The sequence below is a fragment of the Tachypleus tridentatus genome, chromosome 4 (assembly GCF_004210375.1).
Source record: "Tachypleus tridentatus isolate NWPU-2018 chromosome 4, ASM421037v1, whole genome shotgun sequence".
NCBI lineage: Eukaryota > Metazoa > Arthropoda > Merostomata > Xiphosura > Limulidae > Tachypleus > Tachypleus tridentatus.
In genome coordinates, this window is record NC_134828.1 from 6,687,924 (window position 1) to 6,824,453 (window position 136,530).

At 31.9% G+C, this 136,530-nt stretch overlaps 1 protein-coding gene across 3 annotated transcripts; it reads left to right on the forward strand.

The window, feature by feature from the left end:
- Positions 1-3,767: 3,767 nt before the first annotated feature.
- On the forward strand, positions 3,768-102,191 carry mmm (missing minor mitochondria). 3 transcript variants are annotated; one of them, XM_076496927.1, is made up of 21 exons: positions 3,768-4,076; positions 8,310-8,530; positions 15,289-15,420; positions 20,635-20,778; positions 23,095-23,250; positions 24,453-24,610; positions 25,068-25,179; positions 31,574-31,652; positions 33,772-33,896; positions 38,647-38,814; positions 44,161-44,283; positions 45,875-45,948; positions 46,265-46,373; positions 60,794-60,869; positions 64,317-64,396; positions 67,497-67,557; positions 76,862-77,037; positions 78,965-79,166; positions 92,422-92,513; positions 100,025-100,135; positions 101,594-102,191. In XM_076496927.1, exons 1-21 carry the CDS (start codon positions 3,992-3,994, stop codon positions 101,720-101,722), a joined length of 2,613 nt encoding a protein of 870 aa, XP_076353042.1. In that variant the 5' UTR covers positions 3,768-3,991; the 3' UTR covers positions 101,723-102,191. The 3 variants fall into 3 exon arrangements, 2 of the variants coding, with proteins under 2 accessions (XP_076353042.1, XP_076353043.1); XR_013027030.1 differs by lacking the exon at positions 92,422-92,513; XM_076496928.1 differs by lacking the exons at positions 92,422-92,513; positions 100,025-100,135.
- The last annotated feature ends 34,339 nt before the right edge of the window (positions 102,192-136,530 follow it).

A 136,530-nucleotide genomic window follows, 5' to 3' on the forward strand; every position in this document is an offset into this window, starting at 1 on the left:
ATTTACACAAAACGTATTCGTGATATGATAACAAAAACAAGGCATGCATTTAATTATGGATGTCGAACCGGTAAGAGAAAAACGAGGATATTACTTAAAAGTTCTTATCAAATCAGTACATCCTCCTTGTGAGTCGAATTAAACCTTAAACTTAAAAAAAAAAATAGAATAATTTGTAGGATTAACCTTTATTTTATAATGCCTCCATGGTTGAAAGGGCAAGAATATTTGATGAAGGGATTCAACCTGAAGGTTGCAAGTTAAGCATTTCAACCACCAGACCATCCCAAGTCAAATTAATAGCTACATTTAAATAAAATTCACAGTTGAGCTTAAATACAACTCAAATACATATCAAACTATGCCTTGAAACCTGAATAAAAATATTACAAAATGCAATTGGTTAGGTTTTTATTAAAGCTAAACGAGCTAATTAACGAAAGTGTATCTCAGAACGGCTGGTATTGGTATTAACACTTTTACTGATAAGGAAGAAACAAAGTGTTGACCTTTCTAGGTCACCTTCAGGTTTCTTATGATGCCTAAGGAAGGTCAAAACGTTGTTCCCGCCTTATCAGTAAAAGTGTTAATACCCCTACCAGCCGTTCTGAATTACATTTCTATTAGAAGTGAGTTTCTCGTAATTAAGAATTAATTAACGAAAGATGATCCAAAGTTAAAAGAAAAGTTAATTAAACGAAATTATAAAAGTAAATTTGGCTAAAAATACAAAATGTACAAACAAAACTAAGTCTGCAGATAAAGCACACTTCATAACAAGATATATGTCTGATGGGAATTGAGCTCTTGTGTTTTATAGTGTAATTGTTGTTGTTAGAAAATTGGTCGAATACTATTTAAAATTCAAGCGAAAAAATAGAGTTCCTAATTTAAAGGAGCATGGACAGCAAATTCTCTAATATAGCTGAATTTTTTTTTACTGTGGCTATTATACTGTGAATATTATACATACCTCTTGCAAGAGCTTTTTGAGTATGCACATAATCTTTCTGGAACTGCCATACTTCTCCCTAAAGTTGGATATCCATGCTTTCTTGTAAATATAAAGTGCTCACTTGCTGCACAGTTGTTATCTGCTTTATTCCAATTTGTTCCATTCTCTCCTTTGTCTCTTTACCTGCAGAAGTATTGTAGAGATTCCTACTATAGATATTGAAGCTGATGTTTAGCGTAGTGATTGCCGTAGTAACCAAAGAAACAATAATTAAAGAAATCTCAGTGGTGGTTCCCAGTCAAAGGATTGCTCCTTATGTTGATGTAAATTTTCAAAACATATCTACCGAGCTGTCTACTCATTTACATCTGCATAGAGCTTCTGTGAAATCAGATGATCCCACTAGAAGTTTCCATCTATAGTATGTTTATTATTACTCTTGAAATACCCACAAATGAGATACATCACGATGCTTTTGTCCTTTTCCCTATTGGCAGCCATGGACTTTGAGCGTGATGCGCAACGGTCACAATAAATACTCACGGCTCTAGGAAAGTTCGTTGTTGTTCGATTTTTAAAATATATTTTAGTTCCAGTGTCATAATCTGTCAATTATTTAATGTTATTTATTAGCATTAATGAAATATATAAGGCACATAATGAAGATAATGATACTTTTAATTAATAACAATACGTTGTTGTTTGTTATTAAGCAAAATGCTATCTGTTCTTTGCCTTTATAGGTATTGAAAACCGGTTTTTAGCAGTATAACTCCACAGGCATACCACTATACTAATAACGTACTTCAAATGTATTAAGTAAACTGATGTACTGCTTTATAGAACAAAGAAATAAATAGTTAAAAGTTATTGGTACTTTTTAGAATTTGTGATAAATTTTTGGTATTTTTAAGCAGAGAGGCAGTACAAAGTAGTTGAGTTTCTGTGGTTAGGTTAGGTTTTTGGAATTTCGCACAAAACTACTCGAGGGCTATCTGTGCTAGCCGTCCCTAATTTAGCAGTGTAAGACTAGAGGGAAGGCTAGTCTAGACTTGGATTACGAGTCGAACGCCATGCCGGGCCAAAATGTATATTATGTTATATGTATATTAGTTAATACAACCAGCTGTTAACTTGGGGTTTTAAAAGATGTGGTATATGTTTCTCTTCTAAACATAATACTAAACCATTAATGGCTTAAATCCTCAGATGCGGAACATCGTTCCGAACCTTTCAGTCCCATTTTAACCCCTGATTATAAATATTTTAATAGTTTTATAGGAAAAGCTATAAATAAGGACGATGAGCAAAAGGGATTGGTCATAACTAATTGAAAGGTGCTGTACAGTGCATGTTAACTAGTAATCACGCAAGCGTGATTTTATGTTACGTGATAGACAAGCAAGCATATCATGTCTTCTACCTGATCTTGTTGTATGACATTTTTAAACATTATATAATTTGTAGACAGTTTTAGCGTAATTACTTGGTCAAGAAACTCGTTGAGACTGCCTTGTCTTAGTTGCCTTCTTTGTTTGTTTGTTGACTGTTTGTTGTATACAGTGTATTTGGTATAAGCGGAGATTGCAGTAACAAATAGCGTCCGGTTTAAAACGATTAGCGTCTGTAATCTCGTTTGCTGACCGATCCACCACTGTTTGTATGTTACAGTTGAACAGTGCTGTAAGAGAAACGCTGTCAATGGGATAAAGAAACTGAGTTTATCTGTATAATTCAAGCGTGCTTGCTTAATTAGTGTGTACTACTTGGAGGTGGAAAACCATTGTCTTCTTTGGAGACCATCGTATGTTAGTTCACAAAATTCTATTTCGAGAGAATTTGTTTGTTTGTTTGTTTGTTTGTTTTTGAATTTCGCACAAAGCTACTCGAGGGCTATCTGTGAAAGCCGTCCCTAATTTAACAGTGTAAGACTAGAGGGAAGGCAGCTAGTCATCATCACCCACCGCCAACTTTGGGCTACTCTTTTACCAACGAATAGTGGGATTGACCGTCACATTATAACGTCCCCACGGCTGGGACGGCGAGCATGTTTTGGCGCGACTCGGGCGCGAACCCGCGACCCTCAGATTACGAAGCGCACGCCTTAACGCCATGCCAGGCCCGTTTCTGTGGTAACACTTATGTCAAGTATACTCTGTTTAGCTATGCGTGGATAACCGTAAAGAAACATAAGTATCCGTAAAAATTGTTTGTTTGCTTTTAGAATTTCGCGCAAAGTTTTACCAGGGCTATCTGCGCTAGCTGTCTCTAATTTAGCAGTTTAAGATCAGAGGGAAGACAGCTAGTCTTCACCACCCACCACCAACTTTGGGGCTACTCTTTTACCAACAAACAGTGGGATTGACCGTAATATTATAACGCCCCACGGCTGAAAGTGCGAGTATGTTCGATGTTACAGGGACTCGAACCCGCGACCCTCAGATTACGAGTCATGCTCCTCAATCAACTGGCTATGCCAGGTCGTCCGTAAAGGAACAAAGTAAACATTTTGTCAAAAAAAAAAAGATAGAATCTGACTGGCAGAAATCTGACAGTACGAAAGCATACAAGATATTTCTTACATTAAGTTTTAATTATTTGTTTTGTTGTCTAGCTTAAAGTTATAAAATAGGATATCTGAATTCTGCCTACCGCGGGTATCAAAACCCGATTTTTAGTGTTATAAGTTTTAAGCCTTGCTGCTGAATCTCTGTGTGGACTTTAACTATGACTATGACTTTCAACTTTTTAAATTTTATTGTTTAGAATCTTTAGATGGTTTGATATATACTGGTGACAACTCATTATATAATACATGTACGGCAGAGGGCGAGAGCGTCATAGCAACCACATCGTTGTTGTGACGCTGCAATTACAATTTTAATACAACACATTAAACCTTAATTGGTAAGTTACATTATATTACAGTTTTACTTCTTACATTGAAGTTTGAAACTACCAAAAATATAATATCTGGGATACTTTAAACACGCATTTTTATGTAGTTACAAGTTTTTACATGAAATCTTAATAAAAATGGCACCAGGAAGCAAAGTGAAAAACAGTAAAAAGAAGCCCCGTCTAATGTCAAACTCAAAGACAGAGGAAACATCAGATCAAGGTGATATATGACGATTGAACGTTCATCATTTAATGCTGTTACTAAACTGAAAGTTATTTTCAAATTTTTGTTTGTATATACTGAAATAATTCGTACTTTGAATATTTATATTTAAATTTAGGATTAATTATTTGAATATTAATATTAGTATTCATAGCAATGTTTTCGCTGTTGTGACTGGTCTCACTCGGCGTCTTGTAGTCTAACCATTGGCGTATGTTGGTTTGTACATTATCTCTACACATGTATGCGAGGGGGAGCTCACCTGACTTCCCCTATTGTTGTTTCTGGGGTTTCTGTAATAGAACAATGTTGTAAAGAACTTGCTTTACCAAAAGTAGACATAGATAGTTATTCACATCATATATTCAAACAACTCTAATATTATTCTAGTATGACACTTGTCAGTTGATGACAAGCCCTATGTTCAGATGCAGAATATAGTTTCAATGACTATTACTTTAAAAAAGAGTAACCATTACTTTTATTAACACATTGTCAGCACCAGATTTGTTGCACATGTAAATCAAGTAGTATCATTACAGAAACTTATTCTATCAAAACTGACACAAGTTTTCTGTCTCTGGTATTAAACAGAATTTACAGATTTTTACAGGAAAGATGAGACAAATCTTGATATTTTATATGGAGAACTTAATTTATGGAAGACAAAATAGCTTTCTATATCTCTTCAGGACAGAACACATATACTGGCTTACTTTAATAAAAGCATGCTTCAGTGTACCAAATATCCTTACATTGCTGAAACTCTGTCACATTGCTGTTAGCTTCATGTTTAGCATCTGTTTTCTATCACTTGAATAATTATCTAAGATATAGACAAACTGAAGAAAAATTGAATACATTTAATACATGATTATTATGATACTGATATCAACATTAAAACTGTATGTAAGTTATTTATGGAAAACCACTCCAGAAGAATGGAGCATGTTAACATGTTATTTCAGTAGTGCATAGATGTATGTATATGATAGTCAGTTACTGTAATAATTATATGTTCTTGTACAGAGTTGTTTAAATTAATATTGTAATTTAGCAATTAATAACTACTCTGTATGTAGATAGTAAAGTATTGTACTATAATAAAACACATATTTATGTTAAATTACATCTATCTATCTATACAGTGTTATACCCAAATGATGATTTGCTGACTTTCCATTAGACGTTTATGAATTTTATATAAACAGCCAGGAAATTGTTTAAGTTATATTTCATGAGTATTTGCTTCCAGATTTAATCTCAAAGTACCTATCTTTTACAAAATTTTCTGTGGAGGGGCATACTTGCAGACCTTTTGTAGAATTAGTATATTTTATTTGTGCTTAGCACAATACATGTTGGCTTTTCTTTCACAGATTAGAACCTCTTTCAAAATTCTGTGTGTGGGCCTGATGTCATCATTACTTGTAGTTATTATTACTGAAACTATGGTAATATTGTATTACCACTTTTAATACTGCTAATAATATATAGTATATTATTTACAGAAGATGCAGTGAAAGTAGAAAATAAAAATTTGAAGTCTTTTAGCCAATTGTGTGTAAAAGTAACAATAAGAGAAGGCAAGATGTATAAGTTCTAATATTATTTCAAATGGAAATATCAGTATTTTGCTTTATTCAGTTTATTCTAATGTTCCTTAAGTTTTAATAAATGTATGATGAATATATGTTTTATTAACTTTGAAGAAGTGATAAATCAATATGGTAATGTTATTGAGTTTATAGGAATAAATCAGTAATTAATGTCACAGTTTATAGGTATAAATCAGTAATTAATGTCACAGTTTATAGGTATAAATCAGTAATTAATGTCACAGTATATAGGGATAAATCAGTAATTAATGTCACAATATATAGGTATAAACCAGTAATTAACATCACAGTTTATAGGTATAAATCAGTAATTAATGTCACAGTATATAGGTATAAATCAGTAATTAACATCACAGTTTATAGGTATAAATCAGTAATTAATGTCACAGTATATAGGTATAAATCAGTAATTAATGTCACAGTATATAGGTATAAATCAGTAATTAATGTCACAGTTTATAGGTATAAATCAGTAATTAATGTCACAGTATATAGGTATAAATTAGTAATTAATGTCACAGTATATAGGTATAAATAAGTAATTAACGTCATAGTATATAGGTATAAATCAGTAATTAATGTCATAGTATATAGGTATAAATCAGTAATTAATGTCACAGTATATAGGTATAAATCAGTAATTAATGTCATAGTATATAGGTATAAATCAGTAATTAATGTCATAGTATATAGGTATAAATCAGTAATTAATGTTACAGCATATAGGTATAAATCAGTAATTAATATCACAGTATATAGGTATAAATCAGTAATTAATGTCACAGTATATAGGTATAAATCAATAATTAATGTCACAGTATATAGGTATAAATCAGTAATTAATGTCATAGTATATAGGTATAAATCAGTAATTAATGTCATAGTATATAGGTATAAATCAGTAATTAATGTCACAGTATATAGGTATAAATCAGTAATTAATGTCACAGTACATAGGTATAAATCAGTAATTAACGTCACAGTATATAGGTATAAATCAGTAATTAATGTCATAGTATATAGGTATAAATCAGTAATTAATGTCATAGTATATAGGTATAAATCAGTAATTAATGTCACAGTATATAGGAATAAATCAGTAATTAGAGTCACAGTATATAGGCTAAATTTATCTTCATTTTTTACTGATATTATCAGGAATTTTCAATCAAAAGTATGTTAGATAAGAACTACTATAAAGAGTAAGTTAAAGAAGATGAACAGAATAACTTGAAATATTTAACGTTCAATTGTTCTCATTGAACAAAACTATATTGGATTATCTGCTGTATCCATCTCATGGAAATGAACCCCAGATTTTAGTTTATAACTCTGTCATAGAATACTATGCCAGAAAAGAAACCCATTATGATTATAACCCATTGGTTCATCAGTAAAGTACCTATATCTTAAGGATACTTTTGCTTTTAAGTCTCATGATATCTTATGAGGTTCAGCCAAGGAAGCTTATATTAGCCCTAAAACTGAATATCAAAGTATAGTATAAAATAATCTTCATAAATGTGATTATTTTTTAAAACAATTATAAAAAAAAGTATTGTTAATCATTATAACCAATTAAACTTTATTAACAGGCTTTTATTTACCAAGTCTGTCTTTTGTTTGTTAATTAGATCAACACAGTTTGTAACATATCAAATGACCACATTTTACATAGCAGGACAAGGAATAAAATACAAATTTAGTAATCACAATACAAGTTATACAGATTTCAGAAATTAATAATTATAAAGTATGGTTTGGAGAGAATTTTTATAACTATATATCTCACTTTCAGACACAGAAGGATTCAAAGAAAAAAACATTAGTGTTTTTGACATCAAATTATAAAACATAACCGACAGTAATTGTGGTACTAAAATAAAAAAAATTAAACAACCAGATGAACAGAAAAACTTTTATTAGATGCTTCTCACAAATAATAATCAATAACCTTTAATAAAATGTTCTCACTTTTATTGATCAACAAATACATTGTGCACATAATGCAGCCTAACTGATTTTTCCACTCTTGTTTAACTTAATATCAGGTTGCATACAGTATAACCTTGTTACAAAACAGCAAGTAAGATATTTGGTCAACTAATGCCATGGATTTACAGAGTGAAACCTAGGGTTCAATGACTTTGTCTAAATTTGCTAGATTCAGACTAAGGTTTGAATAAAGGTGAAGTTTTGTTACTATATTAAAAACTTATGCTGTAAGAATGCTTGATATATATTATCTGCATACCACATTTGATTACTTGCATATATTTGAAATGGTACACATCTAATGTGATGTTTAGATGGATGTTGCAAAATTATCTTCCAAAGGTGCAGGATAATGACCTAAAAAGTACTCAAAGTGCAGTTTCATATGGCTACAACAAGAAGTAATATTCATTACAAACTGTTGTTATGATATAAATTTCTAGACCTGGTATGTATACAACTGTGAAATATAAAGTGGTTGAATAACTTATATCTTTAAATACAAGTAAATCATTGGTGTAAAAATATGAGAAACTTTTAACTATATTTTAAGAATGAATGTGGACTAACAAAAGATATACTTTGACGCTGACTTTAATTTTCCTTTGTTTTGCAGTTTCTCGACAGCAAGGTTCCAGTGTTATTGTGCATGTAATGCCATTTGGAATTAAGCCAATGACATTGACAAATCACACACAAAATCTCTTTTCCTGTGTAGTAGGAACAGATGTGTGTGAAAATAAACGAAAAGTATTTTTGCAGAAATTATCTGTTATTGAAGATATGAAGAAGAGAGCAGCAGTATCTGATTTTCATCCAGCTAAACAGGAAATTCTGGTAAGAAATTAAGACTTATATATCTTCTATTTCTAACTGTTAAAAATGCATTTAATTTAGAGAAGTTTAGAGGAGAAAACAAACATTTATATAAACAGAAATTTGGTGTTATTACAGAAGTATGTTTATGTATAATTTAAATGTAAGACATGAGACTTCTGCTAAGTTGTAAATGCTGAGAGATATTATCGTATTTTGTTTTTAATATATAACATGAAATATACTATTATTGATGTATTTTAGACTTTTTGAAAGTTATTCATAATAGTGGAAAAATAATGTACTAAAGAGTTAAATACAGAAAGGCTATATTAGGATTTATATTGTTATTGTGTGTAGAGTTGTCCTGCTCTTCTATTGGTGAAGGGGTTTTGATGCATGATGGTATAATAATGTAGTAGTGTGATTCATGATGATGAGAAACCCACTTAAGTAAAAATGTATTCTCGAGATGGCTGTTGTGGGCATTAAAACTTTAATTAAAATAAAGTACAGAACAACGTCTTAGGTCATCTTCAGGTTAACAAAGAGTGTTGCAACTCATTTTAGCCATATTGAGAATACATTGGTAGTACAATTCACATACAATCTTGTGAGGTTAAGTGAAAGTTATTTAAATGCTAATGACATCTAAGGTAGATGAGTGATGAAGATAGCATAACTGTATGAAGAGATAAGTAACTATTAGAAATACATTTCCTGATGAGGCAAATGTTAACATTGCTAACTTTCAGTAAACTAATCAGTTGTACACAAAACTCTCAATTAAGTATATTTACTAAATATTTGTTTGAATTTCCAAATCCTTTATTGATTCAGTCTGAGTGAAAGTGATTCTCATGCTAAGAATAAAAATACTTCCTTTCATATTTAGTTCGCACAAGTGCTAGAAAATCCTAAATGAATATCAAAGATTTTTCTCACACGTGTTTTCTCTTAATTTTAATGTTGTACTTTCTATCCACTGGAGCAGTAATCCTTGTGTGAAAAGCAATAATCACAATATTAAGCTATTACCTGTTCCCTAAAGAGCTAATGTCAATGTTATGCGAGTTCTGAGTGCAATATTGCACTGGGTATTTAAGATCCTGAACTCATGAAATTTTATCTTAGCATGACATAATGTTTTGGGACAACAGTGGAACTCTTGATCAGTCTTGGCTGTCCCATCCTATAAACTAAAACTATTAAATAATTAAAAATAACAACCTTTTTATCCAGCTCCTAACATTCATATAGTTATCAAGCTTTTACCTTAAACTTCCTTACATTTACTGCCTTCATAACATCCAAAGGCAACCATTCTGTTAGAAAAACTGTTTTAGCTGAAGATGACTCCTACTCTGCCAAAATTAATATTTGTGTCTCTTAGTCCTACTGTTGTCACTGTTAAGTGTAAGAAAAAGACAATGTATCAACAGTATCAGTTCCCTCAGTCTTAAAAACTTCAACTAGATTCCTATAACTCTTCTTTTTTAGAGAAAAAACAGTTTCAGAGATCTCTCATCATATGATAATCACTCCATCTGAGACATCACTTTAGTTGCTCATCTCTGAACCTGCTTTAACAACTCAATGTCTTTCCTAGGGTAAGAAACTCAAGACTGAAAACAATACTCCATATATGGCCTACCAGTGACCTAAACAATCACATTATAATCTCTTTAGACTTGAATTTAATATTTCTGTAGATGTAACCTAAAATCCTATTTACCCTAACACTAGCAACATAACAGATTTTGTATGGCATAAGAGACTGATCAACTGTTACACCAAGACCCCTTTGTTTCATGACACTGCTAACATTATTTCCCTTGTAATGGATTGAATATTATTTTAATATCTATGTTTGTTTCAGTTTAATTTATATTTAGAAATGTATGTAACTTTTATTGTTAAATGTGTATTACACAACCTCCACCTGTGTTCTCTAAATTTGTTGAAGATTCTTGAGAGTAAGAATGACCAATATGTGTTTTATAAAACCACTAGTTTGTCTTCAAATATTGTTGGGCCAGGTGAACTTTCTAGAACTTTGCCTAAAGATTATAAATTGATGCACCAAGAGACAACAGAATATTGTCTGGTTATTGCAGCCAGTATACCATAAGCTTTTGAAGCTATAATTTTGATAAACACTTTTTAATCAGAAAATTACAAATATTTAATCAGGAACATTTACAGATTTTGAAACATTACAAACTTCAGTGAATTAATTGAAGTGAAGTGTATCTGCGTATCAACATCAAAGTAATTTGCTCTCTGTGAACCATCGATAAAATATTCAATTCCAGAGCAGATAGAAGATTGAATATTGTTTGTAAGTTTATAAAATTTTTGCATATAAATCATTATTTGTAATAACCATTATTATAAATTGTATTGTTGTTTGTATATTAAAATATATTTGTGTTAAAGAAGAAATTGTGAGTATTGATCTTGTTAACAAAGAAAGTTGTGTGTATCAAACTTAACAAAGAAAGTGGTGAGTATTGATCTTGTTAACAAAAAAAGTTGTGTGTATCAATCTTGTTAACAAAGAAAGTTGTGTATATCAAATGTGTTAACAAAGAAAGTTGTGTGTATCAATCTTGTTAACAAAGAAAGTTGTGTGTATCAAATTTAACAAAGAAAGTGGCGAGTATTGAACTTGTTAACAAAAAAGTTGTATGTATCAATCTTGTTAACAAAGAAAGTTGTGTATATCAAATGTGTTAACAAAGAAAGTTGTGTGTATCAATCTTGTTAACAAAGAAAGTTGTGTGTATCAAATTTGTTAACAAAGAAAGTTGTGTGTATCAATCTTGTTAACAAAGAAAGTTGTGTATATCAAATGTGTTAACAAAGAAAGTTGTGTGTATCAATCTTGTTAACAAAGAAAGTTGTGTGTATCAATCTTGTTAACAAAGAAAGTTGTGTGTATCAATCTTGTTAACAAAGAAAGTTGTGTGTATCAAATTTAACAAAGAAAGTGGCAAGTATTGAACTTGTTAACAAAAAAGTTGTGTGTATCAATCTTGTTAACAAAGAAAGTTGTGTATATCAAATGTGTTAACAAAGAAAGTTGTGTGTATCAATCTTGTTAACAAAGAAAGTTGTGTGTATCAAATTTGTTAACAAAGAAAGTTGTGTGTATCAATCTTGTTAACAAAGAAAGTTGTGTATATCAAATGTGTTAACAAAGAAAGTTGTGTATATCAATCTTGTTAACAAAGAAAGTTGTGTGTATCAATCTTGTTAACAAAGAAAGTTGTGTGTATCAATCTTGTTAACAAAGAAAGTTGTGTGTATCAATCTTGTTAACAAAGAAAGTTGTGTGTATCAAATTTGTTAACAAAGAAAGTTGTGTGTATCAATCTTGTTAACAAAGAAAGTTGTGTGTATCAAATTTGTTAATAAAGAAAGTTGTGTGTATCAAATTTGTTAATGAAGAAAGTTGTGTGTATCAAATTTGTTAATAAAGAAAGTTGTGTGTATCAAATTTGTTAATGAAGAAAGTTGTGTGTATCAAATTTGTTAACAAAGAAAGTTGTGTGTATCAATCTTGTTAACAAAGAAAGTTGTGTGTATCAATCTTGTTAACAAAGAAAGTTGTGTGTATCAAATTTGTTAATAAAGAAAGTTGTGTGTATCAAATTTGTTAACAAAGAAAGTTGTGTATATCAAATTTGTTAACAAAGAAAGTTGTGTGTATCAAATTTGTTAACAAAGAAAGTTGTGTGTATCAAATTTGTTAATAAAGAAAGTTGTGTGTATCAAATTTGTTCAAAGAAATTTGTTAACAAAGAAAGTTGTGTGTATCAAATTTGTTAACAAAGTTGTGTGTATCAATCTTGTTAACAAAGAAAGTTGTGTGTATCAAATTTGTTAACAAAGAAAGTTGTGTGTATCAAATTTGTTAACAAAGAAAGTGTGTATCAAATTTGTTAACAAAGAAAGTTGTGTGTATCAAATTTGTTAACAAAGAAAGTTGTGTGTATCAAATTTGTTAACAAAGAAAGTTGTGTGTATCAAATTTGTTAATAAAGAAAGTTGTGTGTATCAAATTTGTTAACAAAGAAAGTTGTGTGTATCAAATTTGTTAACAAAGAAAGTTGTGTGTATCAAATTTGTTAATAAAGAAAGTTGTGTGTATCAATCTTGTTAACAAAGAAAGTTGTGTGTATCAAATTTGTTAACAAAGTTGTGTGTATCAATCTTGTTAACAAAGAAAGTTGTGTGTATCAAATTTGTTAATAAAGAAAGTTGTGTGTATCAAATTTGTTAACAAAGAAAGTTGTGTGTATCAAATTTGTTAACAAAGAAAGTTGTGTATATCAAATTTGTTACTAAAGAAAGTTGTGTGTATCAAATTTGTTAACAAAGAAAGTGGTGAGTATTGATCTTGTTAACAAAGAAAGTTGTGTGTATCAATCTTGTTAACAAAGAAAGTTGTGTGTATCAATCTTGTTAACAAAGAAAGTTGTGTGTATCAAATTTGTTAACAAAGAAAGTTGTGTGTGCTGATCTAGTTAACAAAAAAGTTGTGTGCTGATCGTGTTGGTAAATATCATAAATTTTACTACATATTGACGTTTTATTAACTTCTAAATCCACGTTCAAAATTCTGTTTAGTTGAAATCATAATATATTAACATACATAGCATATCAGAGACTCATTCAAGATAAACTATAATACGTAACATCCTACAAATTGTAATTTATATTATGATAATCCACATGCATTATCTTGTATTTATTATAATTAAAACTCATCTGGCATTTATTTACCCAACTCAATAAGTGATCTAAATCCTCTTCACAGCTAGTGACATCCAAGTCCTTAATATCATCTAATTTTCATCTATCATTGATGTAAATAGCTAAGAACAAAGTTGCTAAAACTGAGCCCTGAGGTACCTCCTATTAACATTAATCCAGTTTGACTGAACCTTATTTGTAACAACCTTCTGCATTCTTCCAACCAGCTACTCTTCTGTTCAATGAGCTAACTTATCTGCCAGACCTACAGAGAGAATGTTTTTACAATCCTTTATGTGGCACCTTATCATATGCTTTCTGAAATTCAAATACACCTAATCTACCCTCTTACCCTTAGCTATATCAGGAGTATCCTTTTTAAAAAATGTCAAAAAATTTGTAAGGAAAGATTTTCTTTAGGTGAAACATGTTGACTGTCCATTTAAATTCTAAGCCTTGTTAAATGACTTTACAAAGTATTTTTATCAGACTTTTTGAAACATTTCCTACAACTGATGTAAGACTAATGGGTTTATAATTAGAAGAACAATTTGAAAATAGGAGTGGCATTAGCCAACTTCCAGCCCTCTTGTACCTTCCCACTATTCAAAGACTGATGAAACAATAGTAATATTTATTTACTGAAGTTTTGTTAGGCTAAGTTGAGAAGTTTCCAAATTTTACATTTTAGTGTCTTTGTTAAAAGTTACATAACAATAAGTAGAATACACGTATGAAACACGGACTTGTAGTACTTGTAGAATACACATATGAAACATGGACTTGTAGTACTTGTAGAATGCACATATGAAACACGGACTTGTAGTACTTGTAGAATGCGCATATGAAACACAAACTTGTAGTACTTGTAGAATGCACATATGAAACACGGACTTGTAGTACTTGTAGAATACGCATATGAAACATGGATTTGTAGTACTTGTAGAATACACATATGAAACACGGACTTGTAGTACTTGTAGAATACGCATATGAAACATGGATTTGTAGTACTTGTAGAATACACATATGAAACATGGACTTGTAGTACTTGTAGAATACACATATGAAACATGGACTTGTAGTACTTGCTACATACTCACCCTCTTTTGCATTCAAGTAAAATTTTAGAAATTCTTCCATAAGCCTTACTATAATTCCCATAGCTTTCAAATGTGCACTTTAGAACATAAAAAAATATACTGGTCAATTGACTAGCATTTTTCAAAACTACTGTAATTATGGTCCAAGATTTGTGATACTATGTTGCTGGACATGCCCTGCATTTACATCTGTTGACACTTTAAAAATTTTATGGGCAATTCCATTATTTAGTTTAAGAAACTAGACAAAACATTTATGGTGAAGGATAACTCTAACTGGCTGCCTTCATTTTGCTTTGTAATGCAACATTTTGTAACAGTTATCCTTGAATCATAGGGGTCTTTCAGAAAACCATGTAGTCCATGTAATGTCCATACTGAAACTTCAAATGTCATTGTTAATGTGTTTTACTAACTATGAATTTATTGTATATTTATTTAATTTATTTGAAAAGGTCAACATAGATTTTGATATATGTTGTTAAGAAACACTGATAGGAAACAGCTTCAAGATATTTTAAACTTTCATAAGAAACGTTCAAATTGAGAAAGAAAGAGAGAAAAGTCTTACTTATAATAAATGGTAACTTTAGGATAAGAAATAAAAGTTTGTTTGTTTTTGGAATTTTGCACAAAGCTACTCGAGGGCTATCTGTGCTAGCCGTCCCTAATTTAGCAGTGTAAGACTAGAGGGAAGGCAGCTAGTCATCACCACCCACCGCCAACTCTTTAGCTACTCTTTTACCAATGAATAGTGGGATTGACCGTCACATTATACGCCCCCATGGCTGGGAGGGCGAGCACGTTTAGCGCGATGCGGATGCGAACCCGCAACCCTCGGATTACGAGTCACACGCCTTACACGCTTGGCCATGCCAGGCCAGAAATAAAAGTAATAACATTTTTTTCTTTTAGAATTATCCAGAAGATGAAATTTTGCTGGTGTATGATCCTGAATTCCGATATGGAGAACAGTTTTACATGTGTTTAACCCCAGAGAGTAAGGACCTAACACTGAAGGAGCTAGATCTGTCAAGATTAAAAAAGGTACAATAATGTCGTTTGTAAACAGAGGCCTAAGTGATTTCAAATGTGGGTAAATGAACCATGTAGGGCCTAGACCATGTTTTTAAATTTACATTTAATATAGAAATTTATCTTGTAGTAAAAAAAAGCCACATTCTTATTTATGTGTTTTCTTATTTCCTTTGACACATTGTCATTACTTTGTTAAAGATCAGCACAGGTCACATATTATTTGACTTGGACATGCAATGCTGTAAGGCACTTTACACTTACATGACACATAAATACATAAGAATTTTCAACAGTTAGCTTTTTCTATCTTATTTGTATATTGTTTAAGAAGCAAGTATTCTGGTAGGCAATCTGACCTCCCTCACAAAAGCCTTCTTGACTTATGCTGCCCTCTGTTGGTGCATATTTTCTCTTTCCACTAGCCTTGATACTCCCATGTATGTCTCCATATTAAAGTTCAAATTATTTTACAGCAATCCTCTATCAATAGGAGTGCAACCCCTAACATAACGAGCACCCTTTCTAACCTTACAGCTGTTAGCAGCTTCTTGTTTGGGATTTCTGTTTAACAGACATGTTTTCACTCATACATAAGTTTTTACTTTTTAATTCTTCTACTTTAATTATGTTGTTCTTTACTGTCTTTGGCAGTTGATCCATGAGTTCTGAATGTTTTTTTAGTAAGTCTGGTTCTCTACTTCCATTTATCTTCCCTATTTTCTTCCCTCCTTCTTGGGTTCTCATTTTGTATTCAACTGATTCATTCCAGAGGCCTTTGTTTCCACATTTCCATACACGTATGGCTACTTCTTGCTTCTTCAGAAAACAATTTAGTCCTCTGTCCTCAATTTCTTCTCCAAGGCAGTATCATGGCTTGCTAAAGTGAAGCAGTTTTTCTCACACCCACTCAATGTTTTGATTTATCTCGGTGTGTTTCTTCACTCCCTGTTCTATTAAGATTTACTTGCTGCACTTCTGTTGTGAGCTCTGGAAGTTTGCCTGCAGTATCTCATTTTCTCCTACTGGATGAGAAACTCTCTCTCTTTTGAGGACCTGGATTTCTCCCAAAGCCCTAATTTCTCTTGGTCATGCCCCATGTGCTATTACCAGTGGGTTTTGATTGACCACTTGAGCCTTGTTTTGGATCCATTAGACAAACCTCTTACTATTCCTTCTCTCTTACACACCAATTTTGACTGTTTGTAAAATTGGAACAATAATACTGTGGATATTTTTCTTCCTCCTTCTTCTCTGGAATCTCACCTGCTATGGATGCTTTGTTTTCAGGTTGGGGATTGTGTCTTGACACTCTGGAGGTTTAGGGATATTGGTTTCCTCTCTCCATATTAATTTTGGAACCTCTTGCATTTAGTTGAGCTTTTTCTCACTTTCTGTGGGCTCCTAGGGCGAGTTGGTGATAGTTCACTCTGACAGTGCTATTTATCTTGTACATCACCAGGTGTTTGGTTGACATATCTCTGTTTTCTCACATTAGATTTTCTGTGTTGTCCCATTGCTATCCCATCATTTGGCATGTCATAATCCAGGTGCCTTGAATGTGGTCACAAATCGGTTATCCTGTTGCTATAGGATTCTCCTTATGGTTTAGTTTTTGGGTCTACCAGTTTTTGGATTTTGTGTGCCCTGTGGATTTGGAAGTCTGTTGCCACTATTTTTAGTACACCACTTCCACAAATTTTGGTTTCCTGTTCCTCATCCTCTGGAAGAAGCAGTCAATATCTCTATGTGTATCCTCTTATTTGTCTCTTTGCATGTGTACTTGCCATACTTCAGACCATTCCATGTACTTTTATGTTGCTGGTTACATATTGGTTGGCTTATAGGTGATGTCTACTGCTGCATCAGATTTTGAAGTGCCTCCCTTTCTGTTTCTTTATTTTTGACACTTCCCATCAGCCAAACTCCAGCATGCGTTATCCATCTGTAGCTACAGCCTGTTTCCATGCATGACTTTGTCCAGGCCATTACTTAAAGGGCTGCACTTTCACTTGTAGCTTCCATCATATTCCTTCTTCTTCCACGGAGGTTTAGATCCATATGTGGTACAAATACTGCTTTGGCCTGCTCTAAGGGATTATAGTCTTTCCTGTCCTACAGTTCATCACAAACCATCTTTTTTGCCTAGATTTTTGAAATTGCATCTTTCATTGTGGGCTGTACAGTGCCAAGTTCCATTACTTATCACTTTTCCATTTACACACTTAGCTTATATTTTTCAACTGTTATTTTTATCTGTGCTGTTTCATTCCTTCTATTTTCCCACTCTGCTTTCATTCCAGATTAGCACTTCTGTGTGGTCCGTCGGACTTTTTGTCTTTGTGTTCTTTAAATCTCCTTGTCTTATAGTTCTTGTTCCTACTTCTTTTTATAGAAATTTCTTTGGTTATTAACAGACCTGACTAACTTAGTCATTAACATCACTCAATCAGTCTTTCTTTGATGAATGATGTATAACGGGGGAATGAATGTCTTCCTGTCTTTATGCCCCAAAAGTTCCCATTTTTCTCTGACAATAAAACTGTAAACAACTATGAAAAGATACATCTGATTTCACATCTTGTTTGGTGTAAGTTACTGGGCAAAAATATCAGTGTTCAAGTGAATGGCTCAGACAGACTTACAGGTGTTTGTAGTAAAAAGTAATTTTGGTATTCTGTTAATTATTAATGCATAACATTTTACTGCTTAGTGTTAGATTGGGAAAATGTTTTTAGTCCAATTGAATGGGAACAAAAGAGAATCTCTATGCTTCTATGATTTTTACAATAATTGTAATAGAGACAATCCACAGCTCCTAAAATGTCCTCTAACATCTCTTCCCTCCACAACACACATTATGAGATTTCTCAACACCTTAGTTCTTCAAACACTGATCATCTCAGTTTTTCACACATTTAAATCTCATCACCTCAGTCCATCAGACACTGAAATCTCAGTCACCACTGATCAACTCAGTTCTTCACACATTTAAATCTCATTGACTACTCAACACCTCATTTCTTCAGACACTGAAATCTCAGTCACCACTGATCAACTCAGATCTTCACACATTTAAATCTCATTGACTACTCAACACCTCAGTCCTTCAGACACTGAAATCTCAGTCACCACTGATCAACTCAGTTCTTCACACATTTAAATCTCATTGACTACTCAACACCTCAGTTCTTCAGACACTGAAATCTCAGTCACCACTGATCAACTCAGATCTTCACACATTTAAATCTCATTGACTACTCAACACCTCAGTTCTTCAGACACTGAAATCTCAGTCACCACTGATCAACTCAGTTCTTCACACATTTAAATCTCATTGACTACTCAACACCTCAGTCCTTCAGACACTGAAATCTCAGTCACCACTGATCAACTCAGTTCTTCACACATTTAAATCTCATTGACTACTCAACACCTCAGTTCTTCAGACACTGAAATCTCAGTCATCACTGATCAACTCAGTTCTTCACACATTTAAATCTCATTGACTACTCAACACCTCAGTTCTTCAGACACTGAAATCTCAGTCACCACTGATCAACTCAGTTCTTCACACATTTAAATCTCATTGACTACTCAACACCTCAGTCCTTCAGACACTGAAATCTCAGTCACCACTGATCAACTCAGTTCTTCACACATTTAAATCTCATTGACTACTCAACACCTCAGTTCTTCAGACACTGAAATCTCAGTCACCACTGATCAACTCAGATCTTCACACATTTAAATCTCATTGACTACTCAACACCTCAGTTCTTCAGACACTGAAATCTCAGTCATCACTGATCAACTCAGTTTTTCACACATTTAACTCTCATTGACTACTCAACACCTCAGTTCTTCAGACACTGAAATCTCAGTCACCACTGATCAACTCAGTTCTTCACACATTTAAATCTCATTGACTACTCAACACCTCATTTCTTCAGACACTGAAATCTCAGTCACCACTGATCAACTCAGATCTTCACACATTTAAATCTCATTCACCACTCAACACATCAGTTCTTCAGACACTGAAATCTCACTCACCACTGATCAACTCAGTTTTTCACACATTTAAATCTCATTCACCACTCAACACTTCAGTTCTTCAGACACTGAAATCTCAGTCACCACTGATCAACTCAGTTCTTCACACATTTAAATCTCATTCAAGACACTGAAATTTAAATTACTAATCAACATTACGTTAGCTCTTTGAACCTTATATTAATGTACAATGTATTCTGATCTTAACATTAGTCAAATTTACTAAATACTTAATAGCACACTGAGAATATAGTTATAACTCTGGAAGGTGTAATTACTAGCCTGTTCTTACAATGTGACAAAAGTAATTTTGTAATTTATAACACAGAGTTATAGGAGAGTGAACTGGGCCCTCATGACAGTATGTTAGGACTAAACCAGATAGGGAAGTTAGAGTATTAAGTGCAAACTAACACATGGCTTTGAACCAAATTTAAGTCCATGAAAGATGAAATATAATCATCACTAAACATAGATGAATAATAAGCAACATGATATGATTTATAATAATGTAAAAGCTCTACATTTTATTTTAAAATTTGTGATTTCAGACCAACATACAGTTGGTCAAATTCAACTCACTGTGATATCTCTTTCATACTTTTTTTCCAATTTTAAAATTGTTTATAGAACTCCTCTAACAATGTTTTCTTATAGCAGTACTTTTTGTTAATGTGCTCCATGTATGTAATTCAGAATCTCTATATTCTAATCCCTCAATGAATCTGTCTAAGCCTTTTTTTGTTTATAACATGGTTGAAACTGCCTGATGAAGGACACTACACATAAGTTCTAAGTTTTTGTCACAGATGCTTGTTTTACCTATTTTGAAACATTTTTTTCACTATTTTCCACATATTGTGGTCTTTCCTACCATGTTCTTTCACTATAACATTAAGCCTATATTAAGCTGATTAGACAAGGAAGTGACTTTCAGCTGTTGTGTAAGTAACAGATTTATAAAATGTAGGTGTGTTAACTATATACAAACATACCAATTATAGTTTATATATAGAGACAAAGTGAGATAGAGAATATTTGTATCAATTGTTATTCACCGTCAGTTTAGCCATATGTATTGAAATGCCTTGAAGTTGTAAATATTTAAAGTATAGTTTTGTATTCCATTGCATTTTTTGCTGCTCATGCTGTCTTTATTTAAATAAATAGACAGAATCCTCCATTCATGAAGATGTTACTTCTCTCAAGCCTGAACTTTTAACTGACTATTCACCACCTGTTTCTAAGCCATGGGTATCATTGGGCAGTGAAAAAGAAATAGAAGAGGAAAGAGTCATGAACAGTAGGCCACTTGTACGTGTGTCGTGAGTCATGAACAGTAGGCCACTTGTGCGTGTGTCGTGAGTCATGAACAGTAGGCCACTTGTACGTGTGTTGTGAGTCATGAACAGTAGGCCACTTGTATGTGTGTTGTGTGTCATGAACAGTTGGCCACTTGTACGTGTGTTGTGAGTCATGAACAGTAGGCCACTTGTACGTGTGTCGTGAGTCATGAACAGTAGGCCACTTGTACGTGTGTTGTGAGTCATGAACAGTAGGCCACTTGTACGTGTGTCGTGTGATGAGTGTCCACTTAATTATTTTGAGCAAAACTGGCTTTGGTCAAATATAACTTTAATCAAAAGGTCTATTTTTTTATAAAAATTGAAATTTAATAATGAAATTTTCATTTATCTATGATTTCATATTATAGATTGAGCTCTGTTTATCAAACATAGACAAAAATCATACTGAATAGTTGATTTTAAATCAGTCTGGAATTATGAGTGTAATAACGTACATACATTTTTATTTGTCTTTATCAGTTTTTTGTTTAAAAATATCGTTGCTATTAAGATAAAAAAATTGGCATTTCTGTGTAGCTTAATAAAGTGTTGTTATGTTTAAAGAGAGATTAAATAAAGCTTATATGCTGCTTGTTTTTAAAATATAGTATTTTAATCTTATGTAATAAGGATAGAAAACAAATAGGTAAACAAATCAAACTTCAACCTGAAGCAGATGAATAAAGCTATTTATGTATGAACTATATCAGTAATTCTGGGCATTAACATCAGAAAATTCATAACTTACAGAATAGTTAAGTAAATCATTTTGGGCAATCTTAACTCATTAATCTTGAGTGGATACTACCGGCATCCAGCCAAAACATTTGATTTACTAATCATGTGGTGACAGCATCTGATAAGAATTATTTTTTTTGGCTGAAATATAATGCAAATTATGTTATTATCTACCTTTCATAATTAACATGGAACTTTTATAAGGTATGTTGGTAATTATTAGGACATCATCTTGCAAACATTTATGGGTTTAAAGAGTCAAAACAATTTTTATTGTTATTTTCAGATTCTTTATTGTATTGGCACATAATTAATGTGTAAATAAAACAAATGTTGCTGGAAAAATCTTTGTTAATACAGCTGGCTACTTATATCAGTTTTTGTAAAATAAAGAAAATATCATAAATACATCAGTAATAACTTTATCTGTTTAATTATTACCACAGAAAAACAAATAAAGAAAATATTATAAATACATCAGTAATAACTTTATCTGTTTAATTATCACCACAGAAAAACAAATAAAATATCATAAACACATCAGTAATAACTTTATCTGTTTAATTATTACCACAGAAAAACAAATAAAGAAAATATTATAAATACATCAGTAATAACTTTATCTGTTTAATTATTACCACAGAAAAACAAATAAAGAAAATATTATAAATACATCAGTAATAACTTTATCTGTTTAATTATCACCACAGAAAAACAAATAAAGAAAATATTATAAATACATCAGTAATAACTTTATCTGTTTAATTATTACCACAGAAAACAAATAAAGAAAATATTATAAATACATCAGTAATAACTTTATCTGTTTAATTATTACCACAGAAAAACAAATAAAGAAAATATTATAAATACATCAGTAATAACTTTATCTGTTTAATTATTACCACAGAAAAACAAATAAAGAAAATATTATAAATACATCAGTAATAACTTTATCTGTTTAATTATTACCACAGAAAATCAAATAAAGAAAACATTATAAATACATCAGTAATAACTTTATCTGTTTAATTATTACCACAGAAAAACAAATAAAATATCATAAATACATCAGTAATAACTTTATCTGTTTAATTATTACCACAGAAACACAAATAAAGAAAATATCATAAATACATCAGTAATAATTTTATGTATTTAATTATTACCACAGAAAAACAAATAAAGAAAATATCATAAACACATCAGTAATAACTTTATCTATTTAATTATTACCACAGAAAAACAAATAAAGAAAATATTATAAATACATCAGTAATAACAGTAAAATACTGCTTAATTATTACCACAGAAAAACAAATAAAGAAAATTCTTTACAAAGATTTGGGAACTGGATTTTTCCAACTTCACATAAATTGCAAAATAAATTTATAAATAAAAATTTCTCATATATAAATATCATACCATTAAATACTTAGGTAAAGCTAGAATCAAGTATTGCCTGTGGTATCAAATAGCTGCCTAGTTGAGACACATAATTTCTAAAGTATAAAATTGAAAAATATTTTATTTCTGATGACTGTAGATCACTGTTATTACAAAGAGGTTAAAGAGGTCAGAGACACCTATTACTTTGACAGACAAAAGTGCTGTTGATAACAAGGACTGTTATGCTGAATGCAAATCGTGCCAACAAGAAGCAGAATTTATCAGTCATTTGCAGACTGACATTGGTATTGAGGTAGGAAAACAAATAATCTGTTTAGTGTTTAAAAATCTGTTATTTGTAAGAAATTATTTTATATTTTCTGTGGTAAAAATATATAGTTTTCATGATTGGTTTAGTGTAAGAAAACAAACAAATTGCTATGTAGTTGGACATAAGACAGAGTATGTTAGAATTCTATATAGGACCAAATTCTTTACAGTAAGTGTCTCTGATAAGTTGGTGATAAATTTCAACAATAAACAAACAGCACACAATCCACTTGTTTTTGAAATAATATATATTTAAAAGACGTCAAAAGAATGTACAAGAATTTGTTACACTATTTCTTACCACAGTTAAATCTAGAGCTTTAAATAATTCCCTCTTTCCCGAAACGTCTACACAGAGTGGTTTAATTACTTTGGAATCCAACTGACAAGATTCTCTATCTCTGTTGTTACAATACAAACTGTGTTACTCTCACTTTATAAATCACCTATTACAACTAAACTAAGAATCATGTAGTCTAACTTCACTTTCACTAATTTACTTAACTTGCTCTCTATGCCTGCATGCATTTATAACATGCAACACAAAAAACTAGAAATATTTAGCCCTCTACTAACAATGAAGTCAAACATAATGATAAAGCCTTAGATGCTTCAAGTAAGAGGACATTAACAATGTTAAAATATCACAGTACAATAATTAAACTACCAACACAATGTGAAACTCGTAATGAAAGCTGACATAACAATTACTTTAAAAATAAACAGCTTTTAATACTCTTGTTATGAAAACTAAATAATAACTCTTACACTAAACAGTCTTGTTTATTCAACAGAGTTATATTTTATTATATAAGAAAAATTTTTTATGTATGTTGATTTTTGTTATTCCATTAACCAACAATTTATCAATGATTCAAATATTTTCTTTCATATGAACCAAGTAAGGTTTAGTGGTTTGCTTGCCAAACTGTGTACTTGAGATTCAATAGTTTGTGTCTCTTTACCACGAATAATAAAGATATTAAATAATTATTTGATATATTTTGAATTCTGGAGTTGTGAGTACATTCTAAAAACAACTTCAAAATCTATTCTCTGATTAGAGTAGCCAAATCTTCTCTCTTGTCTATTTCCTCATAATTTGGTAAGGCTAGCCCTCAATTAGCTTTGTGTGAAATTCCACAATTCTCTGTCTTATTATTTATTTTGTGTTTTTTATTGCAGGCTAAAATTTATGTCGAAGACAAAAGTTCTCAAACGACTATTCCTCATACAAAACGTAAATCTGTACAGTATCAACCTCAGTATTTTAAAGAATCACTAGTTGAAGACATACTTATCTCAGCAGGAATGAAAGAATTCTGTGAACATGTGTTTCCTTTGTGAGTGAATATTGTATGTATATCTTTTGTCATGTGACATGATAAGTGCTATATTTAGTATTATAATGATCATGCATAAGTGATTGTTTAGAAATGTTTTATTTTAACATCACAGGGAAATTGAAATGAAAGAAAATAAGAAGTAATTATTTCTAGTGAATACGGTTTATGTACCTCTATTTCAGCACTGAAAAGATGATAAACAAGTAATGAATAGTTTTATCTTCATGTTTATTTTAAAAAATAATATAAAAGTTATACTTTAAAGCTTCATTTATTTTTTACCTTGTTTTTTTGTTATAATTTTTAACTATTATTAAGCAGAGAAGTAATTTTGAACAAACTTTAATAATCAAAAGAAAATGTGAATAAATATTATTTTATATATATTTTAAATAAATAATTTTATAACGTGATGTGAAACAGTTGTGGATTCTCAAGTGTGAATTTTTAACAGGTTTGAAGAAGCATTACTTCAGAACGAAGTAGGTGATGTTTTTGTGAATGACTGGTTGACTCTTGGTGATGATGATATAGGACTTTCTTCTACACAAGAAAACCACATGAAAGTTAGTGTATTGTGTGTGCTTATATATATATTTATTTATTTTTCAGAATGCAATGTAAAGTTGCTGTTGTTTTGGAACAATATAACTGCCTCTATTTAGCTGTCCGACAGGTTTTAAATATTGCAATTGCATATAGCTTGTAACAAGACATACTCATGATTTATAAATAACATCTAACTTATTGTAATTGCTGTACAGAACAATATAAAGTAATTTTATATGAAGTTTTGCATACATACCTAATATTAAAAATCACAACAGAGAAATAAAATTGTAATTCAAGGTAAGAAGGGCTCAGACATAACAGTAAATGCATTACACATGTTAAATATACACTGCTGTTTCATTTGAAGTTAATACAAGAGCTATGGTTTGGACATAACAGTAAATGTGTTACACATGTTAAATATACACTGCTGTTTCATTTGAAGTTAATACAAGAGCTACGGTTTGGACATAACAGTAAATGTGTTACACATGTTAAATATACACTGCTGTTTCATTTGAAGTTAATACAAGAGCTATGGTTTAGACATAACAGTAAATGTGTTACACATGTTAAATATACACTGCTGTTTCATTTGAAGTTAATACAAGAGCTATGGTTTGGACATAACAGTAAATGTGTTACACATGTTAAATATACACTGCTGTTTCATTTGAAGTTAATACAAGAGCTATGGTTTGGACATAACAGTAAATGTGTTACACATGTTAAATATACACTGCTGTTTCATTTGAAGTTAATACAAGAGCTATGGTTTGGACATAACAGTAAATGTGTTACACATGTTAAATATACACTGCTGTTTCATTTGAAGTTAATACAAGAGCTATGGTTTGGACATAACAGTAAATGTGTTACACATGTTAAATATACACTGCTGTTTCATTTGAAGTTAATACAAGAGCTATGGTTTGGACATAACAGTAAATGTGTTACACATGTTAAATATACACTGCTATTTCATTTGAAGTTAATACAAGAGCTATGGTTTGGACATAACAGTAAATGTGTTACACATGTTAAATATACACTGCTGTTTCATTTGAAGTTAATACAAGAGCTATGGTTTGGACATAACAGTAAATGTGTTACACATGTTAAATATACACTGCTGTTTCATTTGAAGTTAATACAAGAGCTATGGTTTGGACATAACAGTAAATGTGTTACACATGTTAAATATACACTACTGTTTCATTTGAAGTTAATACAAGAGCTATGGTTTGGACATAACAGTAAATGTGTTACACATGTTAAATATACACTGCTGTTTCATTTGAAGTTAATACAAGAGCTATGGTTTGGACATAACAGTAAATGTGTTACACATGTTAAATATACACTGCTGTTTCATTTGAAGTTAATACAAGAGCTATGGTTTGGACATAACAGTAAATGTGTTACACATGTTAAATATACACTGATGTTTCATTTGAAGTTAATACAAGAGCTATGGTTTGGACATAACAGTAAATATGTTATACATGTTAAATATACACTGCTGTTTCATTTGAAGTTAATACAAGAGCTATGGTTTGGACATAACAGTAAATGTGTTACACATGTTAAATATACACTGCTGTTTCATTTGAAGTTAATACAAGAGCTATGGTTTGGACATAACAGTAAATGTGTTACACATGTTAAATATACACTGCTGTTTCATTTGAAGTTAATACAAGAGCTATGGTTTGGACATAACAGTAAATGTGTTACACATGTTAAATATACACTGCTGTTTCATTTGAAGTTAATACAAGAGCTATGGTTTGGACATAACAGTAAATGTGTTACACATGTTAAATATACACTGCTGTTTCATTTGAAGTTAATACAAGAGCTATGGTTTGGACATAACAGTAAATGTGTTACACATGTTAAATATACACTGCTGTTTCATTTGAAGTTAATACAAGAGCTATGGTTTGGACATAACAGTAAATGTGTTACACATGTTAAATATACACTGCTGTTTCATTTGAAGTTAATACAAGAGCTATGGTTTGGACATAACAGTAAATGTGTTACACATGTTAAATATACACTGCTGTTTCATTTGAAGTTAATACAAGAGCTATGGTTTGGACATAACAGTAAATGTGTTACACATGTTAAATATACACTGCTGTTTCATTTGAAGTTAATACAAGAGCTATGGTTTGGACATAACAGTAAATGTGTTACACATGTTAAATATACACTGCTGTTTCATTTGAAGTTAATACAAGAGCTATGGTTTGGACATAACAGTAAATATGTTATACATGTTAAATATACACTGCTGTTTCATTTGAAGTTAATACAAGAGCTATGGTTTGGACATAACAGTAAATGTGTTACACATGTTAAATATACACTGCTGTTTCATTTGAAGTTAATACAAGAGCTATGGTTTGGACATAACAGTAAATGTGTTACACATGTTAAATATACACTGCTGTTTCATTTGAAGTTAATACAAGAGCTATGGTCTGGACATAACAGTAAATGTGTTACACATGTTAAATATACACTGCTGTTTCATTTGAAGTTAATACAAGAGCTATGGTTTGGACATAACAGTAAATGTGTTACACATGTTAAATATACACTGCTGTTTCATTTGAAGTTAATACAAGAGCTATGGTTTGGACATAACAGTAAATGTGTTACACATGTTAAATATACACTGCTGTTTCATTTGAAGTTAATACAAGAGCTATGGTTTGGACATAACAGTAAATGTGTTACACATGTTAAATATACACTGCTGTTTCATTTGAAGTTACTACAAGAGCTATGGTTTGGACATAACAGTAAATGTGTTATACATGTTAAATATACACTGCTGTTTCATTTGAAGTTAATACAAGAGCTATGGTTTGGACATAACAGTAAATGCATCACACATGTTAAATATACACTGCTGTTTCATTTGAAGTTAATACAAGAGCTATGGTTTGGACATAACAGTAAGTGTGTTACACATGTTAAATATACACTGCTGTTTCATTTGAAGTTAATACAAGAGCTATGGTTTGGACATAACAGTAAATGTGTTACACATGTTAAATATACACTGCTGTTTCATTTGAAGTTAATACAAGAGCTATGGTTTGGACATGACAGTAAATGCGTTACACATGTTAAATATACACTGCTGTTTCATTTGAAGTTAATACAAGAGCTATGGTTTGGACATAACAGTAAATGCGTTACACATGTTAAATATACACTGCTGTTTTTTATATGCAAAAACGGCTCGTTTGGGCTGAGAAAATTCTCAACAAGTGGGTTCTCGTCATCACTGATTATACACTGCTGTTTCATTTGAAGTTAATACAAGAGCTATGGTTTGGACATAACAGTAAATGTGTTACACATGTTAAATATACACTGCTGTTTCATTTGAAGTTAATACAAGAGCTATGGTTTGGACATAACAGTAAATGTGTTATACATGTTAAATATACACTGCTGTTTCATTTGAAGTTAATACAAGAGCTATGGTTTGGACATAACAGTAAATGTGTTTCACATGTTAAATATACACTGCTGTTTCATTTGAAGTTAATACAAGAGCTATGGTTTGGACATAACAGTAAATGTGTTACACATGTTAAATATACACTGCTGTTTCATTTGAAGTTAATACAAGAGCTATGGTTTGGACATAACAGTAAATGTGTTACACATGTTAAATATACACTGCTGTTTCATTTGAAGTTAATACAAGAGCTATGGTTTGGACATAACAGTAAATGCATTACACATGTTAAATATACACTGCTGTTTCATTTGAAGTTAATACAAGAGCTATGGTTTGGACATAACAGTATATGCATTACACATGTTAAATATACACTGCTGTTTCATTTGAAGTTAATACAAGAGCTATGGTTTAAACAGTTAAAAGTGTTATGGCTAAATTCAGTACTTTTAGAAATGATAATTCATTGCAGGTGTGATTACATAACTGTTTACAACTCATTTGTATAGTTAAATTATTGTGAGTGGATGCCCCATTACTCTTACTTTCAGAGTTTTTCTCAGTGCCTGAGCTGTGTATTGTTACATTATAATGTCTCTTAATGATTAGAAGATTCTGGGCCTTAGTCAAGCAATATATAAAGGCAATAAGTTAAGTTAGTGAAAGTAAAAGGGAAAAAGTGAAGTCAGACTGAGTGAATACCAGTTTAGCAGCAATTTCTAAAGTGAGTTTCATAGTTTGTATTGTAATAACAGAGATATAGGAGAATAACATGTCTTGCCAAAGGGTGGTCTAAAGAAACTGAACCTGCCTATGACAAGAAAGAAAATTATCTGGATATAACTGTTATAACCAATAGTGTAAAAATGTTTGGTACACATGTTTGACTTATTTTTAGTGTATTATTCTAAAATATATGGCTTGTGTGCCGTGTTTTTATTGTTGGAATATTTACTCTTAACAAGTCATAGGCACCTACTGTAAAGAATTTGGCCTGGATAAAACTGATAATACACCACTCATTTCTTCTCTCATTTGAGATATGTTTGTATGTGTGTATGTATATGTATATATATATAAATTATAACCATAAATTTTTAAACTAAAACAAAACACATTAAAATTAAACAAAATACACTGCATTTAAAAAAAAAAACATCCTAAGGTACAAGCTACAGTGTGGAATTATAAAATGTATCCTAGGTTTTGGAGGTGACTGCTGAAATAGGACCCACATTATGGTGGGGATACACCAGCTATCAGTCTTAACCTCCAATTCACTAAGAGTGAGATGTGGGTGCTCAAGCCCACATCTGTATCACCCTTCATTGCTTGCAGAGAGTTGTAGGAAGGTGACTGCTCTCCCAAGTTAAAATAAGAATAATTTAAAGATAAACATAAAAAGATAAAAAACAAACAATAAGGAAAGTAACTTACCTCTTAAAGTTAGCATTCCTGCTACCAATGTGGAAGAGGTACTAATTAACACAACATCAGTAAAGTGATAGTTTACTGTGACTGTCCTGCTTTTATATGTGGCTTAAGGTGTGCATCTGCATAAAGTAGTGCCAAGTTGTTAAATGACCTTATTTTTAACTAAAAATAATTATTAGTAATTTATGGTTATAATATAATTAATTAGAAGTTAGGATTTGCTGTTTCTAATGCAGTTCTTCCTCAAGATTTTATTTACTTATTTAACTTCATTTAAGTGTATTTAATTAATTTTCACTACATATATTAGAAAAGGTCAGATTTTATCTATATTAAATATTACATGAAATTAAAACATGACTTCCTTTGTAACAAAATTGCTTACCAATATTTTATATAAGTGAAAAACATCAGTTATTATATAAGCAACAATAGTTTAAGAATTGTATAGCTTCAATGTATTCCTAGTTTTATCTAAGTTATCATGACATAAGTCACCAAGGTTACATAATGACCTTTTAAATGTGAAGACTGGAAAGTTTGTGTTTTGAGTTCATTGAATATCTGTTAGTGAAGATACAGCATTTAATGAATAAGAAATGTAAGATATTTATATATATGAAGAAACAGTGATCATGCTTGTCATACTATTAAACTCATTTATTGATAGAAACAATCAGTGTTAAAACTCAAACAAGATTTATTGTATCATATATTGTAAGAATCATCTGTGTACTTTAGACAGTAGGCACCCACTTAGATGATGTCTCATATCTTATTTCATTCATCAGTCATACTTACTATAATGTGTTAATTATTTTATTTAATAACAAAAGTAAGGCACTAAACCTTGTCACATTATGCCTATGTTAAAATAGTTTTGAATCTTTGATACGTGTATATGTTCTTGATTATGTCATGTTAAAATGATTTTGAATCTTTCACATTTGTATGTGTTATCTCAAAGTCGATTTGAATCTTTGATGTTTGTATATGTTATTGATTGTGTTATCTTAAAGTGGATTTGAATCTTTGACGTTTGTATGTGTTATTGATTGTGTTATTTTAAAGTAGATTTGAATCTTTGACGTGTGTATGTGTCATTGATTGTGTTATGTTAAAATGGATTTGAATCTTTGACATATGTGTGTGTTAATAATTGTGTTATGTTAAAATGGTTTAGAATATGCAAATCTACAAATCTTTTGGCAATCATACCAGATGTAAAGCTACACTGGTACAGCATGTGACAAAGCTACATTTGATACAGTAGCATGATGACATAAAATATGATTGATTTTAGGAAACGAATCTTAACTAAAAACTGTTTGCTCATAAAGTAATTAATTTTGAAGAAGATATTAATAAAAGTTTTCAAAACTAATATTCTAGAAGAAACCATACATAATATAACCTGATCTCTCTTTCTATTTTCAAGAAACCATACATAATATAAACTGATCTATCTTTCTATTTTATAAAAGGAATTCCAGTCCTTCACAGACTTGAAGTTTAGTAAGAGAAAGAAAGTGAACTGTATCAGCTGGCATCCGAAGTTGAATGGTGAATTTATTTACTTAGAGTTACATGTTTAGTTATAACTGTATCAGTTGGCATCCGAAGTTGAATGGTGAATTTATTTACTTAGAGTTACATGTTTAGTTATAACTGTATCAGTTGGCATCTTAAGATGAATGGTGAATTTATTTACTTAGAGTTACATGTTTAGTTATAACTGTATCAGTTGGCATCCAAAGTTGAATGGTGAATTTGTTTACTTAGAGTTACATGTTTAGTTATAACTGTATCAGTTGGCATCCGAAGATGAATGTTGAATTTATTTACTTAGAGTTACATGTTTAGTTATAACTGTATCAGTTGGCATCCGAAGATGAATGGTGAATTTATTTACTTAGAGTTACATGTTTAGTTATAACTGTATCAGTTGGCATTTGAAGATGAATGGTGAATTTATTTACTTAGAGTTACATGTTTAGTTATAACTGTATCAGTTGGCACCTGAAGATGAATGGTGAATTTATTTACTCAGAGTTACATGTTTAGTTATAACTGTATCAGTTGGCATCCAAAGTTGAATGGTGAATTTATATACTTAGAGTTACATGTTTAGTTATAACTGTATCAGTTGGCATCTGAAGATGAATGGTGAATTTATATACTTAGAGTTACATGTTTAGTTATAACTGTATCAGTTGGCATCTGAAGATGAATGGTGAATTTATTTACTTAGAGTTACATGTTTAGTTTTTCCATGTGTTATTTATTTATAGTTTTTCTTATTCTTTGCTATTTCTGCCTATGGTTTCTCAGTGATCTTCTCTATTACTTGAACAGTTGTTATTTATCGTTTTTAGTTTCTTAGTGTAAACTCTGCTTATACCACCAGTATACTACTGTTACATCATGCACTTTTCTTTTATAAATATAATGATCTTTACTTCCTGTTATAATTGCTTTAAAACAAATTATGGTTAATTTTGAAGATGATAACATCTGCTTTCATCTTCCTTCAACTTATTATTTAAGATTTCTTACAATTTTCACAAAAGGGTTAGTTCCAATTTATTTTATTTCCAAGAGCTAATGTAGCAGTGTATTATGGCAAATTTGAGTCATTTATAACAATTTTCACAATAGGGTTAGTTCTAATTTATTTTATTTCCAAGAGCTAATGTAGCAGTGTATTATGGCAAATTTGAGTCATTTCTTACAATTTTCACAAAAGGGTTAGTTCTAATTTATTTTATTTCCAAGAGCTAATGTAGCAGTGTATTATGGCAGATTTGAGTCATTTCTTACAATTTTCACAAAAGGGTTAGTTCCAATTTATTTTATTTCCAAGAGCTAATGTAGCAGTGTATTATGGCAGATTTGAGTCATTTCTTACAATTTTCACAAAAGGGTTAGTTCCAATTTATTTTATTTCCAAGAGCTAATGTAGCAGTGCATTATGGCAGATTTGAGTCATCAGCAAGTTCAATGCTGTCATGGATAGACTTATTCTTGGGGATTTGGTAAACCTTTTTACTAAAAAATATATACATATATACACACAGTAGTATTGATAAATGATCTATAAGACAGAACATTTCAAAGAAGGCAGCCTTCAGTGTTCTCCTTGGAAATAAATATGCATGGTATATTCAAGTAAAACTGATTTCTCAACAACTCTCCTCTAGTAACAGGAGATTCTGTGATAAAATAAATAGTAATATACCGTTGAAGAGCTGTTAGTGTGTATGAAACAACGAGACTGATGAAGTTGTTAAAAATAGTCTTCATTACTTGACAAACAAACAAGGAAATATAAACCTATACAACAGGCTGTGCTATATTCTACAGCATTCTCAAGATAGACTTCTGTTGAACTAAACATTATGACTTTAAAAGTATGTTTTTACTTGGCAGTCTCATATTGGAACTGGCTCAAAAAAAGTGTGACAGAACTCAACAGGTAAACTTGCTTCTTTGTTCTGCTAACAGCATCATCTTATGACCTTTGTCCCTTCACAGCAATGGTCAGTTGTTGCTTTCTGTCACAGTCATAATTGATCAGCTAAGGATATTAAAATACCAATCATTTTGAAGTGAGTACTTTACACAGTACAGCAATATTTAATTATATATACATTGTTTTAAACAGAAACATCTCTATTCATAGGTATTGTTGCTGTTTCCATAGCAGAGAACTGCTCATTAGATGAAAGAATAAATAATATGTCTCATCTTACTCTCCAGCCTTCTGTCATCCTTGTTTGGAATTTTATGGACCCAATAAATCCCCAGGTATAATGTAGTTATTAAAGTATAAGCTTTTATTAGTATTAGTATTGGTACTTCAGTTAGGTTATTAGCTTCTATTAGTATTAGTACTTCAGTGAGATGATTAGTGTCTATTAGTATTAGTATTGGTACTTTATTATGATGATTAGCTTCTATTAGTATTAGTATTGGTACTTCAGTGACATAATTAACTTGTATTAGTATTAGTACTTCAGTGAGGTAATTAGCTTCTATTAGTATTAGTATTAGTATTGGTAATTCAGTGAGATGATTAGCTTCTATTAGTATTAGTACATCAGTGAAATGTTTAGCTTCTATTAGTATTAGTATTAGTATTGGTAATTCAGTTAGATGATTAGCTTCTATTAGTATTAGTATTAGTACATCAGTGAAATGTTTAGCTTCTGTTAGTATTAGTACTCCAATGAGATGTGGAGATTCTGTTAATATTGGTATTGGTATTTTAGTGACATGATTAGCTTCTACTGGTATTAGTATTGGTATTTCAGTGAGATGATTACTTCTAGAAGTAGTGCAGTACTCCACTGGTATGTTTCAGAAGTAGCATAGTACTCCACATGTGTGTTCTGGAAGTAGTACAGTACTCCACAGATGTATTCCAGAAGCAGTGCAATACTCCACAGGGGTGTTTTAGAAGTAGTGCAGTACTCCACTGGTATGTTTCAGAAGTAGTATAGTACTTCACATGTGTGTTCTGGAAGTAGTACAGTACTCCACAGGGGTGTTTTAGAAGTAGTACAGTACTCTACTTGTGTGTCTAGAAGTAGTGTAGTACTCCACTGGTATGTTTCAGAAGTAGTATAGTACTTCACATGTGTGTTCTGGAAGTAGTACAGTACTCCACAGGGGTGTTTTAGAAGTAGTACAGTACTCTACTTGTGTGTCTAGAAGTAGTGCAGTACTCCACAGGTATGTTTTACAAGTAGTACAATACTCCACAGATGTGTTCCAGAAGTAGTACAATACTCCACAGGTATGTTTTACAAGTAGTACAATACTCCACAGATGTGTTCCAGAAGTAGTACAATACTCCACAGGTATGTTTTACAAGTAGTACAGTACTCCACAGATGTGTTCCAGAAGTAGTACAATACTCCACAGGTATGTTTTACAAGTAGTACAATACTCCACAGGTATGTTTTACAAGTAGTACAGTACTCCACAGATGTGTTCCAGAAGTAGTACAATACTCCACAGGTATGTTTTACAAGTAGTACAGTACTCCACAGATGTGTTCCAGAAGTAGTACAGTACTCCACAGATGTGTTCCAGAAGTAGTACAATACTCCACAGGTATGTTTTACAAGTAGTACAATACTCCACAGATGTGTTCCAGAAGTAGTGCAGTACTCCACAGGTATGTTTTACAAGTAGTACAATACTCCACAGATGTGTTTCAGAAGTTGTGCAGTATTCCACAGGGGTGTTTTACAAGTAGTGCAGAACTCCACTGGTGTGTTCTAGAAGTAATACAGTACTTCACAGATGTGTTCTAGAAGTAATACAGTACTACACGGCTGTGTTTCAGAAGTAATACAGTACTACACGGCTGTGTTTCAGAAGTAATACAGTACTACACGGCTGTGTTTCAGAAGTAGTACAGTACTCCACTGGTGTGTTCTAGAAGTAATACAGTACTTCACAGATGTGTTCTAGAAGTAATACAGTACTTCACAGATGTGTTCTAGAAGTAGTACAGTACTTCACAGATGTGTTCTAGAAGTAATACAGTACTACACGGCTGTGTTTCAGAAGTAGTAAACTACTTCACTAGTGTGCTTCATCGGTATCACATAGCACACACACATTTATTCTGAGTGGTTGTTTTCTACTTAGTTTGATATTTGTATGCCTAAAAGTGAGAATGGAGTGGAAATAGTAGAGAAAGCTAACTGTTCCAGTATGGGTCATACAATACTATTGGTTGAAAGTAGTCACTTTATATAGAGAAAGCTAACTGTTCCAGTATGGGTCGTACAATACTATTGGTTGAAAGTAGTCACTTTATATAGAGAAAGCTAACTGTTCCAGTATGGGTTGTACAATACTATTGGTTGAAAGTAGTCACTTTATATAGAGAAAGCTAACTGTTCCAGTATGGGTCGTACAATACTATTGGTTGAAAGTAGTCACTTTATATAGAGAAAGCTAACTGTTCCAGTATGGGTTGTACAATACTATTGGTTGAAAGTAGTCACTTTATATAGAGAAAGCTAACTGTTCCAGTATGGGTCGTACAATACTATTGGTTGAAAGTAGTCACTTTATATAGAGAAAGCTAACTGTTCCAGTATAGGTCGTACAATACTATTGGTTGAAAGTAGTCACTTTATATAGAGAAAGCTAACTGTTCCAGTATGGGTCGTACAATACTATTGGTTGAAAGTAGTCACTTTATATAGAGAAAGCTAACTGTTCCAGTATAGGTCGTACAATACTATTGGTTGAAAGTAGTCACTTTATATAGAGAAAGCTAACTGTTCCGTGTGGGTCGTACAATAGTATTGGTTGAAAGTAGTCACTTTATATAGAGAAAGCTAACTGTTCCAGTATGGGTTGTACAATACTATTGGTTGAAAGTAGTCACTTTATATATACACATCCAAAAGTGGTGTAAAACTGATGACATCTAAAGGCTGGTTCACTTCTGGCAAAAATATTTTTAGGAATATTTAGAGGTCAAATTAGGACTGAGATAAGTTTTTATGAATGAAGACAAGTAGGTATCGGAAATAGATTTTCAATGTAAGAAAATGTTAACCTTTGGTAATGCTGTTATTGATATGTGCTATGTTAGTTATTGATTTGTATTAGAACTGGACACACCATTAATCATATATTTGACATGTTTTGTTATATTTAGTTTATAAAGAAGTGAGGTCATGTCTAAAGGGACTTGAGAAGACAGTGTGATTTGACTGGTGATAATGATTTCTTATTATCTGTATGTGTCTTTATTGTAGGCTGGCTTGTAAACTAATCACATGTTTTAATTTCAGTTGAAGATCAAATTACTTGATTATTACACTACACTAAGTCAGTTAATATATAATTAAAAATATTAATATGTTTTGAATTAGACAAAACCAAACAACAGACCAGTTTTAGTAATGATTTATCACAAAGAACACAGGCATTATAGTTCTAACATTCTTCTTATAATAAGAGCTCTTTAACTTTCCCAGGTGAAACAGTATATCCACGATTGTTTCTGTTTTTTATCTACAGCTAAATATTAGATTGTGGTAACTTGAAAAATCCTACATTGAATATTTGCCTGGTCTAAAAGCAATTCAGTGGGCAAATTCTTGTTGAACATATGATTTTAAATATTACTTTATCTGTATTAAGAAACATTATCATTATTCTTAATGTCAGCTTTTGTAAGGAAGGATTCTTGTTGGCAATAAATGTCGACTCTAAACAAACAGTAACACAGCCCATTTGTTTTAAAAATAATTATGAAATGAAATAAATGTTTGTTACATTCTAGATTATTTCAGTTCTATCCACAGTTTGAAATCACCATGCTTTTTTGTCAAAGACTGCCAAAGCTGGTACAGTCATTTTAGAACACAATTAAAAAGATGAATTATTTTTCTTTATTCTGTAAATATAATACAGTCTGATAATGTCTTTTTAAAAATGGTCACTATACACTCTTTATTGTGAAATTCACAATCACACTGTCTAGAACTCTAAATAATGATTTTTGATGTATATTTCAACCAAGATAGATTTATAACATTCCACACAATACTACAGGGTGTTTGGAAAGTCACTGTACACTTATACATTTATTAATAGACATGTTTCAATATGGAATACAGGACGTAAATATGAATGAAATTTATAAACAATGTTGAAAGTGACCCCGTTGGCATCAATACAGGCCTGGATCCTTCTTATTTTATTTCTAAACACCGCTATCAGTTGCTGGTTTGAAATAGACCGAATAAAATATGATTACAAAACTGCACAGTGACTTTCCAAACACCCTGTAGATATTCTGATGTCCTGACACTCAATTAAACCAAAGATAAACTCAGAAATTTCCAGAAATACAATGTAACAATCTCACTATTGTAAACAACAATTGAACCTCACAATGTATGATTCATAAAATGTTATGTAGGGAAACTTACCATAAATATAACTTGTGAAGAGAGCTAAATGTAAGAATGTAAATCATAATGATGATATGAAATTGAAACAGTTGTGCACGTTTAACAGTTAATAATCACTATAATTATTCATCTTAAATATTAAAACCCATTAAAAACTTCATTAGATGATTAATGTTACAAGTCTATTAAAATGATTGAACAAGTAAAAACTTATTCAAAGACTCCTACTCACATACTTACCTATTACCACCTAAAATACTTGAAAATGTAAGGGATCATTGCAAAATATGTCTCATGCTATCTCAAACAAACAATACCTTCATCAGTTTATTTCTTGTGGATTTAAAATGTAGATAATATTATGTTGTTAGTAAAACTGATCTCCAGAGTAAATATCCAACAATTTAATTTTACACCATTTCCTCATTATTTGTTTATTTAGAGAGTACGTGTAGTATTGCTGTTAAACTATATTCAGATATTACTTAGATTTTAGAAGAGTATATTTTATATTAAAATTGAAACTTTAAGAGTAAAGTGATTACAATCACATGTTTCAAATCATTTCTGTATCATGACACTTTCAATATCTGTTGATGTTGTAGCTTTTGCTTGAAGCTCCAGAAGATATCAAGACGTTTGCTTTCAACCCTACTATACCAGAACTGGTTGTTGGTGGTACTATAAGTGGTCAGCTTGTTTTGTGGGATTTAACTCCATATAATGATATTCTTAAACAACATGTGCAAACAGAAAAATGTAGCAAAAAGGTTGTAAGTATACAATTGAGTTATTGCTGTGAGCTAATTACAGAACATCATGATATTTGAATATATCACAAATGAATAAACCAGTATCCAGTGTTGGACTGGATAATTCTCTTGTTCTTTAAACCTGTAATGATCTGTTTATGGAATGTATTTCTCTTCTCTAACCACATAGACGATATTTTGACAATTTGAAGTAAAAATAGGTCCATTTATTTTGTGTTTGATAGGTAATAATTACTACATGGTAATCATGAGGATAATTTACCACACTTTCACATCCATGCTAAATAGTTAAAGTATAAGTCAAATTTTGGATGCCTGCCTTTTCACTAGCTATAGTTGCAATAGTTTATTAACTTAACAGTTGTATGCGTTTGGCTTTTTGATATTGAACTAATTGAGGGTGAACATACAAGCTATGAGGTCATATTTAAAAGTAGCTTGCCATTGTTTGGGAAGGGATATATATAGAGATTATAACAAAAAGGCTTTTGGTTTTTATTGTCTTGTTTTTGTTTTGCTTCAGTTAATATCTGTTACTGATATACACTTATAGATCATATTAACAGTTGACTGGGGTTTTTGTAATATAATGTCATACTCTTATTTTATTTATATTTACTTTCAGTGATATTATTGCTTATGATATTCATGTCAGCTTTGAGTACTTGAAACTAATTTCAATAATTATCAAGATTTCTATTTCATTACATGCATTAATAGTTTTGGTTTATAATATTTATAATAAATTAAATGCAAAAAAAATACATACTCTTATATAAGTTATTTTATGCTTGATTAATGTATGATTTTAGGACTAACCTAAGTCTCCTAAACTGTCTGAATCTCATAACATGTTATAAGGAATATGATTTGAAAATATTGGTAATAGTAAGGATACCCAACTAATCATTTAATAGACTTTGATCGTCAGTATAAGTTTTACTGAACTATAGTAATAAGTATTGGTAATTATTTTCTTAGATGAATTTCTAAGTAGTGTATGTACCAAGTGTGTGTTTACCACTTTCTTATGTAATATACAAGTACACTGTGTATCTACTACTTTCTTATGTAATATACAAGTACACTGTGTATCTACTACTTTCTTATGTAATATACAAGTACACTGTGTATCTACTACTTTCTTATGTAATATACAAGTACACTGTATATTACTACTTTCTTATGTAATATACAAGTAGACTGTGTGTTTACTACTTTCTTATGTAATATACAAGTACATTGTGTGTTTACCACTTTCTTATGTAATATACAAGTAGACTGTGTGTTTACTACTTTCTTGTGTAATATACAAGTAGACTGTGTGTTTACTACTTTCTTATGTAATATACAAGTACACTGTGTGTTTACCACTTTCTTATGTAATATACAAGTAGACTGTGTGTTTACTACTTTCTTGTGTAATATACAAGTATACTGTGTGTTTACTACTTTCTTGTGTAATATACAAGTAGACTGTGTGTTTACTACTTTCTTGTGTAATATACAAGTACACTGTGTGTTTACTACTTTCTTGTGTAATATACAAGTAGACTGTGTGTTTACTACTTTCTTATGTAATATACAAGTACATTGTGTGTTTACCACTTTCTTATGTAATATACAAGTAGACTGTGTGTTTACTACTTTCTTGTGTAATATACAAGTAGACTGTGTGTTTACTACTTTCTTATGTAATATACAAATATACAAGTACACTGTGTGTTTACCACTTTCTTATGTAATATACAAGTAGACTGTGTGTTTACTACTTTCTTGTGTAATATACAAGTATACTGTGTGTTTACTACTTTCTTGTGTAATATACAAGTAGACTGTGTGTTTACTACTTTCTTGTGTAATATACAAGTACACTGTGTGTTTACTACTTTCTTGTGTAATATACAAGTAGACTGTGTGTTTACTACTTTCTTGTGTAATATACAAGTACCCTGTGTGTTTACTACTTTCTTATGTAATATACAAGTAGACTGTGTGTTTACTACTTTCTTATGTAATATACAAGTACACTGTATGTTAACTACTTTCTTATGTAATATACAAGTAGACTGTGTGTTTACTACTTTCTTGTGTAATATACAAGTAGACTGTGTGTTTACTACTTTCTTTTGTAATATACAAGTAGACTGTGTGTTTACTACTTTCTTATGTAATATACAAACTGTGTGTTTACTACTGTGTGTGTTTACTACTTTCTTATGTAATATACAAGTAGACTGTGTGTTTACTACTTTCTTATGTAATATACAAGTACACTGTGTGTTTACTACTTTCTTGTGTAATATACAAGTAGACTGTGTGTTTACTACTTTCTTATGTAATATACAAGTAGACTGTGTGTTTACTACTTTCTTGTGTAATATACAAGTACACTGTGTATATACTACTTTCTTATGTAATATACTGTGTGTTTATACTTTCTTATGTAATATACAAGTACACTGTGTGTTTACTACTTTCTTGTGTAATATACAAGTAGACTGTGTGTTTACTACTTTCTTGTGTAATATACAAGTAGACTGTGTGTTTACTACTTTCTTGTGTAATATACAAGTAGACTGTGTGTTTACTACTTTCTTATGTAATATACAAGTAGACTGTGTGTTTACTACTTTCTTGTGTAATATACAAGTACACTGTGTGTTTACTACTTTCTTATGTAATATACAAGTACACTGTGTGTTTACTACTTTCTTGTGTAATATACAAGTAGACTGTGTGTTTACTACTTTCTTTTGTAATATACAAGTAGACTGTGTGTTTACTACTTTCTTATGTAATATACAAGTACACTGTGTGTTTACTACTTTCTTGTGTAATATACAAGTAGACTGTGTGTTTACTACTTTCTTATGTAATATACAAGTACACTGTGTGTTTACAACTTTCTTGTGTAATATACAAGTAGACTGTGTGTTTACTACTTTCTTATGTAATATACAAGTAGACTGTGTGTTTACTACTTTCTTATGTAATATACAAGTACACTGTGTGTTTACTACTTTCTTGTGTAATATACAAGTACACTGTGTGTTTACTACTTTCTTGTGTAATATACAAGTACACTGTGTGTTTACAACTTTCTTGTGTAATATACAAGTAGACTGTGTGTTTACTACTTTCTTATGTAATATACAAGTAGACTGTGTGTTTACTACTTTCTTGTGTAATATACTGTGTGTTTACTACTTTCTTATGTAATATACAAGTACACTGTCTATATACTACTTTCTTATGTAATATACAAGTACACTGTGTGTTTACTACTTTCTTGTGTAATATACAAGTAGACTGTGTGTTTATTACTTTCTTGTGTAATATACAAGTAGACTGTGTGTTTACTACTTTCTTGTGTAATATACAAGTAGACTGTGTGTTTACTACTTTCTTATGTAATATACAAGTAGACTGTGTGTTTACTACTTTCTTGTGTAATATACAAGTACACTGTGTGTTTACTACTTTCTTATGTAATATACAAAGTACACTGTGTGTTTACTACTACTACTCTCTGTGTAAATATACAAGTACACTGTGTGTTTACTACTTTCTTGTGTAATATACAAGTAGACTGTGTGTTTACTACTTTCTTGTGTAATATACAAGTAGACTGTGTGTTTACTACTTTCTTATGTAATATACAAGTACACTGTATGTTTACTATTTTCTTATGTAATATACAAGCACGCTGTCTATCTACTACTTTCTTATGTAATATACAAGTACACTGTGTATCTACTACTTTTTTATGTAATATACAAGTACACTGTGTGTTTACTACTTTCTTATGTAATATACAAGTACACTGTATATTTACTACTTTTTATGTAACATACAAGCACACTGTGTTTTTACTATTTTCCTATGTAATATACAAGCACACTGTGTTTTTACTACTTTCCTATGTAATATACAAGCACACTGTGTTTTTACTATTTTCCTATGTAATATACAAGCACACTGTGTTTTTACTATTTTCCTATGTAATATAGAAGCACACTGTGTTTTTACTATTTTTCTATGTAATATACAAGCACACTTTGTGTTTACTAATTTTTTCTTCATGTAGAACTTTTTATTTCTTCTAAAAAGGTATGGGTTTCATAAAACTTATGGTTTAAAAAAAGCTGTTAGTTAGTTTTTTCTGGTTGTTTTTGTTTTCACTAATTTCTTGCATATTACATCAGCCTATATTTGACTGTGGCACTGAGGGTCAACACTATTGTCCTTTATGGGTAGATAGGGTGATATCTTTAAGTTACAGTTATCCTTGTGTTTGAATGATAATGATTGTCATCTGAGTAGCACTGGGTTAGCTTGGTGTAATATGAGATTTAATCAATCAGTTTCGAAATAACCTTTGAGGAAGTATAACCAACCTGACTAATCCACCTATAAAATACAGGTTGTCTGAAACAAGTAGACTACACACATAAGAATGAAAGGTTATTTTAATGTGTATAATACATATAATAACCTTTGAGGAAGTATAACCAACCTGACTAATCCACCTATAAAATACAGGTTGTCTGAAACAAGTAGACTACACAAATAAGAATGAAAGGTTATTTTAATGTGTATAATACATATAATAACCTTTGAGGAAGTATAACCAATCTGACTAATCCACCTATAAAATACAAGTTGTCTGAAACAAGTAGACTACATACATAAGAATGAAGGTTATTTTAATGTGTATAATACATATAATAACCTTTGAGGAAGTATAACCAACCTGACTAATCCACCTATAAAATACAGGTTGTCTGAAACAAGTAGACTACATACATAAGAATGAAGGTTATTTTAATGTGTATAATACATATAATAACCTTTGAGGAAGTATAACCAACCTGACTAATCCACCTATAAAATACAGGTTGTCTGAAACAAGTAGACTACATACATAAGAATGAAGGTTATTTTAATGTGTATAATACATATAATAACCTTTGAGGAAGTATAACCAACTTGACTAATCCACCTTTTAAATACAGGTTGTCTGTCTGAAACAAGTAGACTACATACATACATAAGAATGAAGGTTATTTTAATGTATATAATACATATAATAACCTTTGAGGAAGTATAACCAACCTGACTAATCCACCTATAAAATACAGGTTGTCTGAAACAAGTATACTACACACATAAGAATGAAGGTTATTTTAATGTGTATGATACATCATTTCTACTTTATTTATTTCTTTGTGTAAGCTCATTCAGTTTTGGTAAAGACAGAATTATTTTTCAGCATATTTTACAATACCTCCCATTATATTGGAAAAGTTATATGTAATTTATTTTTTCAATGTTATATTTCAGACGGAACTTCAAGAAGATAAAGGTATTACAACTCCTGTTGTAAAGCATTGTGCTCTTAGTAATATTGACCAAAGCCATAAGTCAGCAGTCAGTTTTCTCACATGGCTTCCACCTTTTATAGAAGTAAGGGCTGACATAAATAAATGTTATTTCTAACCAAAATTTCTTTTCTCTCAAAAGATACTTCTACCAGGATAAATTCATAAGTGTGCTACTTTATTTACTAACTATTTAGAAAATGTACAGAGGTATATATACGTTTTATTATTTTAACCCATAGCTAAGAAATATTTATTTGATGAACGTATTGATTCATTATTATTCTTTCAGTAATTTCCCAAATCTTACACATCTGATAAAATTATAAAAACTAAATATTACTTGCTCTTTGACACTCACAAGGCTTGGTTCATGTTTGTTTTGAATGAACTTGTAAATAGAAAGTATTCCTATAAGTTTCAACACACCCACACTCTTATTTCAAGGTCACAGTAGTACAGAGAATTAAATACTTTAATTAGAATGATTTTGAAACCTAACCACATTATTATAATTCAATTGCCCTGCCTGGTTATTTTGTATCTGAAGAACATACATCTCAACAATAGGCCTGCTGCATAATTTCCATTGAAAAAAGGCTTCATCATGAAGACTGTTGTGTTCAAAGCATACTAATTCTCCCTGCAGGCTTTCTATCATCCATATAGTGTATTAGAGTGGTGGTTTCCTTGTCCCCATTTCAACAGTCCAGTTACACAGAAGCTCATAGTTGTAATGTTTTGGCAACTTTACCAGTATATATGTAAAAACATTAATGTTTGTTTAATTCTCCATTTGTTTAAGGTAGCAACTGTTGAACAAGAAGTATGATTGGAAGCTTTACCTTGGTGAACCAATACGTTGTTGGAGACCATTCTTGGTTATGTTGTGTACTATTGCACTGGGCTTCTGGACATTGACCTTTGTGTATGTGAATTCTCATCTGTTACAAGATAATGCACTTTGCTTATTATGCCTGGTTACAGGTGTCTTACAGGGTGGTTTTAGTACCCCAGTCAATCTATATTAATTTGTTTTCCAATGCCATTAAGCATAAAGGATGTCTCTATCCTGGGAATACTAAATTTTTATGATCTGAACGTACGAATGTTTTACATCAGAAACAGTTATTGGATGCATCACATTAGCTACAAAAGGACATGAAAAAAACAAAATATACCTTGATACATTCTGTTCCACTGCAGCTTTACATATAGTTTATCTGGTCTGTGTAATCATGTATTTAAAGTAAAACATACATTTTTTACATTAATACCCTCTAACAAATATTTATTTGTACTTGCTAATTAAAAAATGTAATAATTTTTCATATCAAAACAAAGAACTAGCACTCCATTTAATTATTTCAGAATTCTACTTATAACAGATTTAAAGTATTTTGTGTAATTTAGATTGTAGAAGCTTTGGAAATGAAACTTAATGATCACTTGGTAAAAGTTTACAGTTTCTCGTTTTGTTTTTCTTTGAGTTAGATAATAATTAATTTGTAGTTATTTGTATCTTACTTTATTTTTACTTTTGTTCTGATGATAGTCCTTAAGAATTTCTTTTCTACAAAGAAATGAGATCACTAAATGTTATTTAATCCAAAAATAGTTTCTCATTCATCTTCATGCTTCCTGTTCTAATATTATGTTTATTTTTGCTCAAAAAGGTTGGTAAACAAGGTTCAGTGTATGAATCTTGTGGCACTTCCTGTCACCAGGTTTTCACTTGTGGAAGTGATGGGTAAGTTGAAAATAAAGTTATGATTGTGTTCCCACAATTTGTGGATAACTGAAGTAGGTTTTACTCAATTATTTGATTTCATGTTTATAATATATTTTAATATTGATTGTTTTATTGTGTTTCAGTGATAACTGTAATAGGATATAAAAGTATGATATAGCCATGTGGGGCATCAAAATTGTAATTGCATTGTTGTATGAAAATTTTATTTCCAAGGAAAGGTAACTGCATGTAATATATTTTAACAGGTACCAAATTTGTGTATATTTTCCAGTGGTTTGCATATATATATATACATATAGTTTTTTTATATTAGTGCTCTGATGATTTGGGACATCACATCTGACCAACAGACAACTACTGACAAAGACACAGAAGCTGATGATTATAGTTCTCTAGATCAAACCTGGAAACCTTTACATAAAGTATGTTATGTCCTTACTTCTTGAAAAATATTTAATAATTGGTTAAAATATGTCTCACAGAAAGCTTAATTCAAGATATATATCATAATACTAAAGAAACAACTACCTCCAATTGATAAACTCATCAGTGTGGATTCCTGTACGTGGTGAGGGGACCTCCCGAGGAAGGTTTTGTTCTCTCAGTTTACCCATGTATTAACCATGCGTGGTGACATGCAAAGGAGAGGAGAGGATCCTGGTAGTTGAGGAGTCCAACCCTAACGCAGCACTTTGGCCTTGAATTCCTGTAGACAGGCAGCCTTGAGGTGGCCCCCTTGAGTCAATTGGCTGGTCCACTTGGACTAGGGTCAACCAAGTACCAGTGTTGGATGTTCTCAACAGGTGTTGTGGGCATTGTAACTGATGCTGGTGTTTGGGTATTGTGCTCACGAAACTTTGGCATTGCTACAGTGTTCTTGTTTGACATTTTAATGTGTCCCCTCATAGAGCCCCATGGTGGGTGGGGTCATTAGGCACTGAAATTTCCCTTTTTTATTATGGATTCTCCAAATAAAAACTTAAATAAAACAGTGAAAAACAGTCCATAGGTAAACGACCACGTCTTGAAGATTCTAAGCAGCAATCTTCAATATCTGTACCACCTGTTGTACCTCATTTTTTTATCCTACATTCTCTTTCAGACAAACCTTTAAGGCAAATGTCTCACTTTTTCATTCAGAAGGGACTGGAGGGAGTTGCTGGCTCTCCAAAGTCAGTAAAGAAGCTTTGATCTGGTAACAAATTGATGGAAACATCCACATCTCAACACATTGAACTCCTCTTGCATTCAAAGGTGATTGGGGATATACCTACTGAGGTTATGCATCATGCTACTTTGAATTCATCACGAGGAGTTATTGTTGAGAGGGATTTGAAGAACATCCCTGAGTCAGAGATTTTCGCTGGTTTCTCCACTCAAGGAGTTTCTGCAGTGAGGCGTAAATCCACTGGCAAAGATGGAATTATGATCCACCATCAAGGCAGATTATTTTAATTGCAGGGTATGGCCATACATTCCAAGCCCTCTCCAATGTTTCCATAGATTCCAGTGTCAGAGGTTCAGTCACTCAAAGACGTCATGTTGTGGTTCCCTGATTGTTTGCCTGTTGCAGTGGCAAGGACCATGATGCCTATGAGTGTGAAACAGACCCTCATTGCATCAATTGCACTGGCTCTCACCCATCTTACTTTCATTCTTGTTCTAAATGGTTGGAAGAAAAAGAGGTGCAGCTTTTGAAAACGATCCATAACATTACTTATCCTGAGGCTTGAAAGTTGCTGTTTACAACTTCATCTCAGACATACGCTGCTGCACTTTGTTCCACTACTACAGTGGGAGCGTAGACAGATCTATCTGTGCCTAAAAAAGAATCGTTCTCAAAAGGAACGAAAAGTCTTTTGACCTCCATTGTTAAAAAAGTTGATGAATCAACTTTAACACCCATCTCTGTCCCTTACACACATTCCAACAAACCCCAAGATCCACATCCTTTGGTTCTGGGTACAGGCATTTCCTTGGATACCTCTTTTTCTCCCGCCCAAAGATGCAAAACAATCATTCGTTCACATCCTCAGTCACTGGAATCCCCTTCCAACAGCAAAAACCTGCCAAATCGACCCAGGACAGGATCCATGGAGGTCAATAAACCTCCCTTGAATAAGGACAGCAAGGAAAAAAGATGTGGTCGTAAACAAAAAGGTTTTCCACTCAATTCGCCTACATGTAAATAAAAATGGACACCTTGATATAATGGAACTGTCGAAGTTTACGTTCTAATCTGGATGACATCAAAACACTGATTGTTTCCTAACATGCTGTATGTCTTTCCTTACAGGAAACATTTCTGAAACCTGCCGAGACAGTCACTTTTTGGTGGTTTCCTTTGTACATAAATGACAGGTTGTGTGATGAATGAGTGCATGGAGGGGTGGCACTGTTAGTTGATCAGCATGTGCCCACCCTGTCTTTGCCACTCGACACACCCTTGCCATCCATGTTTCCTTGGGTCATACCATCAATGTTTTTTCTCTCTACCTGTCATTTGGAGAGACATATTATCAGTCATACCTTGATGCTCTCATTGAACAGTTGCTGTTTCCCTTTTTAATCCTGGAGGACTTTAATGGATATAATCTCCTCTGGGGAAGTGCTGATATTGATAGGAGGGGTCGCTCTGTAGAGTGTATGCTCTCTGATCCCAACCTTTCTCTTTTCAATACTGGTTCTTCTACTTATTTCCATGCACCTAGTCAGTCTTTTACTGCTATTGATCTCTCAATTTGCTCTCCTTCATTATTTTCCCATTTTTCATGGAGGGTTGACAATAATCCACGAGACAATAATTGTATTCCTATAATTTTGAGCAGGGGTTTAAATCCTGAGGGGTATACATCCCTCCTTCATTTTAGGTGGGGGGTATGGTGCATACAATCATCCCCCCTACAGTTTGGTCTGTTGAATTGTTTTATTGCATCACAGGCCTACAAATTGTGTGTTTGTTCTTGTGATTGTCATGTTCTTACCAATCGATTTACATAATTAGGCCTAGATGTAGGCTTTTTCAGTAGCCGAAATGTACATCTTTAATATAGGCGTGCTTCTAAGCTTTTCGATCTAAGCAATAGTTCGTAAGTTTTAGTCAGTAGGCCTAAGTATACATACAAGTATCATGGCAACAAGATTACTCTGTGACTACTTGTTTACAGCTTTCAGGTTCACGTAATCAGAGATTACCAACTTGCAAATTGAACAGTCCACATAAGTGGTTGCAAAAATCATCCTCCCCCATCAGGTGTAAAAAATCTATACACCTGATTTTGAGAGAGACTGGCCGTGGTCGATGCCACCTGACCTGTGTGCCCCAGTGGAAGCTGGATCAAGCAAACTGGCCCTCTTTCACTGCTCTCACAAAACTTCATCCTGCCATTGTCTGTAAATTATCAATAGACGACTGTGTGGAAGCAGTAACTAACTGTATTATACAAGCAGTTGCTCAATCTATTCCTGAAACCTCGACACGCTTTCCAATATATCCTCATCCATGGTGGGATCTTGCCTGCCACATGGTACAGAAGGCTCAAAAATGGGTCTGAGATACTTTCCGTAGATATCGCTCACTCTTGAACTGCATCGCTTTCCAGTGGGCCTGTGTACATATTCTGTGGGTAAGACATCAAAGCCAGAAGGAAACTTGGATTACGTTCACAACTGGCATATCTTCTATAACCAGTTTCAGAGTCATATGGGATAAGATTCAAAGATCATTGGGCATAATAATTCTGCCTTCCTCTCGATCTTGCTCTCTGATGGCCAGGAAGTAGCTGATACCCGAAGCATTGTCGATACTGTAGGTGAAAGCTTTTGCTGGATATCTAGCATTTCTGCTTCTTCCTCCACCTTCTTAGCCATCAAGACTTGGGCAGAGCGATCACCTCTTTATTTCGAGCTGATTGTCTCTATGACTGTAATCATCCCTTCACACTGATGGAACTGAAACTGGCCCTTCATTGGTCTGGTAGTACATCAGTTGGACCTGATGATGTACACTATGACATTCTTTGCCATCTATCTCCTGCTTCTCTTGCTATTCTTCTGATTGTTTTTATCTGGATCTGGCAGGTGGATGTTTTTCTTGATGCCTGGCACTAGGCTATTGTCCAACATTTCTCTAAGCCTTGGAAGGATCCCACGATTCCTTGAAACTACCGTCCAGTTGGTTTGATGAGCTGTCTCTGTATGACCTCAGAGAGGATGGTTAATGCTCGTCTTGTTTGGTTCCTCAAATCAAACAATCTCCTGTCATTCACCCAGTGTGGGTTACAACGACAGTGCTCTACCTTGGACCACCTGATTTGACTTGAAACATCAATCAGAGGAGTCTTTCAGTCTTTCTCAAATACAGCATTCTTGTATCAATAGTCTTTGACATTGAGAAGGCTTATGATACAACATGGAGGTATGGCATTTTGCGAGTTACGTGGCCATTTGCCCATTTTTATTACAAATTTTTAAATTGACAGGAGATTCTGAGTTTGTGTGGGTTCAACTCTTTCCCATTCTTTTCCTAAAGAAACTTGGAGTCCCTCAGGGCTATGTTTTGAGTGTCACACTTTCCAATATAAAAATTAATGCCATCACTGAACAACTCCTTCTCACTGTTGCAAACGGACTCTATATCTACGACTTTCACATCTCTTATCAGTCGTTGAACATGAGTTATATTGAGCAGCAGCTACAGACTGCTCTCAATCATTTACTGAAGTGGACTGCAGCAAACAGCTTTAACTTCTCTCCCTCTAAAACCGTTTGCATGCACTTTTGCAGCCAACGTGGTATTCACCCTGATCCTGAACTATGTATCAGTGAAGTTGTGCTGACTGTGGTCCCTGAGACAAAGTTCTTGGGTCTTATCTTTGATTGTAAGCTGACCTTTATACCTCACATCAAGCAACTATGGGTCAAATGTACAAGAGCACTGAACATCCTCCATGTCCACTCTTCCACCAGCGGATCGATGCTCTATGCTAAAGATATATCGTGCTTGTGTATGGCTCTGCTAGACCCTCAGCCTTAAAGATGCTGGACCCCATTCATTATGAAGGACTTTGGCTCTGCCCTGGGGCTTTCAGAGCTTATACATAGAGTCTCATGAACCTTCTTTGCATCTCCACTGTTTGCAACTGTCTTTACTATATGCTTCAAAACTTCGTTTCTTATGAAAGCATCACACCTGGGGTTGTGTTTTGCTTCCTCGGTAGGCCATACTTTTTCAGAACAGACGGTTTGCCATTGCTCCTTTTGGCCTTCATATCCAGGTGCAGTTGGATGAATTGGGTCTGTCTTTGGATAACATTGCTGTATCCACTGGTCAGCCCATTCCACCACAGTTCCAAATTGTTACCTATCTTCAGATCATCTGAGAAAAGCAGACACTCCCGATTGGAAATATTCTCTGCTATTTGGTGAACTTCTTTTGAACCATCCTTCCATTCCTATTTATACAGATGGTTCGAAATCAGGTGACTGTGTGGGCTCTGCCATGGTTTGTTGTGGTTCGGTGGTTGTGCTCAGAATCCCTTCTACAGCTTCTGTGTTCACTGCTGAACTGTACACCACTTCTCTTCCCCTGGATTAAATAGACGCTAAGCAGTACTCAAATTGCACTATTTATACTGACTCACTAACTTCTCTACTGACCCTGGAATTGCTTCACGTTGGTTCATACCCTGTTCTCGCTGATATTCAAAACCGACTGGCCCATTTCACTTTAATATCTACTTCTATCCAGTTTTTCTGGATACCGGGCCACGTTGATATTCGTGGGAACAAGCTCACCAACACCTCAGCTAAATCTATCTGCTCTGGCACTACCACCACTGTGCCTGTTCCATACATGGACTATTATGGTCCTGTATTCAAGGCTTGGCTCTGTGTTAGCTGGCGGTCGACTTGAAACTGATGCACCAGTGTGTAGTCTGTGTAGCACTTAGGTCACAATAGGCCACATTTTACTGCCTTGCCGTCGTTATAACTCTCAATGATGGCACCATTTTAAACATGTTCTGTCCCAAGGTTTATCCATAATGTTAGACAGTGTTATTGGTGATGGTGACACTGTCCACCTTGGTAATGTTTTTAGTTTTTTAAAGGCTATTAATCTTTTTAATGCCATTTAAGTTTTGTTTAATTTATACATTAGACCTGTTTTAATGTGATTCCCTTTTAAGAATCAAATTACATCTAGTTTGATTTGAAATTAGAAACTGGCTATAATGTCAAATAAACCAGGACTGGAAAGGCCAACTTCAGGTGACTAATACTGCTATTTGAACCACCCGTTAGTCATCCTGGTGAGTTATTATTAAAATTTTGCTACAAGTTCTTTCAAACTTTTATTACTTTACTTTTTGAAAATGGCCATAACGTCAAATAATCTGAAACCAGGACTAGAAAGGCCAGCTTCAGGTGACTGACTGTGGTTTTTGTACTTACCTGTTAGTCTTCCTGGTGAGTTATGATAATTACAGTTACACTACAGAAAGTCCTTTACAACTTGTATTACTGTAGTTTTTCTCTTAATGTTGTAGACTAGATGTAAACATTGGTTTTATACTATCTATATATATTTTTTAAACTTTGTTTTGTTTTACCTTAATTTCTTTTTATGAATTTTACTAAATTTACTTTTAATTTTAACTTTTTACTGGATGTTTGGCACAGGTAGCCTAACTGCTTTGTGCCATAGAACAATAAATCAACCGACCAACCAACCAATTGATTAATTATTTTAATTAATTAATTATTTTAACTGTTTTTAGTTTTAAATGAATTCTGATTTTGAAATCTTTTTAAAGTTTAAGTTAAGACAAGAATAATAGTATCTTGTGAAAGTATGTTAGATTTTATAAATTAAATTTACATATGTTGTGATAAAAAATGTAATTCTCTTTTTCATTAACTTGACATCTAGCCTAGAATAAAAAAGTAAACAGTTTCTGATATAAAACTTTGAACAAGAGTTTTTTTAAAGAGACTAGTAAATGTTTTTCATCAAAATATATGTGACAATTAAACTTAAATAGTTGAACTTGTATGATTAAAAATAGATTATTATGATAGGATACCTTACTTCCATCTGTATCATCTCCTGACTTTGGTCACATCTCTCTTTCCTTGAAGAATCTATTCTCGAGGATGATGATGCCTTTTTACACCTCTTGCATTTTCAGTCTACTTTTGTAGACCTTCTTTGACTTTTCTTGACATGTTTGTTACTATTTTTCACTTTCCCTTGTATGCTATGATTCTTACAATCCCTTCTCTATTCTGGCATGACAGGTGGTAATTTTGCTTTTCCCCATCCCCAGATATTCATGTCTGTACTGACCAGTTCCTTTCTCAACTTCATGCTGCTGTCTACATACTTTGACCCCTACACTTTATGGACATGCATGCTTTAGCTAGTTGTATGTTTGAGTTTCCTGCACTTGAATCTCAGATCTTGGAATCACTGATTAAGGCACAGAGATCCCACCCTATATTTTTCCTTTACCCATCTCTCCTGTATCTGTCCTACCCTAACAACCCTTCTGTCTCTATTTATCTGAAGCTATTCATTATTCCCCTGAGGGGATTTTGGTGGATACACATTTCCTTCTTTTCTCTGCACTTTTTTATTTAACTTTGACCCTTAACATGTGGTTTTAATGTATTTACCTAATTCTTATCTGCATGACTTTTGTTTTTGGTTCCTTTTCTGTTCCAATATGCATATAAAGTTTTCTCTCTTGTAGAGAATTGGACTTCTATGGAATTCCTTCTCTTGGAGCTGTGTATATATATGTTGTCTTCAATGGGTGCTGCACAATCAAGGGAAGTTTAATCATGACCTTTTGGATGCCTCTGTTTTTCTTTTTTCTATTCTACAAGTCAACTTTGATTGATGGTTTGGCAGACACAAGACTTCAGCTTGCATTTGTCTTACTTTTCCTCTTCCTAAGTTTCATCTCTTTATGGATGCATCTCTGACAGGATCTGTGGTGTATTTGGATTCTTAAGAGATTTCTGGTCATTGGTCTGTGGTTGAATCGACTCTACACATCAATCTTTTGAAGCTCCTGGCTATTCATCAGGTATTGGATCATTTCCTTATTGCAATACAAAAGTACCATGTCATGATCCATTCTGACCATTGTCTCTTATATCAACCACCAGCAGGATGCCCAATCTCACTTGGTTTGTTTTTAGATATTCAACCTTCTTTTTCTCAACATTTTTGGTTTATTGCTTGTCACATCCCGGGTAATATGAATATTTTTACAGATTGGCTTCCTTGTCCTGACAAGATTTTACCAATAGAATCATCTCTCTCTCTCTCCTAAGGTCTTCCATTTGAGTACCCCATTGCTGGATGCATTTGCTAATCACTTCAATAACAAACTTCCCTGTTCCGATGGCCTGTTCCACAACCTTCAGTTTTTGCTGCAAAAGCATGTAATCAAGTTTGGCCCAGTTTTTATTGGTATGCCTACCTTCTTATCTTATCAATCTTCTTTCATGAATTCTGTCACTTATTCAAAACAGTATGTGTCAAGTTCTTTCCATTAATCTGTTTTGGTCAGCACAGCCATGGTTTCCACTTTCTTGAACCTTTGCCAGTTATCTTTTTCCCTGACACTTCCTATTTTCAAATCCCTTTTTCAGCAACCTCATTCCTCCTCACTCATCCAGTGAAATTCATGCTCCATCTTCATGTGTGGGTTTTGTCCAGTCCTTCTGCAAAGGACTGCCCAACCAGGTATACCTAATTTTAAATCTGCACTGTGAGATCTTCAGAGTCTATAATGCTCACTTATGAGATGGGGTGTTCCACAAGACCATTTGAGTTTCCCATGATAACTTGGTTCATAAATAATGTCAGTTTCAAAGTGTACTAACTCATGAACTATCATGATTAAAGCAGTGTTGAGATTGCTGTCTACCCATTTGTTTGTAGTTGAATAAACCAAGACTAGTTTTTTTTTTTACAAAATAAGGTTATTGTGATCATTCTTTGCACAGTCTTATAGTCCTACATTCCTCTCAACTCCCCAGTGTGTGTTTTGGTCCTCCATGTTCTAGTGGAGGATGAGAGTCCTTGCCATTTACCAGTTCCTAGCTCCTCAGAGTATGATGGTATTGTTCTGTTGGTGTAAACTGTGAACTGGAAAACACCTGATGCTGGACTAGAGTTGACCCACTAGTCAATTTCAAATTAGATTTACAACTTTTCTGCTCTAATTAGCAACACATATTTACAGTGGGCAAAGAGTATACCCTGTTTACAGGTTTGGTGTAATCTCTCATCATTGTGACCCTACATATTAGGGTATGACAATCATGGTTTCTCTTTGGATGTCTTCTAAAGAGTGCTCATTTAGGCACATTTTACACTGGCCCCTCTACCATATCAATGTGGGGTTTAGCTATTATGCGAGGGAAGGTAAGGTATTGCACAAGAAGTCAACATTTTTCAATGCTGAAAATATACTTCCGATAAATATTTATCTCTGTTCACACTTCTCACCTGCTCTCCCTACTTCCAGTGCACCTTTTCTTGTCTAATATTGAAGTGTTGAGTGTGAGCTACAGTAAACAGGGAGTTAGCTGTGTTAGGAGAGTTTGGTTTTTCACACCTCTTGGTGGAGAACTAGTCCATATACTCCATTCTCGTGTGTAGATGTATGATGTTAGATGGGAGCACAAGGCTAGTGGTGAGTGTGAGCTACAGTAAACAGGGAGTTAGCTGTGTTAGGAGAGTTTGGTTTTCACACCTGTTGGTGGAGAAGTAGTCCATATACTCCATTTTCGTGTGTAGATGTATGATGTTAGATGGGAGCACAAGGCTAGTGGTGAGTGTGAGCTACAGTAAACAGGGAGTTAGCTGTGTTAGGAGAGTTTGGTTTTTCACACCTGTTGGTGGAGAAGTAGTCCATATACTCCATTTTCGTGTGTAGATGTATGATGTTAGATGGGAGCACAAGGCTAGTGGTGAGTGTGAGCTACAGTAAACAGGGAGTTAGCTGTGTTAGGAGAGTTTGGTTTTTCACACCTCTTGGTGGAGAACTAGTCCATATACTCCATTCTCGTGTGTAGATGTATGATGTTAGATGGGAGCACAAGGCTAGTGGTGAGTGTGAGCTACAGTAAACAGGGAGTTAGCTGTGTTAGGAGAGTTTGGTTTTTCACACCTGTTGGTGGAGAAGTAGTTCATATACTCCATTTTCGTGTGTAGATGTATGATGTTAGATGGGAGCACAAGGCTAGTGGTGAGTGTGAGCTACAGTAAACAGGGAGTTAGCTGTGTTAGGAGAGTTTGGTTTTCACACCTGTTGGTGGAGAAGTAGTCCATATACTCCATTTTCGTGTGTAGATGTATGATGTTAGATGGGAGCACAAGGCTAGTGGTGAGTGTGAGCTACAGTAAACAGGGAGTTAGCTGTGTTAGGAGAGTTTGGTTTTCACACCTCTTGGTGGAGAACTAGTCCATATACCCATTCTTGTGTGTAGATGTATGATGTTAGATGGGAGCACAAGGCTAGTGGTGAGTGTGAGCTACAGTAAACAGGAAGTTAGCTGTGTTAGGAGAGTTTGGTTTTCACACCTCTTGGTGGAGAACTAGTCCATATACTCCATTCTTGTGTGTAGATGTATGATGTTAGATGGGAGCACAAGGCTAGTGGTGAGTGTGAGCTACAGTAAACAGGAAGTTAGCTGTGTTAGGAGAGTTTGGTTTTTCACATCTCTTGGTGGAGAACTAGTCCATATACTCCATTCTTGTGTGTAGATGTATGATGTTAGATGGGAGCACAAGGCTAGTGGTGAGTGTGAGCTACAGTAAACAGGGAGTTAGCTGTGTTAGGAGAGTTTGGTTTTTCACACCTGTTGGTGGAGAAGTAGTCCATATACTCCATTTTCGTGTGTAGATGTATGATGTTAGATGGGAGCACAAGGCTAGTGGTGAGTGTGAGCTACAGTACAAAACAGGGAGTTAGCTGTGTTAGGAGAGTTTGGTTTTTCACACCTGTTGGTGGAGAAGTAGTCCATATACTCCATTTTCGTGTGTAGATGTATGATGTTAGATGGGAGCACAAGGCTAGTGGTGAGTGTGAGCTACAGTAAACAGGGAGTTAGCTGTGTTAGGAGAGTTTGGTTTTTCACACCTCTTGGTGGAGAACTAGTCCATATACTCCATTCTTGTGTGTAGATGTATGATGTTAGATGGGAGCACAAGGCTAGTGGTGAGTGTGAGCTACAGTAAACAGGAAGTTAGCTGTGTTAGGAGAGTTTGGTTTTTCACACCTCTTGGTGGAGAACTAGTCCATATACTCCATTCTTGTGTGTAGATGTATGATGTTAGATGGGAGCACAAGGCTAGTGGTGAGTGTGAGCTACAGTAAACAGGAAGTTAGCTGTGTTGGGAGAGTTTGGTTTTTCACATCTCTTGGTGGAGAACTAGTCCATATACTCCATTCTTGTGTGTAGATGTATGATGTTAGATGGGAGCACAAGGCTAGTGGTGAGTGTGAGCTACAGTAAACAGGGAGTTAGTTGTGTTAGGAGAGTTTGGTTTTTCACACCTGTTGGTGGAGAACTAGTCCATATACTCCATTCTTGTGTGTAGATGTATGACGTTAGATGGGAGCACAAAGCTAGTGGTGAGTGTGAGCTACAGTAAACAGGAAGTTAGCTGTGTTAGGAGAGTTTGGTTTTTCACACCTCTTGGTGGAGAACTAGTCCATATACTCCATTCTTGTGTGTAGATGTATGATGTTAGATGGGAGCACAAGGCTAGTGGTGAGTGTGAGCTACAGTAAACAGGGAGTTAGTTGTGTTAGGAGAGTTTGGTTTTTCACACCTGTTGGTGGAGAACTAGTCCATATACTCCATTCTCGTGTGTAGATGTATGATGTTAGATGGGAGCACAAGGCTAGTGGTGAGTGAAGATTGCTTATAGAGAGGGCAGCATAAATCAAGGAAAACTATTATATGGGATTTAGTGCGGTATTATATCAGATTAATCTGTTTTCAACATTGTAAAATATTGACGTCTAGAAAGATGAAGTTTATAAATTATTATTGTGTAAGCTAAAATTTTAAAGTTTATATTTTTGTAACAATTTGACACTATTATGAATATTAATAGGTTGACTATTTGTACAGATGATGAATTTTGTGCTAATTTAAATTATATAGATCTAAAGTAAGACGTCATTGAGATTATCATTAGCACTGAAGGTACCTAATAAATATTTTAATTTCTAATGATGTGTATATTAGATTATCATTAGCAGTGAAGATACCTAATAAATATTTTAATTTCTAATGATGTCTATATTAGATTATCATTAGCAGTGAAGGTAGCTAATAAATATTTTAATTTCTAATGATGTCTATATTAGATTATCATTAGCAGTGAAGGTAACTGATAAATATTTTAATTTATAATGATGTCTATATTAGATTATCATTAGCAGTGAAGGTACCTAATAAATATTTTAATTTTTAATGAAATCTGTATGAGGTTATTATTAGCAGCCAAAGTATCTGACAAATATTTTAATCATCAACTATATATAATGCATGTATAGTTTCTGTTGTACAATTGGCAAACCTGCATCTTAGAGTTCAAGATCTAACCTTACTTCTTTAGACAAACCTGCATCTTAGACTGCAAGACCTAAACTTACTTCTTGAGAAAAACCTGCACATTAGACCTCAAGACCTAAACTTACTTCTTCAGACAAATGTGTATCTTAGAGCTCAAGCTCTAAACTTACTTCTTCAGACAAATGTGTATCTTAGAGCTCAAGCCCTAAACTTACTTCTTCAGACAAACCTGCATCTTAGACTGCAAGACCTAAACTTACTTCTTCAGACAAACCTGTGTATTAGAGTTCAGGACCTAAACTTACTTCTTCAGACAAACCTATATCTTAGACCTCAAGACCTAAACTTACTTCTTCAGAAAAACCTGCATCTTAGACTGCAAGACCTAAACTTACTTCTTCAGACAAACCTGTATAATAGAGTTCCAGACCTAAACTTACTTCTTTAGACAAACCTGTATATTAGAGTTCAGGACCTAAACTTACTTCTTCAGACAAACCTGTATCTTAGAGTTCAGGACCTAAACTTACTTCTTCAGACAAACCTGTATCTTAGAGTTCAGGACCTAAACTTACTTCTTCAGACAAACCTGTATCTTAGACCTCAAGACCTAAACTTACTTCTTCAGAAAACCTGCATCTTAGACTGCAAGACCTAAACTTACTTCTTCAGACAAACCTGTATAATAGAGTTCCAGACCTAAACTTACTTCTTTAGACAAACCTGTATCTTAGAGTTCAAGACCTAAACTTACTTCTTCAGACAAACCTGTATCTTAGAGTTCAGGACCTAAACTTACTTCTTCAGACAAACCTATATCTTAGACCTCAAGACCTAAACTTACTTCTTCAGAAAAACCTGCATCTTAGACTGCAAGACCTAAACTTACTTCTTCAGACAAACCTATATCTTAGAGTTCCAGACCTAAACTTACTTCTTTAGACAAACCTGTATCTTAGAGTTCAAGACCTAAACTTACTTCTTCAGACAAACCCGTATCTTAGAGTTCAGGACCTAAACTTACTTCTTCAGACAAACCTATATCTTAGAGTTCAAGACCTAAACTTACTTCTTCAGACAAACCTGTATCTTAGAGTTCAGGACCTAAACTTACTTCTTTAGACAAACCTGTATCTTAGAGTTCAAGACCTAAACTTACTTCTTCAGACAAACCTGTATCTTAGAGTTCAGGACCTAAACTTACTTCTTCAGACAAACCTATATCTTAGAGTTCAAGACCTAAACTTACTTCTTCAGACAAACCTGTATCTTAGAGTTCAGGGCCTAAACTTACTTCTTTAGACAAGCCTGTATATTAGAGTTCAAGACCTAAACTTACTTCAGACAAACCTGTATCGTAGAGTTCAAGACCTAAACTTACTTCTTCAGACAAACCTGTATCGTAGAGTTCAAGACCTAAACTTACTTCTTCAGACAAACCTGTATCTTAGAGTTCAGGACCTAAACTTACTTCTTCAGACAAACCTATATCTTAGAGTTCAAGACCTAAACTTACTTCTTCAGACAAACCTATATCTTAGAGTTCAGGGCCTAAACTTACTTCTTTAGACAAGCCTGTATATTAGAGTTCAAGACCTAAACTTACTTCAGACAAACCTGTATCTTAGAGTTCAAGACCTAAACTTACTTCTTCAGACAAACCTGTATCGTAGAGTTCAAGACCTAAACTTATTTTACTTCAATGAATTTCTTTAGCATCTCCTATTTTTATAGTTGAAGTTAATCAGAAAATTAATTTTGCAGCTTGTAAACAGATTATATGATTACCTAGATATTGCTACAGTTAAGCCATTTTATAGACTTACACAAGTAATATGTTCATAGTACAGATGAAGTTAGGAGATTTCATTTAAGTATCATAATGGTGAAGTAACATTACATATAGAATAGTATATATATAATTATATGTTTCTATATATAAATTATATGTTTGTTTTGATTGTCAGAAAGATAGATATATTTTCATATAAAAATGCTAAACCACTATATGCTTGTAGTTTTGAATTTACAACATTGGTTTGATGGATTTTAAACATCTATATGTGTATAAAGTAAAATAGAAATTTATTATTAAATTCCCTATTAAATTCAACAGTGAAGCTAGTAGAAATGATGGGTTTACACTTAAAGGAAAATTGGTGCTCATTATATATGGAATATAAAGTAAACTACAACTTAATAACTATACTTGTTGTTCTACTATCTTCTATAGATCTACCTTCACGGGCTTGACAAAAGAAGAAAACTGCGTTTTGTTTCAGTTTCAGTGAAGTGTTGCTTCTCTAGTGGTAACAACAATTACATTTCTTGACTTGTATACGTATAAGAAACTCGAACCTTACTGTTCAATTGTAAAACATTTTAATTAAAGATGTTTGTATGGTAACTTTTTGAAAATTATCTTTTTGTTCTGGTTCTTTTAGGACTTGCTTTATTGGAAAGGATAATTTACAAATATTTTTTTCTGTTAAGGACTGTACACTTTTCTGTCTTACAGATCTTGTTTGTGGCTGTAATACATATTATTTGATTTCAAGTATAATACTTTTGTTGTTTTTTCTATACCTATTGATGGTGGAGATAAATTTCAGGTTCTTTGTTATACTTCAGTATTCTAGATCATTGTTTCTCAAACTGTTTCAATGATGGGGCACTTTTGACTCTAAAACTACTAATGGAACCTTAAAAAACAATTGTATGTTGGAGTTAAACCATAAAAAAATATTTTTCTACAGTAGGTAACTACACATATAAACATATTTATAGAACATTATTTTTTACATTTATACATACAACACTAAAATCAGGAGTTTGATTCCCCTTGGTAGAGTCAGCAGATAGCCCAATGTGGCTTTGCTATACGAAAACATTCACACATAAATTATAATCAAACAGTTTCTTGTTCAAGAAAGCACTTATGTCTTGGCTTCAAACAAAGTCTTAAAGTTGTTTTTTATTTTTAATAGGGTTTTTTTATCTGTTTTGCTCACAAGTACTTTTAATATTGGAAATGATGCTGGATTCTCACATCAGGTACAGGGTTCAGTCTGGTCTTGTAGCAGTTTCATACAAGTATGTTGTAATAAGGGAAGGAACTCTTATTTGGATTCTCGTGAATTAAACTACTCCAAAATGAAGTGACAAAACTTTGATGAAGCTCTGTTTTAGTGTGGTGTCAGAGGCCATGCTAGCCAAGCTGTCACAATTTTTCAGTTATGAGTCAGTTGTCTCAGCTGTTAGGATTAGCTCATTCTCAGTGTCAACAGCAAGATATCAAATTCAACAGGTCACACAGTATTCTTTGGTAACTGTAATCTAACCTGCTCATTAACATAGAATTTACAATGTCTTTCATGTAAGGTTCAATCATATGTGCTTCTCCCATGAGCTCAGTATACTAACTTACTCTGTAAAATAGCCTTATTGTATTTTTGTTATCTATTAGACAGTTTTCAACAGAGTTAAATTATTAGTAAGTTATTAGCCTTTCTCTTGTAAAAACTAATATCTTTATTTTTACATTTGGAATGTTTTGTTTTCAAATGCTGTCACAGTTTAGCAGGTACTATAGAAATGTTGGATAATATTCTGTTGTATACAATTCACTGTGCTGTAAGGGAATCTTTATCTCCAATGCACATAAATCCATAAGACAAATAGTTTTCATTGTACTTGTATTTGTTTTGCTTGCTTTTAATTTAGTTCATTTGGGTGAGGCTGGTTCATTTTAGAAAGATAGTTTTGTGGTTTTTCAACAGTAAAGATGCATAGCGGTCCACCTTCAGCCACAGTCAGTGTATCATAATAACTTGTTTCTCACTTTAAACTTATTACTTTTAGGTACTGATCAATGGCTAATTAGTATAAATACTAGAAATGTCTGTGATTTGGTTATGTTATGGAATATTTTCAAACCTGATTAACCTGTTGTTTACTTGAAACACTATCACTGGTGGCTAACTTACAGCAAGTCATAAGTTAAGCTCCAACTGTGAATGAAATAGTTTATGACAAAGAGGATACGGTGTGGTCTGATTTGTGCACTTACAAACCTTTAAGCTGTACCTGATTTTCTCTGTTATTCTGACTACACAGAATTTCCTTTCAGACCCATTCGATATACCATAATGAATTTCAAGGCCTGTGGAACACATATTGGGAAACACTGTTCTATATGACTTAACTCAGAAGAGAATTATTTCAGTAAAGCCTGAGTTGATTTGTAACTGTACTATTATTTAGGAACTTTTACTTGCTGTTTTCGTTTAATTCACCTGCTATTTATTATTTATAGTACCATATTTATAATATATTTTTCTGTTAAGGATTCAGCTGTTAAATCAAGTGTAAGGGTTTCATTATAATAAGTAACCTATATTTTAGAAGCTATAGATGTTTTCTGTTGAGTGTTAACAAACAGGAATAAGTTACTGGAAGCAGTTAATGCACTATGCTTAAAGCTGTTAAATAGATACCAGGTTGGATTTTTTTTTTTACTGCAAGAATATTTTAGTCACTAAAAAGTTGTGTATTTAAGACTATTTTATATTGAAGTTGTACTTACAACAGTAACCTTAAACTGTGATTTATTATACTGAAGTTGTACTTACAACAGTAACTTTAAACTGTGATTTATTATACTGAAGTTGTACTTACAACAGTAACTTTAATCTGTGATTTATTATACTGAAGTTGTACTTACAACAGTAACTTTAATCTGTGATTTATTATATTGATGTTGTACTTACAACAGTAACTTTAATCTGTGATTTATTATATTGATGTTGTACTTACAACAGTAACTTTAATCTGTGATTTATTATATTGATGTTGTACGTACAACAGTAACTTTAATCTGTGATTTATTATACTGAAGTTGTACTTACAACAGTAACTTTAATCTGTGATTTATTATACTGAAGTTGTACGTACAACAGTAACTTTAATCTGTGATTTATTATATTGATGTTGTACGTACAACAGTAACTTTAATCTGTGATTAATTATACTGAAGTTGTACTTACAACAGTGACTTTAATCTATGATTTATTATATTGATGTTGTACTTAGAACAGTAACTTTAATCTGTGATTTATTATTTTGATGTTGTACTTGCAACAGTAACTTTAATCTGTGATTTATTATATTGATGTTGTACTTACAACAGTAACTTTAATCTGTGATTTATTATATTGATGTTGTACTTACAACAGTAACTTTAATCTGTGATTTATTATATTAATGTTGTACTTACAACAGTAACTTTAATCTGTGATTTATTATATTGATGTTGTACGTACAACAGTAACTTTAATCTGTGATTTATTACACTGAAGTTGTACTTACAACAGTAACTTTAATCTGTCATTTATTATATTGATGTTGTACGTACAACAGTAACTTTAATCTGTGATTTATTATATTGATGTTGTACGTACAACAGTAACTTTAATCTGTGATTTATTATACTGAAGTTGTACTTACAACAGTAACTTTAATCTGTTACAACAGTAACTTTAATCTGTGATTTACTATATTGATGTTGTACGTACAACAGTAACTTTAATCTGTGATTTATTATACTGAAGTTGTACTTACAACAGTAACTTTAATCTGTCATTTATTATATTGATGTTGTACGTACAACAGTAACTTTAATCTGTCATTTATTATATTGATGTTGTACTTACAACAGTAACTTTAATCTGTGATTTATTTCGATAAATTCTTTTTAGAAAACCATTCTGAAGTTAGTGATGGTAACTCAAGTAAGATAGAAAATCTGATAACAAGTGAAGTTCTTCTAGGAACTGAGGTATACATGACAATTTGGTCATGAGAACTGTTCATGTTCAGGTAGATATTGAGATACAGTAGGTAATTAAAGATATAAAGGCTGAAAATGTAGCATTATTTGTCTGATAAAAAATTATTATATTGATATTGAGTAACTAGGTGTTATTATTTAACTAGGTATTATTATGAATAATTAAGTTTGATTGATAAAGAGTTATCTCAGCCACATTTTAACCATATGTACTTCATCAGTTTTGAAAGACATCTTCCTGAGAACTAGTTACTTTAACCCACCACCACGTAACGTCTGTAGTTATTTAAGTTATGTTTAATAGTTTCATTTTGTTTTGCTGTAGGGAGAGGTTTTAGAAGCTGCATTTGATATGTGAGTTGAATACTTTAGTTGCTTGTCAACCTATATCAGGTTAATACTGTAGTAAAACAATCATATGTGATGTGGGCTGTTTCATCAAGCCCTTGTGCATAATGTCACATGTTTGAAAGACAGTAGTGAATAATGAATCATGCTAAAAATAGTTTTCACTCATCTGAAGCATTATTTTATATGATTTCAAATATCTCTCTTGTGTTTCATGTTTTATTTTTCCAAGCTGTGAGGTATACCCTCCTATACCGGTATTTGGGGAGCATGATGATAACTTATTAAAATCTATCAGTTCACTCTGAAAGTTCTGACATTTACTGACCCTTAGAAACATCAGCTGGCATTTACTGACCTTTACAAACATCAGGTGGTATTTACTTACCCCTTACAAACATTATGTGGCATTTACTGACACCTTACAAGCATTAGGTGGTATTTACTTACCCCTTACAAACATTATGTGGCATTTACTGACTCCTTACAAACATTAGGTGGTATTCATTGACTCCTTACAAACATCAGGTGGTATTTACTGACCCCTTACAAACATTAGGTGGTATTCATTGACTCCTTACAAACATCAGGTGGTATTTACTTACCCCTTACAAACATCAGGTGGTATTTACTGACTCCTTACAAACATTAGGTTGTATTTACTGACTCCTTACAAACATCAGGTGGTATTTACTGACCCTTTACAAACATTAGGTGGTATTTACTGACTCTTTACAAATATCAGGTGGTATTTACTGACTCCTTACAAACACCAGGTGGTATTTACTGACCCTTTACAAACATTAGGTTGTATTTACTTATCCCTTAAACACATTTGTTAATTCTAAAAAGTTATTAAAATCAAGTCAAAAGAATTTTCATTTTGCTGTTCCCACTTGCAAAACTTATTTTAATCTAAAGGAGAGGCAATGTAAACTTCACTGAGTTGGGGCTGGGGCGGTGCTTAACGTTTAAAAAAAACATCGTTTTAAGGTAAAACACAATCAGACAGAATAAAACTAAGAGGTTATGGTATTTTGAGTTGTTTAACTAGTCACTTGGATATTACAAGTGTCTTAGAACTAGTTATCAGAAGAAATGTAATATTTAGTTACCAGTTTACAGCTAGAAAAACAGTGATTCTGTGCATCAGTTATACATTTCTGTTTTTGGTCAAGATTAATTTTTAACAAAGGATTTCTGTAAGAATTTATCATACCATAGGGAATGTCTTGTTTTGTTGTTACTTTTACACAGTCATAGTCTCTATGTATGTGCAATACATAGGAAAATATTAAACAATTTCTTTGTTTTAATTTTGTTGCCCAATGAAAATTAAAGTAAAATAATTAAGACAGTTTACTGTTTAACCACATAATAAAGATTATATAATCCTGAGATGATTAATCTGATTCCAGTAAATACAAATGTCTCATTAAAAATATTATTTATATTTTATAAGCTGTTGATTAAAAAACAAATACTCAATCATTAAACATAGCACCAGTTATAATGGGAATAGCAGCATATAAAGACATTAAAACAGTATCCATTTTCACACCACACTATTTGTTGCTTGAATTATCTGTTTGTTGACTATCCTCAATGTGATGGTTACTTCTGGATGTAGTGATTACATTTTAAATTATCAGTAATCACCTTTTAATTATACAGTTATGTTATTTACAACTAACAAATTGTCAGTATACAGTTATGTTATTTACAACTAACAAATTGTCAGTATACAGTTATGTTATTTACAACAAACAAATTGTCAGTATACAGTTATGTTATTTACAACTAACAAATTGTCAATTATAGAGTTATATTATTTACAACTAACAAATTGTCAATTATACAGTTATATTATTTACAACTAACGAATGTCAATTATACAGTTATATTATTTACAACTAACGAATGTCAATTATATAGTTATATTATTTACAACTAACAAATTGTCAATTATACAGTTGCATTATTTACAACTAACAAATTGTCAGTATACAGTTATATTATTTACAACTAACAAATTGTCAGTATACAGTTATATTATTTACAACTAACAAATTGTCAATTATAGAGTTATATTATTTACAACTAACAAATTGTCAATTATACGATTATATTATTTACAACTAACAAATTGTCAGTATACAGTTATATTATTTACAGCTAACAAATTGTCAGTATACAGTTATATTATTTACAACTAACAAACTGTCAGTATGCAGTTATATTATTTACAACTAACAAATTGTCAGTATACAGTTGTATTATTTACAACTAACAAATTGTCAGTATACAGTTATATTATTTACAACTAACAAATGTCAATTATACAGTTATATTATTTACAACTAACAAATTGTCAGTATACAGTTGTATTATTAACAGCTAACAAATTGTCAGTATACAGTTATATTATTTACAACTAACAAATTATCAATTATACAGTTATATTATTTACAACTAACAAATTGTCAGTATGCAGTTATATTATTTACAACTAACAAATTGTCAGTATACAGTTATATTATTTACAACTAACAAATGTCAATTATACAGTTATATTATTTACAACTAACAAATTATCAGTATACAGTAGTGTAACTTACAACTAACAGATTATCAGTATACAGTTGTATTATTTACAACTAACAAATTGCCAGTATACAGTTATGGTATTTTCAACTAACAACCTGTCAGTTAACTTTTTCACTTTGTTTGTTTGATATAGGATGGTTGTGTTTTTGATGCTGACTGGTGTTTCATTACAGATGAAGCTGGTAAAATATCTAGTAAGTTACTGTTGGTTGAGTTTGATTATATGTGTGGTTATATTTTTCGATAGAGAGTGTAATAAAAAGTGACAGTATATAAACAGTCAAAGCTCTTTTTCAATAGTTTTTGTAGAAGTTTTGTTAGAGTGTTAACATTTGTTTTCCTAGTAAACTGATTTCCCATATGTTAGTCACAGGTGTGTACATATATCTGACAACATAAAATGCATTGATGCTGTGTTAGTTCTAGTTCAGGTCATCTGCCTCTTTTACTGATTGAATTATAAAAAAGTCTTTCAACTGAACATGTCTATCTACTTTCTAAGCATTCTTTAAATGTTCCTGATTCACAGAATTCAACATAATTTAGAAACAATTCTAAATCCAAGCATGTTTTAAGATGGGGATCATTGTAATTATTTTTTGAGTGAAGACCATGATAGTTAGTTCTAACCATACATTATGTGTTATAATTTGACAATCATGTGTGTAATTTGGTAAGGAGAGAAACTTTTATTTCATGTATGAAACCCTACTTTTTTGTGTTATATTTTATTTCAAAGCACAAAGTTTATAGAATGTAAAGGCAGTGCTATGTAGTTGTAGTTATTAAAACAGTTAAGCAACCTGTCAATAATACTCGTCTAAAAGTTTTTGAGTGTAGAGTTCTGAATGACCGGGCTGGATATCTCAGTGACCGATGCTAAATCTAATTGGATTAAACCTGTCTAACAACATCTGACATCCACTAATAATCTCTGGTATGAAAATCACTTTGTGCTGATGAGTGTGCTTATAAATCACAAACCAGTCAACTCCTCTGGTAAAATTTACACATTTAGTGATAATTCTAAACCTTGGGTGTTGGTAACAAGTATTAAAACAGAGTTATGGTACCAGTACTCAGAGTGTCTGTAAACAAATGAAGAAATTCACACAAAATATCTTAACATATAAATACTCTGATATAAGATGGGGCTTTGAGGAATACCAGGTTCGTTCCCTACACATAATTACCTTTACAATGTATAGTACTGTCTACATCCTCCTTACACATATGGTAACATCTTCTATACTTGCCATGCACACATATTACACTTTTAAGTATATATATTATGATAACAAAAGAATCTCTGTGAAATAACACTTACCCAGCACTAATAACTGTACTTCAATAGTTGTTTTTTTACTTGAAACGTAGAAGTAGTTTTGATTTAATTTTTTGACTGGAATTTTTAATTTTTTAAATAGAAAAGAACAGAAGAAAAAGAGCATAGTGATATGTTATAATTTAGTATATTATATCTGTAAGGTCTTAGTAGTAAGTGTTAATTTATTTAGTGGAATCTTTTCTATTATATCTGTAAGGTGTTAGTAGTAAGTTTTAATTTATTTAGTGGAATCTTTTTTATTATATCTGTAAGATGTTAGTAGTAAGTTTTAATTTATTTAGTGGAATCTTTTTTATTATATCTGTAAGATGTTAGTAGTAAGTTTTAATTTATTTAGTGGAATCTTTTTTATTATATCTGTAAGATGTTAGTAGTAAGTTTTAATTTATTTAGTGGAATCTTTTCTATTATATCTGTAAGGTGTTAGTAGTAAGTTTTAATTTATTTAGTGGAATCTTTTTTATTATATCTGTAAGATGTTAGTAGTAAGTTTTAATTTATTTAGTGGAATCTTTTCTATTATATCTGTAAGGTGTTAGTAGTAAATTTTAATTTATTTAGTGGAATCTTTTCTATTATATCTGTAAGGTCTTAGTAGTAAGTTTTAATTTATTTACTGCAATCTTTTGTATTATATATGTAAGGTGTTAGGAGTAATTTTTAATTTATTTACTGGAATCTTTATTATTATATATGTAAGGTCTTAGTAGTAAGTTTTAATTTATTTACTGTAATATTTTCTATTATATATGTAAGGTATTAGTAGTAAGTTCAATCTATTTACTGGAATGTTTTTATTGTATTTGGAAGGACTTAGTAGTAGGTTCTCAACCAAAATCTGCTCCTTACACATTACAAACTGAAAATGTAACACTTACACTGCTGTTAATCGGGAGTGCACCAGAACACTGCTCTAGTAATTGGAGGTAGGGCTAGGTCCTAACACTTCAACTCTTCAACATGTATGTGAAAAATATATAAGTTATTAGTTTACATCCAATATTAAGTGTCTTTCATAAATAAACCCCCAGAGTGTCAGATAAAAGTCTTGCTCTTTGTTATCTCTTCTCCCCCATATTCACTGATATATCTTTCTCAGACCACACACATGCTGTCATTCTCTCTCACGTGTTGGTAACAAGCAGCATGCAATCACTTATCTTAAAGACTAGGTGTCAGAGCATTTAAATGGTGAAATGTTTTGTTTTTATATGTTGTGTTGTTAATAAAACAAGCTAACATATTATTAAAACATGTCTTATTGTTTATTTACATTTAAGTGTAATATATTTTAAATAAAGAAATTAGGAAGCAGGAATGGGAGCATCAAAAATTAAGGAAATAAGATAGAAATGGGCAGAATGATATTGCAACCTTTGTGGCTTTTAGTACTTTGCAACCTCAAAGTGGGTCATTGTTGTTTGAACTTTGATCCCATTATATACTTGTATTGAATCTTATCAGTAGTTAATCCTTTCTGGATATTCAACAAAATAAACATTTCTAATGTCAGCAGTTTGACCACCCTTTACCAGTCAGTTAACTATAATGTCTCCCATAAGCAAAGTATGACTATTGGAGCTTGCTATCTCACTGCCGACATGAAACACCCATTTATGATGTCATGCAGTTTGTTAGGCTTACATAATTTGAGTATATACATGTTACTCTACTTACTCACTGAAATATAGTTTACGACAGAATTCTTCAGCTCTATGCACCTTTCATTTAGTTTGAACAATTACCAAATTAAAAAAACATATCTTGTCAAAAGCCACCAAGTGTTGTCATGTTTACCACCCATTCTTATCTTGTTTCCTTACTTTTTGATGCTCAAATTCCTACTTCTTGCTCCTCGAGGTGGATTCCTGTACATAGTGAGGGGACCTCCCAAAGAAGGCTCTGTATTTTTAATTATGTATGTCCACTGGGATCTAAACATCCACGTATGTGTTTGCCATGTGTGGTGATTTGTGAAAGAGTGAAGAGGATCCTTGTGGTTGAGGGGTGTCATTGATTGGTCAATTTATCTCAGTGGCACTTTAACACAACACTTTGGCTTTGAGTACTAGTAAGATGGGTGGCCTTGGGGTGGTACACCCAATGTGAGTCTGCTGGTCTAGTTGGGCTACAGTCAAACAAGTACCAGTGCTGGACATTTTTAATGGCTGTTGTGGACATTGTTTCTGATATAGGTATTTGTGTATAGTGCCCACAAAACTCTAGCATCTCCACAGTGCTTAGCTTTAGCATTGTAGTGCACTCTCTTGTAGAACTCCATGGTGGGTGGGGTCTGTGGGCACTGAAGTTTTTCCTATTTTATGTATAATACACAGAGTGACCTCTTCCCCCAAATAACTTGTTGAGAGAAAAGCAGTAATGTTTAGAAAATTTTGAACAGTTGGCATTTCCCTTTTTGGGAGACTTTAATGGACAAAATCTGCTCTGGAATGATGCTAGTATGAATAGGAGGAATCATTCTGTGGAGCATAAACTTTCAGATCACAACCTATTTCTCTTCTTTCACCTTTTTTCATGCATCTAGTAAGTCTTTTACTGATATTGATCTGTCTATTTCCCTTAATGTTTTCTTTTTTTTGGAGGGTTGACAGTAACCCATGGGTCAATGATTAATTTCCCATTGTCTTGAGGGAAGTTGACTATGACTGATGCCACTTGACTCACCGTGGAAGTTGGAGCAGGCTGACTGTCCCTCTTTCACCAGTCTTGAAACTAGATCCTGTTCTTATTAGATCTCTACGACTGCATGGATGAAATAATTGACTATATAATTCAAGCAGTTGTTCATTCTATCCCCAAAACTTGAACATGTTTTCCATGGTATCTTTGTTCATGGTGGTCTCTTGCCTGTTAGCAGATATAGAAGGCTTAAAGATATCCTTCAGATGCCTTTTGTAGATGTCTCTCTCTTTCCAAGTGCATTTCTTTTCTGCCCATGTTCAGTAGATCAGACATTAAAGCCAGCAAGAATTTTCGTTTAAGTTCACCACCAGCATCTCTTCTACTTCGAATTCCAAAGTAATCTGGGACTAGATTTGGAAGGTCAATGGGAAATATTCTTCCCATCCTTTTTTCACCTTGTTCTCCAATGACTAGGAAGTTGCTGATGTTCAAAATATTACTAATACTCATGGGGAGAGCTTTTATTGTCTCTCTAACAATTCTGTTTCTTCCCCTTCTTCTTGACCATTAAGTTTTAGGCCAAATGATTGCCTCTTTCATATTGGACTGCCAAGCATGACCAGGTGGTTAGGGTGCTTGATTTGTAATCTGAGGGTTGTGAGTTCGAATCCCCGTCACACCAAACATGCTCACCCTTTTTTTTAGCTGTGGGAGCATTGTAATGTTACAGTTTGTGCCACTATTTTTTTTACTTGATAGGCAATTCCAATTCTGTATGGGTTCAGTCCTTTTCTGTTTTTTGTACAAGAACTTGAAGCCCCTCAGGGTTGTGTCTTGAACGTTACCCTTTTCAATATCAAGATCAATGCTATCACTAAACAACTTCCTCCTACACTTGCAAATGACCTCTATGTCAATGATTTTCATATTTCTTTTCAGTCACAGAGCATGGGTTTATTGAGCATAAGCTTCAGACTGCTCTCAGTTGTCTTTTATCTTAGATCCTAGGAAACTGTTTCACCATCTTCTCATCTAAAACAATTTGCATGCAAATTTGCCACCAGCATGTTTGTATCATAATCTTGAACATTATTGCTGTAGTGATGTTCTTTTCATGATAGCACTAGAGCAGATGATTTTAAGTGTTGTATCAGCAAATTCATTTCAACAAATATCAACATGATCAAGTATCCAGAAAATCTGGATAGAAATGGAAGATAGAGAAAAATGAGACAATTGTTTTTGAATATTGATAAGAACAGGGTGATGACTAATGTGAAGTGATTCCAGGGCCAGTAGACAGCTAAGAGAGTCAGAGTAAACAGTACAGTTGATGTAATGTTTAGTTTCTCAGTGATCCAAGTCAAGAGAAATGGCCTACAACTTGGCAATGAACACAGAAACTGTAAAGTGTATCCTGTGAGAAACCACCAAACCATAACAAACCTGATTTTGAACCATACATATAAACAGGAACAGAACAATAGTTCAAAACTATCAGCAGTACTACCAATTGGGAGCTTCTGCTCTCCTCAGTTAGGAATGGTAATGAGCTATGGCAGGATGGGCTGACCATTAGACTTAGCAACATCATTCAATAACAGATATGGCTAAGATAAAGGTTTGGGGGCTAAAGTTTGACTGTAGGCTGACTGTTATTCCTCATACTAACCCACTTTGTGTCAAGTGTAAGATTGCATTGAACATCCTCAATATCCTTATATCTCTTGGGAAGTGGATTGATATTCTATGCTGAAGATCTATTGTGCCTTTATACAATCCAAATTGGGCTATGGGCCTCTGGTCTATGTTCTCCTGGGGCCTTTGCCTGGAGATGCTGGAATCCGTTCTTGTTAATATGCTACCAAGCTTTGACCCTTACCACAGCATCTCACCTGGAATTGTGTTTTCTCTCTACAGTGGGCTGTGCTTTTTAGGACAAGATGGCATACCATTTGTCCTTCTGGCCTTTGTATCCAGACATAGCTGGTTGATTTGGGTCTGTTATTGAATGATGTTGCTAAGTCTAATGGTCAGCCCATCCTGCCATAGCTCATTACCATTCCTAACTGAGGAGAGCAGAAGCTCCCAATTGGTAGTACTGCTGATAGTTTTGAACTATTGTTCTGTTCCTGTTTATATGTATGGTTCAAAATCAGGTTTGTTATGGTTTGGTGGTTTCTCACAGGATACACTTTACAGTTTCTGTGTTCATTGCCAAGTTGTAGGCCATTTCTCTTGACTTGGATCACTGAGAAACTAAACATTACATCAACTGTACTGTTTACTCTGACTCTCTTAGCTGTCTACTGGCCCTGGAATCACTTCACATTAGTCATCACCCTGTTCTTATCAATATTCAAAAACAATTGTCTCATTTTTCTCTATCTTCCATTTCTATTCAGATTTTCTGGATACTTGACCATGTTGGTATTTGTTGAAATGAATTTGCTGATACAACACTTAAAATCATCTGCTCTAGTGCTATCACAACTGTGGCTGACTCACATATGGACTTGGTCCTGTGTTCAAAGCTTAGTTCACCAGTTGACATTTAATTGGGAGTGATTTACATTATAACAAGCTTTTCCAGATTGCACCTTCTCTTGCTCTTTGGTTGTCTTGTCTCTGTAAAGACCAGAAAGAGGAAGTTGTCTTGACTATGCTATGCATTGATTATATAGCTTTTACATCAATGTTTTCTTATATCTGGATCTAATCCACCAAAATGTGACCTTTGTGACACACAAGTCACAATAGTATTCATCCCTGATATTCAGTGGTGATGGTGACACTGTCCAACTTGATTGTGGTTTAACTTTTTAAGGACATTAGCTTTCTTTTATTGCATTTAATTTACATTTTGTGTTGTGGGGAGGTCATTGTTTAGTTATCAACTAGAATTCTATTTCAGTTTTTACTTTTATACTGGTTGTTTGGCACAGACAGCCTTGTTGTTATGTGAAATAAAACTACAAACAACAATCCTACTTCTTTATTTAAATTATTTTACACTTGTCTCATAGTCGTTTTATAGTACTAAGTCTCAAGAGTGATTTGATTCTAGACTTAAGGACTTAAAGCTATCTCTTGACATTACCTGGCATTTTGCTATAGTTTTCTACTGTTTAACTAGAGTGACAGCCTTCTCTTTGGTGGCCAGATTAATGGCTAAGGCATCTTTTGCATATTTAGTATTACTGTTTCTATAGCAATGCTCTCTTTACTAGGATAAAGACTTTTCAGGGTTATCAAAATAAAATTTTCTTCATATTTTAAAAACCCACTGTTTCAAGTACAATCTTGGATGTCAATAGTTCATACTTAGTTTGAAAACAATGTAAAAGTAAATTAACAACTTATCATTCTTGTTTTCAGACCAAAGTATTTGAGTAAGTCTGAGTTAGGCTTAAGCAGTGGTAGTGTTTGTCAGTCACTGGTATGATAGACTTGCTTCGTCTAGCACAGAATGCTTGAGTGAGATGTGTAGAAGTGAAAACTTAATTTTAAAAGGTTAGATCATAATTAGAACCTAGATTTATAAAGTCTACATAGCCAACATTTTTTTTATCTATCAGATACAGCTGCAGGCTGAATATGTAGAGTATGTGCCTAAGCAATCATGCACCTGCACATGATATGAGGGTAGATTGTTACTTGGCACCTCACAGAGAGTGCTCATAATCATAGAATATATCTAGTGGTGTATTTTTAGTTCATTAGTAGTGTTGAAAAATGTTTCTTATTATTATCAAGCAATAGTATTATTAATATTAGCAAAACTAAGAAGAATACTTTTAGTCTAAGTAGCATAATTCCATCATGTGCATTGAGATTTGTTTCAGGTGAAGACAAAAGAGAGTTATGCCTCTCCAACAACAGTCAGTCATTTCAATAGTCAGATCGACTATATTGTGGTTTTGTGAAATTCTTTTACTTTAGTGACTTTCTCAAGTGCTTTGGTGTCTTATGACTCTGCAGTTGGTTTGTTTAATATTTAACAGTGTGTATAAAGTGCTTATAAAGTGTTGTTTACATGATGTATGCAGTGTGTGTGGGGTTTTAACTTGTACTGCACATCTGGCCCATTCCTACTCTAAATACTACTGTACTTACAATACAATACAGTGAAAGTAATTGTGTTTTTAGTTAGTTGTTAACACTGTACCACAGTTAGAGATATTGTAAGTTAATTAGATTGTATTTTTTGATATTACTGATTGTTGGTTGTACAAGATGTGTGTAAAACATTCTACAAGTTAAAGTTGTTAACACTGTACCACAGTTAGAGATATTGTAAGTTAATTAGATATGTATTTTTTGATATTACTGATTGTTCCTTTAGTGTATAATTTAAAGAAAGTTTAGTTGTACTTTTTCTCCAGGTAATATATACACATATTCATTTTAGAACTTATGTGAGTAATATGTAGTTTTATTCTGATGGCAGAGCTCTGGTACTACAACATCAACACAACATCACTATAATTAACTGTAGTTGTAATCAATACTAAATGCATGTAATCTATTGACTACACTGTTTAGTGTAATGTTTAAGAATTACATATATCACATTATTTTATAACTACTTATAACTCACATTAAAGTCATTACATGGTGACTTTAATATGAGAAGTAACAAATAACTAGCCATTAGATGATATTCAATACAATGTACTTAGCATATGTTAAAACTTACTGATAAGGAAGATTCCAGCTGTAGTAAAGATGCATTGCTATGCCTAATCTAACATTGTGATACTTACACTACCTGACCCAGCATGGCCAGGTGGTAAGGGAGCTCGACTCATAATCTGTGGGTTGCGGGTTCGAATCCCCATCACACCAAACATGCTCACTCTTTCAGCCATGAGGTCATTATAATGTAATGGTAAATCCCACTATGTGCCAGTAAAAGAGTAGCTCAAGATCTGGTGGTGGGTGGTGATAGCCCTCATGTAGTTTGTGCAAAATTTAAAATAAACCAAACAAACTTATACTGCTAAGCCATAATGTAAAATTATTCATATTTACCAGTTTTATTTTATCAATTTTCCATTTTATATTTCAACACAGCTTACTAAAATAGTAATTAGGTTCTTAAATAGATTTAAATACAATATTTCTAAAACATAAAGAACTTAACTTTCATGTAAGAGTGTTGGGAAAGTAGTAGTAACTTCTTTTATTGTAATTTATCAGACAATATTTTAATGAAACAAATTATAATACTGAAAGTATGTTTTCACTGAGCAGAAATTGTGGTTTTGTAAATGGTTAAGCAAAGAAAGAAAATTTAAATCAAATAAATTTTTTTAAACAGTAAAGGTTTCATTAAGAAAATCTTTAATTTAAACTCTGTAAATTATTACAAATCATAAATTCCTTAAACATTGTACAAACTTTGAAGTATTTTAGCAGAGATCAAATATATTGTTTTTTAAATAATTAATTTATAATATCTGCAAATTAGAAGATATATTATTTGTGATTTTCCTTCTTTATAGGTTTTCCTACAACAACCCTTGCTAGTGTTCACAATGGCCCTGTTGTCTCTGTTCAGCAGTCCTTTGCTAGAGTTCACGATGGCCCTGTTGTCTCTGTTCAGCAATCTACTTTCTTATCTGACATTTTTCTCACTATTGGAGGATGGACATTAGCCATTTGGAAAGACAAACATAAGGTAAAGAGGTCAACTATTTTTGATTTTCTAATCACCATTGGTATTTACATTGTACAAGCACCAGAAGAGTGGTCATAATTATGTGTATTTTAAATTTCATGTAATGTCCATTGGTATTCACATTGTACAAGTACCAGTAGAGTGGTCATTATTATGTGTATTTTAAATTTCATGTAATGTCCATTGGTATTCACATTGTACAAGTACCAGTAGAGTGGTCATTATTATGTGTATTTTAAATGTCATGTAATGTCCATTGGTATTCACATTGTACAAGTATCAGTAGAGTGGTCATTATTATGTGTATTTTAAATGTCATGTAATGTCCATTGGTATTCACATTGTACAAGTACCAGTAGAGTGGTCATTATTATGTGTATTTTAAATTTCATGTAATGTTAAAGGAATAATGTTTCAGTTTCATTCTAACCTGCTGATAAAAATAAATTAGAAAAGATTTTTATTTCTTATTTCAAAACATTGATCAAACCTGAATGAAGACTATTTGTATAATTTTGAATTGGCAGTAATTAGAGGTGTTGTTGCTCACAATATGAGGCACACACCCCATACTATGAATTGCATTGAGTCATGGGGTACAAATTATAACTGTGGTAATATGGCAGTAATTAGAGGTGTTGTTGCTCACAATATGAGGCACACACCCCATGCTATGAATTGCATTGAGTCATGGGGTACAAATTATAACTATGGTAATATATAAATTATATCTCAAGTTATAGATTTAAAAATGGCTATATAAATATTTCTAGTAGCAAGTAAAGTATTAACAATTAATGTGAGAAAACGTTGATGAAATACAGAGTCCATATTTAAGAATGTTTTTAATTTTGTATCAGTTTTAACACTATGTGATATTTATTTGTTATTGTAATGTATAATATTTACATAAATAGGTTATTTGTGGTGTGTGGGAGTTCACAGTCTGGGCACATTAACCACTATGACATGTATAGCGTAGAAAAGCTTTAATAGTCTCTGTACTTTGCATTAGTGAAAAATAAAAAACTTGTTATAACATTCTAGGTAGGAAGCAACTTTAATGTTATCTAATCTGTTTTATCAAAATATTAATGCCATATTATCATAAGCATATTGTACAAGTTATGACTTATCCACCCTCCTCCTGGGTGTGTGAAACTGGATAAAATGCTAAATACTACATTCATGATAGACTTTGTTAGTATGATAATAACACCCATTTGTACTACAAGTAGTAGTTGCTATCTACATTTTAAGGTAGTAGTGGTATATTTTGTTACTTTATCTTCAACTGTTACATAAAAATATGTTTACATTACATTTTGTCTTTATTTGGTCCAGCGTGGTCAAATTGTTAGGTTGATGAACTTGCAACCTCAGGGTTGTGGTTTTTACTCCCCACTAAACTTGCTTGTTCTTTCAGCCTTTGTTATAATGTGATGGTCAATTCCTCTATTTATTGATAAAACAAAAGAAGCCCACGAATTTGTGGTGACATCTCTCTAGACTTTCACTGGTAACTTAGTGATGGCTAGCATAGATCTCCCTTTTAACTTAGTATAATTGTCAACTTTTCACTCATCAAATCAGTCAACTAAGACATCAAAACCAATCTTATTGTAATTCCTTACATCTAAGCTCACAAGAGTCTTAAATTATAGTTTTTGTGAGACATTTCTAGTCAGTCCAGATTAATACATGAGTCTTTTATGAAACATTACACATGTTTCTGTCATGCTTATTTATCTGTGGAGTCAGTAGGAAGTCCTTTTCACACAAGGGATGTCCATTTTGTTTAAGGAGCATGGTATTTTGAGAGAAATCATAATCAGTACCTTGTACATATTCAAGGTACTTTTTCCACACTGTACACTCTATATCTTTATCATTAAAAGTCCATTAAACAATTAAAATTTATTTACAGGATCCATTACTGTTGTCAGCGAGCTTTCCCTGTCGACTGACATGTGGATCTTGGTCCACAGTGAGACCTGGAGTGGCTTTTGTAGGAAGAGAAGATGGCATAGTAGAGGTCTGGAATTTTGTTGAGTACATGAGTAAAGCATTCCTAGTACAAAACATCTCACCTGCTGCTATAACAGTGATTTATTTTAACAATTGGTCAAGTAAGTTAGCACCATATATGGACAGTCTGCTAATTTATGATCTTTAAAACATAAAATATATTTTATATCAGTTTTTAATAGAAATATTGTCTTACTTCTACATACACCAGATTATAATGTAATTATGAACAATTAAATTAGTTTACAAGTTGGTAAATTTGTTATGATATCTTCAACTTCAAATTGTATGTTTCACTGAGGTAGTTCATTTGTTATTTTGTTATTCTTTAGGTAGTATATTTATATCTACTGCACACTTCAAATTGTATGTTTCACTGAGGTAGTTCATTTGTTATTTTGTTATTCTTCAGGTAGTATATTTATATCTACTGCACACTTCAAATTGTATGTTTCACTGAGGTAGTTCATTTGTTATTTTGTTATTCTTTAGGTAGTATATTTATATCTACTGCACACTTCAAATTGTATGTTTCACTGAGGTAGTTCATTTGTTATTTTGTTATTCTTCAGGTAGTATTTTTATATCTACTGCACACGTCAAATTGTATGTTTCACTGAGGTAGTTCATTTGTTATTTTGTTATTCTTCAGGTAGTATTTTTATATCTGCTGCACACTTCAAATTGTATGTTTCACTGAGGTAGTTCATTTGTTATGTTGTTATTCTTTAGGTAGTATTTTTATATCTACTGCACACGTCAAATTGTATGTTTCACTGAGGTAGTTCATTTGTTATTTTGTTATTCTTCAGGTAGTATTTTTATATCTACTGCACACTTCAAATTGTATGTTTCACTGAGGTAGTTCATTTGTTATTTTGTTATTCTTCAGGTAGTATTTTTATATCTACTGCACACGTCAAATTGTATGTTTCACTGAGGTAGTTCATTTGTTATGTTGTTATTCTTTAGGTAGTATTTTTATATCTACTGCACACATCAAATTGTATGTTTCACTGAGGTAGTTCATTTGTTATTTTGTTATTCTTCAGGTAGTATTTTTATATCTACTGCACACATCAAATTGTATGTTTCACTGAGGTAGTTCATTTGTTATTTTGTTATTCTTCAGGTAGTATTTTTATATCTACTGCACACGTCAAATTGTATGTTTCACTGAGGTAGTTCATTTGTTATTTTGTTATTCTTCAGGTAGTATTTTTATATCTACTGCACACTTCAAATTGTATGTTTCACTGAGGTAGTTCATTTGTTATTTTGTTATTCTTCAGGTAGTATTTTTATATCTACTGCACACGTCAAATTGTATGTTTCACTGAGGTAGTTCATTTGTTATTTTGTTATTCTTCAGGTAGTATTTTTATATCTACTGCACAAGAAAGACAGGTACACTACTTGCTTTCAACATTTTAAAACTACAACTATATTCCAGTAGTACATTCTTTCTGTATATTTCATGTCTTAGTTTGGCTCGTTGTTTTAACTAATGTAATATTTATAAACTTACTTAGGAAGCCTATTCAGGTATTGTAACAGTGATTGGTCCCTCAATATTAACATCACCAATGGTTTGACACCTGCTGTTGTAATTAGTTCTAAACCAGCTACACTTATTTCCAGGTTAAACTAAGTGAATAGCATACTCTGATTGGAAGTTAATAAATGTGTATGTACATTCTTAGTTGTGAATAGTACATGCACATAGATTTTGGTGAGGAGAATTTAATATAATAGGAAATCACATATAGTTCATGGAGTAATATTCTTCAGTCAACCCATTCTACGCTGCATAGTAACAAGCAGACTTGTTTATTACTTCAGAGCTTGTTTATAATTGTTTATCATGTAAAAGTTAGAACTCATTGAATATTATTTACATATTCATGTTTTATACACAGAGGAAAGCTACTAATACAATATATTCATCAGTAAAGATGATATTTTAGGCATACTAGTAAATCTCAGCAGCTTATCAGATGCTAACATTTTTCAGTGATTACCATACACTGTTCTCACAAACTCAGATAGGGTAGATAACACAAAGAAATGGTTTCAACTCTCTTTTACATTATAAATGTTTTTCAATTTCTAGCAGTCATCTCTAGTATGATAAACTGTTGATGTGGTAAGTATTACATCTGCTGTTGAAACTTAGTGGCTTATTGTGTTTGGGAAAACAGTCCAAAACCTCTTATGGACATTGTTCAAAGATATACACAAATGTTTACAATATATTTTACTGACAAATTGTGCCTGTAGAGCATTTATACAACCATGCCAGTCTGTTATCTTCACACTTTTTATATAATTGTACCCATGAATGGTATCTAACAAATAATAAAGGATGATTGGATAACACATGTTTATACCGAAAATATATTTTTGGCTGAAAAGCAAATGGCATCCCGCATACTGAACCCATGCTATTTCTCCTAATTTTGTCATTGGTCAGAACTGAGAATCTTATTTATATAAAGCACATATCACAACATGTATTGGAAATGAACAAGAATATGAGGAAACATGATGGTAATAAAAACAACCTTTGGGCTGTTAAATCCTATATGTAAAATAGGGAAAAATCTATATGTAAATGAATACAATGCTCAACTAATACTAGCTCTTACAGAGAACAGGACAAGATAGCCATGTGTAATAGTAAAACAAATGGCAAGGTTGTGCAGATAGACCTTTATTCATATTTTAGGGTAAAACTAGACTTCACTGTCATTTCTGTCTATCATAGATACCTGCAAAACATTTGTTTTAAGTCAAATTATAAAAGGTTTAAAACTTTTGTTTTCTCTGTTTAATGCAACCCTTGTTATTTATATATATTGTAAAAATCAGTTATCTCTTCTTTTGGTTGTTCTTAAAGATCGGTTTTGCAATTGACTACTGACCATCTTTATTGGTGAAAAGTGTTTCCCATCCATAGTGATTAGGGTTAAGTGCTCTCATCATGATAATGTAATTGAGTGTATCATGGTTTTGTGACATTTTTTCTTGTTTAACAACTGGATTTCACACCTTCTGCCATACATTAAACTCACACTCTTCTTGGTTCAAAATATTGCATCATTATGGTATCATCATCAGAATATCTATACATGTGATTTTCATTGGAGTTATGGAGGGTGAGAAAAATAATCATTAACTGCAGTTTGTTTCAAGCCTGCAGGAAGTTTAGGAGAACTAGTTGGTATCTTCACCAGTCACTGTAAAAACATAACAGTGATTAGTAATATCTACTGGGTTGATATCAATAGAAGTGTACAGAAGCATTCACTGGAGTATTTCTCTGAATCAGTAAAGACCCCTCTGTTCTCACTCTAACATCAGTTTGATTAAGTTCTTGCTCATATCTAGAAGTATCTTATATGTAGAGGTATCTCTTGTATATAGAGGTATCTTGTATGTAGAAGTATCTCTTGAATGTAGAGATATCTCTTGTATGTAGAGGTATCTTGTATGTAGAGATATCTCTTGGATTTTGTTTCACAAGAATAAAGAAACTCTTAGAGGAGCTGAAGATATAACCAATTGATACTTCTGTAACAACTAGGTCCTGTTTGATGGACCACAGTCTGTTCTGGCCAAGTAAGTTGTGGAAATTTCTTGTATAAACCTAATGCAGAGTTACCTGATCTTCATAACAACTAGAGATTCATGAAGATGTATTGATGTATGTTGAAAATATAAAAGAAACAGTACTAGGTGTATAGTAAAGCAGAACTACATTCTTTATCTTTTGAAAATACCTGTAGTGAAGACTGTTGTATTGTGATATGCTGAGTAAAATAAACTCAACTTGAAGTAAAGTGATTCACATGAGCAAAAAGAGAAGTAGATAAAGGATAAAACATGGGTAAAAATTGAACAGAAATGAACATGCTGTCAGAAGACAGAAAGATTGAACAGAAGTGAACATGCTGTCAGAAGACAGAAAGATTGAACAGAAGTGAACATGCTGTCAGAAGACAGAAAGATTGAACAGAAGTGAACATGCTGTCAGAAGACAGAAAAAGTGAACATGCTGTCAGAAGACAGAAAGATTGAACAGAAATGAACATGCTGTTAGAAGACAGAAAGATTGAACAGAAGTGAACATGCTGTCAGAAAACAGAAAGATTGAATGGAAATGAACATGCTGTAAGAAGACAGAAAGAAACTTACTTTACATGTACTACAACTGCAGTTACACATTCTATTTATGTTAGCGAATCAGAGAGTTCAATTATAAGAATCTGGAAGTGTCTTTATTCTAGGTGACAGTGAAGTACAATACCACTGTCCTATGAAACAGTACATAGTTTTCATGATCAGTACCACTGTTTCTTGAAACAGTACAGTTTTCATGATCAGTACCACTGTCCAATGAAACAGTACATATTTTCATGATTAGTACCACTGTCCAATGAAACAGTATGTAGTTTCCATAATCAGTACCACTGTCCAATGAAACAGTACATAGTTTCCATAATCAGTACCACTGTCCAATGAAACAGTACATAGTTTCCATGATTGGTACTACTATCCCCTTGGTGTGGATTCTTGTATGTGGTGAGGGGACCTCCCAGGGAAGGTTTTGATCCTTCAGTTTACCTCCTCTGGGATCTAAGTATCCACCCATGAGTTTGTCATGCATTGTGACCTTCAAAGGGGAGAAGAGGATTCTGGTGGTTTAGGGGTCCAACCCTAACACACCAGTTTGGCCTTGAATTCCTGTAGATGAGCAGCCTTGGGGTACCCCTCTTGGGTCAGTTGGCTGGTCCACATGGGCTAGGGTCAACCAAATACCAGTGTTGGATGTTTTCAACAGGTGTTATGGACATTGTACCTGATGCTGGAGTTTGGGTGATGTGCTCACGAAACACTGGCATTTCTGCAGTGTCCTTGTTTGGCATTATAGTGTGTCCCCTCATAGAGCTCCATGGTGGATGGGGTCAGTGAGCACCAAGATATTTTTTTTTATCATGGATCCTCCAAATAAAACTTAAATAAAATAGTGAAAAACAGTCCATAGCTAAACGACCACATCTTGATAATTCTGAGCATCAATCTTCAACATCTGTAACACTTGTTGTACCTCATTGTCTTATACTACATTCTCTTTCAGACAAAAATTTAGGGCAAATGTCTCCCATTTTCATTCAGAAGGGACTAGAGAGACTTGCTGGCTTGCCAAAGTCAGTAAAAAAGCTTTGATCTAGTGGCATATTGGTGGAAACATCCACATCTCAACACAGTGAACTCATTTTGCATTCAAAGGCTATTGGGGATATACCTATAGAGGTTACACCTCATGCTACTTTGAATTCATCACGAGGAGTTATTGTTGAGAGGGATTTGAAGAACATCCCAGAGTTGGAGATTATCGCTGGTTTCTCCACCCAAGGAGTTTCTGCAGTGAGACATATCTCCACTTGCAGAGATGGTATTACGATGCTAACCAGTGTCCTCATTCTGATATTTACATCACCATATCCACCTGCCATCTTCGAGGCAGGTTATCTTAGTTGCAAGGTACAGCCTTATGTTTCAAGCCCTATTAAATGTTTCCAGTGTTAGTGGTTCATTCACTCAAAGACATCATGTTGTGGTTCCTTGACATGTGCTCATTGCAGTGGCAAGAACCATGATGCCTATGATTGTGAAACAGACCCTCATTGTGTCAATTGCAATGGCTCTCACCCATCTTACTTTCATTCTTGCTCTAAATGGTTGGAAGAAAAAGAGGTGCAGTGTTTGAAAACGATTCAAAACACTACTTATCCTGAAGCTCAAAAATTGCTGTCCACCACTTCATCTCGGATGTATATGGCTGTTGCATTTCATTCCACTACTACAGTGGGAGTGCAGACAGATCTCTCTGTGCCTCCAAATGAATTATTCTCAAACCAAATAAAAAGTATTTTCACCTCCATGGTTAAAAAAGTTGATAAATCAACTTCAACACCCATCTCTGTCTCTAACATACGTTCCAGCAAACCCCAAGATCCACATCCTTTGGTTCCATGTACAGGCATTTCCTCGGGTACATCTTATTCTCCCACCTCAAGATGCAAAACAATCATTTGTTTGTGTTCTCAGTCACTGGAATTCTCTTCCAACAACAAAGACCTGCTCAATTGACCCAGGGCAGGAACCATGGAGGTTGATAGACCTCCCTCGAATCAAGACAATAGAGAAAAACGATATGTGGTTGTAAACAGAAGTGTTCTTCACCCAATTCACCTACACATAAATAAAAATGGCCACCAAGATACAATGGAACTGTCGAGGTTTACGTTCTGATCTGGATGACATCAAAACACTGATTGCTTTCTATCATCCTGTGTGTCTTTCCTTACAGGAAACATTTCTGAAACCTGTCTCTACAGTCACCTTTTGGCAGTTTTCTTTGTACAGAAATGACAGGCTATGCAATGGACGAGTGCATGGGTGGCATTGTTTGTTCATCAGCATATGCCCACCCTGCATTTGCCATTCAACACACCCTTGGAGGCCGTAGCCATCCATGTTTCCACTGTTTGTTCTATCTACCTGTCACCTGGATAGACATATGATCAATCAGACTTTGTTACTCTCATTAACAGTTGTTGTCTCCCTTTTTAATCCTGGGGGACTTTAATGGACATCATCCCCTCTGGGGAAGTGCTGATATTGATAGGAAGGGTTGCTTCTTAGAGTGTATGCTCTCTGATCCCAACCTTTCTCTTTTAAGTACTGGTTTTTCTTCTTATTTCCATGCACCTAGTCAGTCCTTTACTGCTATTGATCTCTCAATTTGCTCTCTTTCATTATTTTCCCATATTTCATGGAGGGTTGACAATAATCCATGAGGCAGTGATCATTTTCCTATAGTCTTGAGAGAGACTGGCTGTGGTTGATGGCACCCTATCCACGTGCCTCGGTGGAAGCAGGATCAGGCAAACTGGCCCTCTTTCACTGCTTTTGCAGAACTTGATCCAACCATCATCTGTAAACCATCAATAGACGACTGTGTGGCAGCAGTAACTGACTGTATTATACAAGCAGCTGCTCAATATATTCTTAAAATCTCGACACGTTTTCCATGATATCCTTGTCCATAATGGAATCCTGCCTGCCACATGACACAGAAAGCTCAAAAACATGCCTGGTATACTTTTTGTAGGTATTCCACACTCTCTCACTGCATTGCTTTCCAGCAGGCCCGTGCACATGCTCGGCAGGTAAGACGTTAGAGCCAGAAGGAATCTTGGATTAAGTTCACAACAAGCATATCTTCTACCACCAGTTCCAAGTCATATGGGACAAGATTCGAAAGCTTAGTGGGCAATATAATTTTGTCTCCCTCTCGATCTTGCTCTGTGGTGGTCAGGAAGTAGCTGATTCCAGGAGCATTGCAGATACTCCACATAAAAGCTTTTCCTGGGTATCTAGCACTTCTGCTTTTTCCTCCACTTTCTTAGCCATCAAGACTTGAGCAAAGTGATCATCTCTTTTCTTTTGAGTTGATTGTCTCTATGACTGTAATCGTCCCTTTACACTGGTGAAACTCAAACGGGTCCTTCATTGGTCTAACAGGACATTGTTCAGACCTAATGATGTACACTATGAAATGCTGTGCCATCTATCTCCTGTTTCTCTTCCTATTCTTATGTTTGTTTTTAAGCAGATCGGGCATGAAAATGTTTTTGCTGATGCCTGGCACCAGGCTTTTGTCCTACCTTTCACTAAGCCTGGGAAGGATCCCACAATTCCTTGAAACTATCGTCTAGTTGCTTTGACGAGTTGTCTCAGTAAGATCTTAGAGAGGATGATTAATGCTCGTCTTGTTTAGTTCCTCGAATCAAACAACCTTCTCTCACCCACCCAGTGTGGGTTCTGACGACAGTGCTCCACCATGGACCACCTGATTTGACTTGAAACATCAATCAGAGAAGTCTTTCTCAAACGAGAATGTCTTGTATCAATATTCTTTGACATTTAGAAGGTTTATGATACAACATGGAGGTATGGCATTTTGTAAGATCTCCATTTATATGGATTACGTGACCATATACTCATGTTTATTTAAAAAAATTTAATGGACAGGAGATTCCAAGTTTGTGCAGGTTTCACACTTTCTTGTTCTTTTCTACAGGAACTTGGAGTCCCTCAGGGCTGTGTTTTGAGTGTCACACTTTTCAGTATAAAAATTAATGCCATCACTAAACAACTCCCTCTTACTTGGAATGAGCTATGTGAAAACACGTTTTTCCAAATAAAATCCTACATTGGCCTTTGGCCATCTTGCTTCCATAAGGATAGGAAAGAGGAAGTTGTTCTAACTAAACTATGCATTAGTCACAGTTTTTTAACTCGTTGTTTTCTTTTGTCTGGGACTGATACACCAGTGTGTAGTCTGTGTAGCACTTAGGTCACAATAGGCCACATTTTACTGTCTTGCTGTTGTTATAACTCTCAATGATGGCACCATTTTAACCATGTTCTGTCCCAAAGTTTATCCATAATGTTAGACAGTGTTATTGGTGATGGTGACACTGTCCACCTTGGTAATGTTTTTAGTTTTTTAAAGGCTATTAATCTTTTTAATGCCATTTAAGTTTTTTTTAATTTATACATTAGACCTGTTTTAATGTGATTCCCTTTTAATAATCAAATTACATCTAGTTTGATTTGAAATTAGAAACTGGCTATAATGTCAAATAAACCAGGACTGGAAAGGCCAACTTTAGGTGACTAATACTGCTATTTGAACCACCCGTTAGTTATCCTGGTGAGTTATTATTAAAATTTTGCTACAAGTCTTTTAACACATTTATTACTTTGAAAATGCCTATAACATGAAATAACTTGAAACCAGGACTAGAAAGGCCAACTTCAGGTGATTACCGGTGGTTTTTGTACTTACCTGTTAGTCTTCCTGGTGAGTTATGATAATTACAGTTACACTACAGAAAGTCCTTTACAACTTGTATTAACTGTAGTTTTTCTCCTCTTCTGTAGACTAAATGTAAATATTGGTTTTAATGCTATTTATGTGTGTTTTTAATTAGTTTTGTTTAACCTGAATTTCCTTTTATGAATTTTACTAAGTTTACTTTAATTTTAACTTCTTACCAGATGTTTGGCATTGATAGCCTAGCTGCTTTGTGTCGTAAAACACCAAACCAACCAACCAGTACCACTGTCCCATGAAACAGTACATAGTTTCCATGATCAATACCACTGTCCCATGAAACAGTATATAGTTTCCATGATCAATACCACTGTCCCATGAAACAGTATATAGTTTCCATGATCAGTATCATTGTCCAATGAAACTGTAAATAGTTTCATGATCACTACCACTGTCCAATGAAACAATACATAGTTTTGATGATCAGTACCACTATCCCATGAAACAGTGCATAGTTTCATGGTCAGAACCACTGTCCAATTAAACAGAACATAGTTTCATGATCAGGACCACTGTCTAAGAAACAGTACATAATCAGTGATGACGAGAAAACCCACTTGTAGAGAAATATATATGTAAAAAATGACTGGTTTGGGTTGAGAAAATTTTTTTATGTAGAGAAGCGAACAATGTTTTGACCTTCTTTGGTCATCGTCAGGTTCACAAAGAAAGAAAGAGGTAACTGACTGATAACCGACCACACGTTTGAAGGGGATTGTGTAACTGAGTGTAGGAATGTAGAGGGCGTGCTTAGATGTTTGATTATATTTATTAATATAGGTATAAATGTGTTCCTTTGTATTGGTTTATTTTGGGTTGTTGTATAAGTAAGGCTTCTTTAATTTTGTGTTTGTCTATGTTTGTTTCTTTATTTAGTATTTGGGTGTTTCTATGGTTATGTTGTGTTTAAACCAAAGAATTATTAATAGAAGAAATTACATCTATTTCATTCAACAATGTAGAAAGTAACAACTAACCCTAACTTTGTAAAGGTAAAACTATCGAAAAATTTTAACACATACACAAACATTATCCAAAATTTACAGAAAAAACTACTTAAAGCCATGTTGAACATGAAATACAAAGAACTACATGACTTACAAAAACAAAAAATGAACCTAGACCATCAACTGGCATGCTGCATCAAACCAGAGATTTACGGACTTATACAACAAAACATAAACCAAATCAACACTAGGAATGACCACTAGTGTTCATTCTGACACACTAGTGTTCTGACACAACGAAAAACTAGAAAAACTAAGATGTAAACAACAGAAAAGACACCAACACGACAAACTGTTGATTAACCTCATAATTAACAGATCAGACCAACAATTAAACACAGACGAGATACCTATACTTAATAAAGGACTCAACTTCACAATAGACCTAGGTACATTCCAACCTTAGAAATCAAAACATATTTCGGAGATCTAGCCAGGAGACTTGTGATACTTTCCACAGAAAACAAAAACAAGAAAAAAACAACCAACAGAAAGAAGACAACTTCAACAATTTTATTGACATCCAACAGTCAAACTTCCTAGGTAAAATTACAAATTTATATCTTCTAGAAATACCTAAAAACAAAATCTTAAATGATTTTTTCAAAGAAGTTTCTCACAAAACCATCAACGTAATTTCACAAAATAGAAAACTAAAAAACAACCTTACAAAAAGAAACATTAATTTCATTAAAAACCTAAAACAAGACAAAAACATAAAAATTCTAAAAGCAGATAAAGATGACGCTATAGTCATAATGAACACGAATGAATACATCCAAAACATGAATAACATCCGATCAGTCACAAACAAATTTAAACCAATACACACAAATCCAACAGACACATGAAACACAACTAAACAAAATACTACTAAAAATGAAAAAAGCCAACACAATTTCACAAACACTTTATTCCTACCTATGCAAAACCGACCGACGCACACCACAAATATACTGCATCCCCAAACCTCATAAACCAGATTGTCCATTACGACCAATAATGTCCACATATTAATTGTTTAATTACAATCTTTGTAAATACATAGCATGGGCATTCTCCAAATATCTAACATCAGCCAGCTCATTCATCAAAGACTTTTAATTTCATGTATAGTCTTAATCAACTTAATCATAAAACCTTAATGGCCAGTTTCGATGTCATATACTTCTTTACAGAAGACCCAATTGCTGAAGCCTGCAAGATAGCTTTAGAACTTTATATCTGAAACCCTAAATCATCAATAGAAATTCCCAGTAACCAGTTAGCAACCCTCATAGAATTCACAACGATGAAGACAAACTTCATGTTCAACAACCAGAACTATATACAAACAAATGGCCTAAGCATGGGCAACCCTGTATAACCAGTTTTAGCTAATATTTCTATGACACAAGTTGAAACACAAGCAATTAACACAGCATTACATCCACCACTATACTGGTACAGATATGTAGATGATACGATTGCGGGATTCACATCTACAGAACACACACTTAATTTTTTTAATCAAATTAACTCTATACATCCCAACATTAACTTCACATGTGAACAGGAAGAAAGCAATCAAATACCATTTCTTAACCTCAAAATTACAAGAACCGATACACAGTTTAAAACAGAAATACACTGAAAAATCACCCATACTGGACTATACATTCCTTGGGACTCAGCACATGAAACAAAACAAAATCTCAACATACTAAGAAACAAAATAAACACAGCTGTAAAACTATGCTCAACAGATAAAATTAACAATGAATTAGACAAAATAAAACAATACTTCATCAACATCAATAAGTTTCCTCCACAAACCATAGAAAACATTATACGCACACATCTAGACAAAAAGCAAAATCAACCAACAAAAGTAAATATATCTCATGAATCAAAAATCACGAAATCATATACTGCTGCATACCATATATTCCCGACATCAGCAGAAAAATAACCAACATTTGGCAACAACTAGAACAAAATATGACATTCTAGTTAATGCCAAATTTATTCAAAAACCAGGCACAAAACTGAGGTCTATACTATGGAAAAACTACACTGACAAACACCACACCAACATTATTTATAAAATACCATGTGATAACTGCCACGACTTTTATATTGGAGAAACAAGTAGAAAAATGGAAACCAGATTCAAAGAACATAAAAAGTCACCTTTGCACGTTTTTGAACACTGCAAATCAAATAAGCACAACATAACTCTAGAAAACACCCAAATACTAAATAAAGAAACAAACATAAACAAATGCAAAATTAAAGAAGCCTTACTTACAAAACAACTCAAGCCCAAAATAAACCAATACAAAGGAACCTCTTTGTACCTATATTAATAAATATAATCAAACATCTAAGCATGTCCTCTACATTTCTACACTCAGTTACACAACCCCCTTCAAACATGTGGTCAGCTATCGGTCAGTTACCTCTTTCTTTGTGAACCTGATGATGACCGAAGAAGGTCAAAACATTGTTTGCTCTTTTACATAGAAATTTTCTCAACCCAAACCAGCTGTTTTTACATATATATGAAACAGTACACAGTTTCCATCACCAGTACCACTATCCCATGAAACAGTACACAGTTTCATATTCAGTACCATTGTCCCATTAAACAGTACACAGTTTCATATTTAGTACCATTGTCCCATTAAACAGTACACAGTTTCATATTCAGTACCATTGTCCCATTAAACAGTACACAGTTTCATATTCAGTACCATTGTCCCATTAAACAGTACATAGTTTCATGATGAGTATCAGTCCCATTAAACAGTACACAGTTTCATGATCAGTACCACTGTCCCATTAAACAGTGCATAGTTTCATGATCAGTACCACTGTCCCATTAAACAGTGCATAGTTTCATGATCAGTACCACTGTCCCATTAAACAGTGCATAGTTTCATGATCAGTACCACTGTCCCATTAAACAGTGCATAGTTTCATGATCAGCACCATTGTCCCATTAAACAGTGCATAGTTTCATATTCAGTACCATTGTCCCATTAAACAGTACACAGTTTCATATTCAGTACCATTGTCCCATTAAACAGTACACAGTTTCATATTCAGTACCATTGTCCCATTAAACAGTACATAGTTTCATGATGAGTATCAGTCCCATTAAACAGTGCATAGTTTCATGATCAGTACCACTGTCCCATTAAACAATACATAATACATGTGTACAATGTTGTATTACAGAAAATTCATCCTCTGAATACATGATGTGTGGATGTTTATCTTTTATTAATATTGAACAAATGTGTTTTGCTTGCTTACTCAAAAATAACTACTTAGTGATGTAAAAAATTAATTGAATGCTAGTGTTTTAGTCCTAACCCTTAGTATTCTTGGTAGAAAATGAAAGTCTTGTATCAATTGGAGATAATGCTGGTACCTTACATGTTCTTGAACTTCCATGGTCACTCTGTCATCCAATCCCAAATGAGGTGAGAAAAACAGTTTGTTTTTAATCAAGTATTTTACTGACTTGTTTCAATATATCAAACCATGTCTTTGTTAAATGAAACATCTGTTACTGTTATAATGCTTCTAAGAACTGAGGTCATTATATGGTTTTTAATGTTTGATTTGGGCACAGGTTATCAATATACACTACTATAGAATAAAATAAATTATTTTTTGTTGAGAAAAGACAGTTCTGCACTTTTAACTGTGGTGTGTAATAACTGTGTCATTCCTCCTGTTTCGTTACCATATATTTCCAGATAATAACATCATATTTCTTACCCTTAAAATGATGCTTCTTTTTACTCGTTATGTTATACACAGATTCACAGAGTGCCACTAAGAACTTTATGGTAAATAACATATTAAAAAGAGTGCCACTGAGAACTTTGTGGTAAATAACATGTTAAAAAGAGTGCCACTAAGAACTCTGTGGTAAATAACATATTAACAAGAGTGCCACTAAGAACTTTGTGGTAAATAACATATTAAAAAGAGTGCCACTGAGAACTTTGTGGTAAATAACATATTAAAAAGAGTGCCACTAAGAACTCTGTGGTAAATAACATATTAAAAAGAGTGCCACTAAGAACTCTGTGGTAAATAACATATTAAAAAGAGTGCCACTAAGAAGTCTGTGGTAAATAACATGTTAAAAAGAGTGCCACTAAGAACTCTGTGGTAAATAACATATTAACAAGAGTGCCACTAAAAACTTTGTGGTAAATAACATGTTAAAAAGAGTGCCACTGAGAACTTTGTGGTAAATAACATATTAAAAAGAGTGCCACTAAGAACTCTGTGGTGAGTAACATATTAAAAAGAGTGCCACTAAGAACTTTGTGGTAAATAACATATTAAAAAGAGTGCCACTAAGAACTCTGTGGTAAATAACATATTAAAAAGAGTGCCACTAAGAACTCTGTGGTAAATAACATATTAAAAAGAGTGCCACTAAGAACTCTGTGGTAAATAACATATTAAAAAGAGTGCCACTAAGAAGTCTGTGGTAAATAACATATTAAAAAGAGTGCCACTAAGAACTCTGTGGTAAATAACATATTAAAAAGAGTGCCACAAAGAACTTTGTGGTAAATAACATATTAAAAAGGGTGCCACTAAGACCTCTGTGGTAAATAACATATTAAAAAGAGTGCCACTAAGAACTCTGTGGTAAATAACATATTAAAAGAGTGCCACTAAGAACTCTGTGGTAAATAACATATTAAAAAGAGTGCCACTAAGAACTCTGTGGTAAATAACATATTAAAAAGAGTGCCACTAAGAAGTCTGTGGTAAATAACATATTAAAAAGAGTGCCACTAAGAAGTCTGTGGTAAATAACATATTAAAAGAGTGCCACTAAGAAGTCTGTGGTAAATAACATATTAAAAGAGTGCCACTAAGAACTCTGTGGTAAATAACATATTAAAAGAGTGCCACTAAGAACTCTGTGGTAAATAACATATTAAAAGAGTGCCACTAAGAAGTCTGTGGTAAATAACATATTAAAAAGAGTGCCACTAAGAACTCTGTGGTAAATAACATATTAAAAGAGTGCCACTAAGAAGTCTGTGGTAAATAACATATTAAAAGAGTGCCACTAAGAACTCTGTGGTAAATAACATATTAAAAGAGTGCCACTAAGAAGTCTGTGGTAAATAACATATTAAAAGAGTGCCACTAAGAAGTCTGTGGTAAATAACATATTAAAAGAGTGCCACTAAGAAGTCTGTGGTAAATAACATATTAAAAGAGTGCCACTAAGGACTTTGTGGTAAATAACATATTAAAAGAGTGCCACTAAGAACTCTGTGGTAAATAACATATTAAAAGAGTGCCACTAAGAACTCTGTGGTAAATAACATATTAAAAGAGTGCCACTAAGAACTTTGTGGTAAATAACATGTTAAAAGAGTGCCACTAAGAACTCTGTGGTAAATAACATATTAAAAAGAGTGCCACTAAGAACTCTGTGGTAAATAACATTAAAAAGAGTGCCACTAAGAACTCTGTGGTAAATAACATATTAAAAGAGTGCCACTAAGAACTCTGTGGTAAATAACATATTAAAAGAGTGCCACTAAGGACTTTGTGGTAAATAACATATTAAAAAGAGTGCCACTAAGAAGTCTGTGGTAAATAACATATTAAAAAGAGTGCCACTAAGAAGTCTGTGGTAAATAACATATTAAAAAGAGTGCCACTAAGAACTCTGTGGTAAATAACATATTAAAAAGAGTGCCACTAAGAAGTCTGTGGTAAATAACATATTAAAAGAGTGCCACTAAGAAGTCTGTGGTAAATAACATATTAAAAAGAGTGCCACTAAGAAGTCTGTGGTAAATAACATATTAAAAAGAGTGCCACTAAGAAGTCTGTGGTAAATAACATATTAAAAAGAGTGCCACTAAGGACTTTGTGGTAAATAACATATTAAAAAGAGTGCCACTAAGAACTCTGTGGTAAATAACATATTAAAAAGAGTGCCACTAAGAACTCTGTGGTAAATAACATATTAAAAAGAGTGCCACTAAGAACTTTGTGGTAAATAACATATTAAAAAGAGTGCCACTAAGAACTCTGTGGTAAATAACATATTGAAAAGAGTGCCACTAAGAACTCTGTGGTAAATAACATATTAAAAGAGTGCCACTAAGGACTTTGTGGTAAATAACATATTAAAAGAGTGCCACTAAGAACTCTGTGGTAAATAACATATTAAAAAGAGTGCCACTAAGAACTCTGTGGTAAATAACATATTAAAAAGAGTGCCACTAAGAACTCTGTGGTAAATAACATATTAAAAAGAGTGCCACTAAGAACTCTGTGGTAAATAACATATTAAAAAGAGTGCCACTAAGAACTCTGTGGTAAATAACATATTAAAAAGAGTGCCACTAAGAACTCTGTGGTAAATAACATATTAAAAAGAGTGCCACTAAGGACTTTGTGGTAAATAACATATTAAAAAGAGTGCCACTGAGACTTTGTGGTAAATAACATATTAAAAAGAGTGCCACTGAGAACTTTGTGGTAAATACCATATTAAAAAGAGTGCTACTAAGAACTCTGTGGTAAATAACATATTAAAAAGAGTGCCACTAAGAACTCTGTGGTAAATAACATATTAAAAAGAGTGCCACTAAGAAGTCTGTGGTAAATAACATATTAAAAAGAGTGCCACTAAGAAGTCTGTGGTAAATAACATATTAAAAAGAGTGCCACTAAGAAGTCTGTGGTAAATAACATATTAAAAGAGTGCCACTAAGAACTCTGTGGTAAATAACATATTAAAAAGAGTGCCACTAAAGACTTTTTGGTAAATAACATATTAAAAAGAGTGCCACTAAGAACTCTGTGGTAAATAACATATTAAAAAGAGTGCCACTAAGAACTCTGTGGTAAATAACATATTAAAAAGAGTGCCACTAAGAACTCTGTGGTAAATAACATATTAAAAAGAGTGCCACTAAAATCTCTGTGGTAAATAACATATTAAAAAGAGTGCCACTAAGAAGTCTGTGGTAAATAACATATTAAAAAGAGTGCCACTAAGGACTTTGTGGTAAATAACATATTAAAAAGAGTGCTACTAAGGACTTTGTGGTAAATAACATATTAAAAAGAGTGCCACTAAGAACTCTGTGGTAAATAACATATTAAAAAGAGTGCCACTAAGAACTCTGTGGTAAATAACATATTAAAAAGAGTGCCACTAAGAACTTTGTGGTAAATAACATATTAAAAAGAGTGCCACTAAGAACTCTGTGGTAAATAACATGTTAAAGAAACACTGCATTGCTGTTTTTACTTTTGTTTGCTTTTTAAGGTGTTACAATAATGTATTTGTAACTACATAATTTCCCTTGATAAATAGAAGTTATTTGTATCACATGACAGTTCCAATTAAACAAGACATTTTTATTTGAAACGTATTGATTTCATCAATCATACTGAAATATTGTTAATATTATATGTAGAAGGTTAGTTTCTCTAACGTATACTAACTGTGTAAACATGCATTTTAGTAGATTACTGAATTTCAAAGAAGTTGAACTGTGATAAAAAATTTGTAATTTTGTCTATTACTTTAGTTATGCTGCATAAATGTGGAGTATAGTTAGAACTGTTTGAAAACAATTTCTAAGAAATCCATTACAAAATTAACCTTATATACTTGTTTACCAGTTGAAGTTGCCCTGTAAAGTGGCCTCACATACTTGTTTCCCAGTAGAAGTTCTCCTATAAAGTTACCTCCGTACTTGTTTCCCAGTAGAAGTTCTCCTATAAAGTTACCTCCGTACTTGTTTACCAGTTGAAGTTGCCCTGTAAAGTTACCTCCGTACTTGTTTACCAATAGAGGTTGTCCTATAAAGTTACCTTCGTACTTGTTTACCAGTAGAGGTTGTCCTATAAAGTTACCTCCGTACTTGTTTCCCAGTAGAGGTTGTCCTATAAAGTGACTTCATGTACTTGTTTCCCAGTAGAAGTTGCTCTGTAAAGTTACCTTTGTACTTGTTTCCCAGAAGAGGTTGTCCTATAAAGTGACTTCATGTGCTTGTTTCCCAGTAGAGGTTGTCCTATAAAGTGACTTCATGTACTTGTTTCCCAGTAGAGGTTGTTCTATAAATGGATCTCACGTACTTGCTTCCTAGTAGAGGTTGTACTGTAAAGTTACCTCTGTACTTGTTTCCCAAAACAAGTTGTCCTATAAAGTAATCCCAGTAGACGTTGTCCTGTAAAGTTACTTTAAGTACTTGTTTCCCATTAGAGGTTGTCCTATAAAGTGACTTCATGTACTTGTTTCCCAGTAGAGGATGACTTTTGTGTGTTAAGAAAACTTGTACTTCACAAGAGAGACTTTTGTGTGTTAAGCAAACTTGTACTTCACAAGAGAGACTTTTGTGTGTTAAGCAAACTTGTACTTTACAAGAGAGACTTTTGTATGTTAAGCAAACTTGTACTTCACAAGAGAGACTTTTGTGTGTTAAGTAAACTTGTACTTCACAAGAGAGACTTTTGTGTGTTAAGCAAACTTGTACTTCACAAGAGAGACTTTTGTGTGTTAAGCAAACTTGTACTTCACAAGAGAGACTTTTGTGTGTTAAGCAAACTTGTACTTCACAAGACAGACTTTTGTGTGGTAAGCAAATTTCTATTTCACAAGAGAGACTTTTGTGTGTTAAGCAAACTTGTACTTCACAAGAGAGACTTTTGTGTGTTAAGTAAACTTGTACTTCACAAGAGAGACTTTTGAGTGTTAAGCAAACTTGTACTTCACAAGAGAGACTTTTGTGTGTTAAGCAAACTTGTACTTTACAAGAGAGACTTGTGTGTTAAGCAAACTTGTACTTCACAAGAGAGACTTGTGTGTTAAGCAAACTTATACTTCACAAGAGAGACTTTTGTGTGTTAAGTAAACTTGTACTTCACAAGAGAGACTTTTGTGTGTTAAGTAAACTTGTACTTCACAAGAGAGACTTTTGTGTGTTAAGCAAACTTGTACTTTACAAGAGAGACTTTTATGTGTTAAACAAACTTGTACTTCACAAGAGAGACTTTGTGTGTTAAACAAACTTGTGCTTACAAGAGAGACTTTTGTATGTTAAACAAACTTGTACTTTACAAGAGAGACTTTTGTGTGTTAAGCAAACTTGTACTTCACAAGAGAGACTTTTGTGTGTTAAGCAAACTTGTACTTCACAAGAGAGACTTTTGTGTGTTAAGGAAACTTGTACTTTACAAGAGAGACTTTTGTGTGTTAAGTAAACTTGTACTTCACAAGAGAGACTTTTGTGTGTTAAGCAAACTTGTACTTTACAAGAGAGACTTTTGTGTGTTAAGCAAACTTGTACTTCACAAGAGAGACTTTTGTGTGTTAAGTAAACTTGTACTTTACAAGAGAGACTTTTGTGTGTTAAGCAAACTTGTACTTTACAAGAGAGACTTTTGCGTGTTAAGCAAACTTGTACTTCACAAGAGAGACTTTTGTGTGTTAAGCAAACTTGTACTTCACAAGAGAGACTTTTGTGTGTTAAGCAAACTTGTACTGTTCAACTATTCAAATTTATTTGTTGGTAATAGTTTCAAAATATATTTTCTTTTGAAATAACCCTACATGTCATAAGAACAATAAGCTATAACTGTTCCAAAATAAAGAAAAGGTGAAAAGGTAGAAAACTGATTACATGAATCTCAAACTAAGGGTTCTGCAGCCCATAAAATCATCTATCTGTATGTCAGTGTGTAAGTAGATACCATAGAAAACACTCAAATACTAAATAAAGAAACAAACATAAACAAACGTAAAATTAAAGAAGCCTTACTTATACAACAACTTAAACCCAAAATAAACCAATATAAAGGAACGCCTTTATACCTATATTAATATAATAAATAAAATTATATATTCAAACATCTAATACCGCCCTCTACATTTCGACACACAGTTACACAACCCCTTTCAAACATGTGGTCAGCTTCCGGTCAGTTACCTCTTTCTTTGTGAACCTGACGATGACCGAAGAAGGTCGAAACGTTGTTCGCTCTTCTATGTAAAGTGTTTTCTCAGCCCAAACGAGCCGTTTTTGCATATAAATGTGTCAGTTTATCTTGTTACAATATGTAAACTGTATATGTTCCTGTATTGGTAATATCTGTGTCACTTTATCTTCTTACAATATGTAAACTGTGTATGTTCCTGCATTGGTAATATCTGTGTCACTTTATCTTGTTACAATATGCAAACTGTGTATGTTCCTGTATTGGTAATATCTGTGTCAGTTTATCTTGTTACAATATGTAAACTATATATGTTCCTGTATTGGTAATATCAGTGTCACTTTATCTTGTTACAATATGTAAACTATATCTGTTCCTGTATTGGTAATATCTGTGTCATTTTATCTTGTTACAATATGTAAACTATATATGTTCCTGTATTGGTAATATCTGTGTCACTTTATCTTGTTACAATATGTAAACTATATATGTTCCTGTATTGGTAATATCTGTGTCACTTTATCTTGTTACAATATGTAAACTATATATGTTCCTGTATTGGTAATATCTGTGTCACTTTATCTTGTTACAATATGTAAACTATATATGTTCCTGTATTGGTAATATCAGTGTCACTTTATCTTGTTACAATGTGTAAACTATATATGTTCCTGTATTGGTAATATCTGTGTCACTTTATCTTGTTACAATATGTAAACTATATATGTTCCTGTATTGGTAATATCAGTATCACTTTATCTTGTTACAATGTGTAAACTATATATGTTCCTGTATTGGTAATATCTGTGTCACTTTATCTTGTTACAATATGTAAACTATGTATGTTCCTGTATTGGTAATATCTGTGTCACTTTATCTTGTTACAATATGTAAGCTATATCTGTTTGTGCCTTAAGAATCTTCTTCATCTGAAATGTAGTTCCCTGACTTTTTTCACTGCTTAATAGAATTATATTATTTTTCTTAGACAGTGGTAGTTAGAAAATATTTTGAAAGTGAAGCCCAGAGAATTAATGCATGGCCACAGTTTACCCAAGAAGTTTTGTCTGAAGTGGAAGAAACTAGTTTACAGAAACAAGTTAGTAAAACGTTATACAGTGGAATTTTGCTGAAAATTAATGAAATTATAATTCATTACGTTTGTGGTTTTCAACACATGCTTAAAGATTTGTGATGATGAGAAACCCCCTTGAAGTAAAAATGTATCTGAGAACGGCTGGTATGGGTAATAAAACTACTATTAAAATAGAGAACAAATGATTGTTTCAGTCTTCCACCCACCACTATACTGGTACAGATATGTTGATGATACAATTACTGGATTCACATCTACAGAACACACACTTAGTTTTTTCAATCACAATAACTCGATACACTTCAACATTAAGTTCACCTGTGAACAGGAAAAAACTAAACAAATAACATTTAACCTCAAGATCGCTAGAACTGATACACAATTCAAAACAGAAATTCACAGAAAAATCACCCATACTGGATTATACATTCCCTGGGACTCAGCACATGAAACAAAACAAAAACTCAACATATTAAGAAACCAAATAAACACAGCAACAAAACTATGTTCATCCGATAAAATTAACGATGAAATCAACAAAATAAACAACACTTCAACATCAACAAATTTCCTCAAAAAACCATGAAAAAAATTATACACATACCTAGACCAACAATAATAAATCACAAGACACAACAAGCTTCAAAATCTTATACTGCTGTATACCATATGTTCCCAACATCAGTGAAAAAATAACCAACATTTGGAAAAAACTTATAACAAAATACAACATTCCAGTAAACACTAAATTTATTCAAAAACCAGGCACAAAACTGAGGTCTATACTATGTAAAAACTACACTGACAAACACAACACCAACATAATTTATAAAATACAATGTGATAACTGCCATGTCTTTTATATTAGAGAAACAAGCAGGAAAATGGAAACTAGATTAAAAACAAACATCTTCACACGTTTTAGAACACTGCAAATCAAATAAACACAAAATAACCATAGAGGACACTCAGCTACTAAGTAGGGAAACAAACATAAACAAATTCAAAGAAGCCCTACTTATAGAGCAACTAAAACCAAAATTAAACCAATATAAAGGAACTCATTTATACCTATACTCATAACCTAACATCCAACTGCAACGCCACCTACAATCCCGTACACGTTTATACTCTCGTCACTAAAACATTTGTCCAGCAATGGTCACTTGTAAACTGTCTCTTTCTTAACCTGAAGATGACCTAGGAAGGTCTACACATTGTTCTCTATTTAAATAGTAGTAATATCCATGCCAGCCATCTTGAGATATGTATTTAAAGAGTATTTTGTTTATTACTATGTCCAATCACATTACTTATTTCTCTATTTTTATTAAACCTTATTTGAAAGGCTCAACAATAATGTAAGACAAACGTTTATTTTCTAAGATCATTTTCTTACAACTTTTAAATATTAAGACTTTTCCTCTCTAGAACTGAGTATATTTGGTTATATTTCTGTAGCATACACCACAGCTAGACATTTTGGCTGAAGAAGAGATGAAACATGAACAGAACACAGAGTACCAGAAATACTTAGACTTGGAACGTACAGTACTACAATGTTTAGGAATAAATGAGTCAGCTAACTAGAACCCTGTTTTTACTGATATTAAGCATTTGATAAATTTATACTTATATATTTCTCAAAAGAAGTTTTTAAAAATAAAATTTGTAACTCAAAATATTTTAATCTCATAATATCTTCCAACTGTGAAATTTAAATCTGCCAAAAACAGATGTTTTATATGTATAGTTATTTGTCAACTCAGATCTCAGTAACCATATTTTAATATGATGCATTAATTTGTGATGTTAATATGAACACTAGTTTTATTTATTTTTCATAAAACAACTCAGAAGTTTTGGCTATAGGACCTTGTGATCTTAGGCCCTGAGAAGGACCACACCTTTGTATGCTTGTTCTTTAATACTTTTAAATGTTAACACTATAACTCCTCAAGTTTAATTTATTACATTTCAATCCAAGTTGAATTCTTCTCTTATTTCAACTGTGTTTAAAATATTAAAACACAAACAAGTTTTGTTTTAAAAAATTGAATCAGTCTGTTTATTAAATGGATGCATAGCACCATGCATCCCTTTGCTCATACCAACAATGTCCACATCCTTTAATGTTCGATATCACCACCACGTGTGTAAAGAAAAACAGATGTGCATGCCACGTGTCCCTGTTTCACCATGTCTTTGACACTTTTAATTCAACCTGCAGTAAAGACAAGTCTTCTTTCACATGTCTTCCTTCGATTCTCCAAGTTCATAGCTTCTCTGGAATGCTGTATTAAATATCTAACTAGATGGTGTTTGGCTCACCTTAATTAGTAACAATTCTTAAGTTCCTGTAACTTTACATGCTATAAAATAAGCAATCATTAGTCTAGCTATCAGTGTGTATCATACCTTTCTCAAAGTGTATAATATCCCTCACTCCATAGTAGAATGAAAACCTTAATGTTGTGTATGTGACTGCAGAACAACAACTGTTTCTGAGCACCACAGGTTGTCTAACAAACTATTCCAAGTGCTGAGTTGAGTCCTAGTACAAGAAACTAAACGTATATATTTCTAAACATATTCTAGTTTTGAGGTTCATAGGAATTCTTTGTTTTCCTTCTTTTACAAAAATGACACTTGATTTTTGCACAAAGATCTAAAACTTTTCAGTGTTTTCCCTAATTCTAACTTAAGCAGTTTATTTCAGTATCACTCATAGGTTCAAGTTACCTTAGATTAAGGGGTTAGTAAAATAACTGGGCGAATGGCAGTAATTATAACTAAATTTGAAGTAATATTTATATACACATACATACACCTTCCCATAAAGAAAAAATAGTTAATGTAGTTAAATATATAATTACTCTGGGACATACACCTTCCCATAAAGAAAAAATAGTTAATGTAGTTAAATATATAATTACTCTGGGACATACACCTTCCCATAAAGAAAAAATAGTTAATGTAGTTAAATATATAATTACTCTGGGACATACACCTTCCCATAAAGAACAAATAGTTAATGTAGTTAAATATATAATTACTCTGGGACATACACCTTCCCAGAAAGAAAAAATAGTTAATGTAGTTAAATATATAATTACTCTGGGACATACACATTCCCCTAAAGAACAAATAGTTAATGTAGTTAAATATATAATTACTCTGGGACATACACCTTCCAATAAAGAAAAAATAGTTAATGTAGTTAAATATATAATTACTCTGGGACATACACCTTCCCATAAAAGAAAAAAATAGTTAATGTAGTTAAATATATAATTACTCTGGGACATACCTTCCCATAAAGAAAAAATAGTTAATGTAGTTAAATATATAATTACTCTGGGACATACACCTTCCCATAAAGAAAAAATAGTTAATGTAGTTAAATATATAATTACTCTGGGACATACACCTTCCCATAAAGAAAAAAAATAGTTAATGTAGTTAAATATATAATTACTCTGGGACATACACCTTCCCATAAAGAAAAAATAGTTAATGTAGTTAAATATATAATTACTCTGGGACATACACCTTCCCATAAAGAAAAAATAGTTAATGTAGTTAAATATATAATTACTCTGGGACATACACCTTCCCATAAAGAAAAAATAGTTAATGTAGTTAAATATATAATTACTCTGGGACATACACCTTCCCATAAAGAAAAAATAGTTAATGTAGTTAAATATATAATTACTCTGGGACATACACCTTCCCATAAAGAAAAAATAGTTAATGTAGTTAAATATATAATTACTCTGGGACATACACCTTCCAATAAAGAAAAAATAGTTAATGTAGTTAAATATATAATTACTCTGGGACATACACCTTCCCATAAAGAAAAAATAGTTAATGTAGTTAAATATATAATTACTCTGGGACATACACCTTCCATAAAGAAAAAATAGTTAATGTAGTTAAATATATAATTACTCTGGGACATACACCTTCCCATAAAGAAAAAATAGTTAATGTAGTTAAATATATAATTACTCTGGGACATACACCTTCCCATAAAGAAAAAATAGTTAATGTAGTTAAATATATAATTACTCTGGGACATACACCTTCCCATAAAGAAAAAATAGTTAATGTAGTTAAATATATAATTACTCTGGGACATACACCTTCCAATAAAGAAAAAATAAAGTTAAAAAAAATAGTTAATGTAGTTAAATATATAATTACTCTGGGACATACACCTTCCAATAAAGAAAAAATAGTTAATGTAGTTAAATATATAATTACTCTGGGACATACACCTTCCAATAAAGAAAAAATAGTTAATGTAGTTAAATATATAATTACTCTGGGACATACACCTTCCCATAAAGAAAAAATAGTTAATGTAGTTAAATATATAATTACTCTGGGACATACACCTTCCCATAAAAAAAAATAGTTAATGTAGTTAAATATATAATTACTCTGGGACATACACCTTCCTGGGACATAAATAAAAAATAGTTAATGTAGTTAAATATATAATTACTCTGGGACATACACCTTCCCATAAAGAAAAAATAGTTAATGTAGTTAAATATATAATTACTCTGGGACATACACCTTCCCATAAAGAAAAAATAGTTAATGTAGTTAAATATATAATTACTCTGGGACATACACCTTCCCATAAAGAAAAAATAGTTAATGTAGTTAAATATATAATTACTCTGGGACATACACCTTCCCATAAAGAAAAAATAGTTAATGTAGTTAAATATATAATTACTCTGGGACATACACCTTCCCATAAAGAAAAAATAGTTAATGTAGTTAAATATATAATTACTCTGGGACATACACCTTCCCATAAAGAAAAAATAGTTAATGTAGTTAAATATATAATTACTCTGGGACATACACCTTCCCATAAAAAGAAAAATAGTTAATGTAGTTAAATATATAATTACTCTGGGACATACACCTTCCCATAAAAAGAAAAAATAGTTAATGTAGTTAAATATATAATTACTCTGGGACATACACCTTCCCATAAAGAAAAAATAGTTAATGTAGTTAAATATATAATTACTCTGGGACATACACCTTCCAATAAAGAAAAAATAGTTAATGTAGTTAAATATATAATTACTCTGGGACATACACCTTCCCATAAAGAAAAAATAGTTAATGTAGTTAAATATATAATTACTCTGGGACATACACCTTCCCATAAAGAAAAAATAGTTAATGTAGTTAAATATATAATTACTCTGGGACATACACCTTCCAATAAAGAAAAAATAGTTAATGTAGTTAAATATATAATTACTCTGGGACATACACCTTCCATAAAGAAAAAATAGTTAATGTAGTTAAATATATAATTACTCTGGGACATACACCTTCCCATAAAGAAAAAATAGTTAATGTAGTTAAATATATAATTACTCTGGGACATACACCTTCCCATAAAGAAAAAATAGTTAATGTAGTTAAATATATAATTACTCTGGGACATACACCTTCCCATAAAGAAAAAATAGTTAATGTAGTTAAATATATAATTACTCTGGGACATACACCTTCCAATAAAGAAAAAATAGTTAATGTAGTTAAATATATAATTACTCTGGGACATACACCTTCCCATAAAGAAAAAATAGTTAATGTAGTTAAATATATAATTACTCTGGGACATACACCTTCCCATAAAGAAAAAATAGTTAATGTAGTTAAATATATAATTACTCTGGGACATACACCTTCCATAAAGAAAAAATAGTTAATGTAGTTAAATATATAATTACTCTGGGACATACACCTTCCCATAAAGAAAAAATAGTTAATGTAGTTAAATATATAATTACTCTGGGACATACACCTTCCCATAAAGAAAAAATAGTTAATGTAGTTAAATATATAATTACTCTGGGACATACACCTTCCCATAAAGAAAAAATAGTTAATGTAGTTAAATATATAATTACTCTGGGACATACACCTTCCCATAAAGAAAAAATAGTTAATGTAGTTAAATATATAATTACTCTGGGACATACACCTTCCAATAAAGAAAAAATAGTTAATGTAGTTAAATATATAATTACTCTGGGACATACACTGGGACATACACCTTCCATAAAGAAAAAATAGTTAATGTAGTTAAATATATAATTACTCTGGGACATACACCTTCCCATAAAGAAAAAATAGTTAATGTAGTTAAATATATAAAGACATACACCTTCCCATAAAAAAAATAGTTAATGTAGTTAAATATGTAATTACTCTGGGACATACACCTTCCCATAAAGAAAAAATAGTTAATGTAGTTAAATATATAATTACTCTGGGACATACACCTTCCCATAAAGAAAAAATAGTTAATGTAGTTAAATATATAATTACTCTGGGACATACACCTTCCCATAAAGAAAAAATAGTTAATGTAGTTAAATATATAATTACTCTGGGACATACACCTTCCCATAAAGAAAAAATAGTTAATGTAGTTAAATATATAATTACTCTGGGACATACACCTTCCCATAAAGAAAAATAGTTAATGTAGTTAAATATGTAATTACTCTGGGACATACACCTTCCCATAAAGAAAAAATAGTTAATGTAGTTAAATATATAATTACTCTGGGACATACACCTTAAAGAAAAAATAAAGTAAAAAATAGTTAATGTAGTTAAATATATAATTACTCTGGGACATACACCTTCCCATAAATAAAGAAAAAATAGTTAATGTAGTTAAATATATAATTACTCTGGGACATACACCTTCCCATAAAGAAAAAATAGTTAATGTAGTTAAATATATAATTACTCTGGGACATACACCTTCCCATAAAGAAAAAATAGTTAATGTAGTTAAATATATAATTACTCTGGGACATACACCTTCCCATAAAAAAAAATAGTTAATGTAGTTAAATATATAATTACTCTGGGACATACACCTTCCCAGAAAGAAAAAAATAGTTAATGTAGTTAAATATATAATTACTCTGGGACATACACCTTCCCATAAAGAAAAAATAGTTAATGTAGTTAAATATATAATTACTCTGGGACATACACCTTCCCATAAAGAAAAAATAGTTAATGTAGTTAAATATATAATTACTCTGGGACATACACCTTCCCATAAAGAAAAAATAGTTAATGTAGTTAAATATATAATTACTCTGGGACATACACCTTCCCATAAAGAAAAAATAGTTAATGTAGTTAAATATATAATTACTCTGGGACATACACCTTCCCATAAAGAAAAAATAGTTAATGTAGTTAAATATATAATTACTCTGGGACATACGCCTTCCCATAAAAAAAAATAGTTAATGTAGTTAAATATATAATTACTCTGGGACATACACCTTCCAATAAAGAAAAAATAGTTAATGTAGTTAAATATATAATTACTCTGGGACATACACCTTCCCATAAAGAAAAAATAGTTAATGTAGTTAAATATATAATTACTCTGGGACATACACCTTCCCATAAAGAAAAAATAGTTAATGTAGTTAAATATATAATTACTCTGGGACATACACCTTCCCATAAAGAAAAAATAGTTAATGTAGTTAAATATATAATTACTCTGGGACATACACCTTCCCATAAAGAAAAAATAGTTAATGTAGTTAAATATATAATTACTCTGGGACATACACCTTCCAATAAAGAAAAAATAGTTAATGTAGTTAAATATATAATTACTCTGGGACATACACCTTCCCATAAAGAAAAAATAGTTAATGTAGTTAAATATATAATTACTCTGGGACATACACCTTCCCATAAAGAAAAAATAGTTAATGTAGTTAAATATATAATTACTCTGGGACATACACCATAAAGAAGAAAAATAGTTAATGTAGTTAAATATATAATTTCCCATAAAGAAAAATAGTTAATGTAGTTAAATATATAATTACTCTGGGACATACACCTTACACCCATAAAGAAAAAATAGTTAATGTAGTTAAATATATAATTACTCTGGGACATACACCTTCCCATAAAGAAAAAATAGTTAATGTAGTTAAATATATAATTACTCTGGGACATACACCTTCCCATAAAGAAAAAATAGTTAATGTAGTTAAATATATAATTACTCTGGGACATACACCTTCCCATAAAGAAAAAATAGTTAATGTAGTTAAATATATAATTACTCTGGGACATACACCTTCCCATAAAGAAAAAATAGTTAATGTAGTTAAATATATAATTACTCTGGGACATACACCTTCCCATAAAGAAAAAATAGTTAATGTAGTTAAATATATAATTACTCTGGGACATACACCTTCCCATAAAGAAAAAATAGTTAATGTAGTTAAATATATAATTACTCTGGGACATACACCTTCCCATAAAGAAAAAATAGTTAATGTAGTTAAATATATAATTACTCTGGGACATACACCTTCCCATAAAGAAAAAATAGTTAATGTAGTTAAATATATAATTACTCTGGGACATACACCTTCCCATAAAGAAAAAATAGTTAATGTAGTTAAATATATAATTACTCTGGGACATACACCTTCCCATAAAGAAAAAATAGTTAATGTAGTTAAATATATAATTACTCTGGGACATACACCTTCCCATAAAAAAAATAGTTAATGTAGTTAAATATATAATTACTCTGGGACATACACCTTCCCATAAAGAAAAAATAGTTAATGTAGTTAAATATATAATTACTCTGGGACATACACCTTCCCATAAAGAAAAAATAGTTAATGTAGTTAAATATATAATTACTCTGGGACATACACCTTCCCATAAAGAAAAAATAGTTAATGTAGTTAAATATATAATTACTCTGGGACATACACCTTCCCATAAAGAAAAAATAGTTAATGTAGTTAAATATATAATTACTCTGGGACATACACCTTCCCATAAAGAAAAAATAGTTAATGTAGTTAAATATATAATTACTCTGGGACATACACCTTCCCATAAAGAAAAAATAGTTAATGTAGTTAAATATATAATTACTCTGGGACATACACCTTCCCATAAAGAAAAAATAGTTAATGTAGTTAAATATATAATTACTCTGGGACATACACCTTCCAATAAAGAAAAAAAAATAGTTAATGTAGTTAAATATATAATTACTCTGGGACATACACCTTCCCATAAAGAAAAAATAGTTAATGTAGTTAAATATATAATTACTCTGGGACATACACCTTCCAATAAAGAAAAAATAGTTAATGTAGTTAAATATATAATTACTCTGGGACATACACCTTCCCATAAAGAAAAAATAGTTAATGTAGTTAAATATATAATTACTCTGGGACATACACCTTCCCATAAAGAAAAAATAGTTAATGTAGTTAAATATATAATTACTCTGGGACATACACCTTCCCATAAAGAAAAAATAGTTAATGTAGTTAAATATATAATTACTCTGGGACATACACCTTCCCATAAAGAAAAAATAGTTAATGTAGTTAAATATATAATTACTCTGGGACATACACCTTCCAATAAAGAAAAAATAGTTAATGTAGTTAAATATATAATTACTCTGGGACATACACCTTCCCATAAAGAAAAAATAGTTAATGTAGTTAAATATATAATTACTCTGGGACATACACCTTCCAATAAAGAAAAAATAGTTAATGTAGTTAAATATATAATTACTCTGGGACATACACCTTCCCATAAAGAAAAAATAGTTAATGTAGTTAAATATATAATTACTCTGGGACATACACCTTCCCATAAAGAAAAAATAGTTAATGTAGTTAAATATATAATTACTCTGGGACATACACCTTCCCATAAAGAAAAAATAGTTAATGTAGTTAAATATATAATTACTCTGGGACATACACCTTCAATAAAGAAAAAATATAAAGAAAAAATAGTTAATGTAGTTAAATATATAATTACTCTGGGACATACACCTTCCCATAAAAAAAAAATAGTTAATGTAGTTAAATATATAATTACTCTGGGACATACACATTCCCCTAAAGAACAAATAGTTAATGTAGTTAAATATATAATTACTCTGGGACATACACCTTCACCATAAAGAAAAAATAGTTAATGTAGTTAAATATATAATTACTCTGGGACATACACCTTCCCATAAAGAAAAAATAGTTAATGTAGTTAAATATATAATTACTCTGGGACATACACCTTCCCATAAAGAAAAAATAGTTAATGTAGTTAAATATATAATTACTCTGGGACATACACCTTCCCATAAAGAAAAAATAGTTAATGTAGTTAAATATATAATTACTCTGGGACATACACCTTCCCATAAAGAAAAAATAGTTAATGTAGTTAAATATATAATTACTCTGGGACATACACCTTCCCATAAAGAAAAAATAGTTAATGTAGTTAAATATATAATTACTCTGGGACATACACCTTCCCATAAAGAAAAATAGTTAATGTAGTTAAATATATAATTACTCTGGGACATACACCTTCCCATAAAGAAAAATAGTTAATGTAGTTAAATATATAATTACTCTGGGACATACACCTTCCTGGGACATAAAGAAAAAATAGTTAATGTAGTTAAATATATAATTACTCTGGGACATACACCTTCCCATAAAGAAAAAATAGTTAATGTAGTTAAATATATAATTACTCTGGGACATACACCTTCCCATAAAGAAAAATAGTTAATGTAGTTAAATATATAATTACTCTGGGACATACACCTTCCCATAAAGAAAAAATAGTTAATGTAGTTAAATATATAATTACTCTGGGACATACACCTTCCCATAAAGAAAAAATAGTTAATGTAGTTAAATATATAATTACTCTGGGACATACACCTTCCCATAAAGAAAAAATAGTTAATGTAGTTAAATATATAATTACTCTGGGACATACACCTTCCCATAAAGAAAAAATAGTTAATGTAGTTAAATATATAATTACTCTGGGACATACACCTTCCCATAAAGAAAAAATAGTTAATGTAGTTAAATATATAATTACTCTGGGACATACACCTTCCCATAAAGAAAAAATAGTTAATGTAGTTAAATATATAATTACTCTGGGACATACACCTTCCAATAAAGAAAAAATAGTTAATGTAGTTAAATATATAATTACTCTGGGACATACACCTTCCCATAAAGAAAAAATAGTTAATGTAGTTAAATATATAATTACTCTGGGACATACACCTTCCCATAAAGAAAAATAGTTAATGTAGTTAAATATATAATTACTCTGGGACATACACCTTCCCATAAAGAAAAAATAGTTAATGTAGTTAAATATATAATTACTCTGGGACATACACCTTCCCATAAAGAAAAAATAGTTAATGTAGTTAAATATATAATTACTCTGGGACATACACCTTACTCCATACAATAAAGAAAAAATAGTTAATGTAGTTAAATATATAATTACTCTGGGACATACACCTTCCCATAAAGAAAAAATAGTTAATGTAGTTAAATATATAATTACTCTGGGACATACACCTTCCCATAAAGAAAAAATAGTTAATGTAGTTAAATATATAATTACTCTGGGACATACACCTTACCCATAAAGAAAAATAGTTAATGTAGTTAAATATATAATTACTCTGGGACATACACCTTCCCATAAAGAAAAAATAGTTAATGTAGTTAAATATATAATTACTCTGGGACATACACCTTCCCATAAAGAAAAAATAGTTAATGTAGTTAAATATATAATTACTCTGGGACATACACCTTCCCATAAAGAAAAAATAGTTAATGTAGTTAAATATATAATTACTCTGGGACATACACCTTCCCATAAAGAAAAAATATAAAGTTAAAAAAATAGTTAATGTAGTTAAATATATAATTACTCTGGGACATACACCTTCCCATAAAGAAAAAATAGTTAATGTAGTTAAATATATAATTACTCTGGGACATACACCTTCCAATAAAGAAAAAATAGTTAATGTAGTTAAATATATAATTACTCTGGGACATACACCTTCCCATAAAGAAAAAATAGTTAATGTAGTTAAATATATAATTACTCTGGGACATACACCTTCCCATAAAGAAAAAATAGTTAATGTAGTTAAATATATAATTACTCTGGGACATACACCTTCCCATAAAGAAAAAATAGTTAATGTAGTTAAATATATAATTACTCTGGGACATACACCTTCCCATAAAGAAAAAATAGTTAATGTAGTTAAATATATAATTACTCTGGGACATACACCTTCCCATAAAGAAAAAATAGTTAATGTAGTTAAATATATAATTACTCTGGGACATACACCTTCCCATAAAGAAAAAATAGTTAATGTAGTTAAATATATAATTACTCTGGGACATACACCTTCCCATAAAGAAAAAATAGTTAATGTAGTTAAATATATAATTACTCTGGGACATACACCTTCCCATAAAGAAAAAATAGTTAATGTAGTTAAATATATAATTACTCTGGGACATACACCTTCCCATAAAGAAAAAATAGTTAATGTAGTTAAATATATAATTACTCTGGGACATACACCTTCCCATAAAGAAAAAATAGTTAATGTAGTTAAATATATAATTACTCTGGGACATACACCTTCCCATAAAGAAAAAATAGTTAATGTAGTTAAATATATAATTACTCTGGGACATACACCTTCCCATAAAAGAAAAATAGTTAATGTAGTTAAATATATAATTACTCTGGGACATACACCTTCCCATAAAGAAAAAATAGTTAATGTAGTTAAATATATAATTACTCTGGGACATACACCTTCCCATAAAGAAAAAATAGTTAATGTAGTTAAATATATAATTACTCTGGGACATACACCTTCCCATAAAGAAAAAATAGTTAATGTAGTTAAATATATAATTACTCTGGGACATACACCTTCCCATAAAGAAAAAATAGTTAATGTAGTTAAATATATAATTACTCTGGGACATACACCTTCCCATAAAGAAAAAATAGTTAATGTAGTTAAATATATAATTACTCTGGGACATACACCTTCCCATAAAGAATAAAGAAAAAATAGTTAATGTAGTTAAATATATAATTACTCTGGGACATACACCTTCCCATAAAGAAAAAATAGTTAATGTAGTTAAATATATAATTACTCTGGGACATACACCTTCCCATAAAGAAAAAATAGTTAATGTAGTTAAATATATAATTACTCTGGGACATACACCTTCCCATAAAGAAAAAATAGTTAATGTAGTTAAATATATAATTACTCTGGGACATACACCTTCCAATAAAGAAAAATAGTTAATGTAGTTAAATATATAATTACTCTGGGACATACACCTTCCCATAAAGAAAAAATAGTTAATGTAGTTAAATATATAATTACTCTGGGACATACACCTTCCAATAAAGAAAAAATAGTTAATGTAGTTAAATATATAATTACTCTGGGACATACACCTTCCCATAAAGAAAAAATAGTTAATGTAGTTAAATATATAATTACTCTGGGACATACACCTTCCATAAAGAAAAATAGTTAATGTAGTTAAATAAAGAAAAAAATAGTTAATGTAGTTAAATATATAATTACTCTGGGACATACACCTTCCCATAAAGAAAAAATAGTTAATGTAGTTAAATATATAATTACTCTGGGACATACACCTTCCCATAAAGAAAAATAGTTAATGTAGTTAAATATATAATTACTCTGGGACATACACCTTCCCATAAAGAAAAAATAGTTAATGTAGTTAAATATATAATTACTCTGGGACATACACCTTCCCATAAAGAAAAAATAGTTAATGTAGTTAAATATATAATTACTCTGGGACATACACCTTCCCATAAAGAAAAAATAGTTAATGTAGTTAAATATATAATTACTCTGGGACATACACCTTCCCATAAAGAAAAAATAGTTAATGTAGTTAAATATATAATTACTCTGGGACATACACCTTCCCATAAAGAAAAAATAGTTAATGTAGTTAAATATATAATTACTCTGGGACATACACCTTCCCATAAAGAAAAAATAGTTAATGTAGTTAAATATATAATTACTCTGGGACATACACCTTCCCATAAAGAAAAAATAGTTAATGTAGTTAAATATATAATTACTCTGGGACATACACCTTCCCATAAAGAAAAAATAGTTAATGTAGTTAAATATATAATTACTCTGGGACATACACCTTCCCATAAAGAAAAAATAGTTAATGTAGTTAAATATATAATTACTCTGGGACATACACCTTCCCATAAAGAAAAAATAGTTAATGTAGTTAAATATATAATTACTCTGGGACATACACCTTCCCATAAAGAAAAAATAGTTAATGTAGTTAAATATATAATTACTCTGGGACATACACCTTCCCATAAAGAAAAAATAGTTAATGTAGTTAAATATATAATTACTCTGGGACATACACCTTCCCATAAAGAAAAAATAGTTAATGTAGTTAAATATATAATTACTCTGGGACATACACCTTCCATAAAGAAAAAATATAAAGTTAAATAAAATAGTTAATGTAGTTAAATATATAATTACTCTGGGACATACACCTTCCCATAAAGAAAAAATAGTTAATGTAGTTAAATATATAATTACTCTGGGACATACACCTTCCCATAAAGAAAAAATAGTTAATGTAGTTAAATATATAATTACTCTGGGACATACACCTTCCCATAAAGAAAAAATAGTTAATGTAGTTAAATATATAATTACTCTGGGACATACACCTTCCCATAAAGAAAAAATAGTTAATGTAGTTAAATATATAATTACTCTGGGACATACACCTTCCCATAAAGAAAAAATAGTTAATGTAGTTAAATATATAATTACTCTGGGACATACACCTTCCCATAAAGAAAAAATAGTTAATGTAGTTAAATATATAATTACTCTGGGACATACACCTTCCCATAAAGAAAAAATAGTTAATGTAGTTAAATATATAATTACTCTGGGACATACACCTTCCCATAAAGAAAAAATAGTTAATGTAGTTAAATATATAATTACTCTGGGACATACACCTTCCCATAAAGAAAAAATAGTTAATGTAGTTAAATATATAATTACTCTGGGACATACACCTTCCCATAAAGAAAAAATAGTTAATGTAGTTAAATATATAATTACTCTGGGACATACACCTTCCCATAAAGAAAAAATAGTTAATGTAGTTAAATATATAATTACTCTGGGACATACACCTTCCCATAAAGAAAAAATAGTTAATGTAGTTAAATATATAATTACTCTGGGACATACACCTTCCATAAAGAAAAAATAGTTAATGTAGTTAAATATATAATTACTCTGGGACATACACCTTCCCATAAAGAAAAAATAGTTAATGTAGTTAAATATATAATTACTCTGGGACATACACCTTCCCATAAAGAAAAAAAAATAGTTAATGTAGTTAAATATATAATTACTCTGGGACATACACCTTCCAATAAAGAAAAAATAGTTAATGTAGTTAAATATATAATTACTCTGGGACATACACCTTCCCATAAAGAAAAAATAGTTAATGTAGTTAAATATATAATTACTCTGGGACATACACCTTCCCATAAAGAAAAAATAGTTAATGTAGTTAAATATATAATTACTCTGGGACATACACCTTCCCATAAAGAAAAAATAGTTAATGTAGTTAAATATATAATTACTCTGGGACATACACCTTCCCATAAAGAAAAAATAGTTAATGTAGTTAAATATATAATTACTCTGGGACATACACCTTCCCATAAAGAAAAAATAGTTAATGTAGTTAAATATATAATTACTCTGGGACATACACCTTCCCATAAAGAAAAATAAATAGTTAATGTAGTTAAATATATAATTACTCTGGGACATACACCTTCCCATAAAGAAAAAATAGTTAATGTAGTTAAATATATAATTACTCTGGGACATACACCATAAAGAAAAAATAGTTAATGTAGTTAAATATATAATTACTCTGGGACATACACCTTCCACATAAAGAAAAAATAGTTAATGTAGTTAAATATATAATTACTCTGGGACATACACCTTCCCATAAAGAAAAAATAGTTAATGTAGTTAAATATATAATTACTCTGGGACATACACCTTCCATATAAAGAAAAAATAGTTAATGTAGTTAAATATATAATTACTCTGGGACATACACCTTCCCATAAAGAAAAAATAGTTAATGTAGTTAAATATATAATTACTCTGGGACATACACCTTCCAATAAAGAAAAAATAGTTAATGTAGTTAAATATATAATTACTCTGGGACATACACCTTCCCATAAAGAAAAAATAGTTAATGTAGTTAAATATATAATTACTCTGGGACATACACCTTCCCATAAAGAAAAAATAGTTAATGTAGTTAAATATATAATTACTCTGGGACATACACCTTCCCATAAAGAAAAAATAGTTAATGTAGTTAAATATATAATTACTCTGGGACATACACCTTCCAATAAAGAAAAATAGTTAATGTAGTTAAATATATAATTACTCTGGGACATACACCTTCCCATAAAGAAAAAAAAATAGTTAATGTAGTTAAATATATAATTACTCTGGGACATACACCTTCCCATAAAGAAAAAATAGTTAATGTAGTTAAATATATAATTACTCTGGGACATACACCTTCCCATAAAGAAAAAATAGTTAATGTAGTTAAATATATAATTACTCTGGGACATACACCTTCCCATAAAGAAAAAATAGTTAATGTAGTTAAATATATAATTACTCTGGGACATACACCTTCCCATAAAGAAAAATAGTTAATGTAGTTAAATATATAATTACTCTGGGACATACACCTTCCATAAAGAAAAAATAGTTAATGTAGTTAAATATATAATTACTCTGGGACATACACCTTCCCATATAAAGAGAAAAATAGTTAATGTAGTTAAATATATAATTACTCTGGGACATACACCTTCCCATAAAGAAAAAATAGTTAATGTAGTTAAATATATAATTACTCTGGGACATACACCTTCCCATAAAAAAAAAATAGTTAATGTAGTTAAATATATAATTACTCTGGGACATACACCTTCCCATAAAGAAAAAATAGTTAATGTAGTTAAATATATAATTACTCTGGGACATACACCTTCCCATAAAGAAAAAATAGTTAATGTAGTTAAATATATAATTACTCTGGGACATACACCTTCCCATAAAGAAATAGTTAATAGTTAAATATTAATGACATAGTTAAATATATAATTACTCTGGGACATACACCTTCCCATAAAGAAAAAATAGTTAATGTAGTTAAATATATAATTACTCTGGGACATACACCTTCCCATAAAGAAAAAATAGTTAATGTAGTTAAATATATAATTACTCTGGGACATACACCTTCCCATAAAGAAAAAATAGTTAATGTAGTTAAATATATAATTACTCTGGGACATACACCTTCCCATAAAGAAAAAATAGTTAATGTAGTTAAATATATAATTACTCTGGGACATACACCTTCCCATAAAGAAAAAATAGTTAATGTAGTTAAATATATAATTACTCTGGGACATACACCTTCCCATAAAGAAAAAATAGTTAATGTAGTTAAATATATAATTACTCTGGGACATACACCTTCCCATAAAGAAAAAATAGTTAATGTAGTTAAATATATAATTACTCTGGGACATACACCTTCCCATAAAGAAAAAATAGTTAATGTAGTTAAATATATAATTACTCTGGGACATACACCTTCCCATAAAGAAAAAATAGTTAATGTAGTTAAATATATAATTACTCTGGGACATACACCTTCCCATAAAGAAAAAATAGTTAATGTAGTTAAATATATAATTACTCTGGGACATACACCTTCCCATAAAGAAAAAATAGTTAATGTAGTTAAATATATAATTACTCTGGGACATACACCTTCCCATAAAGAAAAAATAGTTAATGTAGTTAAATATATAATTACTCTGGGACATACACCTTCCCATAAAGAAAAAAAAATAGTTAATGACATACACCTTCCAATAAAGAAAAATAGTTAATGTAAGTTAAATATATAATTACTCTGGGACATACACCTTCCCATAAAGAAAAAATAGTTAATGTAGTTAAATATATAATTACTCTGGGACATACACCATAAAGAAAAATTAATGTATAAATATAAAAAATAGTTAATGTAGTTAAATATATAATTACTCTGGGACATACACCTTCCCATAAAGAAAAAATAGTTAATGTAGTTAAATATATAATTACTCTGGGACATACACCTTCCCATAAAGAAAAAATAGTTAATGTAGTTAAATATATAATTACTCTGGGACATACACCTTCCCATAAAGAAAAAATAGTTAATGTAGTTAAATATATAATTACTCTGGGACATACACCTTCCCATAAAGAAAAAATAGTTAATGTAGTTAAATATATAATTACTCTGGGACATACACCTTCCAATAAAGAAAAAATAGTTAATGTAGTTAAATATATAATTACTCTGGGACATACACCTTCCCATAAAGAAAAAATAGTTAATGTAGTTAAATATATAATTACTCTGGGACATACACCTTCCCATAAAGAAAAAATAGTTAATGTAGTTAAATATATAATTACTCTGGGACATACACCTTGGGACATACACCTTCCATAAAGAAAAAATAGTTAATGTAGTTAAATATATAATTACTCTGGGACATACACCTTCCCATAAAGAAAAAATAGTTAATGTAGTTAAATATATAATTACTCTGGGACATACACCTTCCCATAAAGAAAAAATAGTTAATGTAGTTAAATATATAATTACTCTGGGACATACACCTTCCCATAAAGAAAAAATAGTTAATGTAGTTAAATATATAATTACTCTGGGACATACACCTTCCATAAATAAAGAAAAAATAGTTAATGTAGTTAAATATATAATTACTCTGGGACATACACCTTCCCATAAAGAAAAAATAGTTAATGTAGTTAAATATATAATTACTCTGGGACATACACCTTCCCATAAAGAAAAAATAGTTAATGTAGTTAAATATATAATTACTCTGGGACATACACCTTCCCATAAAGAAAAAATAGTTAATGTAGTTAAATATATAATTACTCTGGGACATACACCTTCCCATAAAGAAAAAATAGTTAATGTAGTTAAATATATAATTACTCTGGGACATACACCTTCCCATAAAGAAAAAATAGTTAATGTAGTTAAATATATAATTACTCTGGGACATACACCTTCCCATAAAGAAAAAATAGTTAATGTAGTTAAATATATAATTACTCTGGGACATACACCTTCCCATAAAGAAAAAATAGTTAATGTAGTTAAATATATAATTACTCTGGGACATACACCTTCCCATAAAGAAAAAATAGTTAATGTAGTTAAATATATAATTACTCTGGGACATACACCTTCCCATAAAGAAAAAATAGTTAATGTAGTTAAATATATAATTACTCTGGGACATACACCTTCCCATAAAGAAAAAATAGTTAATGTAGTTAAATATATAATTACTCTGGGACATACACCTTCCCATAAAGAAAAAATAGTTAATGTAGTTAAATATATAATTACTCTGGGACATACACCTTCCCATAAAGAAAAAATAGTTAATGTAGTTAAATATATAATTACTCTGGGACATACACCTTCCCATAAAGAAAAAATAGTTAATGTAGTTAAATATATAATTACTCTGGGACATACACCTTCCCATAAAGAAAAAATAGTTAATGTAGTTAAATATATAATTACTCTGGGACATACACCTTCCCATAAAGAAAAAATAGTTAATGTAGTTAAATATATAATTACTCTGGGACATACACCTTCCCATAAAGAAAAAATAGTTAATGTAGTTAAATATATAATTACTCTGGGACATACACCTTCCCATAAAGAAAAAATAGTTAATGTAGTTAAATATATAATTACTCTGGGACATACACCTTCCAATAAAGAAAAAATAGTTAATGTAGTTAAATATATAATTACTCTGGGACATACACCTTCCCATAAAGAAAAAATAGTTAATGTAGTTAAATATATAATTACTCTGGGACATACACCTTCCCATAAAGAAAAAATAGTTAATGTAGTTAAATATATAATTACTCTGGGACATACACCTTCCCATAAAGAAAAAATAGTTAATGTAGTTAAATATATAATTACTCTGGGACATACACCTTCCCAGAAAGAAAAAAAATAGTTAATGTAGTTAAATATATAATTACTCTGGGACATACACCTTCCCATAAAGAAAAAATAGTTAATGTAGTTAAATATATAATTACTCTGGGACATACACCTTCCCATAAAGAAAAAATAGTTAATGTAGTTAAATATATAATTACTCTGGGACATACACCTTCCCATAAAGAAAAAATAGTTAATGTAGTTAAATATATAATTACTCTGGGACATACACCTTCCCATAAAGAAAAAATAGTTAATGTAGTTAAATATATAATTACTCTGGGACATACACCTTCCCATAAAGAAAAAATAGTTAATGTAGTTAAATATATAATTACTCTGGGACATACACCTTCCCATAAAGAAAAAATAGTTAATGTAGTTAAATATATAATTACTCTGGGACATACACCTTCCCATAAAGAAAAAATAGTTAATGTAGTTAAATATATAATTACTCTGGGACATACACCTTCCCATAAAGAAAAAATAGTTAATGTAGTTAAATATATAATTACTCTGGGACATACACCTTCCATAAAGAAAAATATAAAGTTAAAAAAATAGTTAATGTAGTTAAATATATAATTACTCTGGGACATACACCTTCCCATAAAGAAAAAATAGTTAATGTAGTTAAATATATAATTACTCTGGGACATACACCTTCCATATAAAGAAAAAATAGTTAATGTAGTTAAATATATAATTACTCTGGGACATACACCTTCCCATAAAGAAAAAATAGTTAATGTAGTTAAATATATAATTACTCTGGGACATACACCTTCCCATAAAGAAAAAATAGTTAATGTAGTTAAATATATAATTACTCTGGGACATACACCTTCCCATAAAGAAAAAATAGTTAATGTAGTTAAATATATAATTACTCTGGGACATACACCTTCCCATAAAGAAAAAATAGTTAATGTAGTTAAATATATAATTACTCTGGGACATACACCTTCCCATAAAGAAAAAAAAATAGTTAATGTAGTTAAATATATAATTACTCTGGGACATACACCTTCCCATAAAGAAAAAATAGTTAATGTAGTTAAATATATAATTACTCTGGGACATACACCTTCCCATAAAGAAAAAATAGTTAATGTAGTTAAATATATAATTACTCTGGGACATACACCTTCCCATAAAGAAAAAATAGTTAATGTAGTTAAATATATAATTACTCTGGGACATACACCTTCCCATAAAGAAAAAATAGTTAATGTAGTTAAATATATAATTACTCTGGGACATACACCTTCCCATAAAGAAAAAATAGTTAATGTAGTTAAATATATAATTACTCTGGGACATACACCTTCCCATAAAGAAAAAATAGTTAATGTAGTTAAATATATAATTACTCTGGGACATACACCTTCCCATAAAGAAAAAATAGTTAATGTAGTTAAATATATAATTACTCTGGGACATACACCTTCCAATAAAGAAAAAATATAAAGTTAAAAAAATAGTTAATGTAGTTAAATATATAATTACTCTGGGACATACACCTTCCCATAAAGAAAAAATAGTTAATGTAGTTAAATATATAATTACTCTGGGACATACACCTTCCCATAAAGAAAAAATAGTTAATGTAGTTAAATATATAATTACTCTGGGACATACACCTTCCCATAAAGAAAAAATAGTTAATGTAGTTAAATATATAATTACTCTGGGACATACACCTTCCCATAAAGAAAAAATAGTTAATGTAGTTAAATATATAATTACTCTGGGACATACACCTTCCAATAAAGAAAAAATAGTTAATGTAGTTAAATATATAATTACTCTGGGACATACACCTTCCCATAAAGAAAAAATAGTTAATGTAGTTAAATATATAATTACTCTGGGACATACACCTTCCAATAAAGAAAAAATAGTTAATGTAGTTAAATATATAATTACTCTGGGACATACACCTTCCCATAAAGAAAAAATAGTTAATGTAGTTAAATATATAATTACTCTGGGACATACACCTTCCCATAAAGAAAAAATAGTTAATGTAGTTAAATATATAATTACTCTGGGACATACACCTTCCCATAAAGAAAAAATAGTTAATGTAGTTAAATATATAATTACTCTGGGACATACACCTTCCCATAAAGAAAAAATAGTTAATGTAGTTAAATATATAATTACTCTGGGACATACACCTTCCCATAAAGAAAAAATAGTTAATGTAGTTAAATATATAATTACTCTGGGACATACACCTTCCCATAAAGAAAAAATAGTTAATGTAGTTAAATATATAATTACTCTGGGACATACACCTTCCCATAAAGAAAAAATAGTTAATGTAGTTAAATATATAATTACTCTGGGACATACACCTTCCCATAAAGAAAAAATAGTTAATGTAGTTAAATATATAATTACTCTGGGACATACACCTTCCAATAAAGAAAAAATAGTTAATGTAGTTAAATATATAATTACTCTGGGACATACACCTTACACCTTCCATAAAGAAAAAATAGTTAATGTAGTTAAATATATAATTACTCTGGGACATACACCTTCCCATAAAGAAAAAATAGTTAATGTAGTTAAATATATAATTACTCTGGGACATACACCTTCCCATAAAGAAAAAATAGTTAATGTAGTTAAATATATAATTACTCTGGGACATACACCTTCCCATAAAGAAAAAATAGTTAATGTAGTTAAATATATAATTACTCTGGGACATACACCTTCCAATAAAGAAAAAATAGTTAATGTAGTTAAATATATAATTACTCTGGGACATACACCTTCCCATAAAGAAAAAATAGTTAATGTAGTTAAATATATAATTACTCTGGGACATACACCTTCCCATAAAAAAAAATAGTTAATGTAGTTAAATATAAAGAAAAAATAGTTAATGTAGTTAAATATATAATTACTCTGGGACATACACCTTCCCATAAAGAAAAAATAGTTAATGTAGTTAAATATATAATTACTCTGGGACATACACCTTCCCATAAAGAAAAAATAGTTAATGTAGTTAAATATATAATTACTCTGGGACATACACCTTCCCATAAAGAAAAAATAGTTAATGTAGTTAAATATATAATTACTCTGGGACATACACCTTCCCATAAAGAAAAAATAGTTAATGTAGTTAAATATATAATTACTCTGGGACATACACCTTCCCATAAAGAAAAAATAGTTAATGTAGTTAAATATATAATTACTCTGGGACATACACCTTCCCATAAAGAAAAAATAGTTAATGTAGTTAAATATATAATTACTCTGGGACATACACCTTCCATATAAAGAAAAAATAGTTAATGTAGTTAAATATATAATTACTCTGGGACATACACCTTCCCATAAAGAAAAAATAGTTAATGTAGTTAAATATATAATTACTCTGGGACATACACCTTCCATAAAGAAAAAATAGTTAATGTAGTTAAATATATAATTACTCTGGGACATACACCTTCCCATAAAGAAAAAATAGTTAATGTAGTTAAATATATAATTACTCTGGGACATACACCTTCCAATAAAGAAAAATAGTTAATGTAGTTAAATATATAATTACTCTGGGACATACACCTTCCCATAAAGAAAAAAAAATAGTTAATGTAGTTAAATATATAATTACTCTGGGACATACACCTTCCCATAAAGAAAAAATAGTTAATGTAGTTAAATATATAATTACTCTGGGACATACACCTTCCCATAAAGAAAAAATAGTTAATGTAGTTAAATATATAATTACTCTGGGACATACACCTTCCCATAAAAAAAAATAGTTAATGTAGTTAAATATGTAATTACTCTGGGACATACACCTTCCCATAAAGAAAAAATAGTTAATGTAGTTAAATATATAATTACTCTGGGACATACACCTTCCATAAAGAAAAAATAGTTAATGTAGTTAAATATATAATTACTCTGGGACATACACCTTCCAATAAAGAAAAAATAGTTAATGTAGTTAAATATATAATTACTCTGGGACATACACCTTCCCATAAAGAAAAAATAGTTAATGTAGTTAAATATATAATTACTCTGGGACATACACCTTCCCATAAAGAAAAAATAGTTAATGTAGTTAAATATATAATTACTCTGGGACATACACCTTCCCATAAAGAAAAAATAGTTAATGTAGTTAAATATATAATTACTCTGGGACATACACCTTCCCATAAAGAAAAAATAGTTAATGTAGTTAAATATATAATTACTCTGGGACATACACCTTCCCATAAAGAAAAAATAGTTAATGTAGTTAAATATATAATTACTCTGGGACATACACCTTCCCATAAAGAAAAAATAGTTAATGTAGTTAAATATATAATTACTCTGGGACATACCTTCCAATAAAGAAAAAATAGTTAATGTAGTTAAATATATAATTACCTGGGACATACACCCCATAAAGAAAAAATAGTTAATGTAGTTAAATATATAATTACTCTGGGACATACACCTTCCAATAAAGAAAAAATAGTTAATGTAGTTAAATATATAATTACTCTGGGACATACACCTTCCCATAAAGAAAAAATAGTTAATGTAGTTAAATATATAATTACTCTGGGACATACACCTTCCCATAAAGAAAAAATAGTTAATGTAGTTAAATATATAATTACTCTGGGACATACACCTTCCCATAAAGAAAAAATAGTTAATGTAGTTAAATATATAATTACTCTGGGACATACACCTTCCCATAAAGAAAAAATAGTTAATGTAGTTAAATATATAATTACTCTGGGACATACACCTTCCCATAAAGAAAAATAGTTAATGTAGTTAAATATATAATTACTCTGGGACATACACCTTCCCATAAAGAAAAAATAGTTAATGTAGTTAAATATATAATTACTCTGGGACATACACCTTCCCATAAAGAAAAAATAGTTAATGTAGTTAAATATATAATTACTCTGGGACATACACCTTCCCATAAAGAAAAAATAGTTAATGTAGTTAAATATATAATTACTCTGGGACATACACCTTCCCATAAAGAAAAAATAGTTAATGTAGTTAAATATATAATTACTCTGGGACATACACCTTCCCATAAAGAAAAAATAGTTAATGTAGTTAAATATATAATTACTCTGGGACATACACCTTCCCATAAAGAAAAAATAGTTAATGTAGTTAAATATATAATTACTCTGGGACATACACCTTCCCATAAAGAAAAAATAGTTAATGTAGTTAAATATATAATTACTCTGGGACATACACCTTCCCATAAAGAAAAAATAGTTAATGTAGTTAAATATATAATTACTCTGGGACATACACCTTCCCATAAAGAAAAAATAGTTAATGTAGTTAAATATATAATTACTCTGGGACATACACCTTCCCATAAAGAAAAAATAGTTAATGTAGTTAAATATATAATTACTCTGGGACATACACCTTCCCATAAAGAAAAAATAGTTAATGTAGTTAAATATATAATTACTCTGGGACATACACCTTCCCATAAAGAAAAAATAGTTAATGTAGTTAAATATATAATTACTCTGGGACATACACCTTCCCATAAAGAAAAAATAGTTAATGTAGTTAAATATATAATTACTCTGGGACATACACCTTCCCATAAAGAAAAAATAGTTAATGTAGTTAAATATATAATTACTCTGGGACATACACCTTCCAATAAAGAAAAATAGTTAATGTAGTTAAATATATAATTACTCTGGGACATACACCTTCCCATAAAGAAAAAATAGTTAATGTAGTTAAATATATAATTACTCTGGGACATACACCTTCCCATAAAAAAAAATAGTTAATGTAGTTAAATATATAATTACTCTGGGACATACACCTTCCCATAAAGAAAAAATAGTTAATGTAGTTAAATATATAATTACTCTGGGACATACACCTTCCCAATAAAGTTAAATATAAATAGTTAATGTAGTTAAATATATAATTACTCTGGGACATACACCTTCCCATAAAGAAAAAATAGTTAATGTAGTTAAATATATAATTACTCTGGGACATACACCTTCCAATAAAGAAAAAATAGTTAATGTAGTTAAATATATAATTACTCTGGGACATACACCTTCCCATAAAGAAAAAATAGTTAATGTAGTTAAATATATAATTACTCTGGGACATACACCTTCCCATAAAGAAAAAATAGTTAATGTAGTTAAATATATAATTACTCTGGGACATACACCTTCCCATAAAGAAAAAATAGTTAATGTAGTTAAATATATAATTACTCTGGGACATACACCTTCCCATAAAGAAAAAATAGTTAATGTAGTTAAATATATAATTACTCTGGGACATACACCTTCCCATAAAGAAAAAATAGTTAATGTAGTTAAATATATAATTACTCTGGGACATACACCTTCCCATAAAGAAAAAATAGTTAATGTAGTTAAATATATAATTACTCTGGGACATACACCTTCCCATAAAGAAAAAATAGTTAATGTAGTTAAATATATAATTACTCTGGGACATACACCTTCCCATAAAGAAAAAATAGTTAATGTAGTTAAATATATAATTACTCTGGGACATACACCTTCCCATAAAGAAAAAATAGTTAATGTAGTTAAATATATATATAATTACTCTGGGACATACACCTTCCATAATTAAATACAAAAAATAGTTAATGTAGTTAAATATATAATTACTCTGGGACATACACCTTCCCATAAAGAAAAAATAGTTAATGTAGTTAAATATATAATTACTCTGGGACATACACCTTCCCATAAAGAAAAAATAGTTAATGTAGTTAAATATATAAAGAAAAAATAGTTAATGTAGTTAAATATATAATTACTCTGGGACATACACCTTCCAATAAAGAAAAAATAGTTAATGTAGTTAAATATATAATTACTCTGGGACATACACCTTCCCATAAAGAAAAAATAGTTAATGTAGTTAAATATATAATTACTCTGGGACATACACCTTCCCATAAAGAAAAAATAGTTAATGTAGTTAAATATATAATTACTCTGGGACATACACCTTCCAATAAAGAAAAAATAGTTAATGTAGTTAAATATATAATTACTCTGGGACATACACCTTCCCATAAAGAAAAAATAGTTAATGTAGTTAAATATATAATTACTCTGGGACATACACCTTCCCATAAAGAAAAAATAGTTAATGTAGTTAAATATATAATTACTCTGGGACATACACCTTCCAATAAAGAAAAAATAGTTAATGTAGTTAAATATATAATTACTCTGGGACATACACCTTCCAATAAAGAAAAAATAGTTAATGTAGTTAAATATATAATTACTCTGGGACATACACCTTCCCATAAAGAAAAAATAGTTAATGTAGTTAAATATATAATTACTCTGGGACATACACCTTCCCATAAAGAAAAAATAGTTAATGTAGTTAAATATATAATTACTCTGGGACATACACCTTCCCATAAAGAAAAAATAGTTAATGTAGTTAAATATATAATTACTCTGGGACATACACCTTCCCATAAAAAAAAATAGTTAATGTAGTTAAATATATAATTACTCTGGGACATACACCTTCCCATAAAGAAAAAATAGTTAATGTAGTTAAATATATAATTACTCTGGGAAAAATAGTTAATACACTGGGACTTCCAATAAAGAAAAAATAGCTAATGTAGTTAAATATATAATTACTCTGGGACATACACCTTCCAATAAAGAAAAAAATATGTTAATGTAATTAAATATATAAGAAAAAATACTAATGTAGTTAAATATATAATTACTCTGGGACACACCTTCCCATAAAGAAAAAATAGTTAATGTAGTTAAATATATAATTACTCTGGGACATGTGTTAGTGGAAACCCTATAATAACACTATGTAATGTGTTGAGTACATGTGATGTACATGTGTTAATGGAAACCCTATAATAACACTAAAGTAAGTGATGTACATGTGTTAGTGGAAACCCTATAATAACACTAAAGTAAGTGATGTACATGTGTTAGTGGAAACCCTATAATAACACTAAAGTAAGTGATGTACATGTGTTAGTGGAAACCCGACAATAACACTAAAGTAAGTGATGTACATGTGTTAGTGGAAACCCTACAATAACACTAAAGTAAGTGATGTACATGTGTTAGTGGAAACCCTACAATAACACTAAAGTAAGTGATGTACATGTGTTAGTGGAAACCCTACAATAACACTAAAGTAAGTGATGTACATGTGTTAGTGGAAACCCTATAATAGTGAGGACAGCACCAAAATATCCTTCTTTCTATATACTCTTGGATATGTCTAATTAAAACCAATTTCTTGATTAGGTTATACAAAGGGAGGTTCACCAAGGTTTGTTTCAAAGTAAAACTGAATTCTGCTAAAAGTAACTATGTTTATGTTCAGAAATAAATGGACTGGACATAATGTGCAGTACAGAATTAAACAATTTTTACAACTGTAAGTGTAGTGTTCCTTTTTGTGGGATACGGCCTAAACTGATGAGGTTGAATGATCAGTTTGGTTTCACTTTCTCAACACTGACTAGATCTTATCTTACTTAATTTTTAACAGGAACTAGTTCTACCCATATGACTGGTCATTCCCAGTCAAACCTAAAGCAGGTTGTAACCTTGTGAAAACACTTGGCCTGCCATTGGAGAAACTGTTTTCCCTATCTTCATGCACGAGATGTAACTTTTGAACGGCATCTCTATGAACAGAACAAGTTATCTACAAAGGATGTACCTGTAATAAAAGCACCTTAAAGATATTAATGATCATATGTTGTGCAAAAATTGCATCTTACTAAAACAAACAAAAACCTCTCACATTAAAATAACAAGAAAATACATAGTTTTTGTGTATATTGATGCAACTAATGTAACATTAAAAACAGGACAACACTGACTATCAGTTACCACAACATCAATTATCCTTATATCCTTCCTCTTATATCATTCATCAGAAAATTAATCTACGAATATTTAATCATTCTAGACAATAAACTGAAGCTACAGCAAATGGGGTTTCAAGTTCTAAAAATTGAAAGGTCATTAATTTGAATTCAAAATATGATTTGGCTTTTCTGTTAGAGATGGAATATTTATGATAGAAGCTGAGCCATTGCAAGACTTTAAAATGTTGGATGACTGTTTTGTATATGACAAAAGAAAGTTATGAATTATGTGATATAAAATGAGATAATTTAGCTATCTTCTTGTTATTGGTATACCTTTAAGCTGAAAATAAAAATAATATTAAAAAATATGAGCTTATTTTGATGAAAAAAATTAAATCAATTTCACATTAAGAAAAAATAACACTTTAGTGCCAACATTTTCACTTTTTGCAATATTTCATCCATTACTTTGCACCTAAATATTTCATTTATTACTTTGCACCTAAATATTTCATCTATTACTTTGCACCTAAATATTTCATCCATTACTTTGCACCTAAATATTTCATTTATTACTTTGCACCTAAATATTTCATCCATTACTTTGCACCTAAATATTTCATCTATTACTTTGCACCTAAATATTTCATCTATTACTTTGCACCTAAATATTTCATCTATTACTTTGCTATTTACTCATGTAATGTATTCTAAGTATTATTTACTCTTTCCTACTTTCCCAAACAACTCCATACTCATACCCACTGCTGCCTGTGCAATGAACCCTATGTTCTCTACTTCCTTCTCTTGTTCTCCATTTTTGCATCTTCATCTATTTCTCCTCTCCTTCTCCACCTTTTGCTTGACACACTATAGCATACTCCAAAGTAGTTCTCTGGAAAGATTTGTTCCCTTGCTTTATCATGTTGGCTTTATCACTGAGATACTTCATTGTACTCTAGAGAAGTTGTGTGGAGAGATTTGTTCCCTTGCTTTATTATGTCGGCTTTATCACTGAGGTACTTCATTGTACTCTGGAGAAGTTGTGTGGAGAGATTTGTTCCTTGCTTTATTATGTCGGCTTTATCACTGAGATACTTCATTGTACTCTAGAGAAGTTGTGTGGAGAGATTTGTTCCCTTGCTTTATTATGTCGGCTTTATCACTGAGGTACTTCATTGTACTCTAGAGAAGTTGTGTGGAGAGATTTGTTCCCTTGCTTTATTATGTCGGCTTTATCACTGAGATACTTCATTGTACTCTAGAGAAGTTGTGTGGAGAGATTTGTTCCCTTGCTTTATTATGTCGGCTTTATCACTGAGATACTTCATTGTACTCTAAAGGAGTTGTGTGAAGAGGTTTGTTCCCTTGCTTTATTATGTCGGATTTATCACTGAGATACTTCATTGTACTCTAGAAAGGTTGTGTGAAGAGGTTTGTTCCCTGGCTTTATCATGTCGGCTTTATCACTGAGGTACTTCATTGTACTCTGGAGGAGTTGTGTGAAGAGGTTTGTTCCCTTGCTTTATCATGTTGGCTTTTCCACTGAGATACTTCATTGTACTCTATAGAAGTTGTGTGTAGAGATTTGTTCCCTTGCTTTATTATGTCGGCTTTGTCACTGAGATACTTCATTGTACTCTAGAGAAGTTGTGTGGAGAGATTTTTTCCCTTGCTTTATTATGTTGGCTTTATCACTGAGATGCTTCATTGTACTCTAGAGAAGTTGTGTGAAGAGGTTTGTTCCCTTGCTTTATCATGTCGGCTTTATCACTGAGGTACTTCATTGTACTTTAGAGGAGTTGTGTGAAGAGGTTTGTTCCCTTGCTTTATCATGTTGGCTTTATCACTGAGGTACTTCATTGTACTCTAGAGAAGTTGTGTGGAGAGATTTGTTCCCTTGCTTTATTATGTCGGCTTTATCACTGAGATACTTCATTGTACTCTAAAGGAGTTGTGTGAAGAGGTTTGTTCCTTGCTTTATTATGTCGGATTTATCACTGAGATACTTCATTGTACTCTAGAGAAGTTGTGTGAAGAGGTTTGTTCCCTGGCTTTATCATGTCGGCTTTATCACTGAGGTACTTCATTGTACTCTAGAGGAGTTGTGTGAAGAGGTTTGTTCCCTTGCTTTATCATGTTGGCTTTATCACTGAGATACTTCATTGTACTCTAGAGAAGTTGTGTGGAGAGATTTGTTCCCTTGCTTTATTATGTCGGCTTTATCACTGAGATACTTCATTGTACTCTAGAGGAGTTGTGTGGAGAGATTTGTTCCCTTGCTTTATTATGTCGGCTTTATCACTGAGGTACTTCATTGTACTCTAGAGAAGTTGTGTGGAGAGATTTGTTCCCTTGCTTTATCATGTTGGCTTTTCCACTGAGATACTTCATTGTACTCTATAGAAGGTGTGTGTGAAGATTTGTTCCCTTGCTTTATTATGTCGGCTTTGTCACTGAGATACTTCATTGTACTCTAAAGAAGTTGTGTGGAGAGATTTTTTCTCTTGCTTTATTATGTTGGCTTTATCACTGAGATGCATCATTGTACTCTAGAGAAGTTGTGTGAAGTGGTTTGTTCCCCTGCTTTATCATGTCGGCTTTATCACTGAGATACTTCATTGTACTCTAGAGAAGTTGTGTGGAGAGATTTGTTCCCTTGCTTTATTATGTCGGCTTTATCACTGAGATACTTCATTGTACTCTAGTTGTGTGGAGAGATTTGTTCCCTTGCTTTATTATGTCGGCTTTATCACTGAGATACTTCATTGTACTCTAAAGGTTGTGTGGAGAGGTTTGTTCCTTTGTTTTATTATGTCGGCTTTATCACTGAGATACTTCATTGTACTCTAGAGAAGTTGTGTGAAGAGGTTTGTTCCCTGGCTTTATCATGTCGGCTTTTCACTGAGATACTTCATTGTACTCTAGAGAAGTTGTGTGGAGAGATTTGTTCCTTGCTTTATTATGTCGGCTTTATCACTGAGATACTTCATTGTACTCTAGAGAAGTTGTGTGAGAGAGATTTGTTCCCTTGCTTTATTATGTCGGCTTTATCACTGAGATACTTCATTGTACTCTAGAAGTTGTGTGGAGAGATTTGTTCCCCTGCTTTTATTATGTCGGCTTTATCACTGAGATACTTCATTGTACTCTCTAGAAGTTGTGTGGAGAGATTTGTTCCCTGCTTTATTATGTCGGCTTTATCACTGAGATACTTCATTGTACTCTAGAGAAGTTGTGTGGAAGATTTGTTCCTTGCTTTATTATGTCGGCTTTATCACTGAGATACTTCATTGTACTCTAGAGAAGTTGTGTGGAGAGATTTGTTCCTTGCTTTATTTTGTCGGCTTTATCACTGAGGATACTTCATTGTACTCTAGAAGTTGTGTGGAGAGATTTGTTCCCTTGCTTTATTATGTCGGCTTTATCACTGAGATACTTCATTGTACTCTAGAGAAGTTGTGTGAAGAGATTTGTTCCCTGCTTTATTATGTCGGCTTTATCACTGAGGTACTTCATTGTACTCTAGAGTTGTGTGGAGAGGTTTGTTCCCTTGCTTTATCATGTCGGCTTTATCACTGAGATACTTCATTGTACTCTAGAGAGTTGTGTGGAGAGATTTGTTCCTTGCTTTATTATGTCGGCTTTATCACTGAGGTACTTCATTGTACTCTAGAGAGTTGTGTGGAGAGATTTGTTCCTGCTTTATTATGTCGGCTTTATCACTGAGATACTTCATTGTACTCTAGAGAAGTTGTGTGGAGAGATTTGTTCCCTTGCTATTATGTCGGCTTTATCACTGAGATACTTCATTGTACTCTAGAGAGAGTTGTGTGGAGAGATTTGTTCCTTGCTTTATTATGTCGGCTTTATCACTGAGGTACTTCATTGTACTCTAGAGAAGTTGTGTGGAGAGATTTGTTCCTTGCTTTATTATGTCGGCTTTATCACTGGGATACTTCATTGTACTCTAGAAGTTGTGTGGAGAGATTTGTTCCTTGCTTTATTATGTCGGCTTTATCACTGAGATACTTCATTGTACTCTAGAGAAGTTGTGTGGAGAGATTTGTTCCTTGCTTTATTATGTCGGCTTTATCACTGAGATACTTCATTGTACTCTAGAGGAGTTGTGTGAAGAGGTTTGTTCTCTTGCTTTATCATGTTGGCTTTTCCACTGAGATACTTCATTGTACTCTAGAGAAGTTGTGTGTAGAGATTTGTTCCCTTGCTTTATTATGTCGGCTTTATCACTGAGATACTTCATTGTACTCTAGAGAGGGTGTGTGGAGAGATTTGTTCCTTGCTTTATTATGTCGGCTTTATCACTGAGATACTTCATTGTACTCTAGAGAAGTTGTGTGAAGAGGTTTGTTCCCTTGCTTTATCATGTTGGCTTTACCACTGAGATACTTCATTGTACTCTAGAGAAGTTGTGTGAAGAGATTTGTTCCCTTGCTTTATCATGTTGGCTTTACCACTGAGGTACTTCATTGTATTCTAGAGAAGTTGTGTGGAAAGATTTGTTCTCTTGCTTTATTATGTCGGCTTTATCACTGAGATACTTCATTGTACTCTAGAAGTTGTGTGAAGAGGTTTGTTCCCTTGCTTTATCATGTTGGCTTTATCACTGAGATACTTCATTGTACTCTAGAGAAGTTGTGGGAGAGATTTGTTCCTTGCTTTATTATGTCGGCTTTATCACTGAGTACTTCATTGTACTCTAGAGAAGTTGTGTGGAGAGATTTGTTCCCTTGCTTTATTATGTCGGCTTTATCACTGAGATACTTCATTGTACTCTAAAGGAGTTGTGTGAAGAGGTTTGTTCCCTTGCTTTTATTATGTCGGTTTATCACTGAGATACTTCATTGTACTCTAGAGAAGTTGTGTGAAGAGGTTTGTTCCCTGGCTTTATCATGTCGGCTTTATCACTGAGGTACTTCATTGTACTCTGGGAGTTGTGTGAAGAGGTTTGTTCCTTGCTTTATCATGTTGGCTTTTCCACTGAGATACTTCATTGTACTCTATAGAAGTTGTGTGTAGAGATTTGTTCCTTGCTTTATTATGTCGGCTTTGTCACTGAGATACTTCATTGTACTCTAGAAGTTGTGTGGAGAGATTTGTTCCCTTGCTTTATTATGTCGGCTTTATCACTGAGGTACTTCATTGTACTCTAGAGGAGTTGTGTGAAGAGGTTTGTTCCTGCTTTATCATGTTGGCTTTATCACTGAGGTACTTCATTGTACTCTAGAGAAGTTGTGTGGAGAGATTTGTTCCCTTGCTTTATTATGTCGGCTTTATCACTGAGATACTTCATTGTACTCTAGAGGGTTGTGTGGAGAGATTTGTTCCCTTGCTTTATTATGTCGGCTTTATCACTGAGATACTTCATTGTACTCTAAGGAGTTGTGTGGAGAGTTTGTTCCCTTGCTTATTATGTCAGTTTATCACTGAGATACTTCATTGTACTCTAGAGGTTGTGTGAAGAGGTTTGTTCCCTTGCTTTATCATGTCGGCTTCATCTTTGAGGTACTTCATTGTACTCTAGAGAGTTGTGTGGAGAGAGATTTGTTCCCTTGCTTTATTATGTCGGCTTTATCACTGAGATACTTCATTGTACTCTAGAGAAGTTGTGTGGAGAGGTTTGTTCCCTTGCTTTATTATGTCTGCTTTATCACTGAGATACTTCATTGTACTCTAAAGGAGTTGTGTGGAGAGGTTTGTTCCTTGCTTTATTATGTCGGCTTTATCACTGAGATACTTCATTGTACTCTAGAGGGTTGTGTGAAGAGGTTTGTTCCCTTGCTTTATCATGTTGGCTTTATCACTGGGATACTTCATTGTACTCTAGAAGTTGTGTGGAGAGATTTGTTCCCTTGCTTTATTATGTCGGCTTTCACTGAGATACTTCATTGTACTCTCTAGAGAAGTTGTGTGGAGAGATTTGTTTCCTTGCTTTATTATGTCGGCTTTATCACTGAGATACTTCATTGTACTCTAGAGGAGTTGTGTGAAGAGGTTTGTTCCATTGCTTTATTATGTCGGCTTTATCACTGAGAGATACTTCATTGTACTCTAGAAGTTGTGTGAAGAGGTTTGTTCCCTTGCTTTATCATGTCGGCTTTATCACTGAGATACTTCATTGTACTCTAGAGGAGTTGTGTGAAGAGGTTTGTTCCCTTGCTTTATCATGTTGGCTTTTCACTGAGATACTTCATTGTACTCTAGAGAAGTTGTGTGGAGAGATTTGTTCCTTGCTTTATTATGTCGGCTTTATCACTGAGATACTTTTTACTCTAGAGAAGTTGTGTGGAGAGATTTGTTCCTTGCTTTATTATGTCGGCTTTATCACTGGTACTTCATTGTACTCTAGAGAAGTTGTGTGAAGGTTTGTTCCCTTGCTTTATCATGTCGGCTTTATCACTGAGGTACTTCATTGTACTCTAGAAGTTGTGTGGAGAGATTTGTTCCCTTGCTTTATGTCGGCTTTATCACTGAGATACTTCATTGTACTCTAGAGGAGTTGTGTGAAGAGTTTGTTCCCTTGCTTTATTATGTCGGCTTTATCACTGAGATACTTCATTGTACTCTAGAGGTTGTGTGGAGAGTTTGTTCCCTTGCTTTATCATGTTGGCTTTATCACTGAGGTACTTCATTGTACTCTAGAGAGTTGTGTGAAGAGAGTTTGTTCCCTTGCTTTATTATGTCGGCTTTATCACTGAGATACTTCATTGTACTCTAAGGAGTTGTGTGAAGAGGTTTGTTCCTTGCTTTATTATGTCGGCTTTATCACTGAGATACTTCATTGTACCTCTAGAGGGTTGTGTGTGAAGAGGTTTGTTCCCTTGCTTTATCATGTTGGCTTTATCACTGAGGTACTTCATTGTACTCTAGAGAGTTGTGTGGAGAGGTTTGTTCCCTTGCTTTATTATGTCGGCTTTATCACTGAGATACTTCATTGTACTCTAAAGGAGTTGTGTGGAGAGTTTGTTCCTTGCTTTATTATGTCGGCTTTATCACTGAGGGTGCATTGTACTCTAGAGTTGTGTGGAGGATTTGTTCCGCTTTATTATGTCGGCTTTATCACTGAGATACTTCATTGTACTCTAGAGGAGTTGTGTGAAGAGGTTTGTTCCCTTGCTTTATTATGTCGGCTTTATCACTGAGGATACTTCATTGTACTCTAGAGAGTTGTGTGAGAGAGGGAATTTGTTCCCTTGCTT

Coding starts and splice junctions, on each gene's coding strand:
- mmm (XM_076496927.1), top strand. CDS start 3,992: ATGGCACCAGGAAGCAAAGTGAAAAACAGTAAAAAGAAGCCCCGTCTA. Junction 4,077..8,309: donor AGAGGAAACATCAGATCAAG/GTGATATATGAC, acceptor TTTGTTTTGCAG/TTTCTCGACAGCAAGGTTCC. Junction 67,558..76,861: donor TGAAGCTGGTAAAATATCTA/GTAAGTTACTGT, acceptor CCTTCTTTATAG/GTTTTCCTACAACAACCCTT.